This window comes from Chiloscyllium punctatum, chromosome 29, assembly GCF_047496795.1.
Source record: "Chiloscyllium punctatum isolate Juve2018m chromosome 29, sChiPun1.3, whole genome shotgun sequence".
Lineage (NCBI taxonomy): Eukaryota > Metazoa > Chordata > Chondrichthyes > Orectolobiformes > Hemiscylliidae > Chiloscyllium > Chiloscyllium punctatum.
Genome location: NC_092767.1, coordinates 60,767,218 through 60,877,577, shown reverse-complemented (window position 1 = coordinate 60,877,577; position 110,360 = coordinate 60,767,218). Strand labels below are relative to the sequence as shown.

General features: G+C 41.5%; 1 protein-coding gene across 1 annotated transcript; it reads right to left on the bottom strand.

Annotated features, from left to right (window-relative positions):
• Positions 1-11,335: 11,335 nt before the first annotated feature.
• LOC140454347 (adenosine deaminase domain-containing protein 1-like) lies at positions 11,336-95,279 on the bottom strand. The gene is made up of 12 exons (XM_072549054.1): positions 95,163-95,279; positions 85,064-85,347; positions 73,481-73,651; positions 71,625-71,744; positions 53,283-53,354; positions 41,086-41,211; positions 37,502-37,643; positions 34,753-34,920; positions 33,289-33,503; positions 32,503-32,737; positions 16,035-16,167; positions 11,336-11,681 (listed from the first exon to the last, which is right to left on the bottom strand). The coding sequence occupies exons 2-12, from the start codon at positions 85,341-85,343 to the stop codon at positions 11,571-11,573; spliced, it is 1,773 nt and encodes a 590-aa protein (XP_072405155.1). The 5' UTR covers positions 85,344-85,347; positions 95,163-95,279; the 3' UTR covers positions 11,336-11,570.
• Positions 95,280-110,360: the final 15,081 nt, after the last annotated feature.

Sequence of the window (110,360 nt, the reverse complement as noted above, 5' to 3'; positions counted from 1 at the left end):
AGACAGGATTTTGTAATCCGCATTCAGCAATGATATTGGCTGCCAACTTCAAATTTACTCCCTCTTCCCCCTTCTGCGTGTCGATGAGGGTGATCATATATTTCCTCATGGATTCACACATGGTACCTGCCATTCAGCTCCAACAGGTCCTGGCCAATCCAGTCCCTCAGACTGGAATACAACTTGGCCAGTAGGCCATCGCTTCCAGGAGGTTTATTCTTTTCTAAGGGCTCGAGGGCCTTGGTCAGCTCATCCAGAGATAACGGCTGGTCCAGCCTCTCCTGCATAATGTTGACGAAGAGCTCCATGCTAGAGAACAGGAACGACTGGGAGGCCACTCTGTCTGTGGGCTTTGTGTCAGACAGTTTGACATAAAAGGATTTGCTGATCCTCATGATGTCAGCCTGAGATGACATTACCGAGCTGTCAACTTCCTTCAGGTTGCTGAGCACAGAGCTCTCCCTGGAAAAAGAAACATGAGCACGTCTCATTCTGCCCTATGGAGCGGACCCTGGACCGGAAGATTATCTTGGAAATCTCCGAGGCAAAGAGCAAGGTTTGCTGGCTCTTCACCTCCTGGAGATCCTCGTGACATTGACCCCCATCGCCTGCAGCAGTAGGTGGCTCTGCACGGTTTTCTGGAGTTTGGACAGTCTTTCCCACCTTCTGAAGACCTTTGGAGGATGAAGAATCTCTTGATGTTCCCCTTGACTGTCCCCCACCAGTCCAATGGAGACTCAAAGCGGGGCTTCATGGTTCTCCAACCTGTGCAATCTGTTTTGAGCTTCTCAATGTTTTCTGGGGTCAACAATTTCATGTTTCAGCTTCCACATTCCCTTGCCGGCCTGCTGGTTAGCCTGTAGGTGACAATTGGCCAGCAGGAGGCGGTGGTCAGAGACGAACGCTTGATGTCATTGGATCTGAGAACGTGCGGGACGCGAACAGGAAGTCTGTCCTTGAGCGGATAGACCCATCTGGCCGCAATTGGGTGTATAAGCCCCTTCATACCAGTCCAAGCTCCTGTTTATGCTCCATTTTAAGATTGTTATTTGTTATCCAACTTTGTAAATATAACGCTCTCCCCCTTTCTTGTGTTTACCAAGTATCCCTATTTAAATGTATCAACCATCTTTCCTTCAGCCACTCCTTAAGGTAGCAAACTTTATATTCTTACTACTTTCTGCATAAAGAAGTTTCTCCTTACACTTACAGTGAATTGCAAATGTTGGAGATGACTGGCAAGCTGCTTTGAAATGCTCAGTCCTGAACCAGCCATTGCCTAGTTGTCTCTGCGCAATTTTATACCCTACCAATAACTCATGCTCTTAAACAAAGGGAAACTAATGATTTATTCAATTGCTTCGAGGAACGCAAAGGCTGTTTGACAGTATGGAAGTGATGCTTCTATTGCAGTGGTTGGGGTGGAGTGGCAGCTGTAAATAGAGATGCAAAAAAAGTTTCTTCCTTTCAAATAAGGGCAACCAAGTTACACTTCAAATTTTTAAAAGGAAGACTAAAGCAAAATACTACAGATTCTGAAAATCTGAAATAACTGCAGAAGAGCTATGCAGACTAAAGTTCTCAGGTCAAGGCAGGATTATTAAAAATACTTGGTTCCTTTTCTAAAACGCATTCAACTAGCAGCACGGTGGCACAGTGGTTAGCACTGCTGCCTCACAGCACCAGAGACCTGGTTCAATTCCCCCCTCAGGCAACTCTCTGTGTGGAGTTTACACGTTCTCCCCGTGGGTGCTCTGATTTCCTCCCACAGTCCAAAAAATGTTCAGGTTAGGTGAAGGGGTAAATGTAGGGCAACGCGTCTGGGTGGGTGGGTTGGTGTGAACTTGTTGGGCCTAAGGGCCTGTTTCCACACTGTAAACAATGTAATCTAATCTAATCCCTTTGCAGAAAAGAGATTAAGAACAATGATAGATGCATCTATTATGGCTGACCAAGGACTGCCTTCAGGGTTTTACAGCAAGTAAACACTGTATAAGAACAGTGTTTGATTTAATTAGTAGTTTAGAAATATTACAATCCATAACAGTCCTGATTCTTACAACCTTTGTTATTTTATCACACAAGGCTAGAATTATGTACATATCAACTGAGTTATTGTCAAACTGACAATTTGCCAGTCTTGATTTTGCACTCAGTAGCAAGCGTTGGTATAATACGTTCAATGTATAACATCTTCTTAATTAGCATATCCTCTGTGTAATGAGATCAGTTCAGTCTTAGTATATCAGATTTCAGGTTATTTCCATGGACAATGAGATTTTCACAGTACAAATACTGTACCACCTGTGGATCAAACTGCAACTGTTGAATTTTGCAAAGAAAGTAACAATATTGTAATCATCACCGTTTTTCAGATATTTGCATTTTCCTACTTCAAAGGTTAATGTTTTATGGAGTTTACAAATTTGAAATAAAACAAATTAGACTCCAGAGTGAAAAACAGTACCACGGGGTAATAAAGTCTGGATTGGTTCCTGGGTTCTATGAAAATTTGCAAAGCAGCAAATACAGCTAGAGAAGTTATGTTGGAAAGAAGGGATTCCTCCTCATGGACCCAGCAGGAAGGTGGAATGTATGTGAAGAACATTTTTTATTCTTTCATGGAATGTGGTATTTGTTATTTTATTCATCTGGAATTGACCTTTAACCCGAGTGGCTTGCTGGAACAGCAAGGCATCTTAAATTTTTGAGCATTTGAGTAAAGTGGTAGGTGTTTCAGTGTAAAAGTAGGTGTGTTCCCAAAAATTGGTGGATCATATGAAACAGCCTGTCCCTTCAATCGGTTCACAACAAGCAAGGTACTGAATGTACCCAGGCAGCCTGTGTCTGCAACAGTCTACATCTGATGTGGTTTTATAATTAGATAACATTTGCTGCAGAATCCTGAATGTCTGAAGAATTACACCGACAAAAAAAAATTAGAATAGCCTTTATAGGTACTCTAATAACTGCAGTGAAAAGTTGGTAATGTTGCCACTTTGGTGCCATTTTAGGTACTGGGTACCCAGGTACAGATTTTTTTAAGTGTTTGTTATAGAATTGAAAGAGTAAAATGAGGTTTAGCATAGGAATGCAAATTTTTAAATAGCACTCGATTTACTCCAAGTCCAGATTACTTACAGCATGGAAACAGGCCCTTCGGCCCAATAAGTCCACACCGACCCTCCAAAGAGCAACCCACCCAGACCCATTCCCCTACATTTACCCCCTTCACCCAACACTACAGGCAATTTAGCATAGCCAATTCACCTAACCTGCACATTTTTGGACTGGGAGGAAACCCACGCAAACACGGGGAGAACGTGCAAACTCCACACAGACAGTTGCCTGGCGCAGGAATTGAACCTAGGTCTCTGGTGCTGTGAGGTAGCAGTGCTAACCATTGTGCCACCGTGCTGCCCTTAAGAATAAAGTATCTTTAAAAAGTACTCAAATTATAGTCCATTTCACTGAACCCATAACCAGTAGGCTTCAGAACATAGGACCACACTATCTCCACATGCTGGCCTCCAGCCTGAACTCACCTAGAGGACCCGTCTCCCAAGGACGGCTCAGGCTTGAACCGCCTCCCAGTCTGGGTTCCAGCCCACAACTCACCTGCAGGACCTGTCTCCCAGCTGGATCCATCTCCATGCCCTCTAGTTAAGTTTAAGAAGGTTGGGGAGAGGGGGAAGAAAATCTGCAGAGAAGAGAAAAAGAAAGGAAAAGGGACTGATGAAGCAGAGGAGCTCTGGCAGGAGTGTCCTCCTCCACTCACCATCTTGAACCTTGAGACTGTGTTTTGGATTGTCATCGGATTTTCATTTGGGTTGTGCGTTGTGCTGTACTCGTGTACCAGAAACTTCATTCATTGGTACATAAGGTCCTGTTCTTTGCAGACAGACAGAATGAGTACATGGACAAAATAGGTGACAGCTATCTGCTGATTCATTTTTCAAGGCAATGCCTTGACCAATCAGAATCAGAATGTGCTTGACCATTTAACAAAGTCTGACTGTTAACTGTCAATCAGCATTAATTCCCTATTGGTAACACCTCTAACAATCAGAATCCACTTGCTAACCAATCATCACTTCCATGCAGTGTCAATGTTAATTATTGCTAAATGTCCTGATGAGCGCAAAATGAAAATCTTCAACACAATGTCTTTGTTCAGCAAGATCTGAGAAAGGAATAAGTGGCAGACTTCTGAACGTAGGCCACTGGACCTGAAACGGAAACCACTTTCTCTCTACTGATGCTGCCAGACCTGCTCAGTTTTCCCAGCTATTTTTGTTTCTGATTTCCAGCGTCCAGTTCTTTGTTTGATTTATATAATCAGCAGTTTTGCTTGAATGATTACTGTTCCATGGGCATGTGCTTTGAACTTCCTTGTAGAATCCCTTCCGAATGAAAATAGTTATTACTTGTTTATTGTATGTAGGATAACGCACTTACCTATCGGTGGAGCTAAAAATTCAGCTTACCACACTGATGAATATTATTTATAAATTTCCTTCTAAGTCCACATCAGTAACCTAATCTTATGCTGTATATCAGAAGTTGGAATAAGCATCACTCAGCATCTGTTCCACCCCTTCCAATGAATAATAGATGGCTCATCATTAATTACTAAATAAATAATGAATTGTTCCATTGGCTCCGAGGTTTCATATACCTTACACTATAAATACAGCAGTCAGGAAGAACGTGCTGGGTGAGGAGAAAATTTTTAACCAATTGACTGTAGTGGTTTCAAGAAGTAAGGTTCCTTTTTGTATTATTAAAACACTTTGTGCAATCAATAGAAAACATGAATGTGAGGGAAGATTGCAGCTAAATCATTGTAACTGTAAAGGTGCGGTAAATGGACTTTTGCTGTTTAATGTTTTTAACCCTAACAATGGCTTGGGCATCACTCAGCTGTTTTCAAACTTCATTCTTCAAAAGACTGTTGAAGTCAACATTTAATACCTATCCCTTGTTCCTTTGAGAAGGTGGTGGTTATCCTTTCTCAACTGCTGCAGTTGGCATGGTTAAAGTGTTCTCTTTAAAGAGGACGGGAATGCCAGAATCTTGACCCAGTGATGATGCAAATACATCTGTCTCAGAGTGGTGTGTGGCTTGGAGGAAGCAACTATGGTAGAAGGTATATGTTTGAGAGGTGCTGCTCAAACCTAGGAGAGTTGTTGGACTACATCTTGCAGCCAGTGGTGGTTCAGTAAATGTCTGAGGTGGTGACAAGGCTTTGATTCATCGTCCTGAGGTAAAAACAATGACTGCAGATGCTGGAAACCAGATATGGATAAGAGTGGTGCTGGAAAAGCATAGCAGTTCAGGCAGCATCCGAGGAGTAGGAAAATCACTGCTTTGTCCTGATAGTGTTGAGCAGTGTTACAGCTGCATTCATCCAGACACTGGGGACAGAATTATGTTCTAATTTGTACCTTGTAGCCAATGGAGAAACTCTAGGGCATCAGGAGGCAAGAACCACACCGTACAAATACCTAGCCTTTACTTACATTGGTAGATACACAGCTTTGCACCACTGCTGCATTCCATGTCTCACTTATAATACCTAGCCCCTTCATAGTTAGTAATTCTGGTTAGCCTTTATGCTTAGGGTGTATCCCAAAAATTTCATTGAGACAGAATTTAGAGCTAGGAAGGAGAAAATGTTGACAAAATTTAGAGTTAAAATGACTATTTCAGAGAGTCAGAGCACAGAAAAAGTCATCTTGGATCTGTAGCCCTGATCCTTGTTGCTGCCTGACCTGTAGGTGCAAAGCCTGTGCTAATAACACAACAAAACCAACAGTATTCGACTGAAACAAAAACACAACATGCTGGATCATCCAGAAGGTCACTGGACTCAAAATGCTAACTCTGTTTCTCTCTCCACAGATGCTGCCAGACCTGCTGAGTTTCTCCAGCACTTTCAGTTTATTTCAGATTTCCAGTACTTTATTTTAGTTTCACATATTCCTGCTTTTGGTTCTGTATCATGCACTTTCTTTTGTTTGTAGGAAGTTTGTTTTGCAGAGATATGGAGAAAAGGATTTTTTGGGCAATCAAACAAGATTGTATCATGGATGGAAACCCACTATAACAGATGAAAGTTAATTAAAAGTAATAAACAGAATGGCATCAATGAGCAGCTAACACCAGAACTGGATTTTTATTGGGTTTCAAACTAAGTGAAAACATTAGACGTGGTCTACGATTTTAAAATTCTCTTAAATTTAAAAACTAATCCTTTACTGTGGACAGTTGTGCAGGTCACTGCCATTAAGAAAGGTGGGCGGAGAAACAAGGAAAGTAGAGATAAAGCACTAAATATCTGTTTCCAGGAAATTACAACAGTCAGATTTTAATGTGAGAGGTGTTATGGACTAGTCAAGACGCCTCAAAACATTTTTAAGCAGGTAGCCCAGACCATAACTTTGCTATTAGTTTAGCCAGGTGTATAGTGGGTTTTCCTGGTGTAAATTAGTTGGGTCGATTGCCAAGTTTTAAACAAAAAACGTTATTTACAAAATTACGGAATGAAACACAAAGAACAGAAAATAGAATACCCGATAACATATCCTAGCCAAACCTGCTGTTCGGAAAACACACACATCCCTTAGCACAAACAGTAAAACATGGCACAGGCAACCTACAGTTTGCAAGGAGAGAGAGAAGTCAGAAGCCTGTTTCACACATTCCCTGCTGCAACTGAATCAAAACACCTCAGCTGCCAAGACTGGCCACTCTCATTATACAAGTTATTTCTTTTCTAAATTTTAAAAAAAATAGATATTTTTATTGAAAATTTAACATTTTTACAAGTTAACAAATAAAATAAAATCCCAAGTATAAACATGGATATACAATTAAATCTTAAATAAATGATAACCAAAATTTTTAAAAAAACCAAGAAAAAAACTCAACTAACTACTAATCTAACCTACAACTAACCAGAGTGTATAATTAAGTCTCTTACATTATTCAAAGAAGAGAAAAAAAACCAACGGAATAACACAGAAATTGGGTAGTGAGATACATGCTCGGAATGTATTAACATCAAATGTAACAAAACACGTATTCGTGCGGAATTCCTTTCCCAAGGGACCCCGGACCAGCCAGGCTCACCATCTCAACGAAATAAAAGCCCTTGTTAGGATGGCCGAAATATCTGTAATTATATAATTCAAGAAGGGCTGCCATATTTTATGAAATAATTCGGTCTTTCGGTGCACCATATTTGTAAGGAAGTCAAGGGGAATACATTCCATAATTAATCGGTACCAATTTGAAAGTCCAGGGGGGCCCTCAGCCACCCAGTTTACCAAAATATTTTTCCTTGCACAGAAAGAGAGAATAGAAAATAATCTCTTCCGGTGCACATCCAGGGAGGGTAAGTTCGAAAAGCCCAAAACGAGAGATACAGGGTCCACTTTAATTTCCGTTCCTAAGATTTCTGTCAGAGCACTTGCTACTTTAGTCCAATATCAACGGATCTTATGACAGGTCCATAAGCAATGTACAAGAGTGCCTACTTCTATTTTACATTTGGGACACATTGGCAAAATTTAAGGCAGGAGCATCTCCAATCGGTCCAGTGCTATATGGGCCCTATGAAGTATCTTTTATCTGATTTAGGATTTTGAAAGGGAAATTCTTCCGAATAAGAATAACAACTCCCCTGCTTTTTGAGCTAAAAGAAGAAAAAAGGCCTGATCATATCCACTCTGTCGTAATTTCAAGTGTTCTTTATCCAATAAGTGTGTCTCCTGTAGGAGAGCTATATCAACCCTTTCTTTCGAGGTTTGATAATATTTTCTTCCTTTTAACTGGTGAATTACTCCCCTTGACATTCCAGGTGCACCACTTAACCGACTGATCAACCATAATCGTGCGGGCAAATCCGAGACCCCACAGGAGGGGAAACCCTATCCAGAATATCTCGAGCATAGAGCATATAAAATTCACAAAAATAAAGGCTCTCTAATACACTCACATAAGTATAATTAAAAACTATTTCTAAATAAAAAAAAATTTAAATGGAGATTTTCCCCCTTGTTCCCGGGGGGTATCACTTCCTTTCCAAAAGTCCATCGTATCCTCTCCCAACCAGTGCCCCACCCTTAACCCAAGCGCTCCTCAATAGGATGAAGAAAATTCAAATTTACTACAGAGCTAGAGTTAACAGTGAGCACCCTATTCCTGATGAAGAGCTTTTGCCCGAAACGTCGATTTCGCTGCTCGTTGGATGCTGCCTGAATGCTGTGCTCTTCCAGCACCACTAATCCAGTGAGCACCCTACCCCCCACCCACACCAACACCAAGATATATTTGGTAATGTTAACACCATGTATAAACATATATAACTATAAAATTACAGCCTCAACAATAATTAAATATAATAATACAAAATAACAGGGGAAAACAACCCCGCTCACAAAAAAATTTTCTATAGAATTTTTAAAAAGGGAGAGAAAATCGTTAAGTAGAGAACAAATAAATAAATCCCTCTCCCCAACCCCCAAGATAATATTAAACAGTAAGGTTAAAAAAAAGGGATGTAAAACGGAGTGGGGGGGGGGGGGGGAGGAAAGCAAAACAACATCAATTATCTCTTCCAATTTATCTAAGAGAGTCCAAAAATTCCTTGACCTTTTCCGGCGATCTGAAGTTATACACGGACCCTCCATGGTTAAAACGTAGCGTTGCTGGGTAGTGCAAGGAGTACTGAATATTTAAGTCCCTTAAACACTTCTTCGCTTCATCAAAACGCCTTCCTCTTTCGGACCAGAGCTGGGGAAAAGTCCTGGAATAACATGATCTTGGATCCTTTATAAATCATGGCTTAGGGATCTTTCCCAAGATTTCTGGAGGCTTCTAAGAGCATCCGCCTCTCCTTGTAGCTCTGCAGCCGGAACAGGACTGGGCAGGGGTGCTGGTTCGAGCCGGGCCCGCGTATTGCAACCCGGTAGGCCCATTCTACCCTTACCTGGCCTGATCCAGCCTCCAGATTTAACAGCTGTGGAAGCCACTGTTCAAGGAACACTGTAAGCTGGCCTTCCTCTTCCTGTTTGGGAAGGCCCAGCAAACGAATATTTTTTCAACAACCTCGATTTTCGAGGTTGCCAATGTGATTGTCTAAGGTCTGGACTCGCTGTTCGAGAGTCCGGACCTAATCCACGGCCGATTCTGCTGTAGTTTCGGAGGTGATGGCCTTTAGCTCTGCCCCTCCGACTCGGCACACAATTTCCTTGATGTCTTGGTCGTGCTTTTGCAGCGCGGCCGAGAGAGAGTCCCATTGGCTTCGGGACTCTTCAATGAAAGTGTTGATCTTCGCATCGAGTTTGGAGATTTCCACAAGGCTCGCCACCGTAGGTAAGTCCCCCGGGGTGGCTGTGGACGCCTCAGCTGCAGCTGGAGAGGGTGGCGGTGGGGGGGGAAAAAAGAGGGGTTTCTGCATGCTGAGAGCTGCAGGCTCCCTTCCCTTTAGTCATTTTTACTGGAGATTAAATTGTTTAAATTCAATACTAAGCAACTAATTACATTAAGTAAAAACTATTTTAAATGATTTGGTGAGTGTGGTGGAGGCGGGTGGCCCACTTTGCCCAAGTCTTGGGAGGAGCACTATAGACTCAGACTTGCTGGGTCGCCGCCATCTTGGATCCCCCCCATACAAGTTATTTATAAAACGTAAAGGCCTTTGGCCCGAGGTATCATCTGTTTAGGGTTAAACAAAAGGGCCCCAATAAACTATTCATCTCTGCAGCAACTCAGCCATTTCGGAGATGGGCTGTTTTGCGACCAGCGTTAAAAAAAAATCAAGGACACAGTAACTTTGAGAAAAAGGACCAGCTTTGTGATAGACGTAGACCTGCTTTGTGATCAGAATGCAGCCAAACAATAATTTTTTCCAACTCATGCCAATGGCAGGTAGTATTGGAGAGATTCCTGGGCAGCCATGCTAATTAGCTAACCCTAAACCTATCGCCACTATTCATAGCTCTGGACTACAACATACATAGAAAAAAAAACAGATGTTGCTACAGAGATCTTGGGAAGACTGATTGACCAGATGGCCAACATGGACTTTGACCTATAAACCAGCTGGGATTAATTCTAGACATGCCTCCTTACCCTATCCATGATGGAAATCACTGTGCATCCAACCTCTTTTCAGTCAGAGAACTTATGAAGAAGAATCACACTTTATCATGCTTTCAACTTTAATGGATAAAAAAAAACCATAGGATCCATCTCAGACGAATCTTACTAAACTATCAGAAGATAACTGCTAATTTCAATGGTTTATCCCTTACTTGAAAGCTTTCCAAAACTAATAATTTGTTAAACGTATTGAAAGATGTTACCACCCCTTAAGCAATCACTGTGCTGTCATAACTCAACTGACTGAACACTGATACAACTATCTCCAACTGCTGTACCATTTAACGACGAATTATAAAACGAAGCAAACTCATTTTACTTTTATTTGTTCTGTCCCAGGATGTGCATGTTTACTGCCCATCCCTAATTGCTCTGGCGAAGTTGGTGGTGAGCCAACTAATTGTTGGAGTTCATATTGTGCAGCTAAGCCCACAGTGCTACAAATCCATAAGATGGAGCAGACATAGGTCATTCAGCCCATCAAGTCTGCTCCACCATTCAATGGAATCATGGCTGATCTGATAATCCTCAGCTCAACTTCCCTGCCTTTTCCCCAAAACTGTATGTCTGAAAATTGTACCAGTTTCTTCCGCCATTAGAATTTGTCTATGTCAATGCTGTTGGGAAAAGAGTTCCAGGATTTAGTCCCAGTCATGCTGAAGTAACTATGATATATTTCTAAGTCAGGATGGCATGGGGCTTGCAGGGGAGCTGGTTGAGGGTGGTTCATATTTGCTGCTCTCGTTTTCCTCAGTGTTAGATGTTGTGGGTTTGAAAGGTGCAGCCTGGGTGAGTTTTTGAGAGCACAATGTAGATGGCATGTACTATTGCCGCCGCTGTGTGTCAGTGGTAGAGGGAGCAAGTTTTAAAGGTGCTTGATGAGGACCCAATCACATTTGGAGTACATTTACTCAATTGTTATGAGAGAAATGGGACAAACCTGAGCATATAGAGTTAAGTCTCAGATCAATTATTCAATGGTGCAAGAGTTGATGCATTTTTCCTGTTCCAAAAACTTGAGGACAGACTTCACGTTAACAGTTTGATCTGATTTCCCAAATTGGACAGTAATTAATTGTTTTTATGACAACTTAAACTAATCTGTTGAAGGAAGGTTGGAAAAATAGAATTTACTTTCATTATAACCACACTCTAGCCAGCACAATATAGTCAGAACATTGTAACATCTTTATTTGAATGAGGTACACTAAAGATTTTGTTAATTCCATCTCTAGTCTGAAACAATTTCAACATTAGACCAGAAAACACCCATTCATCTGGATGCCCTTTAGAAAAAAAATTCACAATAATTTTAAATGCGTTAAACAAAAGGGAAAAATGATCTATTTTACAGCAACAGTAAAAAAAAAATCAATAATTTTTTTTCAGTCCAATGAGATTTATTTGCTGAAGTTGTCAACAAGTTGCTTCTGTGGCCATGGCCCTGCTCCAGTGGATATGAAATGATAATTTAGGATACCCTTAGCTTCTTGGTAGGTTTTGGCATTCATCTAGAATAGGTATGTGCAATCATTAGAGGTCAATTCTAAAATACAGGAGTGCACTAACAAATTTGTCAGGAAAGCAATACTAAGATCACTAATAAAAGATTCTTCTTTACATTTGCTTAAATAAGTTTGCTGCAGCTAACAGAACAGATTTACAAGGTTTTTGAGATGTTAACACCCCCCCTCCTCCCCCCCCAAAGGCCCACCTGGTACTGGTAACCCTTTTTATATTTTGTATGCCTGAGTTTTTTCAGCAGTGACATAAAAATGCACATGTAGTTGTTCAAATTTACTTAATTGCTTCCTGACTGCAAATCTGCCTTGATGGCTATATAGGTGGGACATGCAAGCAGCATTTACAGTTGGCAAAGCATCCAGTTCCTCTAGAACTACAAATAATGGCAAGGTGATTACGCTACTGATTCACATTTACCAGTCTGAATACTGCTGTGTCTGGCTAAAAAGAAGAGGTTCTTGCAGTACATATAACATCATGAGTACATTATAGTTTTGAAAACAGAATTTAGCATTGAGAGAGACTGGTATAAAAATTAATAAAATTAAGGATTTAAAAAAAAACAAATGGGAGGGCAACGTGTTCGACATGAGCTTCCAGTTTCAGTTGGAGTTAAGTGATTTGTTTTGTTAGGATAAAATGGAATAATTCTATTGATTAAATAGAAAACTGTTTCGTTGCTAGAGTTATACAGCGTGGAAACAGACCCTTCAGTCCAACTAGTCCATGCCAACCATGTTAGATTGCCCCAAATCCAATAGTCTTGAAGTTGTTACCACAAAAAGGTTGATAGACAGTAAAGGCATTGGAAATTCAAATAATGATCAGTACAAACTGAATTTTATCATTTTTCAAACAAAACAGGTTCAGTAGTAGATAATTACAGCGTCTTAATGTCAAGTTCTCAAAAATCACACACTGGAACATTACCTCAAATAGAATATTGGCTCCAGCCTGGGATGACACCAAATTTACTCAGATAAAAGCAAAGGTTGGTTTGGAGAGGCAGAAATAAAATACATTAACAAGCATGAGACCAGTTACAACTTGGAGCATTCAGCTTCACTCGACTGTTGTTGGAATATATAAATATTATAAGTGTAGGGTCTGGAGGTCATTATAGTAATGAAATTGGCGAATAGGATTTTTAAAAAAATTGTAACCACATTAAAATAACAAAGCACACAAAATGTAATTGAAACAGTTTTTCAAACTTCAAACATGATAGATACTTGTCTCTTTTGCTAACTTAAGTTTTTTTGGCATATTGCATAGGAAGAGTTCAAAATGGTCACAAAACACTTTCATCACTTAACATACCTAATTGAGAAATCCAGCCGAAGAGGAAAGACTCAATTCAGAACACTAACCTTAATATTGGAAATGATACAAGTTAAACCAGGGAGAGTACTGATTGAGATTCAGGATTTCAAATGACATGCAAAGTGCAAGGATCATCTTCATCTCAGGCGTAAGACTTGGGAACGATTGGAAAATTCACCAAGGTCACTTGAGTGTTCCCTTTTACTGATGGATTAAGTACTACACTGATTGTTACAACAGACAATTACTCCCAGCTTTGGTGTATTTGGGGAAGATGAAATAGATAAATCAATTACTGGTGATTCAAGAGATCTGGCATGTTGATCATTTTGAATATCTTTTTCACCTTTGTCTTTTTTGGGAGCCTACTGGCTTTAAAAAAGTGCTTTTATTAAAGGATCAATTATAAACTGTTAGAGAATTATCACTAAAAATGGGCACAGATATTTAATCAGACCCAAACAGGACTTGTGGGCTCCATAATGCATGTTTACACACTGCAGAGATTTTAATCAAAAAATTAATAACAGAAAACAATTTCAGCCAATTCTACTTTGAAAGTGGGATCAATGAAGTTCTTTGACTCTATTGTAGGGTCATAACAAAAGATCATAACCACAGATCATCCAAAGATAAACTGAACTTTTAATTATGTGCTTTCTTTTATTTTAAAACAAAGAGGATGTGCAGCCAAAGAAATGATTGAGAATGTAAATTCTGAGCAACGTAATTCAGTGACTACCTGGAAGGCCTGTGTGGGTCATCATCAGCCTTGAGGGAGGTCATGGACTGCACACCAGATGGCTGTAAAGGGAGTTTCAACAGGACTTCAGAAGGGAGAAATGCCAGTTTGCAGTGCAATCTCCTGGAGAGGTCAGACATGGGCATGATGGGAAAACAAGAGCAGTCTGGACAGCAGACTTGGGTTTTCCCCTTTCAAGAATACAAAAGACCAAAGGATTAAAGGACAGTTGGCAATGGCGCATGCTTTGAGGGTCAAAAAATCCCAAATCATCCGTGTTGTAGCTGCAAGTCTCCAGCTCTTTGCTGGAAGCCAGAAAGCAAGTGAAATCTCAATTGAAAGATAAAGGTCGCCCAATCAACCTGCAGAACCAACCCTATTGAAAATCAATAAAACAAAAGAACTGTGGATGCAAGCAATCAAACAACAAAAAAAGTACTGTAGCCACAGCAAGTCTGGCAGCATCCACATAGAGCAAACGGAGTTAAATGTTTCAACTGCAGCTTCGTCTCTCTACTTGAAATATTAACAGTTCTCTCTACAGATGCTGCCACACTTATTGTGTTTCTCTAACTCGGTTTATTTTTATATTTAAATAAATTACTTGCATACCAACACCGGTGTTACTGGTATCACCCAAAGTTGTTGCAATGTCCTATGCTTCATGGAACTAAAGTCTGATTCAAATATCGTTTAACCTTTTATCTTTTTTGGACTCACCTCTCATCGACATGCATGTGTGCTACTTTATAAAGCCTTCTTGTGTTTAGTGACTAATAAACTTACTCTTCCATTTATTCAAGAAAACCTGGTTAAATTGGTTCCTTTTAAAACACAACATTTATTTGGTTTGGGAGAAAGAAACCTTGTTGGGACCAGATTAAAGGAGGGCGCCAGTTCATCTCTCCTCCCCAGGAACTTGACAATTTATGAAATCCCATCTGGAATTAGAATAAATTGGGGAACCTCACACAGCAGGAGAAAGTGAGGACTGCAGATGCTGGAGATCAGAGTTGAAAATGTGTTGCTGGAAAAGCGCAGCAGGTCAGGCAGCATCCAAGGAACAGGAGAATCGATGTTTCGGGCATAAGCCCTTCTTCAGGAATGAGGAAAGTGTGTCCAGCAGGCTAAGATAAAAGGTAGGGAGGAGGGACTTGGGGGAGGGGCGTTGGAAATGCAATTGGTGGAAGGAGATCAAGGTGAGGGTGATAGGCCGGAGTGGGGTGGGAGCGGAGAGGTCAGGAAGAAGATTGCAGGTTAGGAAGGCAGTGCTGAGTTCGAGGGATTTGACTGAGACAAGGTGGGGGGAGGGGAATGAGGAAACTGGAGAAGTCTGAGTTCATCCCTTGTGGTTGGAGGGTTCCTAGGCGGAAGATGAGGCGCTCTTCCTCCAACCAGCGTGTTGCTATGGTCCGACGATGGAGGAGTACAAGGACCTGCATGTCCTTGGTGGAATGGGAGTTGAAGTGTTGAGCTACGGGGTGGTTGGGTTGGTTGGTCTAAGAAAAAATTCTCCCGATAGCCGCGGAGGCCGCAAATCTGTTGGCGATGGTCTTCCTGGCGATCGTGGAGGCGGTTGTCTGGGCCTCCACGTAAGAAAAAAATCTCCCGACAGCCACGGAGGCCGCAAATAAGACCAACCAACCCAATCACCCCGTAGCTCAACACTTCAACTCCCCCTCCCATTCCACCAAGGACATGCAGGTCCTTGGACTCCTCCATTGCCAGACCATGGCAACACGACGGTTGGAGGAAGAGCACCTCATCTTCCGCCTAGGAACCCTCCAACCACAAGGGATGAACTCAGATTTCTCCAGTTTCCTCATTTCCCCTCCCCCCCACCTTGTCTCAGTCAAATCCCTCGAACTCAGCACCGCCTTCCTAACCTGCAATCTTCTTCCTGACCTCTATGCCCCCACCCCACTCCGGCCTATCACCCTCACCTTGACCTCCTTCCACCAATCGTATTTCCAACGCTCCTCCCCCAAGCCCCTCCTCCCTACCTTTTATCTTAGCCCGCTGGACACACTTTCCTCATTCCTGAAGAAGGGCTTATGCCCGAAACGTCGATTCTCCTGTTCCTTGGATGCTGCCTGACCTGCTGCGCTTTTCCAGCATCACATTTTCAGCTCAAATCTCACATAGCAACTGATCATATGTACCTTTTTATATTTAAACAATGGGAAAGTCATTTAATTATCTAACTTGCCCATTGTTTAAACATAAACACCTCAAACTTGAACATTTCCTTCTGTACGTAGAAACTTTTATTTACCTTGGCTTCATGACATGTTGACAGGTCCAGCAAATCCTGTCTGTTCATTTCCTTTGCTACACGTCGAAAGGAATACAGCTTAGCAGCCTTGCATAAACGGCTGGCTGTATTGACTCCATTTTTAAAAGGGGAGCTAGAATGATAATAAAAAGTGGTAGAGATGCTGTTTAAAAAGCAAACTTAACCAAGTAGTACAAAACAAACATTGATCTTGGTATTGCAGCATACAAGACACTTGAGTTTTAAGTGTAGACTTTTTTGCAACTTTTACACAAAATGTTGAAATTTTTGGCAACTTCCTCATTCTGCAGAGAGCATATTTCAAACACAAGTCACTTGCCAAAGGTTTGCCTCATTTAGCACTAGTAAGGTGTTCAACATTTAAAAGTTCAGCATTGAAACAGGCTCATCATGACTGTACCAACCATAATCTTGTCTACCCTCAGATGGTCTGCATTCCTCTGTTCATACTTGTGTGTCTAAGTGCCTCTGAAACTTTGTTATCATTTCTGCTTCTATCAATTCTACCCTGGCAACTGTCCAGGCTCCCAACACCCTCTGTGGAGAAAAGTCGACTTGCCTCACACATCTCCTGTAAACATTTTGCTGTTCACCTTAAAGTTATGTCCCCAGCACTTAACACATCTATGCCTCAATTTTATGTACTTCCATCAGAGGACCCTCAATCTCTGACGCTGTGGTGAAAACAATCCAAGTTTTTCCAACCTGCCCTTAAAGCTAATAAACACCAATTCAATCCAGGAAACATCCTGGTAAACTTATTTTGTGCCCTCTCCCAAGCCTCTAAATCCTTCCTTTAGTACAGCAACCAAAACTGCATATAATACTCAATGTGGCCCAACTAAAAACTTTTATACAGCTGCAACATGACTTACTAACTTTTATACTCAAAGCCTCAAATGAAGGCAAGCGTACCTTCACTTCTACCCTATTCCCCCACTTGCCTTTCCAATTTCAGGGAGTTATAGACTCACACCTAAAGAGCCCTCTGCTCCGAAAAGGTCCTGCCTATCCTATTACATTCAACCTCCCAAAATGCCTCACCTTACACTTGTCAGATTACTTCTGCCATTTGTCTGACCAACTTTCCAACTAATCTATATCCTTTGATAACCTTCCTCACTATCCACAACTCCACCTATTTTCATGCCATCTGAAAACTTACTAATCAGACCACCTATGTTTTCATCCAAATCATTTATATGTAGAACAGACAGAGGCCCCAGCACTGATCCTTGTGGAACACCATTGGTTGCAGATCGCCAGTCAGAAAGTTACCCCTCCACAATTACCCTCTGTCTTCTGTGGCCAAGCCAATTTTGTAGCCAACTTACCAACTCACATGGATCACAAGTGACTTAATCTTCTGGATTAGTTTATATGGGACCTTTACAAATACTTTAACCAAGTTCATGTAGACAGCATCCACTCCCCTTTCCTCAAAAGCTCAAGTTTGAGACAAAACCTCCCCTGCACTAAGCTATGCTGACTATTCCTAACAAATCCATTATTTTCCAAACACAAGTAAATTCTGATCTTAAGCATTTTCTCCAATAATTTCCTTACCACTGACGTAAGGCTCACTGGCTTATAACTTCGTGGCTTTATCCCACTGCCCTTCTGAAATAAAGGAACAATATCTGTTATTCTCCAGTCTTCTGGGACCTCACATATGACAAAGATCTGTCAAGGCCCGAGCAATCTCCTCCCTTGACTCCCTTAGTTAGAGGCATGGGGACTTATCTACCTTAATATTTTTCAAGATACCCAACCCCAACTCAATATCAACGTGCCCTAGAATATTAACATACCTTCCCTCATCTTATCATCCATAGCCTTTTTCTTGGTGAATTCCAATGCACAGTACTGATTAAAAGAAGTACCTACTTCCTCTGGCTCCATGCATAAATTCCCTCTTTTGTTCTCAAATGGACTTACCTACAAACATATGCTCCTAACATACAAATAAATAAAATGTCTTGGGATTCTCTTCAATCCTACCTGCCAAGAACATTTCATTGCCTGTCTTAGCCAACCTAATTCCTTACTTAAGTTCTTAGTTGCTTCCTTTATATTCCTTAAGGACATTATCTGATTCCACCTCCCCCCCCCACAAAAAATGCACACTAAAGTAGATTTTAGATACAAAATCATGGGGTGCACCCTCCCATATTTTGCTCAAGTGTCATTTATGGACAGTTTCATTGACTGTTTCCCTCAGTGGGCAATGGAGACTTTTCTCTCACAATCTACTGCTCTTCACCTCATCAACATGCATACAGGACCCACAGTACACTTCTTGTTGGATTGGGCAGTTGCAGAGGTGGAAGTGGTCCCTACTGGCAGGGCTTTCCGGATTTTGACATCAAAAGATGTCAAGTTTTAAAGCTCAGCTGCACATTAGTTCAAACGCTTAAGCCAGGAACTTGCAACTTGACTGTCATTATGGAGGATGAGTTAGAAATAGAAATTGGAACCCCAGTTCACAGTCTAGGACCTGACGGTTCCTGTTAGATGGGGTACTGGATAGAGGGATGTGTTCTTTACCAAAGATTTCCAAAAGAGGCAATGGCATCAGATGCTGCCAGAGTGACAGAGATAGCCACCTGGGATAGTGCAATGAAAAAACACCCCACTTAGCAATGTAGAAAGAAATTCAACGGCGTTCCGTGCTCTGCATTGATAAGCTCCATCTCATACTCACTCTGCCACTGTGCATATCACACACTAAGGCAACTGGTCTACCACTCTGTGTGGAATGCATCATCTTTGCTCAATGAATCTCACCTCAAACTCCCAAACGACTAAGTCTTTCTTGCCCTCTGCACCTTTATGTACTCACTGGGCATGCCTCACTATCTTTTTTGCTCCAGCACCACCGTTAAAAGCTCTCAGCCACTTCCATCTCACTCAATTCATCCCTTTCACCAGGGCGGTAGCGACTCAAGAAAACCCCCTTCCTGTAGATTCCATGTTTCGTTTTAGAGTTGCGCTCTTCAGTCATTATCTCCTGTGTCAGTAATTAAAAAGAAACTATTCATGGGTCAACAGCATCACTGGCTGGGCCATCTAGTTGCCCTCGAGAAAGTGGTGGTAAACCGCCCCCTTGAACCATTGCAGTCCGTGTGCAGTAGGTAGACCCACAATGCTGATAGGGAGAGCGAAACTGAAGGAATGACAATATATTTCTAAGTCAGAAGGGGGAAATGGCTTACAGATGAATTTGCAGGTGGTGGTGTTCCTGCGCTGTCCTTGTCAGATTGAAATGCCTTGTAGCCATGATGTGCTACCTGGCTTTCTGTCTGCACTAAGCCGCAAAAGCAAGGCTTTTATGAGCATTCATGCAAGTGAAAATGTGTCAGCACTAGGAAAGCAGGCTGACAGCCCCAAGATGCAGAAGATAGCAGTGTTCATCCAGGCACAGTTATCTAGTATAATCTGGACTCCCCACATAAACACAGTGGCTACAAAAACAGGTCAGAGGCTAGGAATACTGTCGTGAGTAACTCACATCCTGAATTCCCAAAGCCTGTCCACTATCTACAAGGCAGAAGTCCGTAGTGTGATGGAATACTCCCCACTTACCTGGATGAGTGCAGTTCCAATAATACTCAAGAAGCTTGACATCATTCAGGACAAAGTAAGCCACTTCATTGGCACAGCATCCACAAGTATCCACTCCCGCCATCACCGATGTTCAGGAGCAGCAGTGTGGACCATCTACAAAATGCACTGTAGGAATTCAAAAATCCTTAGACAGCATCTTCTGAACCTACAACCACTTCTACCCCGAAGAACAAGGGCAGCAGACACATGGGAACATCACCATCAGCAAGTTCCCCTCCAACTCAACATCCTAACTTGGAAACATATCGCTGTTACTTCACGGTCACTGGATCAAAATCCTGGAATTCCCTCTCTCATGGTATTGTGGGTCAATTCACAGCAGGTGGACTGCAACAATTCAAGAAGGCAGCTCACCACCACCCTCTCAAGGGCAACTGGGATGGGCAATAAATGCTGGCTCAGCCAACAACACCCACATCCCACAAATGAATAAATATAAACTATTGCAATATTGAAGCGCTTAAGTATCTTGTGAGTTAGATAGAGACTGGTGATAATAGTGTGGCAACGCTGACATTTCACTGACAGAGACTTCTGTGAACCAAGGGTGCAGGCAATCATTATCCACTGAGTGTACTAAAAGGTGCTAGAGAACAAAGGTGAGAAGCAAGCAATTCCAGACTGTTGCTCAGGCCACAGCTAGAGTATTATGTGCAGTCCTGGAATCGACATTATAGGAGCGATGTGATAACATTGGAGAGGATATGCAGAAGATTTACCGGGATGTTACCTGGGCTGGAGCATTTCAGTATGAAGAGAGATTGGACAAACTGAGGCTGTTTGCTTTACAGCAGAGATGATTAAGAGGGGACCATGACCGAGATGTATAAAATTATGGAGATAGATACGGCAGACAGGAAGTGACCTTTCGCTTGATGGAGAGATCAATAACCAGGGGGCACAGATTTTAAATTAAGAGGCAGAAGGTAACAGAAATTGAGAGGAAAGGTTTTCCCACCCAGAAAGTGGTGGGAATCTTGAACTCATTGCATATAAAACCCTAATAACATTGAAGTAGTATTTAGATGTCACCTGTGATGCCAAGTCATACAAGGCTATGAGCCAAGAGCTAGAAAATTGGAATAGAATAACTAGGTGGCTGTTTTGACTACTGTAGAGCTTCAGGACTTCAGCGTCTAGTTTTTCACCAGTACCTGGAAAAGTCATAAAATGCATTGAAATAAGGCAAGATCAGCTAATAACAAAATATTAATCCATGGAAATAAGGTCTTCACAACTTAGTAAGATGTTCATGTAATCATTGAAACTTTAAAGGGGAAAATGGGACGTTTTAAAAAGGGGAGGCAATGGCCTAGTGGTATTATTGCTAGGCTATTAATTCAGAGACCCAGATAATGTTCTGGGGACCTGGGTTCAAATCCCACTATGGTAGTTGGTGGAACTTCTACTTCCAGACGTTTATTGAATTGGAGTCAAATGATGATCATGAAATGGTTGTTGATTGTCAGAAACCACATTCTCCCCCGCCCCCGGTTCACTAACGTCCTTACTTGGTCTGGCTTACACGTGACTCCAGAATCATAGCAATGTGGTTGACACTCAGCTCCTCTCTGGGCAGTTGGGATGGGCAATAATGCTGGCTGAGCTGGCCTGAGGGAGGGTCACTTGACCTGAAATGTTAACTTTGATCTCTCTCCACAGGTGCTGCCAGACCTACTGAACTTTTCCACCAATTTCCATTTTTGCTTCAGATTTACAGCATCCATAGTTTTTTCAGTTTTTAAGATGGTCACTTTAATACATGGTCAGTTTAATTGCTCAACTTTACAAAGGTTTTTAAAAATGGTCTGCAATCCTCAGGGAAGCAATATTCAATGCGTACATAATTTTCTTGGGGTCCTATTAGGGTAAAGTCGTTATAGCGCTATCGGCTTTAAGTCAGAATTCTTTGAATTTACCACTTGGTACACTGTAGCAGCCAACACTGTTCCATCAACTCATTATTACCTATATTAGGAGAATTGGCAGTAAGCGATTTTAATATAGGTGTTAGCCTGGATTAACAGTGATAGAGAGGAGGCTTTATTTTTATACACTGAGGACTGATCTTGGATCGAGATGTGATGTCAGTTCCTGGAGAGTCAGCAAGTGAGGAAGACCCTATCAGTTGTTTTAAGTGCTGCGGGCCATGATGTATTTGCTTCTGTTTTCTAACTGATGTTCAAAAATATCACAGCCATATCAAAGCAGTGCAGAACGCATTATGAACGCATCTGTTAGCAGTTCTGCTAAAAAGATCCTTTGATCAGTTAAAATGGGTTCAGAATCATAAATTTCCTGCTTTCTCCCCAAACCCTTGCACATTATTTTCATCTAAATAAATTACCCAATCAGCCAGTTCATGATTCTGAAAATCTTTATCATAACTCCTCTTTGCCTTCTTTTCTCTAAGGAGAGCAGTCCCAACTTCTTCAACCTATCTTCATCACTTGAGTTCCTCACCCTTGGAATTATTCTTCTAAGCAGCTTTATGCAGTCCAGTGCATTCATATTCTTAAATTGTGCACCCAGGTTTGTACACACACTCTCAAATGAGGTCAAACCAGTGTTTTACATAGGTTCAGCATTAATTCCTTGCACTTGTATTCTATGTCTGTAATAATAAAACTGAGGATACTGTATGCTCTATCCATTTCTCTCTACCTGCCCTGCCAGTTTTGACAATCTGAGCACATTTACATCCAGATCCTCCGTTCCTGCACCCCTCTTGGAACTGCATCACCATTGGTTTTTGAAGTGCTTCCTACCAAAGTAGATTGCCTCACATTTCTTGACATTGAAACTCATTTGCCACCTTTGTATCCATCTATGCCCTTCTGTCTGACTCTCTGTCAGAGAGTCAGATTCATACAGCGCGTAAACAGATCCTTTGGTCCAACTATCCATGTTGACCAAGGTTCCCAAACTGGACTTCTCCCATTTGCCTGTGTCAGGCTTTGTAAACCTTTCCTATTCATGCACCTGTCTAAATATCTTTTAAATGTTGCAACTGTACCTGTATTTGCTAGTTCCTCTCACATTTCACTCCACATTTAAACCACCCTCTGTTGAAGTTGCCCCTCATATCCCTTTTAAATCTCTCTCTTCTCACCTTAAAAAATATATCCCCCAGTTTTGAACTCCTCCACCCTAGGATAAAGACCTTTCTATTCACCTTATTTATGTCCTTCATGATTTTATAAGCTTCTATAAAAGGTCACCTCACAACCTCCTATGCCCCAGTGAAGCAAGTCCTAGCCCATTTAACTTTTCCTTGTAACTCAAACTCTCCAGTCCTGGGAAGATCCTGGTAAATCTTTTCTGAACCCTGTCCAATTTAATATTATTCCTATAGCAGGTCGAGCAGAACTCCAAATGTGGAATCACCAACATTCCATAAGACCTCAACATAATGTCCCACTCCTATACTCAGTGGCCTGAGCAATGAAGGCAAGCCTGCTAAACATCTTCTTAACCACCCCCCTAGCAATTTTCAAAGAACTATGTACCTGAACCTCCAAGTCTCTCTGTTCGACAACACGACATATGCCTACCATTATCTGCATAAGTCTTTTCCTTGTTTGCTGGACCAAAATGCAACATCCTGTATTTATTCAAATTAAACTCCATCTGCCACTCCTCAGCCCACTGACCCAGCTGATCAACATTCCTTTGTAATCTTTGATAACCTTCTTCACTGTCGACTATAATCATCAGATTTGGTGTCATCTGTAAATGTACAAACCATGCCTTCTAAATTCTTATCCAAACTGTATTGTATAAAATGACAAACAACAGTGACCCAACAGTGATCCTTGAGGAACACTGTTGGTCACAGGCATCTCGTCTAAAAAACAAGCCAGTTCTGTATCCAATTGGCAAGCTCTCGCCGAATCCCAGGTGATCTAACTTTAGTAATCAGTCTACCAAGTAAAAATTTGTCAAAAGCTTTACTGAAGTCCACGTAGACGACATCACCACTTTGACCTCAATCTTTTCAGTTACATTCTCAAAAAACTCAATCAAATTAGTGACACACCACTTCTCACACACAAAGCCATGCTGACTATCCCGAAACAGTCCCTGACTCCCCAAATGCACGTAAATTCTTTCTCTCAGAACCCCCTCCAACCAACGTACCCACTGATGTTAGATTCTGTAGTTCCCAGGCTTCTCCTTACAGCCATTCCTAAATAAAGACACAACATTAGCCATCCTTCAGTCCTCTGGCACCTGACCTGTGGCTATAGATTATATAAATATCCACTAGGGGGATATTTTCTGTTTTTTTTTCTTAACTTACCACAATGTTCTGGGATAAAACTGCACAGGTCCCCGAGATTTATCCACATTTTTTTTTCCCAAAGACCTCCAGCACCTCCTCTTCTATTACGCAGACATTTATTCAATATATCAATGTTTATTTCAGAATTCCCTAGCCTCAGTCTTTTTCCACAGTAAAGACTGACATGGAATATGAGATAAGTATAGAACGTTGCAGTGCAGTACAGGCCTTTTGGCTCTTGAAGTTGTGCTGACCTGTGAAACTAATCTGAAGCCCATCTAACCTACACTATTCCATTATGATTCATATGTTTGAGGAGAAAGTGAGGACTGTTACGCTTTTCCAGCAACACATTTCCAGCTCTGATCCATATGTTTACCTAATGACCGCCCCATCTCCTGTGATTCCACACAGAGATGACCTCCTTGATATTTAAGAGGCCTATCTTCTCCCCAATTGCTCTTAATATGCTTGTAGAATCTGTGGATTATCCTTAAACTCAAAAAGCATAGCAAAAGCTATGAAGATGAAACCGAGGAGTTAATAGTGGGCAACACTGAAATGAGAGAAGCGCTAAATCAATACTTTGCCTCAGTTTTCACAGCGGAGAACCATAGTACAGGTATGCTGTTTTGGAAAATGTAGAGGGTGATGGATTCTCAGGGGAACGTAGCACAAACAGCCAAGTTTCTGGTGCTGAGACTGGATCTAATGTAATGAGGGGTATGTAGAGTTCCAAGAGATCAATTGTGTTAGGGGATTCTCGAGCCAGAGGTACAGACAGACGTTTCTATGGCCAGCAGAGAAAAAGCAGAATGGTGTGTTGCTTCCCTGGTGTCAGGATCAAGGATGTCTCAGAGAAGGTGCAGAATGTTTTCACGGGGGAGAGGGGCCAGCAAGAGGTCATTGTCCACACTGGAACCAACGATATAGGAAGGGAAAAGGTTGAGATTCTGAAGGGAGATTAGAGAGAGCTAGGCAGAAATTTAAAGTGCATTTATTTCAATGCAAGGGTCCTAACAGGGAAGGTAGATGAATTCAGGGCATGGTTAGGGACAAGGGACTGGGATATCATAGGAATTACAGAAACGTGGCTCAGAGATGGGCAGGACTGGCAGCTTAATGGTGTGGGTGTGTGTGTGTCTGTGTCTGTATCTGTGTGTTTGTGTGTTTCTTGATAAGGGATAGCATTACAGCTGTGCCGAGGGAGGATATTCCCAGAAATACATCCAGGGAAGTTACTTGGGTGGAACTGAGAAATAAGAAAGGGATGATCACCTTATTGGGATTGTATTATACACCCCCTAACAGTCGGAAGGAAATTGAGAAACAAACTTGTAAGGAGATAATAGGGTGGTTATGGAAGGGGATTTTAACTTTCCAACCATAGACTGGGACTGCCATACTTTTCAGGGTTTAGATAGAGAGGAATTTGATAAATGTGTACAAGACAATTTTCTGATTCAGTATGTGGATGTACGTACTAGAGAAGGTGCAAAACTTGACCTACTCTTGCGAAATAAGGCAGGGCAGATGACTGAGGTGTCAGTGGGGGAGCACTTTGGGGCCAGCGACCATAATTCTATTAGATTTAAAATAGTGATGGAAAAGGATAGACTGGATCTAAAAGTTGAAGTTGTAAACTGGAGAAAGCCAATTTTGATGGTATTAGACAAGAAGTTTCAAAAGCTGACTGGGGGCAGATGTTTGCAGGTAAAGGGACGGCTGGAAAATGGGAAGCCTTCAGAAATGAGATAACAAGAATCCAGGGAAAGTATCTTCCTGTTAGGGTGAAAGGACAATAGACAATCTGTGCAGGAGTAGGCCATTCTGCCCTTCGAGCCTGCACCACCACTCAATATGATCATGGCTGATCATCCTTAATCAGTATCCTGTTCCTGCCTTATCTCCATAACCCTTGATTCCACTATCCTTGAGAGCTCTATCCAACTCTTTCTTAAATGAATCCAGAGACTGGGCCTCCACTGCCCTCTGGGACAGAGCATTCCACACAGCCACCACTCTCTGGGTGAAGAAGTTTCTCCTCATCTCTGTCCTAAATGGTCTACCCCGTATTTTTAAGCCGTGTCCTCTTGTTCAGCACTCACCCATCAGCGGAAACATGTTTCCTGCCTCCAGAGTGTCCAATCCTTTAATAATCTTATATATGTCTCAATCAGATCCCCTCTCAGTCTTCTAAACTCAAGGGTATACAAGCATAGTTGCTCCAATCTTTCAGCACAAGGTAGTCCCGCCATTCCAGGAATTGCCCTCGTGAACCTACGCTGCACTCCCTCAATAGCCAGAATGTCTTTCCTCAAATTTGGAGACCAGAATTGCACACAGTACTCCAGGTGTGGTCTCACCAGGGCCCTGTACAGCTGCAGAAGAACCTCTTTGCTTCTATACTCACTCCTTCTTGTTATGAAGATCAGCATGCTATTAGCCTTCTTCACTACCTGCTGTACCTGCATGCTTACCTTCATTGACTGGTGTACAAGAACACCCAGCTTTCTTTGTACTGCCTCTTTACCTAAATTGATCCCATTAAGGAGTAATCTGCCTTCCTGACCTTGCCAGCAAAGTGGATAACCATACATTTATCCACATTAAACTGCATCTGCCATGCATCTGACCACTCACCTAACTTGTCCAGGTCACCCTGTAATCTCCAAACATCCTCCTCACATTTCACCCTGCCACCCAGCTTAGTATCATCATCAAATTTGCTAATTTTATTACTAATACCATCTTCTATATCATTAATATATATTGCAAAAAGCTGAGGTCCCAGCACCGATCCCTTGCAGTACCCCACTGGTCACTGCCTGCCATTCCGAAATGGAGCAGTTTATCACTACTCTTTGTTTCCTATCACCCAACCAACTTTCAATCCAAGTTAGTACTTTGCCCCCAATACTATGCGCCCTAATTTTGCTCACTAACCTCCTATGTGGGACTTTGTCAAAAGCTTTCTGAAAGTCCAGGTACACTACATCTACTGGATCTCCCTCGTCCATCTTCAGAGTTACATCCTCAAAAAATTCCAGAAGATTAGTCGAGCATGATTTCCCCTTCATAAATCCACGCTGACTCTGACCTATCCTGTTACTACTATCCAGATGTGTCGTAATTTCATCTTTTATTATAGACTCCAGCATCTTTCCCACCACTGAGGTCAGACTAACTGATCTATAATTTCCTGCCTTCTCTCTCCCACCTTTCTTAAAAAGTGGTACAACATTAGCCACCCTCCAATCCGCAGGAAATGATCCCGAATCTATCGAACTCTGGAAAATAATCACAACACATCCATGATTTCTCGAGCCACCTCCTTCAGTACCCTGGGATGTAGACCATCAGGCCCTGGGGACTTACCAACCTTCAGATCGAACAGTCTCTCCAACACCAATTCCTAGCAAATATAAATTTGCTTAAGTTCAGGTCCTTCAGCCACTGTTACCTCAGGGAGGTTGCTTGTGTCTTACCCAGTGAACACAGATCTGAAATACCAATTCAAAGGAAAGGCTGGTAGGTATAGGAAATGTTGGATGACTAAAGAAATTGAGGGTTTGGTTAAAAGAAAAAGCATATGTAAGGCATAGATAGGATAGATCGAGTGAATCCTTAGAGTATAAAGGCAGTAGGAGTATACTTAAGAGGGAAATCAGGAGGGCAAAAAGAGGACATGAAATAGCTTTGACAAACGGAATTAAGGAGAATCCAAAGGGTTTTTACAAATTCATTAAGGACAAAAGGGTAACTAGGGAGAGAATAGGGCCCAAAATCAACTAGGTAAAAACAAATGAGAGAATAGGGCCCCTCAAAGATCAGCAAGGTGGCCTTTGTGTGGAGCCGCTGAAAATGGCGGAGATCCCAAATGAGTACTTTGCATCAGTATTTACTGTGGAAAAGAATATGGAAGATATAGACGGTAAGGAAATAGATGGTGACATCTTGCAAAATGTCCAGATTACAGAGGAGAAAGTGCTGGATGTCTTGAAACAGGTAAAGGTGGGTAAATCCCCAGGACCTGATCAGGTGTACCCTATAACTCTGTGGGAAGCTAGAGAAGTGATTATTGGGCCTCTTGCTGAGATATTTGTATCATCGATAGTCACAGGCGAGGTGCCGGAAGACTGGAAGTTGACTAACGTGGTGCCACTGTTTAAGAAAGGTGGCAAGGACAAGCCAGGGAACTACAGACCAACGATCCTGACGTCGGTGGTGGGCAAGTTGTTGGAGAGAATCCTGAGGGACAGGATGTACATGTATTTGGAAAGACAAGGACTGATTAGGGATCGTCAACTTGGTTTTGTGCGTGGGAAATCATGTCTCACAAAATTGATTGAGTTTTTTGAAGAAGTATCAAAGAGGATTGAGGAGGGCAGAACGGTAGATGTGATCTATATGGACTTCAGTAAGGCTGAAGGTTCCCCATGGGAGACTGGTTAGCAAGGTTAGATCTCACCGAATACAGGGAGAACTAGCAATCTGGATACAGAACTGGCTCAAAGGTAGATGACAAAGGGTGATGATGGAGGGTTGGTTTTTCAGACTGGAGGCCTGTGACCAGTGGAGTACCATAAGGATCGGTGCTGGGTCCTCCACTTTTTGTCATTTACATAAATGATTTGGATGCGAGCATAAGAGGTACAGTTAGTAAGTTTGCAGATAACACTAAAATTGGAGGTGTAGTAGACAGCGAAGAGGGATACCTCAGATTACAACAGGATCTTGACCAGATGGGCCAATGGGCTGAGAAGTGGCAGATGAAGTTTAATTCAGATAACTGCGAGGTGCTGCATTTTGGGAAAGCAAACCTTAGCAGGACTTATACACTTAATGGTAAGATCCGAGGGAGTGTTGCTGAACAAAGAGACCTTGGAGTGCAGGTTCATAGCTCCTTGAAAGTGGAGGCACAGGTAGATAGGATAGCGAAGAAGGCATTTGGTATGCTTTCCTTTATTGGTCAGAGTATTGAGTACAGGAGTTGGGAGGTCATGTTGCGGCTATGCAGGACATTGGTTAGGCCACTGTTGGAATATTGCGTGCAATTCTGGTCTCCTTCCTATTGGAAAGATGTTGTGAAACTTGAAAGGATTCAAAAAAGATTTACAAGGATGTTGCCAGGGTTGGAGGATTTGAGCTATAGGGAAGAGGCTGAACAGGCTGGGGCTGTTTTCCCTGGAGCGTCAGAGGCTGAAGGGTGACTATACACAAAATTTACAAAATTATGAGGGGCATGGATAGGGTAAATAGGCAAAGTCTTTTCCCTGGGATCAGGGAGTCCAGAACTAAAGGACATAGGTTTAAGGTAAGAGGGGAAAGATATAAAAGAGACCTATGGGGCAACCTTTTCACACAGAGGGTGGTACGTGTATGGAATGAGCTGCCAGAGGAAGTGGTGGAGGCTGGTACAATTGTAACATTTAAAGAAGAATTTGGATGGGTATATGACTAGGAAGGGGTTGGAGGGATATGGGCCGGGTGCTGGCAGGTGCGACTAGATTGGGTTGGGATATCTGGTCGGCATGGACGGGTTGGACTGAAGGGTCTGTTTCCATGCTGTACATCTCTATGACTCTATTGGAACAGGCAATAGAGAGTCAATAGAAAGGATAGAACTTAGAACAATCAACATCGATAGGAAGACTTACTCAACTATTGGGATTGAGGGAAGACAAAGCCCCTGGGCCTGATGGCCTACACCCCAGGGTATTAAAATGAAGCAGCAGCAAAGATAGTGAATCCATTAGTTACAATATTCCAGATATTCCTGGACACCGGAAAGGTTCCAGTGGATTTTAGAAAAATGCTAATGTGACACCCTTTTGAAAAAGGGAGGTAGGCAATATGTGGGAAAGTACAGAGCAGTTAGTTTAACATCTGTTGTTGGGAAAGTGTTAGAATCAATTAAAGGAAGCAATATTAGAACATTTGGAAAGTCAAAACACTCCCAGAGTCATAGTTTTATGAAGGGCAAATCATGTTTGCCTAATTTGCTAGAGCTCTTTGAAGATGTAACTAGCAAACTAGATAATGAGGATCCTGTAGACGTAATTTATCTGGACTTCCGGAAGGCATCTGATAAGGTGCCGCATAGAAAGTTAATTCACAAGGTTGGATCATATGGGATTAGGGGTAATTTATTAGCTTGAATAGGTGACTGGCTGATGAACAGGAGAGAGAGTTGGGATAATTTTTTTTCTGGATGGCAAAAAGTAACTAGGCTTCGGACCTTTGACCTCAGCTATTTACAATCTACACGAATGACTTGGATATGGGGATTTGGCTCTACAGCCAAATTTGTGGATGACATAAAAATAGGCAGACAATAAATCGCAAATAGATTATAGATAGTTTAGGAGAGTTGGCCAAAACATGGCAGATTGTGTTTTGGGCGGCACGGTGGCACAGTGGTTAGCACTGCTGCCTCACAGCGCCTGAGACCCGGGTTCAATTCCCGCCTCAGGCGACTGACTGTGTGGAGTTTGCACGTTCTCCCCGTGTCTGCGTGGGTTTCCTCCGGGTGCTCCGGTTTCCTCCCACAGTCCAAAGATGTGCAGGCCAGGTGAATTGGCCATGTTAAATTGCCCGTAGTGTTAGGTAAGGGGTAAATGTAGATGTAGGGGTATGGGTGGGTTACGCTTCGGCGGGGCGGTGTGGACTTGTTGGGCCGAAGGGCCTGTTTCCACACTGTAAGTAATCTAATCTAATCTAATCTAACATGTGTAAGTGTGAGGTCAAGTGTCTTGGTTGGTAAAATGGGAAGGTGACTTATTATATAAATGGGGAGAGACTTCAGCGTGCTCCAGTGCAGACAGATCTTGGCGTCCTTGTTCACAAGCCACAGAAAACTAGCATGCAGGTACTGCTGATAACAAGTGAATGGAATATTAGCTTTTATAATAGAGTAATAGAATATAAAAGGTATGGGAATATTGTTGCAACTATACTAAGCATTGGTGAGACCACACGGAGTATTGTGCGCAGTTTTGGCCCCCTTATTTGAGGAAAGATGTAGTGGCATTGGAAGCAGTTCAGAGGACATTCATTAGACTGATCCCAGAGAGGAGAGGTTTGTCGTATGAAGACAGAATGAACAGTTTAGGCCTATAATCATGCAATTTAGAAGAATGAGCAGAGATCAAATGGAGGTATTCAAAATGATAAAAGGTATGGATAAAATAGACGTGGAGCAGATTCTTCCTCTTATGGGGCATTTTCAGACAAGAGGTCATGGTCTTAGTATAACGGGCAGCAAATTTAAAACAGAGTTGAGAAGGAACTACTCCCAAAAGGGTTGTGAATCTGTAGAATTTGCTACACCGAAGTGCGGTGGATGCTGGGACAGTAAGTAAATTTAAGGCGTTAGACAGATTTTTAATTGATAATGGGTTGAAGGGTTATGCGGAGAAGGCAAGAAAATGGGGATCAGGAGCATACCAGCAATGATCGAATGGGGGAGCAGACCTGATGGGCCAAATGGCCTAATTCTGCTTGTATATCTTATGAACTTATCATGTTCCAAGGCTCTCTCATATCCCCTCTTTGCCTTTCTGATTTCCCTCTTGAGGACGCACCTATACCCCTCAGACTTCAGGAGATTCACTTGATCACAGTTGACTGTACCCAACATATGCCTCCTTCTTATTGTTGACCAGAGCTTCAACATCTTTATTTATCCATTGTTCCCTACCCTTACTCTTCACCTCTGAATTTTTGTTATCTCACTGAAAGCCTCTCACTTGCCAGTCAACCTTTTACCTGCAAAGAGACCTCAATCAACTTTTTAAAATTCCTGCCTTGTACCATCAAAATTTGACTTACTCCAATTAATTTTTATGCAAGGTCTATCCTTTTTCATAACTATTTAAAAACCAATAGAATTATGATCACTGGTCCCAAGTGCTCCCCCACTAATAACGGAGTCACTGCATTGCCTTATTTCCCAAGGTCAGGTTTTGATCCTTCTCTAGAAGGTATATCTACATATTGAAGAAGAAAATTTTCTTGAGCCTATTTAACAAGTTCCTCACCATCCAAGGACTTAACACTATTGCAGTTCCAGGTTATGTTCGGAAAGTTAAAATTCCCTATTACACACATATATATTTTTGAGGTTGCTACATACTTGCTCCTCTGTTTCCCATTGACTACTGGACGGCATATAGTACAATCCCATGAAGGTGATAATCATCTTATTTCCAATTTACACCCCTCAAAGACAACTAAGTTTGTGTCATCTACAAACTTTGAAATTGACCCATGCACAGCAAGATCTAGATCAATATAAAATCAAGAAAAGCAAAGGTCTCAATATCAACCTCTGGGAAAGTCCACTAAAAAGCTTTCAACCCAAAAAACATATACAATGGCCATTCATTACTCCCCATTTCCTATAACTTGGCTAATTTTGTATCCATGTTGCTACTGACAATTCTATTCCATGATTGCATGCATCAGTTTTAAACATTTGTATTTCAGGAACTGTATAACCCTTGCTACTAAAGCATGATCAAACAGACTTACTCTTCTGTAATCACTCCTGTCACCCCATCCACAATTTCCACGGTGTTATCTCCCCTACACCAGTTTATGCTCAGCTTTCCGTAAAGTGGATCCGCCTCCTTAGGTTCCCCCTCACCACAATGGGAGAAATGTGCTCTCACAGCAGTGAACAGGTCAGGAAGTTTCTCATTCAAACTCTCATCCACACGTTGATTGATTGCTTTTGTGACAATCTGCATCGGATGAAACGGGCCAGCTGATTTTAAAATATAAAAAGAATGCACTTTGAGAAGAGTTATTTTTCCCTAATTTAACATTCACCATCAAGCTGATAAATTTGGATTTGAAGTAATATTATTTATTATTCAATATTTTTTTAAAAATTAAGAATGTGACTCTGAATGTAATGTTACAAAGGCACAATCTCAATGATTCACACAATGAGGGAACTTAATCAGTGACCAAATATTAGACCAAAACATCCAGAATAAATTCAGAGCAAGCACCATGGGTGAGCAGTAAGGATGGATTTGAAAAGTCATATACACAATAATTACATCCTTTACAGCTTTAGTGCAGGTGTTCCACTTGTTCTGTGGATACAAAGATAACGCATCCCAATGCAGTGTGCCCACGAATACATATACAGAAGTAGTCAGACTGCTAGGAGTTACAGACAATGAAGAGGTATACGGTTTATAATTCCAGCTGAGTAGATAATGCAAAGTTAGTTCCTGTACAGTTCAAAACCCACACTGAGAAACAACATTTTCAAGTTATTTCTTGAAGTGAAACCTATGCACTTACGAAGGACAATACTGGTGATGTACAGTGGCTTGATAAAGTGGCTGAGCAGAGCTCCCTGGACTCCCAGCACCATCCATCGGCTTAGTTTATCACTTGCTGTCATACAGCATACGTGAGTTGCTGTCACACTAGGGCGACAGCTTGCTGCTGGCATGATGGAACCTTTGGAATGAATGTGAAGTCTCATTTCAGGGTTTCGGTATGGCACAGGGTCCCTGGAGAAGACAATTCTACAGTTAAGATTATTAATTAGATGATACAGGAACAGTAATTGCATCTGAAACTACATAGCATAGATCTGACAAGGTAGAATGCAAATACCCTATCTGCACTATTCATTTCATTCCATGTGAACACCCCCAACCAAAAATAGACTAGAGGGTCAGTATTAAACTGCCAATGTGTCATAAAAGTGCAACGTGTAACTAGTTATAAAATGGAGAATTGTTCATTGCCAGAATAAATGGGCAACAATTGCTCCAAACTATTTCCTTCACATCCTATTTTTCTCACTTTTGGAAGAAACTAAATGTTCGACATGACTAATAGCTTCCAGTTTCCTTGCCGTAAGCAACTCTTATTTTTTAAAGCCATTAACATCCAAGCTACTGACATCTCCAGTTGCACCTGAGTGTACGGTCTTTCTGTTTCTTCCTCTCGAGGACCTTTCCACCATCATCCTCCTCACCTAGCTCAACCTTGTTCTCACTTTGAATGAATTCTCCTTCAACTATACCTCAGTTTCTGAAAGATGTTGCAATGGGTTTCTGCATGGGTCTTACCCATTTGTGGATGCATGGAATATACATCTTGGCTCCAGTTCTATAAATTTCACTTTTATTTCAGATTTTCAGTATATTGTTCTCATATGGGTCAAACATCTACTGGACAGGCTTGCCAGAAAAGTAGGGGTTCTGTAAATAGTAGATAGCGGTGGAGAGGAACCTCGATTATCTGAGCGACACGGACAGGAGTACTTTGTTCAGATAATCAAATGCTGGATAACAGTTTAGCCAAGCATCAGAACCTTGCGATCTTGTTTGGATAATCGAATGCCAGATAATCGAAGTTCCTCTGTATCTTGCTTTTAATTGGTTAAATCAACACCAAAATTTTGAGAACACACATTTCAATCTCTTCTGGGAAGAGCCTGTGGGGTACATTATCAAATTTGGTCTATTACACTCCAGATGCTCTGTACCACATTAAAAAGTAGTGTGTGCTACTTAAATTAACTTTAGCGTTCCATAACCAAATAGGATGCAAAGGATTGAATAGTTACTAGCACACCTCTGCAAGTAGACTTTAATACCTAGATCCAATTTATTAATTTTGTTTTCATTACTTTGTGGAATTAATCCTTTTTTGTAAAATTATAAGTTAATTGACAAATATTTCTATTTCTAATCATAAAATTCTCCTCCATTATTCAATATTGACTGGGCCACAACTAAGTACACTTACATGAGAATGCTCTGAGCAGCCCCCTTTGGAACTTTGCTAAGGTAGAGATGGAAAAAAATATTTTTCTTGAGGGATAGCAAATCACTTCCTGAAGACTTGTAGAAGATGCATTTTTCTAAACCCACAGGATCATTACTACAGAACAGAAGGAGCTGCTTAAACAAATATCTGCAAAATTAAGAGAAATGTTACTGGTAAAAGGAGAATATCACAACAATGTACCTGATGGATGAGCCGCACTTTGAAAGCTTGTGATTTCAAATAAATCTGTTGGAATATAATCTGGTGTTGTTTGACGTTTGACTTTGTCCACCCCATTCCAACCCCAGTACCTCCACATTATACACTAGTGTTACAACAGACAAAGGCTTTTGCCATATTTTTTCCCTTTCTCTATCTGCCTAATTACAAAAAGCCATGTTTAACTGTGACTGTTTGAAGTTGAAACAATTTATTATCACAGTATATTGGAAACCATGACAGGTATTTTGAAGGTTGCGCATTCAGTTAATTAGAAGTTTCCAGGCAGTAGTAGAAAATTTTTTAAAAATTAGTTCTTATGCTCTGAAGTTGGGGACCTATCAACAATTACCATCTGGGATCAAAGGAAAAGTGATCGAGCTCCTCAAAACAAGTTTCTTGCTTGTTCTCATTCAAGTGTGTGTGAGAGAGTGAGTGAGTGAGAGAAAGAAAGAGAGAAAAAAAAAGAGAAAAAAGAGAAAGAGAGAGAGAAGAAAGACAGAAAGAGAGAAAAAAAGAGGAAGAGGGAGAGAGACAGAAAAAAGGGAGAAAGACAGACAGAGGAAAAGAGAGAGTGAAAAAGAGAGAGAGAAAAAAAGAGAGAGAAAAAAAAGAGGTAAAACGAAACAATATCATCAATTTCTACAGCAGGGCTAGGTATAATAGGGGACAGCAAAGATACAATTAGGGAACATATGAGAATAAGTGCAAGAGCTTCTTCACCACAATGAGATATACAGTATTCATTGATTTCGGTTTACAGGTATTGGATGGTTCACACAAAGTGGTCAATTTTCTTCAACATTAAACATGACAAAATCCTTCAGTCAAGAAATTGGATGTTGCCAGGCAATAGCTGTGACATCCTTTAGAGGGTGCCATTGTGCTATTTCATTCAAAATTGCAAGGCATCAGTCTTCTTAGACATTGTCTGACAATCCAAACTGCTCACCAGGTTATGTACTGAACTACATTACATTGTGCAGAGTGTAATTGTGCAGAGGGCAATATACATACTCCCTCAGCCCAAAAGACATGTCTTACAGGTACATCTAGGAGAAAGTGAGGACTGCTGCTTGGAATACTTCCCTGAACAAAGCAGCAATTAGACTTTCTTTTAAAAAATGAACTTGTATAACACTGAGCAAGAAAGCACTGAATTGGACTTTTGAAGTTTTACTTTTTCAAAAAGTTATATCTCAATAAAAACAGACTTTTTCAAGATAGATATAACAAAAAAAGATTCATTTTGATGCAATAATTCCCTTGGAGTGATACAGAAAGCATGGATTGGTGATACACTGGGGAGACAATTTGTTGACAGTACAGTGGATCTTTGGGATGGATGTAAAGTTACATTTTAGGGATTCAGTATCTTGCACAGAATATTAAAGATCATAAGAAATCTAAGAAATATGATCAGCAATTCTGTCTGAAACTGCACAACATATAGCTGACAAGCCAAATTGCATTGATTCTGTTTGAACAGTTAATTTTGAGTGAAAAAAAAAAGGTTGTGTGTTAAGGTGCCATATAAAATCATAAACATGCAACCCAGAACTAGTTATAAAAAAAGTGAACTGCTAATCTTAAGAAAATTTTTAAAAATTCTGAAAGGATAATATTGGACTTAATTAACTGTTCTTCTCCACAGATGAATTCAAACCTGCTCAGTTTCTAAAGCATGTTCTGGTTCCAGTAGTACTTTGCTTTTGTTTAAATGAAAAATACAAGCTATTTCATGGTACAGGCTAATGAGAACACTCAATAGATTAATTAAAATACAATGCAATTTCCACTGACTGCAGATTCCAACATACAAATGATATAAGGGCACAAGAAAAAGGGTTCTACAATCTTGTGTAGTGTTAAACGTATCTTTGGAAAATAACAGTCCATCAACAAGCATTGGAATTTGGTTTAGCATGCTTCAAGAACCATTTATGTCAAATTTACAATATCCAATGCTTGAAGTGGCACTGATGCAGAAGCTTCAAGAATCAGCAATACAACTGTCAGTTCTTCAAACATCTACATCAGTATCATATTGGAATCCTCAGTCTTGAGAAGCCACAGAGGACAATAAAGCCATGTATGGCTTGGTCATGCTCAAATAGTCTTCCACTACTATTTAAGTTACCCTTGTGCTACTGAACTTTAATTTTAAGTAACATGTGGATTAATGTTTTTTGCGCATTTTCTCTTCATGCCTAAGTCCATTTTCAGTCATTTCAGGCAACCAAGAACAATTGTAAAATACGAAGTCTCAGATTCTGAGGCATTCCCTCATGATTCCATTCGTTAGCTAAAAGATTTGTCTCAATTCTTATTTGCAATGCCCCTAGGAAGTTAACATTTACCTTATTTCTGTATTAAGTGAATTATTTATGAAGAACTGCTCAAGATACTGGAGCAATGAGTGTGCCGTGGATTTGATATAGATGTCTTACAATGTGTTTGAAGATAAAGAAATCTTTTTATACATGGCAAACTTTACTTGAGCCAATACCTTTGCAATGCCCGTTTTACAACCACTGCAGCATGGCAGTCATGGAGTAAACGACCATCAAAACGGATCCAACTGCTGTAACAAGTATCGCCCGTTCCTAAAGCAACCACTTCATATTGCTCACTGTTGCCATCTTCTGTCACTGCAAAATCATAAGTGAAAATAGTATATATTTTTGCAGGTGCAATATGGAAATGCTACTAAAACATGAGGATATAGAATTAATCAGTTTGAGAAGTCTTAATAAACTTATTAGCTTATAGATTCATACTTCAGAACAGAGTAATATGACAATGATTCTACTCAAAAGGGTATCTATCCAACACATCATCATCCTTGCTTTGGTTAATGTGATGAAATGCATTACAAAAGTAAAACTATAATAATGAATACATTTTAAAAATAATGAATACAGGTAAGACAGACAGGCAGGTGATTAAAAAGGCATTGCGCCTGCTTGTCTTCATTGTTCAATCCTTTGAGTATAGGAATTAGGAAGTCAAGTTGAGGTTGTACAGGACATTGGTTAGGCCTCTTCTGGAATACGATGTCCAGTCCTGGTTGCCCAGTTATAGGAAGGATATTATTAAGCTTGAGAGAGTTCAGAAGAGACTTACCAGGATGTTTCAGTGTACGGAAGGTTTGAGTATAAAGAAAGACTGGATAGGCGGAGACATTTTTCACCGCACTACTGGAGGTCAAGAGGTGAACTAATAGAAGTTCATAAAATAATGAGGGGTATAGATAGGGAAAAGGCGGTTACCATTAACTCTAAGATGGGGCATTTCAAGACTAGGGGGCACATTACAGTGAGAGAAGAAAGATTAAAATAGACATGAGGGGCAATTCATTTTTAAAAAGACAGAGGGTGGTTCACGCGTGGGTTGAACTTCCTGAGGAAGTAGTGGATGTGGATACAATCACAATGTTTAAAAGACATTTGGGTAAGTACATGAATAGTAAAGGTTTGGAGGGATATGGGCCAGGAGCAGGTAGGTGGGACTAGGTTAGTTTGGGATTATGTTCAGCCTGGACTGGCTGGAACGAAGGGTCCATTTCCATGCTGTGCGACTATGACAGCAGAATTCAGAGGAGGAAAGAAAAATCACAAAGAGCAATTTAGAACCAAAACAGAATTTATGAATTTTTCCTGAACCTTATTAAATTTAATACAGTAAAGATAATGGCTTTATTTTCCAAGATACTATTGATATTTGGCTGATTCTACCTACTTCTCCCCTTCTTTCTTGGGAGATAAAAATCAGTTCAAACAAATTAAAAACAAATTGAAATCTCTCGGTGCAAATGGAGAATTACTAAAAGTAAAGATTTCCTCCTGAATTAGTGGAAGAATTTCAGAAATGTTTTACATCCAGATTAGGAAACGAGCTAAGGCGCATTAATAACAATTATAGCTTAAAACCAAAACTGGTTACATAATACAGTAATCAGAATACAATATTCAAAAACCAAATGTTACTAAACAGCTTAATAGATATTTATTCATGAAACTACAGAAAAAATCTAATTTAAACCATTTTGGAAGCCAAAGTCCATTCACAAATACAAGTCATTGAGCAACAAGGAAGAGGTTGAAAGCAAACTGTTGCCATCTAATGGCCAGTATTTATACCATAAAATTAACATTCCAGATAGATAACCTTCTATACAACCACTACACCAGTTCGACACCAACAATTCAGGGTGATAAGATTTTAGATACTGCTTCTCGTACGTAGTCAACAAAAGGACACAATATGTAGAATGCCAGCTGGTACTGAAACACTATTCAACTGCAACCAAGTCTTGTACTTGGAATTTAATTATGAACATTAAAAAGTTATATTGTTAAAGCCTTTCATTTAGCACTCATCAGGGCAGAATCATAAGAATGCCAAATTTCAAAGGAGACAACAATTGAGACTGGATGAGAAGGGTGCATTTTGGTTTGCAGGTAGTCTTCAACTAGTGGAAATGTTACCGTAGAGAATGCAACAACAGTTTTTTGCTTTAAGTTCAAACTAGGCTACTCAACTCGGATTAGGAATGTCTCAGTATTGGGCCTTTTGCAACTGATGTTTAGGTGTGGGGCTGAGGAATGCATCCCTAGAACGTTCCCAATGGTATAACCATGACCACAGATCTCATGTCAACCGATCAGCACACTTCTCATGCTGTTTAAAAAAAAACTTGAAAACTTGGCATACTTACAATTTTGTCCTGATGAGTGCAGAGGAAAAAATATAGACAGATTCTTTTTACAGCAATACCCAACCATCCAGTGACTATTTTAATTCTATACTGTAAGAATGTTTAAAAATTCATTGATGAGATTGGGACATCACTGATTTGTCCAGCATTTATTGCCCACCCCGAATTGTCCAGAGGGTAGTTGAGAGTCAACCACATTGCTGAGAGTCTGGAGTCATAGATCTGCCAGACCAGGTAAGGATGGGAGTTTCCTTCCCTGAAGGAGTGAATCAAATGGGTTTTTCAGATCATCATTAGAGCGTTAATTCCAGATGACTTTTAAATGGAATTCAAATTCATCCAATTGCCATGGCGGGATTTGAACCTGGGTCCCTAGAAAGTTCCTGTGTTTCTAGATTAGCTGTCCATTACCTTCATGAAACTAAAGTAAGAGCATTTCCTACCAGTCTAATTTCCATCAAATCTAAATCAGAAGCATGAAATTCACTAATGCAGCAGCATAATACAATACCCTAACCTGACACTGCAACTGAGGACTCGAGAATATTCAATGCACATAACAGTTCAAATCAGGGCAGAAGATTGTCCTGACCAAAAAGGAAAACAGCCCAGCAGTCAGCTTAGGTGATTCTTCAATCTGGTGTCTTCACAGGTCAGATTTTTTAGCATTACTCTTTTGTTTAAATGTGCTTGTCATCAGTCTGTGAACTTATTTAAAAAGATTCTAATGTGGATGAGAACAGCCTTTACATTACTTTATTGCACTAAAGTAATACTGCAAAAGTGGAATAAATATCAGATTTGTTTTTAAATCTTCCAGTACAGACTGACATGACTTAAAAGCTTTGGCATTTATGTCCTGAATATTCTCCTGAATGTAGTTCAATTACAGGACATTATTATTATCACTGTCAACTGCTTATAGAGAAGCTAGGTGAGCAGGAGGGAGAAAGGAACAGAAGGTTATGGTGATAGGGCTAGAAATAGTATATTAGAGAAGACTTGTGGCATACAGACCAATTGAATGAAAGGCCTGTTCATGTTCTGCACATTGTGTTTTATGCTTGGTTAAGTCAGATATAATTTGAGTTTACTGTAAGACCACAATATCTATGATCATCAGTTACCAATACAAAATGATTTGCTTCGTAGGGTGGGGAACAACTGAATTCTTCCGTGTCACACCAGAGACTGATTCCTTTGCTTAGCGTAAGCAGGAACATTTCTCTTTTGTCAGGTTTTTACTCTCCATATTATACATTAATGATAATATTACTTTTCTAAGAAAAAGGAGAAGGGGAAGGAGGGAAAAATAAACAAGTTTTATTTATTTACACCAGAATTAAGTGCCAAACAAAGGACAGTTAATTTACCTTTCTCCACTATGAAAGCAGCAAGGTTCCCTCTGCAGCTTTTGTACTTGGGAAGAGATTCCAACAGCATATTCAATATGCAATTGCCAACTGCTGCACAACGTACCGGATGAATGATTAGATTTTCTGAAATAAATCATAAGGGGGCTCTCAAACCACTTATTTTCTAAATTTAATTAAGAAATAGAAACTAGTCATATTTTACTCCATTAACTCTGTGAAATAACCCGTCCTTTATTTCCTGCACTTCTACTCCTTGCTACTAGTTCAGAAAGTGGACAGATTTCCAGGTCCATCTAACAGGACATACACACATAGTAAGTAGCCTTATTAGTAGCAAACCAAAGTGCTTTGAATTTACACTTGCATTACATTCACTATAATGTGAGTGCTACACTTGCCCCTGAGTCAGAGGTCTGCTGATTCAAACCTATTCCAGAGGCCTGAATGCATAATCTAAGTTGACACTTGCTATAGAATGGTTGGAAACATTTTATGTCAAATAGAGGATTCTGGGTAATTCAAGATGGAAGATGGGGAAAATTTCTGGCTGTAACAGGCTGCTCATTTTTGAGGTATTGGAGGTGTTGGAGGTGATTTCCTCGAATTCTAGGAGCAGCAGTTACTATTTTGTGTTGTTACATTGTTTTAGAACTTTAGAGAAAAGAAAAAGGCAAAACAACAATACATTTAAAAGGGAGAGGTCAGTGCGTTGTGGGGGAGGGGGTGAATGAGTGAGTGAGTGGACAGGGAGAGGGAGATTTTGAATTCATGTATTGCTGCACATCGGAATGCATCTGGGAAAATTAAAAAAAACAGTGAAATTCACAACTAATCTTGGGGAACCTGTTTGGGAGCGGTCATAGCACAGAAATACATAAGTGAATATTTTAAGTGTGGCCTTACAGTGAGTAGAATGGGTTCTTTGTTAAGTGTGTACAAGAAAATTTTCTGATTCATTATGTGGATATATCTACTAGAGGAAGTGCAAAACTGGACCTACTCTTGGGAAATAAGGCAAGACAGGTGACTGAAGTGTCAGTGGGGGAGCAATTTGGGGCCAGTGACCATAGCTCTATTAGTTTTAAAATAGTGATAGAAAAGGATAGATCAGATTTCAAAAAGCTGAAGTTCTAAATTGGAGAAAGACCAATTTTTATGGTGTTAGGCAAGAACCTTCAAAAGCTGATTGGGAGCAGATGTTCGCAGGTAAAGAGATGGTTGGAAAATGGGAAGCCTTCAGAAATGAGATAACGAGGGTCCAGAGACAGTATATTCCTGTTAGAGTGAATGGAAAGGCTGGTAGGTATAGAAAATGCTGGATGACTAAAGAAATTGAGAGTTGGGTTAAGAAAAAGAAGGAAGCATATGTCAGCTATATATAGGATAGATCGAGTGAATCCTTAGAAGAGTCTAAAGGCAGTAGGAGTGTACTTAAGAGGGAAATCAGGAGGGCAAAAAGGGGACAAGAGATAGCTTTGGCAAATAGAATCAAAGGAGAATCCAAAGGGTTTTTACAAATACATCAAGAACAAAAGGGTAACTAAGGAGAGAATAGGGCCCCTCAAAGATCAGCAAGGCAGCCTTTGTGTGGAGCAACAGGAGTTGGGGAAGATACTAAACGAGTATTCTGCAACAGTATTTACTGTGGAAAAGGACATGAAAGATATAGAATGTAGGTGACATCTTAAAAAATGTCCATATTACAGAAGAGGAAGTGCTGGACATCTTGAAATGCATAAAAGTGGATAAATCCTCAGGACCTGATCAGGTGCACCCTAGAACTCTATGGGAAGCTAGGGACGTAATTGCTGGGACCCTTGCTGAGATATTTGTGTCATCGATAGGCACAGGTGAGGTGCCAGAAGACTGGAAGTTGGCTAACGTGGTACCACTGTTTAAGAAAGGTGGCAAGGACAAGCTAGGGAACTACAGACCAGTGAGCCTGATGTCAGTGGTGGGCAAGTTGTTGGAGGGAATCCTGAGGGACAGGATTTGTGTGTATTTGGAAAGGCAAGGACTGATTAGGGATAGTCAACATGAACTGTGCATGGGAAATCATGTCTCACAAACTTGATTGAGTTCTTTGTAAAAGTAACAAAGAGGATTGATGAGTGCAGAGCAGTAGATGTGATCTATACGGACTTCAGTAAGGCATTCGACAAGGTTCCTCACGGGAGACTGATTAGCGAGGTTAGATCTCACAGAAAACAGGGAGAACTAACCATCTGGATACAGAACTGGCTTAAAAGGTAGAAGACATCTTGAAAAATGTCCATTTTTGGAGAGGGTGGTGGTGGAGGGATGTTTTTTAGACTGGAGGCCTGTGACCAGTGGAGTGCCAAAAAGATTGTTGCTGGGTCCACTACTTTTCATCATTTATATAAATGATTTGGATGTGACCATAAGAGGTAGAGTTAGTAAGTTTGCAGATGACACTAAAATTGGAGGTGTAGTGGACAGCGAACAAGGTTACCTCAGATTACAACAGGATCTTGATCAGATGGGCCAATGTGCTGAGGAGTGGCAGATGGGAGTTTAATTTAGATAAATGAGAGGTGCTGCATTTTGGAAAAGCAAATCAGAGAAGGACTTATACACTTAACGGTAAGGGCCTAGGGAGTGTTGCTGAACAAAGAGACCTTGCAGTGCAGGTTCATAGCTCCTTGAAAGCGCTGCCGCAGATAGATAGGATAGTGAAGGCGGCATTTAGTATGCTTTCCTTTATTGGTCAGAGTATTGTGTACAAGAATTGGGAGGTCATGTTACGGCTGTATAGGACTTTGGTTAGGCCACTGTTGGAATATTGCATGCAATTCTGGTCTCCTTCCTATCGGAAGGATGTTGTGTAACTTGAAAAGGTTCAGAAAAGATTTACAAGGATGTTGCCAGTGTTGGAGGATTTGAGCTATAGGGAGAGGTTGAATAGGCTGGGGCTGTTTTCCCTGGAGCGTCAGAAGCTGAGGGGTGACCTTATAGTGGTTTATAAAACCATGAGGAGCATGGATAGGATAAATAGACAAAGTCTTTTCCCTGGGATGGGGGAGTCCAGAACTAGAGGGCATAGGTTTAGGGTAAGAGGGGAAAGATAAAAGAGAACCAAGGGGCAACGTTTTCATGGAGAGGATGGTGCATGTATGGAATGAGCTGCCAGAGAAAGTGGTGGAGGCTGGTACAATTACAGCATTTAAAAGGCATCTGGATGGAAATATGAATAGGAAGGGTTTGGAGGGATATGGGCCAGGTGCTGGCAGGTGGGACTAGATTGGATTGGGATATCTGGTCAGCGTGGACGGGTTGGACCAAAGGGTCTGTTTTCATGCTGTACATCTCTATGACTCTATAACAATGGGTAAGGGAAGGGTAGTTTTTTAAAAAAAATGCAATGGTTGTACTTTGAGCTGCCTTTTACAGGCCTCACAACATAAAAAGATAGGTATTAGGTTCTCCCAGCATAAGACTGCGAGTAGCAAGAGTGTGCAAATACTGGGATTTGAGCTAAGTGTGTTTAGGCAAATCTACATTTGCTAATTGTTTAAAGGGCAAAGATCGCAATTAGTGTAATAGTATGCTTCTCCTGTCGGATGTGGCGATCAGGGAATATTCAACTGTCCCTCAAGACCACATCTGCAGGAAATGTGTTTGGATGCGGCTCATAACGCACAATTTGGATTGGCTGGAGAGGCAGTTGAAGTCACTCAGGAGCATGCACAGGGCACAGAAGGAGATGCATAGTAGCTTCGGAAAGGTGGCTTCACCACGGTTACAGTCAAATAGATCATAAGACCAGGAGACATAGGAGCAGAAATTAGGCCATTTGGCACATCGAGTGTGCTCTGCCATTCAATTATGGCTGACAAGTTTCTCAACCTCATTCTTCCACTTTCTCCCAATAACCTGGGATCCCTTTCATAAATCAAGTACCTAACTCAGTCTTAAGTATACTCAATGACCTGGCCTCCACAGCTTTCTGTGGCAATGAATTCCATCGATTCACCACTCTCTGGCTGAAGAAGTTTCTCCTCGTCTCTATTCTGAACGATCTTCACTTTAATATAAGGAAGTGCCCCAATGTCTTAGTTTCTCCTGCTAACAGAAACTTGTTCAGGCCAGTCAGTATTCTGTAACTTTCAATTAGATTCCTCTCATCCTTCTAAACTCCATCAAGTATGGACCCGGAGTCCTCAAGTGTGCCTCATACGTTAAACCTTCCATCCCTGGATTCATTTTCATGAACCTCCTCTGGACCTGCTCCAAGGCCAGGATATCCTTCCTGAGCTATGGGGCCCAAAATTGCTCACAATATTCTAAATGTGGTCTGACTGGAGCCTTAATAAAGCCTCAGAAGTACATCCTATTTTTACATTCTAGCCCTCTCAAAATAAGTGCCAACATTGCATTGTCTTCCTAACTACCAACTCAACCTGTAAGTTAACCTTGCATAGAACAATACAGTGCAGTACAGGCTCTTCGGCCCTCGATGCCACACCAATCTGAAGCCCATCTAATCTACACTATTCCATCATCATCCTCATCAAATGTCCTTTCTGCCACCATAATACTATCTTTGAGTAACAAAGCCACACCTCTCCCTCTTTTACCACCTTCCCTGTTTTTACTGAAAAATCTAAACCCTGGAACTTGTAACAACCATTCCTGTCCCTCTCTCTCTCTCTCTGAAATGGCCAATACATCGAAGTCCCCAGGTATGAACCCATGCTGCAAGTTCACCCACCTTATTCTGGATGCCCCTGGCATTGAAGTAGACACATTTCAAACTACTTTCCTGCCTACTGGTACACTCTTGCAACCTCGAAACCTTATGACTTCACTACGTTCAACTTCCTATATACTGGAGCTACAATTCTGCTTCCCATTCCCCTGCAGAATTAGTTTAAATCCTCCCAAAGAGCATTAGCAAACATCACCCTTCCAACCCCCCCCACCCCACAGAAGGAGCATTCATCTGCCCTAACATCCATTCCCACTGTTCTGAATTCCCGAAGTGGCTATTGAAGAAAAAATTAGTAACCTTACCAGGTTTGTGCACAGAACTTGTTTTTGATTAGAGGAAGAGGATGGGTGGGAGACAATACCTCGGGTAAAGTAACTGCCCAAATATACACGTCAAGAGTGGAGCACTGGAAAAGCACAGCAAGTCAGGCAGCATCTGAGGAGCACGAGAATCGACATTTCAGGCTTGTGGGTTGGGGCTGAGAGATAAATTGGGTGGGGGAGAGTGGGAGAAACAATAGGTGGATGAAGGTGAGGGAGAAGATGAGTGATGGACAGGTCCGGAGGGCGGTGCTGAGTACTGCAGTAATGTGGCTTAGGACTGCGGTAATGTGGGGGAGGGGAAATGAGGAAGCTGTTGAAATCCACATTTATTCCATGTGATCCCAAGGCGGAATACAAGGTGTTCCTCCTCCAGGCATCAGGTGGCAATGATTTGGTGGTGGAGGCAGCCCAGGACCTGTATGTCCTTGACAGAGTGGGAGGGGGAGCTTACATGTTCAGCCACAGGGTAGTGGGGTTGATGGGTGCAGGTATCCCAGAGATGTTCTCTGAAACTATCTGCAAGAATATACAACGTCACTTAATCAGTTGTCCAGTGTCTGCTCTAGTTCGCTTGCGCTCCACTGACCCACGAGGTAAGTTTTTTTATAGGATTTATCTTCCTGACAGCCCAGTAGTTCTCGCTCTCACTGCTCCCACTGCAAACATAGAGGCCGCTGATCCAAGAGGTAAGTCAGAGAATGTAAGGGGATCCTGGACTAAGACTCCCAAGTCACCTTGCACTTCAGATTTCTGAATTTTCTCCCCATTTAGATGGGTGACTGTCAGGAGAGGAAGGCAGGGCAGGAGTCTCCTTTGGCTATCCATCTCAAACAAATATACATTTTGGATATAGGTTAGGAGGGATAGCCTCTTACAGAAAATAGTACTGGCAGCCAGGTCTTGGGCACCATGGCTGGATCTTCTATTAAACAGGGTTCGTCAAAGTTCAAATGAGCAACTGATATAGGGGACTCTCCAGTCAGGGGCATAGACAGACGATTCTGCACTTGTGAGCAAGACTTCAGGATGGTGTTGCCTCCCTGGTGCCAGGATCAAGCTTATATGAGAATTCGCTACAATATCTCTAAAAAGGGGAGCAGGAGCAGATGGATGTCGTTTTACACATTGGTACCAATAGAACCTTAATCAGATGGGCAAATGGGCAGAGGAGTTTAAATAAATTTGAGGTGTTGCATCTTGGTAAGGCAAATCAGGGAGAGACTTCTACATTTCATGGTAAGGTCCTGGGGAGTGTTGCTAACTAAGAGCCTTTGGGGTGCAAGTTCATAATTCCTTGAAAGTGGAGTCATAAGTAGACATGATAGCGAAGATGGCGTTAGTATGCTTAGCTTTATTGGTCAGTGCATTGAGTATAGGAATTGTGAGATCATGTTGCGGCTGTACTTTGGAATACTGCATGCAATTCTAATCTCCCTTCTCTGGAAAGCTGTTGTGAAACTTGAATGAGTTCAGAAAAAAATTTATAAGGATGTTGCCAGGGTTGGAACATTTGAGCTATAGGGAGAGGTCGAAGAGGGGAGGGGTCTTTTCCCTGGAGTGTCAGAAACTAAGTGCTGACCTTACAGAGATTTATAAAATCATGGGGGGCATTGATAGGGTGAATAGCCAGGGTGTTTTCCCCAGGGTGAGGGAATCCAAATGTTAAGAGGTTTAAAGTGAGTAGGGGAAGATTTAAAAAGGGATCGAACGGGCAACTTTTTCATGCAGAGGCTGATGCATGTATGGAATAAGTTGCCAGAGGAAGTGGTGGAGGCGGTTACAATTACAACATTTAAAAGGCATTTGGATGGGTATACGAATAGGAAGGGTTTGGAGGAATATGGATCAAATGTTGGTATATCTGGTCAGCATGGATGAGCTGCACTGAAGGGTCTGTTTCCTTGCTGCACATCTCTATGACATAGTTAAAGGGATAAGGTTCAGCAGAGTGAATTTAGGAAGCTAGGCAAGTTAAGAAGCTGGACCTCAACAGTAGTAATTTCTGGGGAAATGTGCTAGGGAGAGTAGGAGGAGGATTGGGCAGATTAACAAGTGGCTAAGGAGATGGGATTGAGGCAACGAGTCAGATTTTTGGATCATTAGGATCTCTTCTGGGCAGTAGTGGCCTGTACTGGAGAGACAGATTGCACAGGGTGGTGGGGGAGATCTTAAGCAGTGGTGAAGAAAGAGAGAAGCTTGAGGATGCTTCAGAAGTAAAAGGGAAGCAAGTTAAATAGTTAAAACAGACAAGAGCACTAGAGAAAGAGATACAATTGAAGAATTAAACTGCATTTATTTCAATGCAAGAGGCCCAACAGGTAAGGCGGATGAACTAAGGCATGGAAGGCAACATGGGACTGGGATAGCATAGCTATCACAGAAACATGGCTCAGGTTGGGGCAGGACTGGCAGCTCAATGATCCAGGTATAGATGTGATAGGATGAATAGAAAGGGAGGCAAAAGGGAAAGAAGAATGTTGTTTTTGATTAGGGAACACACAGCTATACTTAAAGAGGATATTCATGGCAGACTATCCATTGAAGCTATATGGATGGAACTGAGAAATAAGAAAAAGGATGATCATCTTGGTGGGATTGTACTACAGTGGGAAATTGATGAGCAAGTATGTGTGAAGCTGTCAGACACGGTGCGGCACGGTGGCGCAGTGGTTAGCACTGCTGCCTCACAGTGCCAGAAACCTGGGTTCAATTCCTGCCTCGGGCAACTGTCTGTGTAGAGTTTACACATTCTCCCAGCATCTGTGTGGGTTTCCTCTGGGTGCTCCGGTTTCCTCCCACAGTCCAAAGATGTGTAGGTTAGGTGAATTGGCCATGCTAAATTCCCTGTAGTGTTAGGTGAAGGGGTAAATGTAGGGGAATGGGTCTGGGTGGGTTGCTCTTCGGAGGGTCGGTGTGGACTTGTTGGGCCTTGAATGGCATCTTAGTCAGGAGCACTTTGGGACCAGTAATCAATGCTATTAATTTAAAAATTACGGAAAAGGATAGGTCTTGTATAACAGTTAAAGTTCTAAATTGGAATAAAGCCATTTTGATGGCATTACTCAGTTGATTGGCTGAGGCTGTTTGCAGGTAAAGGGACGAATGTTAATTGGGAAGCTTTCAAAACTGAGATAACGAGAGTTCAGAGACAACATGTTAGATTTAAGGGCAAAGCTGATAGGAGTAGGGAACACTAGCTGACTCCAGATATTGATGCCCTAGTCAAGAAAAAGGAGGCAAATATCAAGTAGACAGCTGGTGTCAAGTGAATTCCTTGAGGATTTTAGTGGAAGTAGGGGAATATTTAGGAGGGAAATCAGGAGGGCTAAAAGGGAATTATAAAATAGCCTTGGCAGATACAATTAAGGAGAATCCAAAGAGATTTTACAAGTGCATTAAGGACAAAAGAACAACTAGGGAGAGAATAGGGCCCCTTAATGATCAATGAGACGGTGTCAAACAACTGGAGATGGGCAAGATACTAAACTAGTTTTGCATTGGTTTTGACGATGGAGAAAGGCATGGAAGTTGAAGAACTGAGGAAATAAACTGTAATGTCTTGAAAACAGTCCATACTAAATAGGAGGTGCCAGAAGTCTTAAAAAACAAACAAAAAGTTAGGCAAATCCCCAGGACCTGATCAAATGTATCCCAGGACAATGTGGGAAACTAAGAAAGAAATTGCAGGGCCACTAGCAGAGATATTTGTATCATCTACAGCCATGAGTGAGGTGCAAGACGACTGGAAGGTGACTAATGTTATGTTTATTTAAGAAAGTCTGCAAGGAAAAGCCTAGGTACCAAAGACTAGTGAGTCTGATGTCAGTGGTGGGCAAGGTGAAAGGGGATTCGGAGAGTCAGGATATACATGTACTCAGGAAGGTAAGGACTTGTATGGATAGTCAACATAGTTTTGACAGTGGGAAATCATGCCTCACAAACCTGATTGAGCTTTTTGAGGACATGACCAAAAAGATAGTGAGGGCAGAGCAGTAGATGTTGTCTACACAGACACTAGCAAGGTCTTGAACTAGGTTCTGCATGATAGTCTGGTTGGTAAAGTTAGATCACATGGGATCCAACTGGCTACAAAATTGACTTGACAGTGACACGGAGATCAGTGATGGAGGGTGTTTTTTGGACTGAACCCTGGTAGTCAGTGGTGTTCCCACAGGGATTGTGCTGAGTCTACTGCTGTTTGTCATTCATATAAATGATTTGGATGAAAAGATAGGAAACATGGTTAGTCATTTTTCAGACAGTATAGTGGACAATGAAGGTTATCTAAGATTACAAGGAATCTTGGTCAGCTGGGCCAATGGGCCGAGAAGTGGCAGATGGAGTTTAATTTAGAGAAGGATGAGGTATTGCATTTTGGTAAGACAGATCAGGGCAGGACTTACACAGTTAATGGTAGGGCTCTGGGGTATGCTGTGAAACAAAAACTTAGGGGTTGAGATACGTAGTTCCTTGAAAGCAGCATCACAGGTAGACAGGTTGGTGAAGGTGTTTGGCATGCTTGCCTTCACTGGTTACAGCACTGAATATAGAAGTTGGGACATCATGTTGCAGCCATATAGGACACTGTTGAGGCCACTTTTGAAAAATAGCACACAGTTCTGGTCACCCTAATAAAGGATGGATATTAATACATTGGAAAGGGTGCAGAAAAGATTTAGAAGGGTGTTACTGGGACTACAGGGTTAGGGTTATATGAATTGGCTGGGACTTTTTTCCCTGGTGTAGGAGTTTGAGGGGGTCACATATGGAGGTTTATAATATAATGAGATGAATACCCAAGGTCGCTTCCCTAGGGCAAGGGAATTCATAACTAGAAGGCACAGTTTCAAAGGTGAGGGGAAAAAGGCTTAGAATGGACCTAAGAGGCAAACACTAGCAATACCATTTCTAACCTGCCTAATTGCCTATCCAATTGATTTTGGTCCAGTATCTGGCATATTAATGTGGGAATGTCCTCAGATAATTGCACAACATTTAGCACCACTTGCTTGGATGAGCACAGTTCCTATAACACAAAGCTCAAGACCATCCAGAACAAGGTAGCCCGGTTGACTGGCACACCATCTACCACTTTCAACATTCATTCCCTCCACCTCTGAAGCACAGCAGTAGCAGTGTGTAGCATCCACAAGATGTACTAAGGTTGCTTCAATACTACTTTCCAAACACATGACCTGTATCACCTAGAAGGAGAAAGAACAAAAAAATGTTTACAGCCCAGGAACAGGCCCTTCGGCCCTCCAAGCCTGAGCCAATCCAAATTCACTGTCTAAATCTGTTGCCCAATTCCTACACATCTGTATCCCTCTGCTCCCCGCCTACTCATGCATCGGTCTAGATGCATCTTATAGGAATTTACTGTGCCTGCCTCTACTACCTCTGCTGGCAACATATTCCAGGAACCTACCATTCTCTGTGTAAATTACTTGCTGCATGTATCCCCCTTAAACTTTTCACTTTTCATCTTGAAAGTGTGACCTCTCATTATTGAATCCTTCATCCTGGGAAAAAAAGCTTATCTCTATCTACCCTGTCTATACCCTTCATACTTTTGTAGATCTCAATCAGGTCCCCCCTCAATCTCCTTTTATCTAATGAAAACAACCCTAAACTACTCAACCTTTCTTCATAACTAGCACCTTCCATACCAAGCAACATCGGTGTAAACCTTCTCCGCACCCTCTCCTTTTGGTAAGGTGGCGACCAGAAGCGTACATAGTCTTCTAAATGCAGCCAAACCAATGTCTTGTACAATTTAACATTACCTGCCAGTTCTTATACTCAATACCCTGTCCATATGCCTTCTTGACCACTCTATCCACCTGTGCAGCAACCTTCAGGGTACAATCGACCTGAACTCCCAGATCTCTCTGCTCATCAATATTTCCCAAGGTTCTTCTGTTTATTGTATAATTCGCTCTAGAATTAGATATCCCAAAATGCATTATCTCACATTTGCCTGGATTGAACTCCATCTGCCACTTCTCTGCTCAACTCTCCAGTCTATCCATATTGTCCTGTATTCTTTGACAGTCCCCTATGCTTTCTGCTACTCCACCAATCTTCATGTCATCTGCAAACTTGCTGATCTTCCAAATCGTTTATGTATATCACAAACAATAGTGGCCCCAGCACTGATCCCTGTGGAACCCCACTGGTTACCTTTCTCCATTTCAAGAAACTCCCTTCAACTGCTACTCTCTTCTGTTGTCCAACCAGTTCTTTATCCACCGAGCTAGAACACCCTGCACACCATGTGACTTCACTTTCTCCATTAGTTTATCACGGGGAACCTTATCAAATGCCTTACTAAAGTCCATGTATATGACATCTACAGCCCTTCCTTCATGTATCAACTTGGTCACTTCCGCAAAGAACTCTATTAAGTTGGTAAGGCATGATCTCCCCCGCACAAAACCATGCTGCCTATCACTGATAAGCCCATTCATTTCCAAATATAAATAGATTTTATCCCTCAGTACCTTCTCCATCACCTTTCCCACCACTGACATCAGGCTCACTGGTCTGTAGTTACTCGGAACATCCCTGCTACCCTTCTTGTACAGGGATACAACATTAGCAACCCTCCCAGTCCTCCGGCACCTCACCTATGTTTAAGGATGCTACAAAGATATCTGTTAGTGCTCCAGCTATTTCCTCTCTCGCCTCCCTCAGCAACCTGCAATAGATCCCATCCGGTCCTGGGGATCTGTTCACCTTAATAACCTCTAGCCTACCCAACACATCTTCCCTATTTATGTCAACGTGATCCAGAGTAATCAAACTTCTATCTCTAATCTCAACATTCATCATGTCTCTCTCCTCAGTGAACAATGATGCAAAGTAACCATTCAGAATCTCACCCATTTTCTCAGCTTCGACACATAGCCCTCCATCCTTGTCTTTTAGTGGACCAATCCTTTCTCTAGTTACCTGCTTGTTTCATATATACAAATAAAACGCTTTGGGATTCTCCTTAATTCTGCTCGCTTAAGCTATTTCATGACCCCTTTTAGCCCACTATGAGTTATTAAAGTTGGGCAAGAGGTAATTTCACTCATCCATTTTACATACTGAACTTTTTTCCTTCGCAAAACAAAGTTTGTAGCTGTTCTTACCACTCAGACCGTATGGTTTTCTCCCAATTACTCTGGCACCTGCAGTCAGCTTTGTATCATCTGGCACAGGAGCTGCAGGATTTAGGAAAGGACAAACAAGTCTGTTATTTTGGGAATTGGGGGAAGAGCTGTGTTGCATTTTACAGTGATCAAGAGGGACTTGCCACTGCTCCACTGCACAATTACAGAAATGCTCATTATTCAAAGATGAATAATAGCATTAGTTTTTTTAAACCACCATGTAACACTCAACGAAACTTTTAGAATTATCAACATGTAATACAGAGATCAGCATTCAAACAAGAAAATAAAAAAGGTGAAAGATGAAGGATCATGGACTATAAGTGGGTCATTAAAAGTTAAAAGGAGTGCAAAGTGAGGACAAAGATAAACATCCTTCCTCATTTGTTTTGTGCTCAGATACCATCAACAAAAATAATTCGCATTTATATAATCACTTTTTACAGGAATCTTGTGGCTTAATAACTAGGGTCCTTGCTTCAAAGCTCCAGGATGAAGTCCTACTCTAGAATTTATTGATCACAAAGGAGAGTTCATAGCACTGTTTAAACATTGATTATCAAACTGCTAATCCTTCTAGCCCTTTCTCACTATGCCCCAAAGGGAACAAAGTGAGGGAAGAAAAGCAACAAACTGAACCAATTTAGTGAAACACTGCAATTAACTTGTATCTACCAAGATCTCAAAAACAAGCAATGGGATCTTTGTCTTTTTCTTTCAAGTAGTAACAACTCAAGTTTCTCTAGAGGCAGGATTAAGGTAAGAGGTCACAGATACAACCTCACACAGGCAACTCTGTGATAACGTGAGTTTCAGCTGCATGATTTGGCTATAACGTCACTGAAGGATTAGGGAACGGTATTCGAGAACCTTACCTTGGTTTGCAATAGTGCAATTTCAGCAGGGATCGGTTTGTGCGCATCGTTCTATGCATGCGCTGAAATCTCCGTGCATGTGCTGATGTCTGTGCTGTTCTGCGGATACATGATGTTGATGCCAGTCTTTGTGCCGTTCTGCACTTGCACTGGCATCCACGCCAAAGTCTCCATGCTGTTCTGCGCATGCATGATGTCAGCGTTGGTCTTCATGCCATCCATGCACGCGCTGCTGTCAGCTGCCGACAGAGCAGCTTTCTTACATGTTTAAATGTACCGTGTTAAATTTACTTTTGTTTTATTAATAATTATGATTTCAACTTTCATTCAGGCTGTGCTATACTTTACATTAGACTTTTGGGTGATTTTTGAGCAATCAAGAGTGATTTGTTTTGCAATCTGCCCCAACCCCACTTTTCCTACAGGCCCCATTATTTCTATTAAGCAAAATTTCACTGGAACACAACTGTTGCATTATAGGAGAACTACCTGTATGCCTTCCAAACTTCAAACAATACTCCAGGCAGCCCAGATTTCTTTGAAGTCTTGCAATTTAGTCCCTAGCTTGCAAAATCCAGGGTCTGGCTAGATTAGATTCCCTATCGTGCGGAAACAGGCCCTTCGGCCCAACAAGTCCACACCAACCCTCCAAAGAGTAACCCACCCAGATCAATTCCCCTACTCATGCATCGATCACTATGGGCAATTTAGCATGGCCAATTCACCTGACCTGCACATTTTTAGACTGTGGGAGGCAACCGGAGCACCCGGAGGAAACCCAAGCAGACACAGGGAGAATGTACAAATTCCATGCAGCCAGTCGCCAGAGGCTGGAATCGAACCCGGGTCCCTGGCGCTACGAGGCAGCAGTGCTAACTACTGGGCCACTGTGCTGACCTCTGGAGATTGGAACTCCCCAGTGAATCTCTTACAGCAGAGAACTAGATACATCTCTTTACCGCTGCAACACTATTGGTTTAAGAGGAAGTCTGTGACTCCTTAAAAATCCCTGCCATACCGGAGTCCCAATAAGTGCAATGCAGAATTCCCAGGATTTGCTATACATTTAGGGCATAGACAGGGATCAATGGAATTAACATGAAATTCAATTTTTTTTAAAAATTGATGAAACAAATTTAGGAGTATGACTACAGCATTTCAAAAAAATTGGGCTTTGAACCACTGGATTACTATAGCACAGGGGCTATTTGGTCAGTTGTGCCTGTTCCAGCTCAGTTATCACTCCCCTACCTTTTACCTTTCAACCTGCAAATTCTCCTTTTCAGAAATAAAGGGACAGTTCTCTTCGTAAAGCCACAATTGAACCTTCCTCTATCACAATCTCAACTAGTGTACTCCAAAAGCTAATCATTCATTACAAAGTGTTCTTTCTCATATGCAGATGATAAAAGGCCAAATGACCAGTGACATAAATCAGCACCCTCATGAAAACCCTTTCACTAGTGCGAAAAGTTTATTCCACTCTACTGTTCAATCCTCTCATGATTCTGAATACTGCTAAACAGAACAACTCCATTGAGTAAATTGAATTTACTGTAAATCTTTCAATTGATGCTGGAGCAGATAATAAAATAGATTTTGGAAGCTTATGTACACCACATTAACTATATGTACGTTTTTGCCTTACCAAAAATTCAAGCAAGTTAATTAAAACAAAAACAAAGCACTGGAGAAACTCAGGTCTGGCAGCATTTGTAGAATGAAAAACAGTTATCATTTCAAGTCCATGTATCTTTCATAGAACTATCAAAGAAGAGTCACTGGATTCGAAACATTAACTCTAGGTTTTCTCTCCACAGGTGCTACAAGATCCAAATTTCTTCAACACTGTTTCAGACATCCAGCATCCACATTACTTTAAACATGGTTTTCCTTCAACAAGTTCATGCTGCTTTTCCTTAAACGAGCTTGCATTTGCCCAAGTTATATTCATTTTCCCCTGAATTATTACTTCCAAAAGCTTTTCCATTGCAGAAATTAAAGAGGGTACCTAAAAGGGGAATGACATTAAAACATAGTGGACCCAAGTGTTTATTTTAAATGAGAGAAAGAATGCAGGGAGAAGACGACTTTTAGGAAAGTTAATTTGTAGTACAGGAACAACGAGGAAAAGTTTAGAACAGCATTGATAATAGCCTCAGTGGGATAGGGGAGTGGCACATTAGGGAAAAAAAAAATCTTAAAAATGGCAGTTTTGGAAACGAAACAAAAGTAATTGGGGATTAACTGAAGGATTCTGATTTATCGGAAGCATGAATAAAACAATGCTTCAAGAACTAAAACAAAAAGTGGGCCAAATTTGTCTGGATTTGGTAAAAACCTAACCCGACTACTCCCTTGACTTACAAAATGCACACCTGATCCACCTGTCACTTTGAGAAATTTTCATTTTTACATATAGGGAAAGGGCTTTAGTGAATTTTGAGAGTCAGGAGGGTGCACAAGGAGTGAGTGCCAAGGCTGGCCAGTTAGAAGGCATGCCTTGGTTCTCCAATACAGCAGCCTAGATACCAACATTGTTTTAAGGTCTCCATAAACCTCTCACCCCCATGTCACCCACAGTGCACCATACCATCCACACCACTCCACATGACCACTCATGCCAGCTCTACAGCTAGTCATCCAGTATGCACTATGCATTGTTCTTAGGAGCCATGCAATGGTAATTATTATTTTAAAATAATTGCAAACTAGTATCTCTATCTAAGAAAGCGCTGAACTCAACTAAAAAAATCTAAGAGAGAAGCTGCATTATTACAAAAAGACATTATCAACTTGTAAAGGTTTGAATTGCTTTCATTTCAATAAGATTAGCTGAGCTGAAACAACGAGCCATGCATGTGAGTCATTGACAGGGAGTAGGTACAACATTGTTGACAGGAAATTAACTATATACACATCTAACATTAGTGAAATCTATGGCACAGTAACTTGCTTCAAAAGGCAGCAGACACTAAAACCTTTGCCAATATCCAAGATAGTGAAAAATAATTTTAAACAGTGTTCCAGAGCAGAGTTTCAAAACAGAGTTCCAGAGGCAACAAGGTGACCTGTGGGATAGTCATACTGATGACCCTATTAACTGTCATGGATTAGGGCTGAAATTATTAAGTTAACAAAACAAACTGCCTTTTTATTTGTATGGATACTGGAAGTCTAAAAAACAAAACCACAACAAATTCTGTACCCATTCAAATACAGGCAATATTTCATGGATGTGAACACCCATTTCTATTGTAGGTGGGGTTTTAGATTTCATTTAATGTATGCAAGTCTTTTGCTGTCTCATTCTCCAACATGAGTCTGATTTTAAAATTAATTGGTGTAATCTTAAAATCATACATATTGGTACAGATACTGTACAACTATCTTTGATAATATACTGCATGATGGATTGCTGTGCAACGTTAAATCTCACAGAACCAGAAGAGCTAGCCAATTGGATACAAAATTGGCTTGAAGGTAGAAGACAGAAGGTGGTGATACAGGGTTGTTTTTCAAACTGGAGGTCTGTGACCAGAAGTGTGCCATAGGGATCAGTGCTGGGTCCACTGTTAATTGTAATTTATATAAATGATTTGGATGAGAATTCAGGACGTATGATTAGCAAGTTTGCGGATGACACCAAGAGTGGTGGCAATAGTGGACAATGAGGGAGTTGTGTGAATATAATGAGATCTGATCAACTGGGCCAGTGGGCTGAGGAATGGCAGATGGAGTTTATTTTAGATAAATGCAAGGTGTGGCATTTTGGTAGGTCAAACCAGGGCAGGAGTACACAGTAAATGGTAGGGCCCTGAGGAGTGTTATAAAACAAATAGATCTGGGGTACAGGTTCCTAGCTCCTTGAAAGTAGAATCACAGGTGGACAGAGAGGTGAAGGCAGCTTTTGGCTTGCTTGCTTTCATTGGTAAGAGCGTGAAATATAAGAGCTGGGATGTCATGTTGCAGCTGTATAAGATGTTGATAAGGCCACATTTGGAGTACTGTGCGTAGTTCTGGATGCCCTTGTGAATAAAAGGATATTATTAAACTAGAAACAGTGCAGAAATGATTTATTCAGATACTACTATCTGGACTGGAAAGTTTGAGTTATAAGGAGAGATTAGATAGGCAGGGATGTTTTTTTTCCCTTGGAGCATTGGAGACAGAGGGGTGACCTTAGAGATCTATAAAATAATGACAAGCACAGAAAAGGTTGATAGCCAACAGCTTTTCCCCACTGGAGGAGAGTCTAAAACTAGAGGGCACAGGTTTAATATGAAACAGGGGAACAATACAAAATGGTCCAGAGGGACAATTCTTTCCACAGAAGGTGGTGGTGATTGCCTGGAGTGGGCTGCCAGAGGTAGTGGAGGAGGAGTATCTTTATCAATAAAGAAATGTTTGAACAGGTAAATGGATGAGATAGGTATGGAGGGATATAGACCAAACACAGGCAAATGGGACTACTTTAATTGTGAAACTGGGCAATGTGCTTAAGTCTGGTTGAAGGGCCTGTTTCCATGATTAACTAAAAAAGTGAAACTGACTTTATTCAGACAGAACCACCTGACCCTTAAATTAAAAATCAAATTGGCAAGAGCAAACTATTAGATGTTTTTTCCAGCCCTGTTACCACGTTTAAGATAAAATCAATTTGTAAATTTTATCAGAGATGACTGAAATATATAATTGCCACATTTTTGACAATAGAACATGACAGTGCAGTACAGGTCCTTTGGCCCTCGATGTTGTGCTGACCTGTGCAACCAATCTGAAACCCATGTATCGTACACTATTCCATTTTCCTCCATATGTTTATCCAATGACCATTTAAATGCCCTTAAAGTTGGCAAGTTTACTACTGTTGCAGACAGCGCATTCCATGCCCCTACTATTCTGAGTAAAGAAACTATCTCTGACAGCTGTCCTATATCTATCACCCCACAATTTAAAGCCATGCCCCCTCGTGCTAGCCATCACCATCCTAGGAAAAAGGCTCTCACTGTCCACCCTATTTAACCCTTGAGTTATTTTGTATGTCTCAATTAAGTCACCTCTTCTTCTCTCTAACAAAAACACCGTCAAGTCCTCAGCCTTTCCTCTTAAGGCCTTCCCTCCATACCAGGCAACATCCTAGTAAATCTCCTCTGAGCCCTTTTGTGAAGTGTCCACATCTTTCCTATAATGTGGTGACCAGAACTGTACACAGTACTCCAAGTGCAGCTGTACCAGAGTTTTGTACAGCTGCAGCATGACCTCATGGCTCTGAAACCCAATCCCTCTACCAATAAAAGCCAACACACCATATGCCTTTTTAACAACCCTATCAACCTGGATGAGAACTTTCAGGGATCATGTGCATGAACACGAAGATCTCTCTGCTCATCCACACTACCAAGAATCTTACCATTAGCCCAGTACTCTGCATTCCTTCCAAAGTGAATCACCACACATTTTTCCACATTAAACTCCATTTGCCACCTCTCAGCCCAGCTCTGCAGCTTGTCTACGTCCCTCTGTAACCTGCAACATCCTTCCACACTGTCCACAACTCCATCAACCTGAGTGTCATCAGCAAATTTACTAACCATCCTTTCACATCCTCATATTAGGCCATTTATAAAAATGACAAACAGCAGTGGACCAAAATCAGATTCTTGTGGTACACCACTAACTGAACTCCAGGATAACACTTCCCATCAACCACCTCCTTTTGGCTAGCCATCCTCTGATCCAAACTGCTAAATCACAATCCCATGCTCCGTATTTTGTTCAATAGCCTACTGTAGGAAATCTCATCAAATGCTTTACAGAAAACCATATGCACCACATCAACCACTTTACCTGCATCCAGCTGATTGGTCATCTTCTCAAACAACTCAATAAGGTTTGTGAGGCACGACCTGCCCTTCACAAACCATGCTGGCTATCCGTGATCAACTTATTCCTTTCTAGATGATTATAAATCCTCTCTCTTCTAATCCTTTCCATCAGTTTACCCACAACTGAACTAAGGCTGACTGGTCTATAATTACCAGGGTTGTCTCTACTCCCCTTCTTGAACAAGGGGACACAATTTGCTATCCTCCAGTGTTCTGGCATCATTCCTGTAGACAATGCAGAGTTTTCCCCATAACAAAACTTTTGATCATCACTTAAAATGATAATATGCAAGGAATGCGTTACAAAAGCCCACCAAATAAACATTCACAACAACAGATTCTTAGTTTAGATCAAGATAATTTCGACAAATGACAGTACATATTCTAATAGTTTATATCAAGGTGTCCAGATGCCTGTTCTTCTGGGATCACAAAATGCTTATTTTACAGGCCAGTGTTTTCTTGCTGTTGCTGCTGAGAAACAATATCAATTGCAGAACAGCAAAGAGGCAAACCAGACAGTGACATAGGTACATTCTTGTTTGCAGTGGTACAATTTTTTTTTTGAATTATCACACACCTATCTAGAAAGTACTTTTGTAGGCTTAGAAATTCTTGGTACCACCTAATTTATCCAAAACATCCAAAAGGGTAGGTAATTTGTCCTTACTGCACCAGAGTGCTCTGCTTCACAACATGGATTAGCTCCTGTATAATTACTTTTCAGATATGCACTGCAGTTAAGACCTAAATAAAAATATTTAAGAGCTCATTGCATGCACGGTGCTGTAAGATTCTTGAAATATTCTCTATAGTCACGGGTGTTCTGATGGAGCCTGACATTTGGCAGAAGGAATGGAGGTAGTTAGCCAAAAGGAGAATGATCAGGAACAGCTGGGAACGAGAGCAAGGAAACTACACAAAAAGGCTTACACAGCCAAATTCCAGATAGCACCTCTACTCAACTTTAATGAGAAACAGCGCTTAGGTTCAATATGGTGTGCTGCCGAATGCAAGAAAACTTCGACAGCTGCCACAATGGGAAAAATTTGCTAAGGTCATTAGCCAAAGTACCATAAGGGGTTGGAAACTGCAGTAGTCCCTGAGCCCTTGGTTTCTTTGCTCACTCCTTTGTGCCTATTTAGTGGCTTATAGCATTTCCCGCTTAGATTCACTGTACTTCTATCTTAACTTGCTTCTCAATGCAAACAAAGTCAGGCAGCTCATCACATTAGTCAGCGGTGATCAGTTAAGGACATGTTGTTGTATGGCTATGTTAAACTCACATGTACATCATGTAGCAAACACACTAAATGCTTCAACCAAATGGCCTTGTCTCAAAGTCTAAAGGGAAGTCCCCAGTTAAGTAAAGGGAGACAGCCTACAGGAATGGAGCCCCAGCAGTAGTTAAAGATGTTATCCAATAATCAGTCCATGGCATAGTTAGTTGACCACTTGAAGTGGTCAGCGTCAGGATTATCTGATGTGAGGAGCCAATGTTGGACAATGCCAGCATTCTTGGCTTTTTCATTATTAGCATGAACATGCAAATCAAAAAAATATTTGGCCTGTTTTGAAGATAAAAATGTTTCCATCAAAAACTACCACAATAAAAGTCTTGAAGTTTGGGGTGTCCAAATAGCAGCATTACCATTATGCAACTGTTGGTTGCAATGTTGACAGGAGCCAACTGTCCACAAACTGACAGATTGAGTGAGATGAAAGCAACGGACACAAGTTTTATACTGGTGCAGAGGAAAGAAAAAAAGAGGGAAGCGAATGAGGAGATGGTGGTGCAGAGGTTACATGGGGGAAACATTGTGTGCAATAATGAGAGTGGTAGTGGTGAGGAAAAGTCTTAATTATTTGGGATAAAATTAATAATCCCATTAAAAATGTCAGTTGATTCAGAACAGTCGGCATGGATTTGTTAAGGGAAAATGATGCTGGAATTCTCTGAACAGCAAGAGAGGGGTTGATGAATCCAGGGTTCTGTGTGTTAATGGATTCCAAAAGACACTCAATAACCAATGAACTTGAAGTTGTACTTCACAGAATGAAAGGAAAAGTTGGGAGGAGGTGGGTGCATTAGCAAAGTGAATGTGAGGTAATAAAGAAAAGGTGGCACTTACCAGTTGTAGCAAAGATGTCAGTAATCTTCTTGTGGCACTGCTGGGCATTCCTCCACACTGAACTCAAGTGAAAACCCTGGACCAGGCTAGGAAGGCCTGATGTCGTGGCATCCTTCACCAGTCCTGGGCAAAGAGGTCAGCTGTTATCTGCACAACCTCATCCACCAGGGCCTCCAGGTAACTGTCTGGAAAAAGGGGGTGCCAACTTTTCCTTATTTGTCATGCCCAGAGCAAATATTGCAAATTGTGCAGAGCAGCTTTGGACTGCCAGCACTTAACCAGATGCACACCTTAAATATGCTGCTACAACAAGGAATCGTGGGGTGCCATTATAGTGGTAACTTTTTTTTTACCTACAGTGAATCAGAGAATCAAGCTGACATCAGGCAAGCTGGGTGCCATTTTGTTATGGAGGTGAATTTTGGATGATTAAAGAAAAAATTCACTAGGCCTTGTGGAGAGAAATCCTCCATGAAACTCAATGAAATGAACACTTAGTGAATTTCTGGTAAGAATCAGCTCAATGTCTTTTTGAAACTTTACACTTTGTCATTCACAACTTTGAAATTGTTTACTGCACATCAAGATTATGTTATTTATACAATTCAGGAAAAGGAAGGGCCTCAATATCGACCCTGTCGAACACCACGACAAACATCCCAGCTTGAAAAGTAATCAAATAATTACTGCCAGTTTCTTATCCTTCAGTCAATTTGGTATCCACATTGCTATTTTTCCTTTCATTCCATGAATTTCAACTTCAAGTTCATTAGTTATTGAGTGTCTTTTGGAAGTCTATAGAATCCTGCCTTCATCAACCCCTCTGTTACCTCTTCAGAGAATACCAGCAAGTTGGACATTATTTTCCTTTAACAAATCCATGCTGACATTTTTTTTAATGGGACTATTAATTTTATTCAAAATAATTAAGACTTTTCCCCACCACTGAAGCTGAACTGACTGGTCTGCAGGGACAAGCTTTTGCCAACATGACCAGAATGTCTTCAATTCTCCAGCGGTCCAACATAATCCTTAAATCCAGGCAACACTGAAAGATAATTGCCAGCATACCTGTAACTTCCTCTCTTACTCCTTCCAATATATCTCACACAGTTCTAGTGGCTTATCAACTTTAAGTACTGATAGCTTATTCAATACCACTTCCTCAAGCTTTTAAGCCATTCTGGTGACCAGAGTCTCTTTCTGGTCACCATGGCCTGGGCAACATCTGCTCAACATGAAGTATTCATTTAAGATCTCAGTCATACCATTCCCCTCTACATGCAAATCTCTTTTTAGTTCCTAAATGGCCCTTCTTTTACCACTGATATACTCAAAATGTTTGGGATTTCTCTTGTTATTTACAGAAGCAAATATTAGCATGAACACTGTAAATCAAAAAATTATTTGACCTGTTTTAGGATAAAAATATTTCCATCAAAAACTACCACAGTAAATGTCTTGAAGTTAGGGCAGTCTAAATAGCAACATTACCATTATGCAACTGTTGGTTGCACTGTTGAGCTATTACTCTCTATTCAAGTGAAATTTATGGTACTACACACTTACATAGAACATAGAAAAGTACAGCACAGAACAGGCCCTTCGACCCACAATGTTGTGCCAAGGATTAATCCCAATGTGAAATAAAATAACCTTACTCATGAACCCCTCGATTCACTGCTGTCCCCATGCATGTCCAGCAGGCGCTTAAATGTCCCTAGTGACTCTGCTTCCACCATCACCGCTGGCAAAGCATTCCATGCATTCACAACTCTCTGCGTAAAGAACCTACCTCTGACGTCTTCTCTATACCTTCTCCTAATATCTTAAAACCACGACCCCTCATGCTTGTCAATCCTGCCCTGGGGAAAAGTCTCTGGCTATTGACTCTATCCATGCCTCGATCAGGTCACCTCTCTTCCTCCTTCTCTCCAGAGAGAAAGTCCAAGCTTAGCCATCCTCTCTTCATAAGGCAAGCCCTCCAGTCCAGGCAGCATCCTGGTAAACGTTCTTTGCACCCTCTCCAAAGCCTCTATCTTTCCTATAGCAGGGCGACCAGAAGTGGACACAATATTCCAAGTATGGTCTCATCAGGGACTTGCAGAGCTGTAGCAAAACCTTGCAGCTCTTATACTCGATCCCCCTGTTAACGAAAGCCAAAACACCATATGCTTTCTTAACAACCTTATCCACTCGAGTGGCAACTTTGAGGGATTTATGTACTTGAACACCAAGATCCCTCTGTTCCTCCACACTGCCAAGAATTCTGTCATTAATCCTATATTCAGCATTCAAGTTCGACCTCCCAAAATGCATCACTTCGCATTAATCCAGGTTGAACTCCATCTGCTATTTCTCAGCCCAGCTCTATATCTTGTCTATGTCGCACTGCAGCTTTCAATAACCCTTGATACTATTGCCGGCACTCCAGCCTTTCTGTCGTCTGCAAATGTACTAACCCACTCCTCATCCAAGTCATTTATAAAAACTACAAAAGAGCAGAGGCCCATGAACAGAGCCCTGTGTGACACTACTCAACACTGACCACCAACCATCTACAACCACTCTCTGCCTTCTGGCAGCCAACCAATTCTGAATCCAGATAGCCAAATCTCCCTGTATCCCATACTTCCTGACTTTATGACTGAACCTACCATGTGGAACCTTATTAAATGCCTTGCTGAAGTCCACATACACCACATCCACTGCTCAACCTTCGACGACCTGTCTTGTCACCTCCTCAAAGAACTCAATAAGATTAGTTAGGCATGACCTGCCCCCAACAAAGCCAAGCTGACTACCTTTAATCACGCTATGCTTTTCCAAATAGTCATAAATTCTATCCCAGAATTCTTTCCAAAATCTTGCTACCACAGACGTAGGACTGACTAGTCTGTAATTGCCAGGGATTTCATTATTACCTTTCTTGAAAAATGAGGAACAACATTCGCCTCCTTCCAATCCTCCGGTACGACTCTCATGGAGAGTGAGGAAGCAAAGATCTTCGCCAGCAGCTTAGCAACCTCTTCTTGCTTCCCAGAGCAACCTAGGATGAACCTGATCTGGCCCTGGGGAACTTACCAAGCTTAATAGTTACCAAAATTTCTAGCACATCAACATCATCAATCTTGATCTGTTCAAGCCTATATCTCAGTTCCTAAAAGTTCTCATTCACAACAAGGTCCCTTTCCTTATTAAGGAAGGAGGCAAAAAACTCATTTAGGGCTTCCCCTATCTGCTCAAACTCCACACACGAGTTCCCTATGCTATCCCTGACCGGCCCTACCTTCTCCCTGATCATTCTCTTATTCTTCATGTATGAGTAAAATGCCTTTAGGTTCTCCATAATCCTTCCTGTCAAGCCTTTCTCATGCCCCCTCCTGGCTCTCCTCAGTCCATTTCTGAGCTCCTTTCCAGCAAGTCTGTAATCCACTAAAGCTGTGTTAGATCCTTGCTTCCTCCACTTTACATAAGCTGCCTTCTTCCTTTTGACAAGAGGCTCCTCTGACCTCATCATCTAAGGCTCCTTAATCTTACCCCTTCTTACTTGTCTCAGAAGAGCAAAATCATGCATCACTTACAACAACTGCTCCTTAAACAGTTTTCACATGTCTACTGTGCCCTTTCTGTGGAACAATTGCTCCCAGTTTGTACTTCCCAACTCCTGTCTGATGGCATCATAATTTCCTTTTTCCCCAATTAAATATCTTCCCTTAATGACTGCTCCTTTCCCCCTCCAAGGCTATGGTAAATGTGAGGCAGTTGTGGTCACTGTCACCAAAGTGTTCTCCCACCACGAGATCGGACACCTGTCCTGAGTAAAGAAACCCTCCTGAACACACCTGACAAAAACGGCTCCATCCAAACCATCTGCACTAAGGAGGTTCCAGTCGATATTGGGAAAGTTGAAGTCACCTATAACAACAACCCTCTACATCTGCATTTTTCCAAAATCTTCCAACTTATCAGTTCTTCAATCTCTATTGCTATTTGGGGGTCTGTAGAAAACCCCCAATGAGGTGGCTACTCACTTGTTGTTCCTAACTTCCACCCATACTAACTTAGTAGGCAAACCTTCCTCAACAGCCTTTGTTTCTGTAGTGGTGATGCACTCTGATTAACAATGCTACACCCCCTCCTCTTTTTCCACCCTCCCTAGTTTTTAAAAAAAAATGTTCTAAACCCGAGAACATCTAGCAACCATTCCTGTCCCTGTGAAACCCACATCGCCGTTATGGCTACTACATCATAGCCCCAAGTACTGATCCATGCTCTAAGCTTGTCAATCTTATTTCTGAAACTCCTTGCATTAAAGCAGACATACTTTAACTGATCCCTTTGTTTCATCATGTGAGAAACTTTCCCAATAGATTCACTGCATCCTGTCACTATCCCCCTCTCAGATATGTAGCTCTGGTTCCCACCCCCTTGCCAATCTAGTTTAAACCCTCCCAAACTACAAAAGCAAATCTCCCACCCAGGACATTTGTGTCCACCAGTTCAGGTGCAACACGTCCTTCATATACAGGTCTCACCTTCACCAGAAGGCATCCCAGTGGTCTAGGTATCTGAAGTCCTCCCTCTTGCACCAGCCTCGCAGCCACGTGATAAGCTGCATTCGTTGACTGTTGCTCACCTCACTATCTCGTGGCACCGGTAGCAAACCTGACATAACTACTCTATTCATCATGCTCTTCACCTTCCAATCTAGCTCTCTGCAGTCACTCCTCAGATCCTCAATCCCTTTCCTGGCTATATCATTGGTGCCAATATGTACCACGATTTTAGGCTGCTCGCCCTCCCCCTTCAGAATCCTGTAAACCCGATCGGCGACATTCTGGATCCTGGCACCAGGGAGGCAACATACCTTCCGGGAGTCCCGTTCCTGACCACAAAATCTCCTGTCAGTCCATCTAATTATTGAGTCCCCTACCACCAGTGCTTTTCTATTCTCCCCCCTTCCCTTCTGAGCCACAGTGCCAGCTCAGTGCCAGAGACCTGACAACTATGGCTTTGTTGTGGTTCTGTTCTCTGAGCTGGGAATTTGTGTTGCAGACATTTCGTCCCCTGTCTAGGTGACATCCTCAGTGCTTGGGAGCCTCCTGTGAAGCTTTCCCCAGCTTGGCCTGTCCCCACCAGCATTATCCAAAACAGGTTACTTATTGCTGAGGGGAATGGCCACAGGGGATCCTTGCCCTATCTACTGATTCCCTTTCTCCCAAATCCTCTCAATTTCTCCCTCAGCCTCCTGGATGATCCGTAGTTCATCCAGCTTCAGCTCCCTAACTCTGTTTTTGAGGAGCTGGAGTTGGATGCACTTCCCGCAGATGTAGTCAGCAGAGACATGTGTAGTGTCTCTCACCTCCCACATTCTGCTGGGGGAACATGCAACTGCCCTAACAGCCATACCCCGCTAATCTGAAAGCGCACATAGGACTAAAACAAAGAGGAGAAGAAAAGGGAAACAAAAAAAAAAATGAGAAAACCTGAAAACTTACTGAGTTTACAGACTCTTACTAAGGTCAGAGGTGGGTGGAAGGGAGGCCCTCTGGTGTAGGGCCTCAGGTTTAGATCTCACCCACTTAAAAACTTATCATAACTAACTTCTCAGACTTGCAAGGGCATTATTTTTATGCATTAAAAGGGATTTAACACAAATCAAGTCAATTTTGTTCTTCCTTTTAGCAAACTAATCAAGACCAAGAACTGTCACAGAATACTTTAAAATTACTCAGGTGGAAATTTCTTGGTCAATAGTACAAGAACTTGAATGGCAAAACAGTAGACTATGTAGCCCCTAAAATGAGGGAATACCATAATGATCTCAGCTGAAAGGTAATCTCTCTTTTCAGCTTATTAGCACACAATGTGATGTTTGTTGACTCACTGGTCTCAAACTTTTACCCTTTTTCCAAAGTTTATTATAAAAGAGTTCTTAATGTTTAATCCCCAGATGGTTTTGATTATTCACCCAAAACACTGGAGTGAAAAGGCGAGCTAATGATTGAACTGTAGTCCATTTTGCAGTTACTTCCTTTCATTTTATTTTGACAAAGATCTGAAGTAAGTGCAGAAATCACTTTGTTAATCACTGTTTTTATCTCTAATATAAACAGAACATACAATATATACTGCAAAGAAAACAAATGAAGTGACTCCCTTAAGATTAAGGAATAAAGGCAGATTGGAAATTTGTTTTGTGTGATCATCCATAATTCACAACCTTAAAAAGAAATAGTAATTCTACCATCAGAATGCTGAACAATTTAGAACACAAAAATCTTGCATCCAGCATATGCAAACAATGTTCCATGGTAAAATAACTATAATTTACTACTTTTAGAAGAGTACCATTGGTTGAATAATGTTCAAACTTGTGACCATCACAAATTACACTGCAAAAGATATTTGTTGACAAATTGCAGTCAGTGTGTGTGCTAGGTTAGGGAAGGAATAAAGGCTAGTGAGATAAAGCTTCTAAAAGTGAGTTTAAGAATATTGTTGTACTGGAGTAAAGATTTAACTCAAGGGTTGCCCTCAACCAAACAAAACTTCTGTTTCCTTGATCAGTGAGAAAGAATTTGAATTATGCAAAAAACAGAGGCATTGTAGTATTACTCTAAGCTTTGTGCAGGTTAGAGGTGGTTTTGGCAGGGTGCAAACTGAAATTTTCCTCCTTCAAATGACCAAGACCTGACACTATTAGAATGGAAAAGTACTACATTCCTAGCTTGGTCGCACCAGATTAACTGACACTGACATTCAGGAACAGATAAGAATAATCAGGTCAAGATCACATGATCCATGACCCACCTTTACCCTTGCTTTTTTCTTTTAAAATTACAGTTTCTTCAGGTATGCTCCTTCTCTTTTGGCCTGTAGACTGTTGAACAAGGTGGTCTTTGCCAGTTTAAGAATGCATGTCATATTAAACTCTATTTTTAAGTTACCTGAGGGCTTACATATTGAATTGAACCTTTATAAGTCACTGATTAGGCATTAGAGTTGCCCAATCCTAAAACCTGAATTATCACTGAATATCTGGGATGCCTTTCCCAGGTTTTAGGCAGATTTTTATTCCGAAGTGCGGATGTTACATTTTCACCATGATAGCATGTTAGAAATCATGCCCACTATTCCCAGAGTTGTCAAAAAAATTAAAGATTTTAAAAGTACACAATTTACCTGTCTTTTGTACTCAAGTTGATAGAAAGCATGGACCAGGTTTCTGTACAGTTGGTTCTGCAAAAAATGTGTGTTTCTTAAACGCAAATTGGCTTTAACGCGATTGAAGAATTTAGACTGTTATTTGTAGAATGTGAATTTTCGTTACTTGTACTGGCTATAATGCAACTCTGGTCCCATTATTTAAATGGATGGCTACTGCACGACTTTCTTATAACACAAGATTGCATGAGAACTGAACTAGCATGTTATATCAGAACTGACTGTACTTAACAAGAATGACTATTTATTACAGTAATTAGACTCTGGTTACAAGTAAGTAGTCATGAGTTGTCAGCTCAAAACTACTAATTAACACTTAAACGCCCCCATACAAACACACAGACCAAAAAAAAAGCATGGATTAATGATGGAGGGGAAATTGGGAAAGCAAGTTCAATGATTCCTGTTCACAAGGGTTGCTGAGATGATTCATATGTTGGTCAAACAGTTTTACACAGACAACAATGGGAGTTGAGCCCATCACATCTGAAAGTTACTGGTACTTCCAGATGTAAATGTGGGCTGTAGGAAAGGCCAACCTTGGTGCTCTGGCACTTTGTTGCCACTAAAAATGAAAAAACAAGTTTTTCAAACCTCACCATTCCTATTCATGCCACCCAATTTCTCTTTAAATCAATCCCACAACCTTTTATAGCCCAACAATAATTTAGTGCAAACTTGTGCCTTCCCATGTCCCTCATCCACTGCCCTTACACCTGGCAACTCTTCCTGTATCCATCTTGGGACCTTTGCTGAAGTTAATAAAACTTGGGTATCTATTGATGAGTTAGCTACTTAAAAGAGATAATGACTCACTATATTGCCTCTAATGCATAACCATTTATTAAAAACAAGCACTTGTAATTACAATCCCACTTCAAAAGACATTGATTGATAACTCCAGTAGCTGGCAATATAAACTGACAGACATGTAGCTCTAACTCTACAACAATAACCTTCAGGCTTATGGCATAGTAAAGTAGCAAGCATTAAGTGCACTCTGCCCCCATTTCATCTTCTGAGAAATGGGGCATAGGTTTTAGGACAGGACCTGACATCATTTTGGCTTAGCCAGCGACCATCTCCATCTGCTCAAAAATTCAGTCTCACGTTTCAAGTTTTAAAAAGGATAAGATCATAAGGTGCTTGGGTAGAAATTAGCTATTTGGCCATGCAAAGGGATCTAATAAATTTCAACTTTACTATCTTTTAACCTTTGACACAGTTTCTGATTAAAAATCAACCTCAGTCTAGAATATACTTAATCACCAGACTCTACAGCCCTATGAGGTAAAGAATTCCACAGGATACGCTCAGGAGAAATTCCTCCTCATGGTCAGTCTCAAAGTGGTGGCCCCTGACACAGATTATGCTTCCTGATAGACTTTCACAAAAGGAGATACAACCGTCGCATAGCTATCCTGCTAAGCCCACTAAGAATACTATACATTTCAACAGATGGGGAGAAACTGTTTCCACTGTAGGAAAGATCGAGAATGATTCATCAACAGAATTTCTATCTGAAACATTAAAGTATTTTTATTTAAAAGATGCTACCTGACCTTGCAGAGTGCTTCCAACATCCTCTGTTTGTCAAATAAAAACAGTCAATGCTGATTCACGATGAATGGCAATGGCAAAGAAATGGCCAAACACAAAAAAAAATGTATCGTTATGTAGTTATGAAAAGGGTCCTTGCACAGGAGGAATAGTAAAAATTGTAGCCTTGGTGGGTGGGTAGGATAAAAAGTCATCACCAGTTACAAATCAAATGAGAGAGATCCATTAGAACTATTCCAATAAGGTTTTGAGAAATCAGTTTTAATAAGCAAATTCAAAAGTGAAATTGTAACCTCCACTGATAAAGTTTTAACTTTCAAAGTTAAAATTATCCAACAATTATATAAAGACACTGGTCAATGTTTCCATTTTCAGTGTTCAATATCATATCGCTCATGTATTGTTAGAAATGCTCTACATAAAGACCGTCTGCAGCAATCTCTAAATTAGATGCTGAACTGAATAGAGCAAAGTTTGTTGCAAAGGTACCCACAAGATATCTGCACCCCATATGAACTTTTAAAAAAAAATTGTACTTATTCAGAGCATGTGCAATTGAAGCATTCGCAAAGAATAGTGGTGCACTATTTTACACTGCAAACAATATGGAGTTAATCTAACATGTAGATTCCTTACCCTTGGGTGCAATTTGCTGTAACTGTTGGCGCAGTTGTTTCAATGTAATTTTAGCAGAATAGTACTTGGCCTCTTTTTTGCTGAAACCCGAACCTTCTTGAAACTTGAACCCATCCACGACTGCACAAACAGAATAACGTGAAACAGCAGCAGCCTCTGGCAATCAAAATATTAAGTCTGATTTTCACCATGATGATATAATGTAGAAAGCAGCTATTTTCAAAAATCACATCCTGAAATGGTCAAATCAGAAAGCATTGGACAGAAGCAAGCCATTCAGCCCTCTGACCATGTCGAACCATTCAAATTAGACTCATAGTTGATCTGTATCTCAATACCACGTTCCCCCACGTCGCCAGTAACACTTACCTAATTAAAATGTGTTGGTCACTTGAAAGCCATCGTTGCTTTTTAATACAGAGCGTATTCCAGATTTGTTACCCTCCGAAGCATTTTCTAACTTCTCTCTTAAAATTACCTAAATCAATTTTCTTCCATTTCTAGACTTCCTCACTATAGTAATAATGGTTTCTGTGCTATGACTGTAGTAAGTCTATTCATTTTAAATGCTACAACTCCAGAGATATTGAAGGTCCATACTGGTTTGTAGCAAGGCCTCGGCTTGGGCAGATGAATAGTACATACTGTTTATGCCGTACAAGTACTAATCAATGATCATTTCCAACAAGAGAACTACTCTTGGAGGTTCAACAGCATTAGCATCACCAAACCACCCAAATACCTAGACTAAAGACAGACAGAAATTTAGTTTGACTAGCTATGTAAATACTGTGGTTACAAATAACACATCAGAAAGTGAGAATTCGGTCATTGAGAATTCCTAATTCCTGACTTCCTACAGCCTGTCCATCATCTAGAAGGCTTTCTACTTATCTTGACTGCTGGAGCACATTTATCCAAATAAAGCAGTTCAACTGATCTACATCCTGTATACACACACACACACACACACACACACACAATCTTTGAAAACTAATTACCTCTCCCACCAGAGAAGTGTGCACTACATAATGCACGGCAACAACTCAACAGGATTTTTCCAAACTCATCCCTCACAGAACACAGACACTGGGTACATGGGAGCACCACCAACTGCAAGGGCCCCTCGGAGTCTCACAACATCTAACCTTGGAACTATATCACTGTCTTATACGATCACTGATTCTGGTCCTGGAATTCCAACCCTAAGAGTACTATGACTGGGCCAAAATCACAGACTGCAACAGTTCAAGTGAAAAATTAGGAATCAGTAACAAACAAAGTGTCCCCGTTGTCCAAATGTTATGAATAAGCAGAAAACAATCAATCACTCCTTACCTTTGAATACAAGGAAATTGTGAATGTGTACACACAGATGGTGAATTAAACCTCTTAAGTCGCAATTTAAGTCAGATGAGCTATAACTGCTCTTGAAAGTCCATACACCTTTCCTAAGGCTGGATTCCCAGGCCTGTTCTACAATTACATCATCTGTACGTCAACTTCATTCATCAGTCTTAGTCCTATATTCCTAACACACACTTCTAAAGAAAAAAATGTTAGGGTAAAATTTTGATGCAGCAGAAAGCTCATCAGCCAACTGTGTGTGTGTGTGTGTGTGTGTGTACGTACGCACATGGTCAGTTGGAAGCAAAGGCAGGAACATGGCTTTCATCAGACATTCCCCCTTCCCTCCATTCAGTTCTTGATGAAGCATGGGTTGCCTTTGGCAGCCAATTGCTGGCAACGGGTATTCTTAGCAAGACCATGGATGGGCTCAGTAAATAGTAAGAGGTCTGATAAATAAGTTTCTCAAAAAAAATCTAACAGAGACTTTTAATATCTTCACAGCATACCTGAATTTTCCACCTCTTGGAAATGCAGACTGCACCCTTTCCGTTGACAGAATGAATAGAGCGCAGAAACAGGATTCAAGCTCATCTCCTCAAACTCATTTAGTAATGCAATCAGCCCACTCGCATCTTCAACAGGCTTAGTGTTTGCAGAAAGTCTTGTACCAGAGTCAGCTTAAGAAAAAAAGTACCAAGTCTCAGTAATCATAATTCAAAACTGTGAGGCTGCTATCTTCAAAATAAGGAATGGCACTAGCCACAAGCGCCTGAGAAGGATTCTAGGAAAAGTTGGCTTGGTCATCACAACTGAGACGGGATTACAGAGGGACCAGTGCTCAACTGGAGGAAGAGCATGTACCAGATAGCAGTAGTTAGAAGTGACTAAGGAGGATTCTGTGAGAAGTCAGCCATCTTGAAGAGGGGCTTTGAGGTCTAAGTGTTGCTGTTGCATTCAAAATGTGGGCTTTGGTGAGTGTTTAGTTTCACTGAGGAAGAAGAACAGCTTTAAAAGGTATGGCAAGATTAGGTCTTTCCTTTATTCCAATTAGTGGAGTGGACCAAAAGAATCTTTTAATCCAGTTGAACATGTGACTGAAGAGTTGGTGTTGGAGGGAAGGAATATGGATCAATGGGATCTCTTCGAGGGCAGAAGGGACAGGTTACACCTAAACTGGAGAAGCACCAATATCCTTGCCGAGGAGATTTGCTAGTGCCAATCAGAAGGGCTTGAACTAGTCTGGCAGGGTGGTGGAAAATAGAGTCGGTTAACACGTGGAGTTATTGAGAAGGTAGAGGTTAAGCCAAGATAGGAATAGGCAGGGCCAGGCTAATTAATACAGCAGGACTGGCAGTCTGAAATGTACTTAATTTAATGCAAGGAATATAACAGGTAAGGCAGATAAGCTTTCACCCTAGACTGCTCCATGGAACTACAAAGTTGTATCCATTGTAGAAAACTTGACTGACAGAAGGTTGGGACTTGCTTAACATTCCAGGGGTTCGATATTTCAGACATGATAGAGAAGACTGTCAAGGGGTGGAGGAGTTGCATTACTGATTAAGTACGAGAGTGTCATTGCTGTATTAAGAGAATACATCTTGGAGAGCTCATCTAGAATGTGGGTAGAATTCAGAAATAAGAAAGGTGCAGATACTATGGAGGCCTACAGTACAACCCCATCATAAAGTCTGCAAGAGACACAGATAAAGATATGCAGACAGATGATGGGAAGCTAGGTAAAGAAGAGAATTTTGGGTAATCCAAGATGGAGGACAGAAAAAAATGTGGCTATGAGAGCTGCTGATTTTTTAAAAAGATATTCAGTATTGGAGCTGATTTCCTCAAATTCTAGAAGCAATAATTACTGTTTTAGAAGCTGTTGCATTGTTTTGCAATGGGGGGGGGGGAAGCGAGGGAGGAGTGGGAAGAAATCAAAACAACAGCACTTTAAAAAGTGAGCAAGACAAAGGCAAAGGCAGTGACCACATGGGAAGTGAATTAAAACACAGCAGTAACCTGCACAGATGTCTGACCCAGCAGTAACCTGTACAGCTAATTGCCTGTTGTTTGGTCCCTAGACTATCAGAGGCTGAGAGGTGACCTTATGGAGCTTTATAAAATCATGAGGGGCATGGATAGGGTGAATAGCTAAAGTCTTTTCCTCCAGGTGGGGGAATCCAAAACTAGAGGGCATAGATTTAAAGTAAGAGGGGAAAGCTTTGAAGGCGACCCAAGGGTAACATTTTCATACAGGGTAGTGAGTGTTTGGAACAAGCTGCCAGAGGAAGTGGTTGAGGTTGGCACAATTACAGCATTTAAAAGGCATCTGAATGGGTACATTAATAGGAAGGGTTTAACAGGGATATGGGCCAAACGCTGTTAATTGGGACTAGAGTAATTTAGGGTATCTGATCGGTATGGACGAGTTGGACCCAAGGGTCTGTTTCTGTGCTATATAATTCTGACTCTATGCAAAAACAACAGGTTGTTGTAGTGGGTGATGTTAACCTCCCCAATAATGACTATGAATTCCTTAGTGACAGGGCCTTAGATGAGGCAGAATCTGTCAGGTGCATTCAGGGGAATTTCTTCAAACAATAATGTAGATAGTCTGAAGGAAGGGGCTATTTTAAACCTTTTACTGTGGAATGAGCCTGGCCAGGTGATTGAAATTTCAGTGCTGGGACCTTTCTAATATTGTACACTTGTAACATATAGAATGGTGGTCTGATTAGTAAATTTGCAGATTACACAAATTGGAGCAGTGGTGGATAGTGAGAAAGGTTAACATAAGATAGAGTTGGATGCAGATCAGTTGCAAAGTTGATTGGAGATCACTCGACTATTAATCCAGAAACCCAGAATAATGTTCTGGGAAGCTCGGTTTGAATCTTGCTATGGCAGAGGTTGGAATTTGAATTCAATTTTAAAAAAAAATCTGAATTAAGAGTCATCAGGTGACCACGAAACTTATCAATTGTCAGAAAAACCCATCTGGTTCACGGAATGCTCTTTAGGGAAGGAAATCTGTTATCCTTACCTGGTCTGGCCTACGTGATTCCACAGCCACAGCAATATGGCTAATTCTGAACTGCCCTCTGAAATGGCCTTGCAAGCCACTCAGTTGTATCAATCACTAGAAAGTCACAAAGAATTGAAGCTGGATGGACCACCTGGCATTGGCCTTGGAACCAGGAAAAACAACGACAAAAACCCAAACAGCACAGTAGACCATGCAAAGTCCTCCTTAACATCTGGGCACTAATGCCAAAATTGGAAGTGCTGTCTCACACACTAGTCAAGCAATAGCCTAACAAAAGTCATTCTTACAGAATCATATTTTACAGATAACACTCCAGACACTACCATTACCATCCCTGGATATCTCTTGTCTCAAATGCAGGACAGATCCAGCAGAGGTGGCAGCACAGTGGTATACAGGCAGTAGGGAGTTGCTCTGGGAATCCTTGACATTGACTCTGGAACCCATGAAGTCTCATGGCTTCAGGTTAAACATGGGCAAGTTAAACTTCTTACTAGTTACCACATACAGTCCTCCTTCAGCTGATGAATCAGTACTCCATGCTGAACAACACTTGGAGGAAGCATGGTGGATTGCAAGGGTGCAAAATGTATTCTGGATGGAGGATTTCAATATCCACCACCAAGAGTGGCTCGACAGCAGCATGAGCCGGTCGAGTCCTAAAGGAAACAACTGCTAGCCTGGGTCTGCGGCAGGTAGTGAAGGAACCAACAAGAAGGAAAAACAGACTTGACCTCATCCTTACTAATCTGCCGGCTGCAGAAGAATCTGTCCATGACAGTATAGGTAAAAGTGACCACTGCACTGTCCTTATGGAGACGAAGTCCCACTTTCACACCAAGAATAACCTCCATTGTGTTGTGTGGCAATATCACCTTGCTAAATAGAACAGACTTTGAACCAATCTAGCAGCTCAAGACTAGGCTTCCATGAGGCACTGTGGGCCACCAACAGCAGCAGAGCTGTACTCCAGCATAGTCTGCAAACTCATAGCCTGGCATATCCCCCACTCAACCATTACCATCAAGCAAGGGGATCAACCCTGGTTCAATGGAGAGTGTAGGGGGGCATGAGGGCCTTTGCCTGAAGTGTCGATTTTCCTGCTCCTCGGATGCTACCTGACCTGCTGTGCTTTTCCACCACCACTCTAATCTAGACTGATTTCCAGCATCTGCAGTAGCAACTTTTGCCTAATGTAGGGGGCATGCCAGGAGCAACATCAGGTATACCTAAAAATGAAGTGTCAAATTGGTGAAGCTACCAAACAGAGCTACTTGGTGACAAACGGCATAAACAGCAAGTGACTGACAGAGCTAAGCGATCCCACAACCAACAGATCAGATCTAAGCTCTGCAGTTCTTCCACATCCTGTCGTGAATGGTGGTGGGCAATTAAACAACTCACTGGAAGAGGAGGCTCCACAAATATCCCCATCCTGAACGATGAAGGAGCCCAGCAAGTCAGTGCAAAAGATAAGGCTGATGCAATCTTAACAATAGAGTCATAGATCTTCAGTCAGAACAGCCAAGTGGATGATCCATCTCGGGCTCTTCCAGTGGTCCCCAACATCACAGATACCAGTCTCCAGCCAATTCGATTCACTCCATATGATATCAAGAAACAGCTGGAGGCACTGGATACCGCAAAGGCAATGGGCCCTGATAACATTCCAGCGATAGTACTGAAGACATGTGCTCCAGAACTTGCCGGTCCCCTAGCCAAGCTCTTCCAGTACAATTACAACACTGGCGTCTATCTGACAGTGTGGAAAACTATCCAGATATGTCTTGTACGCAAAAAACAGGATAAATCCAACCCAGCCAATTACCGCCCAGTACACTGTCCATCATCAGTAGTGATGGAAGGAGTCAGCAACAGTGATATCAAGTGGTACCTGCTCAGCAATAACATGCTCAGTTTCGCCAGGGTCATTCAGCTCCTGATCTCATTACAGCCTTGGTTCAAACATGAACAAAAGAGCTGAATTCCAGAGGGGAGGCAAGAGTGACAGCCCTTGACATCAAGGTCGCACTTCACTGAGTATGGTATCAAGGAGCCCTGGCAAAACTGGAATCAATGGGCATCAGGGGGCAAACACTCCACTGGTTAAGAGTCCACTGGAACAAAGCAAGATGGTTGTGAAAGGTCAGTCATCTCAGTTTCAGGACATCTCTGCAGGAGTCCCTCAGAGTAGTGTCCTCGGGCCAAACATCTTCAAATGCTTCATCAATGACCTGGCCTCTGTCATAAGGTCAGAAGTGGGGAGGTTTGCCAATGATTGCAGTGTTCAGCACTCTTCGTGACTCTTCAGATACTGGAGCAGTCTGTGTTCAATTGCAACAAGATCGGGACAATATCCAGGCTTAGGCCGACAAGTGGCAAGTAACATTTGTGCCACACAAATGCCAGACAAAGACCATCACCAATAAGAGACACTAACCACCAGCCCTTGACATTCAACGGTATTACCATCATTGAATCCCCCACTCAGTCAACATCCTTAGGGTTACCATTGACCAGATACTCATCTGGATTCACCACATAAAAACAGTGGCTACAAGAGCAGTTCAGAGACTAGAGATACTCGATGTACACTTGCTTGCTGAGCTGGAAGGTTCATTTTCAGATATTTTGTCACCATACTAGGTAATATCTTCAGTGAGCTTCTGGAAGCTTCAGGAAGAGTTTATGCTCGAAACGTTGACTCTCCTGCTCTTCTGGATGCTGCCTGACCGCTGTACTTTTCCAGCACCACACTTTTCGATTCTGATCTCCAACATTTGCAGTCTTCACTTCCAAAGTCTAGTTGTAGTTTTAAGACTTTAGTTTGGCCACATTTGGCAGATCTGGTCATCACACTATAGAAAGCATGTGAAGACCTAAGAGGGTGAAGAGAGCTTAACTAAGATGTCCAACTGCAAGAGAAACTCTTCCTTCCCACAGATCCTGCCAAACCTGTTGGGTTCCTCCAGCAACTGCACTTCTGCAGTAATAACCAGGATGTTGCCCAGATTGGAGCATATTAGCTGTAAATAGAGGTTGGACAACCTTAATCTCTAAAGCTCTGGCAAAAGCAAATAAGGTATACAAATGAGAGGCATGGATAGGCAGTGTCTTTTTCAGGGCTGAAAATGCCAAATCTATTGCCCGTTAGAATTTAAGTTGAAGCACAAGTTTTGTTTTTAAAAGAACAGAGGTCAGTAGGTGCTTGGAATGTGCTGCCGGGGGAGGTGGTAGGAGCAGATATGTAAGCAAAGTTTCAGGAATTCAGACAGATGAAGAGGCAAAGAATAGAGAGGTATGGACCATGTCCAGGCAGATGGAATAGTTTAGAATGGCATCACTGTCAGCACAGACACGGTGGGCTGAATGGCCTGTTCCTACACAGTCATGTTCAAAGTTCTTTGACACAATTGTAATTCATTTGAAAACTAAGTCTTCCAACCAATTTACAAATTGTCCAACCTCGTATTTGCCATTTGGAATAGGGCTGATGACAGACTTATTAGCAGAAAGTACAGGGAAGTATAAAACTTGAAAGTGGGTTTGAGTGTGCTCTTAAGAAAAATCTATTTCCTTCCAGGAACGCCAAAAACAGAAGACATAGGTTTAAGATAATTTAAGGCAAGTTTTTTGATGCATATTGTGATAATCTGGAATTCGCTGTCTGAAAAAGGGTCATGGAAACAGGTTCGATGGTAACTTTCAAAAGAGTATTTATCTAATTCCCCCCAAAAATTGCAGGCATATGGAGAAAAAGCAGCACTGTACATCTAACAGAACAGCTGGTTGAATAGGTCAAGCATTGTCATATTGTATGGCATAATCCAACGATTCAATTCTGATCCTTCAATTTCTAACTAATTAATACTTAAAAGACTCAGTACTAGCTTTGAGCCAACTAAAGTGACAATTAGGCAAATTAATCTGTACAGCATACAGGACCTCCAGCAAACATAACTTTTCTCATCTGCACAAGTTCATGAAGTTTTAAGTTTTTAAAAAATGATGGACTATATGCAAAACATCCTAATGTTCATTGCAATTATTCAAAGCAATTATTCGAGCAATGAGTTACCAATACTTGAAATAGTTTTTCACATAGGGCAGTGATAGAAAACAAAAGGAAGTCATTAAAGATTGCTGCTGTAATCAGGGACACTTGGAATCACCAATGCTTAAGGGGGACATTTCTAGATGGGTTGAACATCTTCACTGCATGTTGCGCATAGATATTGGATAGCACATAACATTCAAACACAGGAGTTCAGATATAACTATTTGCTCAGGTGCAGTTTTTGTAATAAACAAACAAAAAATGGTGAGGCAGAAACTGAGCAGGCACAGAGGGGGAAAAAGTGCTACATTTTGCATCAGCCAATCAGGGCAGAACTTATACACTTAATGGTAAGGTCCTGGGGAGTATTGCTGAACAAAGAGACATTTGTGTGCAGGATCATAGTGCCTTGAAAGTGGAGTTGCAGGTAGATAGGATAGTGAAGGCTGCATTTGGTATGCTTGCCGTCATTGGTCAGTGCATTGCATATAGGAGTTGGGGGGTCATGTTGCAGCTGTACTGGACATTGGGAAGAGGCCCCACTTTTGGAATACTGCATGCAATTCTGGTCTCCGTTCTATAGGAAGGATGTTGTGAAACTTGAAAGGGCTCAGAAAAGATTTACAAGGATATTGCCAGTGTTGGAGGGTTTGAGCTCTCAGGAGTGGCTGAATAAACTAGGACTACTTTCCCTACAGTGTCAGAGGCTGAGGGATGACCTTTGAAGGGATCTAAGGGGCAATTTTTTCCACATAGAGGGTGTATGGAATGAGCTGCCAAAGGAAGAGGTGAAGACTGGTACAATTACAACATTTAAAAAGCATCTGGATGGGTTTATGAATAGGAAGGGTTTGGAGGGACATTAGCCAAACGCTGGCAAAGTGGGACTAGATTTATTTAGGATGTCTGGTCACCATGGACAAGTTGGGTTGAAGGGTCTGTTTCTATGCTGTACATCTCTATGACTCTAATTCAATTTTGATTCCACCAGCATTATGGAACTAAAATTAATATAGCTGGAAAGAGATACTTTTTAAAATTACTTATAAAAAATACTTATTTCAATTAAATACCCGCAATCCAATTATTTATCAGATGACAACTCCAGATTTTCTGCCAATCCGAAACTAACGTTTGTTATAATTAAATTTAGCAGTCCTGATTTATGGGAAATCCCAAGTAAAAACTGGAAATATTGGAGAAACTCAGGGATCAAGCAAACATCTGTGAAGAGAGGACGTTGAGTCAGATTACTTATATCAAACTGAAATGGGCTAGAAAACAGTGGGTTTCATGTAATAAAGATTTAAATAATCACCAGTTCAAGAGATAATGTTATGAAATCGAGAACACAGTTTACAGCTAACACTGGTGCACCTCTAAACAGCCATTACTCAAATTCCCATTGTCATATTCAAAATGCTAAATATTTCAAAATATCTTAATGACTTGGTGGAAGGCAGAAAGTGTGCCATAGCCAAATTTCAGAGGAGACAAAAGATGGAAAGTCAGGTTGCGAGCAGGCTGCAAACAGTTTGCAGAGAGATATTGGTCAGTTAAGTAGGCAAAAAAAATGGCAAATGAATATAACATGGGAAAATGTGAAGTTGTTCTTTGGATTTTAACTTTCCAAACATCGACTGGGACTGCCATAGTGTTAAAGGTTCAGATGGAGAAGAATTTCTTAAGTGTGCACATGACAATTTTCTGATTCAGTATGTGGATGTACCTACTAGAGAAGGTGTAAAACTTGACCTACTCTTGGGAAATAAGGCAGGACAGGTGACTGAGGTGTCAGTGGGGGAGCACTTTGGGGCCAGCGACCATAATTTTATAAATTATAAAATAGTGATGGAAAAGGATAGAGCAGATCTAAAAGTTGAAGTTCTAAATTGGAGAAAGGCCAATTTTGACGGTATTAGGCAAGAACTTTCAAAAGCTGATTGGAGGCAGACGGTTAAGAAAAAGAAGGAAGCATGTGAGGTACAGACAGGATAGATCGAGTGAATCCTTAGAAAAGTATAAAGAAAGTAGGAGTATACTTAAGAGGGAAATCAGGAGGGCAAAATGGGGACATGAGATAGCTTTGGCAAATAGAATTAAGGAGAATCCAAAGGGTTTTTACAAATATATTAAGGACAAAAGGGTAACTAGGGAGAGAATAGGGCCCCTCAAACATCAGCAAGGCAGCCTTTGTGTGGAGCCACAGAAAATGGGGGAGATACTAAATGAATATGTTGCATCAGTATTTACTGTGGAAAAGGATATGGAAGATATAGACCGTAGGGAAATAGATGGTGACATCTTGCAAAATGTCCAGATTACACAGGAGGAAGTGCTGGATGTCTTGAAACGGTTAAAAGTGGATAAATCCCCAGGACCTGATCAGGTGTACCCGAGAACTCTGTGGGAAGCCAGAGAAGTGATTGCTAGGCCTCTTGCTGAGATATTTGTATCATCGATAGTCACAGGTGAGGTGCCGGAAGACTAGAGGTTGGCAAACGTGGTGCCACTGTTTAAGAAGGGTGGTAAAGACAAGCCAGGGAACTACAGACCGGTGAGCCTGAACTCGGTGGTGGGCAAGTTGTTGGAATGAATCCAGAGAGACAGGATGTACATATATTTGGAAAAGCAAGGACCGACTGAAGAAAGGCTCATGCCCAAAACGTCGATTCTCCTGCTCCTTGGATGCTGCCTGACCTGTTGCGCTTTTCCAGCAACACATTTTCAGCACTGATTAGGGATAGTCAACATGGCTTCATGCGTGGGAAATCATGTCTCACAAACTTGATTGGGTTTTTTGAAGAAGTAACAAAGAAGGTTGAGGAGGACACAGCAGTAGATGTGATCTATATGGACTTCAGTAAGGCATTCGACAAGGTTCCCAATGGGAGACTGATTAGCAAGGTTAGATTGCATGGAATACAGGGAGAACTAGCCACTTGGATACAGAACTGACTCAAAAGGTAAAAGACAGAGGGTGATGGTGGAGGGTTGTTTTTCAGACTGGAGGCCTGTGACCAGTGGAGTGCCTCAAGGATCAGTGCTGGGCCCTCTACTTTTTGTCATTTACATAAGTGATTTGGATGAGAGCATAACAGGTACAGTTAGTAAGTTTGCAGATGACACCAGAATTGGAGGTGTAGTGGACAGCGAAGAGGGTTACCTCTGAGTACAACAGGATCTGGACCAGCTGGGCCAACGGGCTGAGAAGTGGCAGATGGATTTTAATTTGGATAAATGCGAGGTACTGCATTTTGGGAAAGCAAATCTTAGCAGGACTTATACACTTAATGGTAAGCTCCTAGGGAGTGTTGCTGAACAAAGAGACCTTGGAGTGCAGGTTCATAGCTCGTGGAGTCGCAGGTAGCTAGGATAGTGAAGGCAGCGTTTGGTAGGCTTTCCTTTATTGGTCAGAGTATTGAGTAGATGAATTGGGAGGATGTTGCGGCTGTACAGGACATTGGTTAGGCTACTTTTGGAATATTGCGTGCAATTCTGGTCTCCTTCTTATCAGAAAGATGTTGTGAAACTTGAAAGGGTTCAGAAAAGATTTACAAAGGATGTTGCCAGGGTTGGAGGATCTGAGCTTTAGGGAGAGGCTGAACAGGCTGGGCCTGATTTCCCTGGAGTGTCGGAAGCTGAGGGGTGACCTTATGTAGGTTTACAAAATTATGAGGGGCATGGATAGGATAAATAGACAATTTATCCCTGGGGTCGGGGAGTTCAGAACTAGAGGGCATAGGTTTAGGGTGAGAGGGGAAAGATATAAAAGAGACCTAAGGGGCAACTCTTTCACTCAGAGGGTGGTATGTGCATGGAATGAGCTGTCAGAGGATGTGGTGGAAACTGGTACAATTGCAACATTTAAGAGGCATTTGGATGGGTATATGAATAGGAAAGGTTTGGAGGGATATGGGCTGGATGCTGACAGGTGGGACTAGATTGGGTTGGGATGTCTGGTCGGCATGGACGGGTTGGACCGAAGGGTCTGTTTCCATGCTGTACATCTCTATGACTCTTTGCCCTCTAGTTCTGGACTTCCTGACCCCAGGGAAAAGTCTTTGCCTATTTACCTTATCCATGCCCCTCATAATTTTGTAAACCTCAATAGGTCACCCCTCAGCCTCCAACGGTCCAGGGAAAACAGCCCCAGCCTGTTCAGCCTCTCCCTATAGGTCAAATCCTCCAACCTAGGCAACATCCTTGTACATCTTTTCTGAACCCTTTCAAGTTTTGCAATATCTTTCCGACAGGAAGGAGACCAGTACTACTAACAGTGGTAACTAATCTCCAGATCTCAGAAGAAATCCTTTCAGGAACCTCACCAAAATCAACACTTAACCAAAAAAAAAAGGGAAAATTCAGCCCTTTGCTTTTTCACTTCTACTAAGAAGTTATCATTTTACACTCAGCTTTCTATCCAGCTCTCCTTACCCTTTCCAATATCACTATCTTTTCCTTCCATAATTAGTGAGTGTGAAAAACCCAACTTGTAGCCACCAAATACTTTCACTGACAATGGCCAGTCAACTGAATAGCAAAATTAAGATACCTCACCGTCGCCAAATTAAATTTAAATTATGTTTAATTATTTACTGAATTGAAGTATGGGAAGATTTTTTTTCTTTTCTCTTATTTCTGATTTGTTTTGTAGATTAGTAGATTGTTTATTGTTATTATTGATGTACCATAAGATTGTTAGTCTCTTTTGTAACTTTATAGTTTTGTAAATAATAAAAATCTTTTTCAATTAAAAAAAGGGATTACTGTCCAAGTTTTATGAAAGCCATCTCTTGTAATTCTTTTTGGGTGTGGCAAGGGGAAGAAAGAGTACAAAATAAAAGAATCTGATGTGGGATGAAGCTCCTAAGGCATAAACACCACTGAACTGTGAGCTGAATAACCTATTTGTGTTATTAATTCAATGTACTAAAAGCATAAATAAATCACTAAAATCTGTAGTCCTCTGGTCAGATGATGTACCTGGATTGAGTGTTTCCAAGGGAATCGGCAAATCCTGTTCATTCTCAGATTTCTCAGTTTGAAGCTGCAAGGTGGTGGAGGTAGTGGCATTGCAGGGCAGGTTCCTTCTAGAAGTACTCTGGCCTGTAGAATCTTCAGGTTTTATATCAGTATTAACAACCGGTGTATTTTCCACTGAGTTTTCCTTTTGCACCGAAGGGGAACATGATATGTTTCGTGAAAGTGATGCAGCTATTCGAAGGGTTCTCCTTCCTTCCTTTGGGGTCTCGCGTACATTCATTGTTCTGAAATTTCAGAAGATCTTATTTATGCCCATTTTTTAAAAATTGAAAACTTGATATCACAATTGATTTCCACTCAGCAGGTAGGCATTAAAAGGTGGGGTAGAGGCAGGAGCAGAATATTGGGTGTGGGGGTGGGGGTGGTGTTGAAGTTGGAGGGTGGGGGGGGGGGGGTGGAGTGGGGGGCGGGGGGAAAACACACTCACTCATGCTGCTGGCACTCTAACGCAAACATACAGCCTGAGCTAACAGACTCCTCACTGTCCATAAAGTTTTATCTGTTATGTAATATGGATGAATTCATTCACAACATAGTGGGAAGATAAGCATCGTCAGTTCTTTGGCACAGGCAGCACAAAAGTAACAACTGGAAGAGACAGCTAAGTTCTATGTTAGCCTGGGATGTAATATACTATTAACGTAGAATGAAGCCTTCCTTCTTTACAGACAAGGGGATGCATATTGCTTCTTCCAAGATAGTTTCTCAAGTCAGCTTTTACAAGTGAAAAGAAGCAACCCAGCAAGACCATGTATTTCTAGCTCAAATCATCTGCAAAGTCAAAATATTACCCAAACAAATAACTTGGTAAATGTCATTAAATTGCAAGTACAGATCAAAGACTAACCATAGTTGAATTGACCACAATCTGATTTAGATTGATTTCAGTTGGCTTCATTCAATCAGAACCTGTAAATGGTATATGATTACCTGGCAAGTCATCTTCCCTTTTCAGAGAACTAACTTTTCAGCAGTCATGCTCAAGGTTACTTGTCTGGATATGATTTACACAGGAGTTATAGAAAAAATAATTAGCTAAAAGAAAGTAACTTCTTGCTTTTAAAGTGTTGCATCCAAATTAAACCATTTTGATAATGGTGTGATTTATAAATTCTTTAATAAAATTTATTTTGAATTAGTGGCAAATAGATTATGGGACCAACATCCAATTATTCAATCTTCTGGAAAAATACCCAATAGATCTTTCTATCTTCTTGCAAAATTACTGCATTGACACCCACATAACTTGCATCGATAGCCACCTTGAATGGTTTTACGTAATTAGGTGTGGCTAACATTCCAGCAATGGTTCAAACAGCTTTCAGGTTGTCAGATGCTTTCTGACAGTCTTCTGTCCGCTGAAATTCTCTGCACTTCAGCAAGTCAGTAGTGGAGTACACTGCTAAAGTTTGATACAAAAATTCTGATTAAAAAAAACACAATCCTAAGAATCACAGTACTTCCTTCTTTGTCAACAGTATGGGAAACTCCCTAATAACTTTTATTTTCATATCCCGTGGGACCATCTGTTCATTCCAATAACTCAGCCCAGGAATGTGACTTAGACTTTTGCAAACTCACTTAGGTTTATTACTAAAACTGCCTCCCAAAGTCGATCAAACAATTCCAATAGATGCTCCAAAACTTTCTTCCATTGTGACTAAAAGTCACCAGGTCACTACACAATTGAGTAACCCAGAAATGACTTTATTGGTTGCCTTTGAAATGTGGCTGGTTAGTCTTTGAAATGTTTTCCTACCAAACAGCATTACTTTCTACTAGTATATTCCATTTGGTGTCACAAAAGCCAAAATTTTATTCACTCTTTTGGATAAAAGCTGGTTGCCAGTATCCCCTGAATAGGTCCAATTAAAAAATATAAGTTGCTTGTTCCACCTTTTCAATACAAACCCCCAAACACAGAATAGGATATGAATCAAGTTTTGTAATTGCATTGACTTTGCGATAGTCCACACAATCATTGGGTACCTTCCAGTTTTGGTACCATTACTATGGGCGAGGTCCATTCACTGAAACTCACTTCCATTACGCTGGCCTTAAACATGCATTCAATCTCCTTTTTAACCTGTGCCAACTTTAGAGGGTTAGTTCTAAGGATGCTGCTTAATTAGAACAGTATTTCCTACATCTATGTCATGTGTAATTAGATTAGTACTTCCCAGCGTATTTCCAGATGTCTCCCCGTGTAATTATAATAACTCTTTCAGGTCATTTCCATTTCTTCTCTGGAAGGTAACTCAGTAATTTATCCCAAATTTGAGAATTTCCTCATTGGATATTCTTCAAATTAAATTGGACAATTCAGAATCCTCTGAACTTCGTTCTTCATTGTGTTGTAACTAATAACACATTCTCCTTTTGCTTTCCTTCCTTAATAAAAATACAATTGGAGCATATTGACATAATACTGATTTCCTTCTATCTAGTACCAGTATTAAATAGCTCACTTCACTATTTCCTTTTGATTTGGTAAGACTCACTAAACCATGTCTTTAAAAGGTTCCCCTATCACTGGGAGTAACACTAATATTTTATCTCCATATCAAAAATTCACACTTTTGCTCTACTTGCCTGCTTCCTGTTTCATCACATGCTGTGTTAAATTTAAATGCAGTCGAGCCAACTTCGCCACTTTATTTAACCTTTCCCCAAAATTTGACAGTGCCAAGTATGTGGTCTCTGAACTCTGACTCACCGATTTCTCCTTAACTAATTTCAGTGGTCCTCTTACCTCATGCCCCAAAACAAATTCAAATGCACTGAATTTGGTAGATTCATTTGGTACAGCCCGAATAAAAGTACAAATGGAATTCCTTAATTCCAACCCTCTGCACAGTCTTGACTACAAGCCCCCAACATTGTCTTTAAAGTTTGATGCCACTGTCCTAATGCTCCCTGCAATTCTGGATTATGCACCGTGGAGTTGAATGGTTTTATTCCCAAACTACCCATAACTTCCTTGAATTACTTTGATATAAAACTTGACCCTTAATTTGATTGTATTTCTGTGGGTAGTTTGTATCTTGTAAAAATTTGATTAACTCTTTTACAATCTATTTAGCCATGATACTGTGTAATGTAATAGCCTCTGGAACTCTAGTAGATTCATGCATTATGGTCCGCAGACACTGAAGACCACTTTGCGCAGGACCCCTACTAAAAACTGTTAAAACACTTGTAAAAACGTTCTGCAAATGCAGGAATGGGTAATGATGTTGTTGGTTATAATTACTGCCTTAGGTTACCTGACATATCTAGTAAAATTCAACCACATCCTTATGCAGTCAAGGGCAATAAAAATGTTTTCATATTTTGGCTAGTTTTCCTTACTCCCAAATGATCTACTGGTAATTCATTTGCTACCTGCAACACCTCCTTTCTATAACCAACTGGTAGTAAAACTTGAACTTCTGCCCTTTTCTCATCCACCTGAGTGTGTGATGATCTCCATTTCTTCAACAAGACATCAATTAAAGAAACAACAATCTGGGATGTACTCAGATTCTTCTCCTGTGTATGCTTTTTGATACAGCTGCTTCAGTTTTTTTAAAAAATCTGTTCTAATTCAGTTAATTTCTCAGAACTAAAAATACCCACTTTGCCCTTCACCTATTTTTTTTTCTGAACAATTTGATCAAAACGGTCTCTGATAATGCTACTGAAAATGTATTGCTGGAAAAGCGCAGCAGGTCAGGCAGCATCCAAGGAACAGGAGAATCGACGTTTCGGGTAGCAGCCCTTCTCCATTCCTGAAGAAGGGCTGATGCCCGAAACGTCGATTCTCCTGTTCCTTGGATGCTGCTTGACCTGCTGCGCTTTTCCAGCAACACATTTTCGGCTCTGATCTCCAGCATCTGCAGTCCTCACTTTCTCCTCTGATAATGCTACTTCAACTTTATCTTTATTCTTTGATTTCTACTCCTGCTTCAACAAATATGGCTTTGTGACCTTGTTACCAGGTTCAGGGAGAAAAAAAAAACCAGGATATACTTCCTGTAATATCTCAGTTGCATGGTTTTCCACTGGCTTTTCAACCATAGTAGGTGTTACTTCTACCTGTGATCCAGCTATATCATTACCAAGAATAAACTGTATTCTTGGAAGAGAATTTCTCCATTACTCCTAACACCACTTTTTAATCAGACTCTCCAAACTCACTGCTCCTCTTACCACGAGTTCCACATATTACTGCCTTTTCTGGTAATAGTCCTTCTGAATTACCCATATCTTTCACCAAAGACTGACTTGCTCCCGTATCTCAAAATTTTAATTTCTTTAAAGAATTTACTTGCGAGAGCGGGTAAAGAGGTCTGGCACATTTTTCTCAACCAAGTTTTTTTCAACCAACTCCTGATCAGGTTGTACATTCTGGTACAGATTTTTAGCTTCCCCTATGCCTTCATTTACCACTTCAATAAAAGTCGCTGGCTGATCCTGTTTTCTCACATCAGTCTTCCCCTTGCATTTTCTAAACAACCAACATTGCAACTTCATGTGGCCTACTTTATTGCAGTGAAAACACCTAAGCTTTTTTATTTCTCCTTTCCCTTCATGGAAAACTATTTTCTATGCGAGCTTTCCCCCCTTACCACCTGAGCATTTCTCTTTCCCCAATTTCTATCCCTCATCTGCTTCTCCTGCAGTTTTCACACTCTACTCTTCCACAAGTTCTCACTATTTCTGAACTCCAAAATAATTATCTTTTAATAAAAAAAAAGAGTATCATAGATTTGATCTATTTTCAATGTCCTTATCCACCTATCAAACAAACTTTGTGTGATCCTTTCAAACTCATTGTATGTTTGACCAAGATCCCTCCTCAGATTCCTGAAACATTCTGTAGGACTCTGGTACCAGCTCATATGCACTTTAGATGGCATTTTTCATCTTGTTATACTCCTTAGATACCTCTAAGTTCTTCACTACCTTGTCTACCTGTAATGTGGAGCAGCCAGTGTTGGACTGGGGTGGGAAAAGTTAAAAATCACACCACACCAAGTTATAGTCCAACAGGTTTATTTGGAATCACTAGCTTTCGGAGCACTGCTCCTTCATCAGGTGGTTGTGGAGAATAAGACCATAAGACACAGAATTTAAAGCAAAATATTACAGTGTCATGCAACTGAAATGATATATTGAACGAATCTGGATTTCAATTAAGTCTTTCATCTTTTAGAATGGGTTGCAGGTTTCAGTTCATTAATATGCAAGTCCCAGAACTACTTTTAAGTCACCTTCGAGATAACTTAAAGTTTTGTAAGTAAAGATGATCGCTCAGCTCAGACAATGCATTAAAGATGTGAGGTTAGTCTGTTTGAATCCCAATCTTAAATCAGACTGGCTCTATTTCCAAATGGAATTTACAAAATATTACATGTATGGACTGCCTGCAGATTAGTACTTTGTTCAAAAAATGCACATATATATTTGTGTCTAGGTCAATCTCATGTACAAGTCAGCCTTTTATTTTCAGCCAAAAATCTTGTATTTTCCACATAGGACATGTATTAGTCGACCCTAGTTCTTCAGTTACAGATCAACATTTATGAGACAGTGTGCCTGGCCTTCACATTTCGCTCCGGCTTTGCAGTCTGCTAGCCGAATTGCTCCATTCAGAGTCTTCCAGCCGTCATACACTGCTCCAGGTTTTCAGGATTACTGTAATGGTATGACAGGTTTCAGTTACCTACTGTTTACCACGGTCAGAACATATTACCAGGGAATGTTCCAGATACAGGGACCAGAGAGCTGCTGGGAAGGTAAATTTCCCATTTTATCTATTTTGTGGATAAATATTCATTCCCTCGAAAATAATATCTCGTGTACAAGTCAACCCCCCATTATGATTTTAAAAAGTCTTTAAAATTTAACCTAAACATGATAGAATGCATTTGCAAATGTAATTTTAGTGCTTCCAAATAAACCTGTTGGACTATAACCTGGTATTGTCTGATTTGTAACTGTTTACCTGTGACTCCACTTTCAGAGAACTGAGCACGAGAACTCCAATATCCCTCTGTTCCACTACACTCCTTAATTCCTACCTCGATTTGACTTTCCAAAGTGCACGACCTTACACTTAATTATATTAAACTCCATTTACCATTTCTCAGTCCACTTCCCCAGTTGATCAAGGTCCTGCTGCAATTTCTGATAATGTTCCTTACTGTCCATGATACCACCAATTTTAGTGTCAGCTGCAAAAGTTACTAGGAGCAGGAAAAAGAAATGTAAAAAAAAAATTTGACGTTTCAGGCAAAAGCCCTTCATCAGGATTTCCTGTTCAAGGGCTTTTGCCCGAACCGACGATTTTCTGGCTCCTTGGAAGCTACCTAAGCTGCTGTGCTTTTCTAGCACCACTCTAATCTGGATTCTAATCTCCAGCATCTGCAGTACTCACTTTCGCCTTGCAAAATTTACTAATCAGACCTTGTACACGCTCATTGAAATCATTGATAACAAACAGCATGAGCCCTACACCGACCAGAGGCAAACCACTAACATGGGGAGCTGGCTCCCAGCTGTGGCCTACAGACATTCAGTCCTGGGTCAGGAGCTGTTTTTCAACTCACATGGTCACCAGCCATCTCATTTGTTTAAGCCACTTTCTCAAAAGAAACGAAAAAGGCTTCTGCATCCTTCTTGTTGAACCTAGGCAAAGCTTGGACATATTTAATCAGATCCCCACCAGGCCTCTGGCTACGATGGGATTGCTCTCCGCTACGGTCTTCACTACAAAACTCCTACTTTTCATTTCCTGCCACAATTTTAAGTTGACTTTAAGTTCTCAGTTCCAACCTCGGAAGTTCAAAAACCATTTCCCCTGGTCTCCTCTCTCTCTCCTGCTAGGGCTTTCTCCTCCTTTTCTTTTTTCTCTGCTTTTAACCATGACTCAAAATGGTTTCATTTTTTTTCCCATGATTGAGCTGCTTCATTTTCAATTGAATTTTAGCCATTTCCTAAAGATTCTGATGGCATTTCTGGCAATTGTAAATGCTACGTGATTGCAACAATTATCTCCCCTTTCCTAGCAACCCAGATAACCCAACTCCAACTTGTTTGCCAATTCCAAAAGGTTTGCTTTGCTCACTTTCTGTAAAAATTTCAAAATGGGTTCTTCCACCCCAAGAAAACTGCTAGCGACCAAATTCAACTAACTGAATTCAATACTTGAAAAAAAGTTAAAAACCACTAACATGTACCACTCACTGCCTTTGAATCCAATAATTCTAAGCCCACCCTAGAATTAGAGATTTTGATCCAGACAAGAGCCCCCAATTTGTTATAGGCCAGACCAAATCGCCTCAATATATTAAGGTGACAACCTGGACCCTAACTTTTTCTTATTTTAAAACGTTAAACGCAAGGTACTGCATTCCAGATGCAATTCGGATAGCACAGTGGCTCAGCGGTTAGTACTGCTAGTTCAACACCAAGGACTCAGGTTTGATTCCAGCCTCGGGCAACTGTCTGTGTGGTGTTGGCATGTTTTCTCCCCATGTGCGTGTGGGAGTTCTCTGGGTATTTTGGTTTCCTCCCACTCTGCAACAATGTTCAGTTTGGTGGATTGGCCATGGTAAGTTGCCCATAGTGACCAGGGATGTGTAAAATTAGATGGATTAGCTTGGGAAATGCAGAATTAGAGGCATTGGATAGTGGGATAGATCTGTGAATGATGCTCTCTAGAGGTTTGCTGTGGACTTGATGGGTTGAATGGCCTGCACCCACACTTATAGACCAGACCAGACCTCCTCAAAATACTTTAAGAAGGTAGCCTAAGGCCTAACATTTTTCTTCTTTTAAAGGCAGATGTGAAATGGGTGTTCCAGGTAGGATGCAATTGGTTAAACCGCTTAGCTTTAAGCAAAACAAATTATTTAAACACTCCAGTTGAAACACGAACAAAAAGAAAAGCAGAACAGATTATCTCCTGTTTGAAGCTTTCCGTTAACTGTACATTCAACTGTCAGGTCTAAGAATGGGAGGAGAACGACAACAAACTCCCATTCCTAGACGTGACAGTTGAACATACAATTAACAAAGAGCTTCAAACCAACATCTACAGAGAGAAAAAAAAGTCAACAAACGCAGACCAAGTACTTTGCTTCAGAAGTAATCATTCCAACACCCACACATAGAGCTGCATCAAGACATTATTTCAATTAGCTACATCACACAGCAACACCCACGAACGACAAAAAGTAGAAGAAAAATATCTGTACAAATGTTTTCAAGAAAAACGGATACCCAATAAACACAATCCGCTGATTCCTTAGAAACAAACCCAATCAAACAGACACAACACAACCAAAAACTATCGCCACATTACCTTACAAAGGTGTATCAGAAATAATTTCCAGACTACTCGGACCCCTTGGCATCATGATAACCACAAATCTACCTACACACTTAAACAGCAACTAATGAGCCAAAAGGATCCATTAGATACTGTAGTAAAACTAATGTCATTTACAAAGCTACCATGGAAGAACTGTAAAAAACACTAGATTGGACAAACAAGCAGGAAACTTGCCATCAGGATAAATGAACACCAACTAGCTGCCAAAAGACACAACCCACTACCTCTAGTTTCCAAACATATAAACAAAGAATTACACCATTTGACTGGGAGAAAGTGAGGACTGCAGATGCTGGAGATCAGAGCTTAAAAATGTGTTGCTGGAAAAGTGCAGCAGGTCAGGCAGCATCCAAGGAGCAGGAGAATCGACATTTCGGGCATAAACCCTTCTTCAGGAATCCATTCCTGAAGAAGGGCTTATGCCTGAAACGTCGATTCTCCTGTTCCTTGGATGCTGCCTGACCATTTGACTGAGACAACATACACATCCTAGGACAGGTGAAACAAAGACACGTGGATAATTCTTAGAGGCATGAAATTCTAACCAAAACTCCATCAATAAGCATATCAATTTAGACTCCATCTACCTTCCTTTGAAAAAAAAAACAGAAATGACACTCACCTTAAGAAAACAAAACCTCTAAATACCACCAGCACTTCACTGGAGACTCTCACTGATGATGTTACCTAGTATGCTGATGAAATGTCTGAAAACAAACCTTCCAGCACAGCGAGCTAACTTACATAATTAGCAAACTATTGCCCAAGTCCATCAGCATGGAAAATGGTTTCCCATTCAACGAGTCGCATAGGTCCTTCTCAAAAGGGCACCAAGTTAGAAGTTTGAGCGAAGATTTGTAGCTCGGATGCTCGTTGTTGTGGTTCTGTTCGCCAAGCTGGAAATTTGTCTTGCAAACATTTCGTCCCCTGTCTAGGTGACATCCTCAGTGCTTGGGGGCCTCCTGTGAAGCGCTGGTGTGATTTTTCCTCCAGCATTTGTCGTGATTTGAACTACCACTACAAATGCCGGAGGAAACATCACAGAAACTCTTCACAGGAGGCTCCCAAGCACTGAGGATGTCACCTAGACAGGGGACGAAACGTCTGCAACACAAATTCCCAGCTCGGCGAGCAGAACCACAACTTAGAAATTAATAGGTCAAAAATACCTGGAACAAAGAGGATGTTGGAGAAATTCAGCAAGTCTGGGGTAGCATCTATGAAGAAGGAAATAGTTAACGTTTCGAGGCGGTTCATAAGAACTAGCAGAATCGATCGAGGATGAGATTCATCACTCCCCTCAGATTGTCATTGTGTGTTAACCTCCAGTGTTTGGACCACTACACTGTACTTCTGTGAGACCAGCCCTTTTTGTTTGCCAATTAAAATGCTTTAAAAAGGTACTTTTTTGGGGCAATTACCCAATAACATATCGCGCGCGCACGAGGATCTTCAAAGTCGTGAAAGCGAGTGGATACGCATTCCTGAAGGTCACTTTTCTTCAAACACAACCCTAGCAACAGGTGGCCCTCGGGAAAACCAACTCAAGCCAAATACTGACCGATCCAAACACGAGGCAACTCCTTTCTCTATCTTATGTAACAGAAGACATGCTTCACACGACATTGCGTCACAGAAATATTTTAAAGTCAACTATACCTCTATCTTTGGAAAGATCAGTTGAATTAGACCTAATTTTCTCAGTGTTTCCCCCCCCACCCCATCAAGAATAAATCTTCCCTCTTCGCTGACTCTCGCTATAACCAACGGGCGATAATATCACCAGAAAAGCGCGCCAACCGGAAGTAGAGCGTTAATCCCGCCTCCCCAGCCACATCTACCAATCAACGTGCTCTGGCTGAGTGACGTCAATCACGTGATTGCTGATTGACGTGCTTCCTGCAGCTGTCAGTTCACCAGAGCCAACGGATTTAAAGGTACATTCCATTTGCTAACTCGGACGAGATTGGTTTGGGCATGGTACTGAAATAAAAGAGTTTCATTTGCTTTAGCATTGCTACGTGGTATTATTTCTATTACTTGTCATCTTTTGTAGAGGGTGTGTTTGATTTGTAGCTGGTGTGTGTCAGCATTTGTTGGCCATGCTGAATGGCCTGATGAACTGTGTTGTTTCCCTGGTACCCGGATCAAGGATGTCTCAGAGAGGGTGCAGAATGTTCTCACGGGGCCAGCAAGAGGTCATTGTCCACATTGGAGCCAAAGCAGGGAAAAGGTTGAGATTCTGAAAGGAGATTACAGAGAGTTAGGCAGGAATTTAAAAAGGAGGTCCTCAAGGGTAGTAATATCTGGATTACACCCAGTGCTACGGGCTAGTGAGGGCAGGAGTAGGAGGATAGAGCAGATGAACACGGCACGGGGGCGGCACGGTGGCGCAGTGGTTAGCACTGCTGCCTCACATCGCCAGAGACTCGGGTTCAATTCCAGCCTCAGGCAACTGTCTGTGTGGAGTTTGCACATTCTCCCCGTATCTGCGTGGGTTTCCTCCGGGTGCTTAGGTTTCCTCCCACAGTCCAAAACTGTGCAGGTTAGGTGAATTGGCCATGCTAACTTGCCCGTAGTGTGAGGTGAAGGGGTAAATGTAGGGAAATGGGTCTAGGTAGGTTACGCTTCGGCAGGTTGGTATGGACTTGTTGGGCCAAAGGGTCTGTTTCCACACAGTAAGTAATCTAATCTAATCTAATGCATGGCTGAGAAGCTGGTGTATGGGAGAAGGATTCACATTTTTGGATCATTAGAATCTCTTTTGGGATAGAAGTGACCTGTACAAGAAGGACGGATTGCACCTAAATTGGAAGGGGACTAATATACTGGCAGGGAAATTTGCTAGAACTGCTTGGGAGGATTTAAACTAGTAAGGTGGTGGGGTGTGACCCAGGGAGAGAGTGAGGAAAGAGATCAATCTGAGATGGGTACAGTTGAGAACAGAAGCAAGTCAAACAGTAAGGGCAGGCAGGTGCAAGGTAGGGCTAATAAATTAAACTGCATTTATTTCAATGCAAGGGGCTGAACAGGGAAGGCAGATGAACTCAGGACATGGTTAGGAACATGGGACTGGGATATCATAGCAATTACGGAAACATGGCTCAGGGATGGGCAGGACTGGCAGCTTAATGTTCCAAGATACAAATGCTACAGGATGGATAGAAAGGGAAGAGAGAGAGGAGGGGATGTGGCATTTTTGATAAGGGATAGCATTACAGCTGTGCTGTGGGAGGATATTTCTGGAAATACATCCAGGGAAGTTATTTGGATGGAACTGAGAAATAAGAAAGGGATGATCACCTTATTGGGATTGTATTATAGACCCCCTAATAGTCAGAGGGAAATTGAGAAACAAACTTGTAAGGATATCTCAGCTATCTGTAAGAATAATAGGGTAATTATGGTAGGGGATTTTAACTTTCCAAACATCGACTGGACTGCCATAGTGTTAAAGGTTTAGATGGAGAGGAATTTTTTTAATTGCATACAAGACAATTTTCTGATTCAGTATGTGGATGTACCTACTACAGAAGGTGCAAAACTTGGTAAAAAGGTAGGGCTTTTGCCCGAAACGTCGATTTCGCTGCTCGTTGGATGCTGCCTGAACTGCTGTGCTCTTCCAGCACCACTAATCCAGTATAAGGTGCAAAACTTGACCTACTCTTGGGAAATAAGGCAAGGCAGGCGACTGAGGTGTCAGTGGGGGAGCACTTTGGGGCCAGCAACCATAATTATATTTGCTTTAAAATAGTGATGGAAAAGGATAGACCAGATCTAAAGGTTGAAGTTTGAAATTGGAGAAAGGCCAATTTTGACGGTATTAGGCAAGAACTTTCGAAAGCTGATTGGAGGCAGATGTTCGCAGGTAAAGGGACAGCTGGAAAATGGGAAGCCTTCAGAAATGAGATAACAAGAATCCAGAGAAAGTATATTCCTGTCAGGGTGAAAGGGAAGGCTCTTGGGTATAGGGAATGCTGGATGACTAAAGAAATTGAGAGTTTGGTTAAGAAAAAGAAGGAAGGTAGCTCAAGTGAATCCTTAGAAGAGTACAAAGGAAGTAGGAGTATACTTAAGAGGGAAATCAGGAGGGCAAAATGGGGACATGAGATAGCTTTGGCAAATAGAATTAAGAAGAATCCAAAGGGTTTTTACAAATATATTAAGGACAAAAGGGTAACTAGGGAGAGAATAGGGCCCCTCAAATATCAGCAAGGCGGCCTTTGTGTGGAGCCACAGAAAATGGGGGAGATACTAAATGAATATTTTGCATCAGTATTTACTGTGGAAAAGGATATGGAAGATATAGACTGTCAGGAAATAGATGGTGACATCTTGCAAAATGTCCAGATTACAGAGGAGGTAGAGCTGGATGTCTTGAAACAGGTAAAGGTGGATAAATCCCCAGGACCTGATCAGGTGTAACTGAGAACTCTGTGGGAAGCCAGAGAAGTGATTGCTGGGCCTCTTGCTGAGATATTTGTATCATCGTTAGTCACAGATGAGGTGCCGGAAGATTGGAGGTTGGCAAACGTGGTGCCACTGTTTAAGAAGGGTGGTAAAGACAAGCCAGGGAACTATAGAACGGTGAGCCTGAACTCGGTGGTGGGCAAGTTGTTGGAGAGAATCCAGAGAGACAGGATGTACATGTATCTGGCAAGGCAAGGACTGATTAGGGATAGTCAACATGGCTTTGTGCGTGGGAAATCATGTCTCACAAAATTGATTGAGTTTTTTTGAAGAAGTAACAAAGAAGATTGATGAGGACACAGCAGTAGATGTGATCTATATGGACTTCAGTAAGGCTTTCGACAAGGTTCTCCATGGCAGACTGATTAGCAAGGTTAGATCTCATGGAATACAGGGAGAACTAGCCATTTGGATACAGACCTGGCTCAAAGGTAGAAGACAGAGGGTGGTGGTGGAGGGTTGTTTTTCAGACTGGAGGCCTGTGACCATTTGAGTGCCACAAGGATCGGTGATGGGTTCTCTGCATTTTGTCATTTACATAAATGATTTGGATGCGAGCCTAAGAGGTACAGTTAGTAAGTTTGCAGATGACACCAAAATTGGAGCTGTAGTGGACAGTGAAGAGGGTTACCTCCAAGTACAACAGGATCTGAACCAGATGGGCCAATGGGCTGAGAAGTGGCAGATGGAGTTCAATTCAGATAAATGCGAGGTACTGCATTTTGGGAAAGCAAATCTTAGCAGGACTTATACACTTAATGGTAAGGTCCTAGGGAGTATTGCTGAACAAAGAGACCTTGGAGTGCAGGTTCATAGCTCCTTGAAAGTGGAGTCGCAGGTAGATAGGATAGTGAAGGCAGCGTTTGGTATGCTTTCCTTTATTGGTCAGAGTATCGAGTACAGGAGTTGGGGAGTCATGTTGTGGCTGTACACAACATTGTTTAGGCCACTGTTGGAATATTGCTTGCAATTCTGGTCTCCTTCCTATCGGGAAGATGTTGTGAAATTTGAAATGGTTCAGAAAAGATTTACAAGGATGTTGCCAGGGTTGAAGGATTTGAGCTATAGGGAGAGGCTGAACAGGCTGGGGCTGTTTTCCCTGGAGCGTCGGAGGCTGAGGGATGACCCTATAGAGGTTTACAAAATTATGAGGGGCATGAATAGTGTAAATAAGCAAAGTCTTTTCCCTGGGGTCGGGGAGTCCAGAACTAGAGGGCATAGGTTTAGGGTGAAAGGGGAAGGATATAAAAGAGACCTAAGGGGCAACATTTTCACACACAAGGTTGTACGAGCATGAAATGAGCTGTCAGAGGAATTGGTGGAGGCTGGTACAATTGCAACACTTAAGAGGCATTTGGATGGGTATATGAATAGGAAGGGTTTGGAGGGATATGGGCCGGGTGCTAGCATGTGGGACTAGATTGGGTTGGGATATCTGGTCGGCATGGTCGCGTTGGAACGATGGGTCTGTTTCCATGCTGTACATCTCTATGACACTATAACTGAATGACTTGCTAGGGAAATTTCAGAGGACTGTTGAGAGTCCTCAGAGGAGTCCTCGATTAATTGTTCCAGGGGTCTGGTGCCTTATGTGGGCCTAGAAAGTACAGCAGAGTCTGGGGTGGAGCCAAGATTGGGGCGGTGGCTATAGACTGGGTTTTGGTGGGCAGTGGGAATGGGGAAAGCTGAATGCTTTCACTATGGACATTCTATTTTGTTGGATGTGTATTGGGAATCACAGGAAAATCAAGTCTACCATATTTCCCCATTTCTTAATGATTTAATGTATTCATATTCCTAATTGAGCAAGCAATTTTATTGTCGTCATCAGTATTTTGGCTAGTTAGGCACAAAGTGGTTTATTTCCGTAGTGATTGTAATGAGGTCAGCCAGGTAGACCTCATAGAATATGAGTTCCCTAATTGGGGATGTTAATCTACACCAATCAGGGAGCCATGGCTGATAGATAACAACAGGAGTGTCCTATGTGAGCTAAAAAAAAGGACAGGAGTGTTAGCTGGATCAGTGTCAAGGACTATCTATGCTCATCTAAATAAAGGTCACTTGGTGACAGGGAAAAAAAACAGGAGTGTTGGACATCCTATCATTCTGACAGCTGCCTCTGAGAGAGCTGGATTAGTATCAAGGAATTTCCACATGTAAATAAAGGGTGACTTGGTAATATGCAATATGGTGGCTCAGTGGTTAGCATCGCTGCCTCACGGCGCCAAGGACTTGGGTTTGAATCCAGCCTTGGGCGACTGTCTGTGTGGAGTTTGTACATTTTCACCATGTCAGAGTGGATTTCCTTCGGGTGCTCCAGTTTTCTCTCACAGCCCAGTGATGTGCAGGGTTGATGAATTAGCCATGGGAAATGCAGGGTTATAGGCCAAGGGTGGGGTGAGGTGGGTCTAGGTGTGATGCTGTTCGGAGGGTTGGTGTGAATTTCATGGGTTGAACAGCCTGCATTCACATTGTAGGGATTGTATGATTCTATACCAGCCATTGTCAAGTTATTTCAGTAGTTACAACACGTTCTGAAGAAATTCACTTTTTTGAGTTAGGGGTAAGCATCTCTAGCATCATGCCATTATTTGGTAAGTTTGATTTGTTCGATCCTGCCATCGAAGCCTACGCCCTGTATGTGGAAAGAATGCATTTTTTTCTGGGCAAATGACATTGGGGCAAATGAAAAGCAATGACGAATTCTTCTGAATTACTTGTGGGCCTGTAGCCTTTTTGGATATTAGGAGCCTAACATTCCCTGAGGCACCAAATGCTAAAATGTTTCAAGAGTTGACGGATTTAGTTAAGGAACATTACAATCCCAAGCCTCCTCTAATTCTGAGATATTATCGGTTTGAGAACCAGGGGAATCCAAATTGGGATTTTTGACAAGGTTAAAATGACTGGCAAAGCCACATGATTTTGGTTTAACCCTTAATAAAATGCTGAGAGATTGTTTGGTGTGTGGGATTAATGAGGTAAACGTGCAAAAATGAAGTCCAACAGGACTTTAAACAGCCACGACAACTGGCTTTATCATTTGAAAACACGGCAAGTGGAAAATATGAGTTACAGGGTATTCCGATGTAAGTGAATATCCATGCTAGTCCAACTGAGCTTGGGTGAAGACAATTGCATACCTCACTTAGGACATATCCTGAGCAAAGGGATTCCAGGTTAGCCCACAGCAAAACCCCCAAACAAAGCCAAATGGTTGATGTTTTCTTCAAGGTCTGTGCTGGCAGCCATTGTAATTGCTGGCGGTATACAGACTTGAGACAGCAAAGACATAAAATGAGTAAGAGAATTCATGGTTAAAGAGTGTGGTGCCGGAAAAGTACAGGTGATCAGGCAGCATCCGAGGAGCAGGTGAGTCACCATTTTGAGCATAAGCTCCTTATTAGGGATGTGGGAGTGGCCCAAGGGGGCTGAGAGATAAATGGAAGGCGAGTGGGGCTGAGGGGAAAATACATACATTATGGTGGGGTGAACATGACAGCCCTTGACTACAAGGCCATATTCAACTGAGTCTGCCATCAAGGAGTCCTAGCAAAACTGGAATCAATGGGTATCAGGTGGCAAACTCTCCAGGACTAATGCCAGGCACACAGGAAGACAGTCATGGTTGTTGGAGGTCAGTCATTTCAGTTCCAGGACATCTCTGCAGGAGTTCCTCAGTATTGTCCTCGGCCCATCCATCTTCAGCTGCTTCATCAATGACCTTTCCTCCATCATAAGGTCAAAAGTGGGTGTGTCACTGATGATTGCGCAATATTCGGCGCCATTTGCGACTCCTCAAATAGTGAAGCAGCCCATGTTCAAATGTATCAAGATCTGGACAATTTCTAAGCTTGGGCTGACAAGTGGCAAGTAAAGTTTGTGCCATACAAATGCCAGGCAATGACCATCTCCAATAGGAAACCTATTCGTTGCCCTTTGACATTCAATGGTGAATCCCCACTAGCAAAATCCTTGGGGTCACCATTGACCAGAAACTCAACTGGACTCACCACAGCAACAAAGTGGTTAGAGAGCAAGTTAGAGATTAGGAATACTACGGCAAATAACACACTTTCTGACTCCCAAAGTCTCTTCACCATCCTCAAGGCACAAGTCAGGTGTATGATGGAATACCTTGCACTTGCCTGAACAGGTGGAGCTCCCTACAACACTCAAGAAGCTTGACACCAACCTGGACAAAGCAGCCTGCTTGACTGGCACCACATCCATAAGCATCCACTCCCTCTACTACCAATGCTCAGTAGCAGCAGTGTGTACTAATTTACATGGTGCACTACAGAAATTCCCCACAAATCCTTGGACAGCATCTTCCACCTACGAGCATTTCCTTCAAGAAGGCCAAGGGTAGCAGATACATGGGAATACTACCACCTGCAAGTTCTCCAAGCCTGACGTTTTAAATATATCGCTGCTCCTTCACTGTCACTGGGTCAAAATCTTGCACTTTCCTCCTTAAGGGTATTATTGATCAACGTGCATAATGTGGATGCAGTAGTTAAAGAAGGCAGCTCAAGGGCAGCTAGTGACAAATAATAAATGCTGGCCAGCTAGCAATGCCCACGTCCCACAAGTGATTAAAAAATCTTCCACAGGCCCCAGATTTAAAGCAGTATAATTTTCCATTTTGAAGTTCACAGCCCAAAATGTAAAAGTATGTTTACACCTTGGCTTGATAGATCTGCCAACTCACAACATGAACCTCTCTGCAACCTTTTCTGGCATTCTGGGAATGGTTGCCCTGTGCCGATGGGGAACCTTATGAATTGAATCTATCTGACGTCCTTCATGACTACATCCATTACCCAGATGTGAGGGCAATCAGAGCACAAAGCACTGTGGATCCGTAAATTCATGGGATCTCCTTGGATTGTGATGCCATGTGTTTTAGCATAATCTTGGTTAATTGGGAATAGAAACAAAAACAGAAATTTCTGGGGAAACTCAGCAAGTCTGCCAGCATCTGTGAGAAGAAAGCAGAGTTAACGTTTCACCTTTTCATCAGAACTGGTAGCAGCTAGGAGAAACCATTATGTATGCTGAAGATGAGGCTGAGGGTGAGGGGTTTGAGCAAAGGAAGAAGAGAGTGGATACCTAGAGAGAAAGAAAGATATGAAAGGGGATAGGTAAATAATGAAGAGGTAAAAAAGGCCTGCCAGTTCAACACATCACCGTGTTCCCATGCCATTTCTGTCGTAAGCCTGCTGCAATGTTTCAGCAAGCCTCAGTGAACAGCATCTCATTTTCTGCTTGGACATCCTGCAGCCTTTGGGACTCAGTATACAGTTCAATAGTTTTAGAGCCTGATTCCATTCTCCTATGTTTTTTACTGCACCCACCTAGTCTTGACGTGACTGGGTTGTTTTAAACAAAGCAAATTATTTTCACCTACTCTCAGGCCTATCATCACATTACATGGCATACTTTCAGCACAGAATACCCATTCTCCACTACCCTTAGCTTTCATTATTACTTATTCAGCTTCTCTTCTGCCTTGGCCTGCTATCCATAATTCCTTCATCTACCTACCCCTTTCATACCTCTCTTCCTGGGCTTCATCATAATATCATAATCATGGCCTCCAGTATTTGCAGCAATCTGTTTTCGAGCCCTAGAATGTAGGGTATTAGTTCCTAGAAATTTGTGGAATTCAGTCCCTTAAATTTCTCCAGTTTTTTTTCTCTCATTCAGTTAAATTCATTGGTTCCCCTGCACTTTCTGGTACCCAATCTGCCCTTTTGATGTGCAACTTATTTCTTCTACTCTGAAGGTAAACATAAAATGTCTCTGTCATTTCCTCATTTCCCATAGTCATTTCCCTTTACTATGTTTCTAAGGGATACTCTCTTCCCTTTCAGATACTTGATGCTGATATTAGTACACCTGTCCTACAATCTAATGTGGATAATCATTCTGAAACATTGTTGCTTCTCAAGGGCCTTGTAATCCAGCTTTCAGAATCATATAGAAGAGTCAGAAGGCTGACTGCCTCATACACAAGATCTAGAATCAGCATGGATATTGTGATCATCGAAGACTCTCATCTTTAAGCATATGTGGGTTGCACCTTGCAGATCGAATGTGGTGTTGAATGTCCACATCGATGTCAACCTTTTATGACAGGTAGTTTCCCTGGTAGGGGAAATGTTTCACATTTGGGAGAATTTCTCTGTTGATCTTAATGGAGGGTTGGACCAGAACTTGACTGGGACTGGGTTGGTTAAAGGATTTAATTCTTCCTGAAGTTGAGGCTGCCATCTTATTGCAGAGGAGACGGAGGACTCTGATGAATTTCTCTGGACAGCCGACCCTTGATTGGATTTTCCATAGGACTTCCCTACTGACTGTGTCAAAAGCCTTGTTCAGATCAATGAAGGCCAAATACAGTGGTTGGTGTTGATCCTGGAATTTCTCGCAGTTGCTGAGCATTGAAAAGCATGATCGTAGTTCCACAGTTTATTCAGAAGCCACATTAGCTTTAGGGACAGAATTCCTCAGAGACTGGTAGATTTGGGTGATAATCTTTCTGGGAATGGAGAGTAGGAAGACTCCTTGGTAGTTCCCAACATCTACTTTGTCTCCTTTCTTGAGGATAGTGGTGTCAGCAGCAACTCTGAGATCGGCAAGGAATTCATCTTTGTCCCAGATTTTCAAGAACAGTTGATAGAGATAACAAGTAAGCTCTGCCTCTTCAAGTTTGAAAATTCACAGTGGAAACCTGTCCATTCTTGCAGCTTTTCCATTCTTCACATGTCAAATGGCAGCTTTGACTTATGCCACATTAGATGGGAATCCAAGATCATCTTCGATATGGAGTTGGGAATTTCCTCAACAGGTTCTCATCTACTATTGTATCATAGATTTATGAGTTCTTTGAAGTATTCTCCCATTAGAGCCCATTAGAGACTGGTGTTTTCTCTATGTTGCAAAATACTTCCTCCTTACACCAGACCAGTTTGAGGCCAAGAGTGTTGGGTTGCCTTGGTGGCATTAAGGATGCCCTGGGGTCATGCTTGTTGGCAAAGAGTTGCAGCTCCTTAGCTTTCTCAGTCCATCGTTGGTTTATGATTTTGATGGTTTTTCTTTGTTACTCCACTTTTCCTATTTGATGGGTTCTTCTCTTTAACTCACTTGTAATGTCATTTTAGCAGGCAGGAAACGCTTTCCTCTTCATGTCAATGAGTGCTTGGATAATGTGGTCATTCTTGCCAAGCCACTCACTGGTGTTTCATGGTGTTGTAGCTCTTGTTTCTTCACAACATGAGGTGATGGCTGTCTTCAGGTCTTTCCAGATTTCCTCCACTCCATTAATATGAACTATTTAGAGCTTATTAGTGAAGACATTGTTGGAAGTTTGTTAGCATGATTGGCTCTTAAAGTGACTCAACATTGAGCTTTTTTCCATTCTGTTACTTCATCTTCAGTTGTTTCTGGATGTAGAGGAGTGGATGAGATGATGGTCTGTCCAATAGTCATCTGCACTGGTCATTGCTTTGGTATTGAGAACATTCTTTTGGTCTTGGGGTTGAATGCTGATGTAGTCAATCATGTGCTAGTGCTTTGATTGTGGATACCTCGAATAAAGTCTTGAACTTGTCTTTGTGGCAACACAATGTGTTGGTGATGACCAGCTGGTGTTCTGCATATTTGGTGAGCAGGAGAATCCCTTTGGAAGCAAGTCCCAACTGCTTCCTTTCCAATATTCCTTTCCAGAGTTGGCAGTCCTTTCCAAACCTGATGTTGAAGTCGCCAAGGACTTTAATTTTGTTTTCCTTAGGGATGAGAATAAGTATGGTGTACCAGGTGGTATAGAAGCCTTCTTTAAAAAAAAAACAAGCTTTCATTCATCTCATCTATGGCATTAAATGTTGGAGCATAGGCACTCACTGCTGGTTCTTGGTAAGTTATAGGTGGAGAATCATGAGTCGATCATTGATGTCAGTAATGAGTTCCAAGAGCTTGTTGATGAGTTTATTCTTGATAGTGAATCCAATTCCATGTATCCTGTGGTAATCTGGAGATTTTCCTCTGCAGAAGAAGGTATAGCTATCATCTGCTTCCCTCAGCAGCCCATCGTTTGCTGTTGGTATCTCCTGCAGGGCAACAATGTTAATATCAAAGTTCATAGGCAAGAAGGGCAGTTCCAGATGATTGTTTTGCTCATTACTCACAATTGAACAATTGTACATTCCTGGTTCTGGGATCCAGCTTGACTTTGGTTTTCAGTCCTCAGATAGGTGAGCATTCAGAATGTAGTTTTCCAGCCAGGTTGGTGACAGAATAGACTATTTTTAGGACACCTATTCCAGTCCCTTCCCTGTGCAAGCTGAGCTAATTGGATCCTTAAGTGGGCTACTCAGTCATGATGAATGCTGCCGAACATTTTCCTGTTCTTGTTCCAAAAGTGAAATGACTGAGTCAAACTCCACCACCTAAGTGCTAGGCCAAAGCTAGGGCCTTCCACATCTCCCAGTCAATTGCTGCAAGACTTGTGTTGTGTTTGTGATAGGTTGAATTCCTCTACATAGAAACCTTGTGCAGGACAACTTTTAATGTGAGAAAGCTATTGCATGTCTGCAGATACACAGTCCTTGACGAACGCAGATCCATTCCAGTGGCAGGACAATCTCGACTTTGGAGATCTTCCTACTACCGCAGTCTTCATCCTTAGCTGCAGGCGTTGATATCACGTGAAAATCTTCTGAATCACCTTTGAGAACTTGTTTTAGATTGTACTTTAGTTCCTTCCCTCTGACATTTCTGCCATGAGCTGTGAAGAATTGAGAAGTCCTGATGTCATTGCTCCCAATATCAATGGAATACTCAAGCCTCTCCACTGCAGCAAGGTAGCAATCCAGGTATCAATCCACGGGAGGGTGTGGAGAACGTTATAACTGGGCCATATCATCAATATTGTTCACAATATATGTATTTTCTAGCAACAGCATGGCAAAGCAAGAAGCTTGAATGATTCAGTAGATTCATGACCAAGGTCAGAATATGTGGAGACAGGGACAGGCAGCAAATGTATTACAAACTGTCTACAAAACCGAAGCAGTTGAGACACAGGTACTGTAATTAATCAGATTGGCCCCAAAACGGGGGAAGCTGAGAAAAATCATATATCAACATATATCAAATGAAAGTTGGCAGAATTAAGAGTGATTTGAATGGTCCTGATTTGGAGATGCCGGTGTTGGACTGGGGTGTACAAAGTTAAAAATCACACAACACCAGGTTATAGTCGAACAGGTTTAATTGGAAGCACACTAGCTTTCGGAGCGACGCTCCTTCATCAGGTGATAGTGGAGGGCTCAATCGTAACACAGAATTTATAGCAAAAATTTACAGTGTGATGTAACTGAAATTATACATTGAAAAATTGATTGTCTGTTAAGCCTTTCATCTGTTAGAATACAGTGATAGTTTCACTTCTTTCATGTGTAAATCACAAAACCTTTTTTTTAAAGTTGCATTCTCGGGTTAGCTGTTAACAATGGTTAACAAAAAGGTTTTGTGATTTACACATGAAAGAAGTGAAACTATCACTGTATTCTAACAGATGAAAGGCTTAACAGACAATCAATTTTTCAATGTATAATTTCAGTTACATCACACTGTAAATCTTTGCTATAAATTCTGTGTTACGATCGAGCCCCCACTATCACCTGATGAAGGAGCGTCGCTCCAAAACTAGTGTGCTTCCAATTAAACCTGTTGGACTATAACCTGGTGTTGTGTGATTTTTAACTTTGAATGGTCCTATACTCCATGCAAATCAATTTATCCGTTATTTTTTAGGGAACTTATTAACAGCTTAAAATTAATTATTTTTAAAATTGCTACTTGTTTCTAAGAAGAGTGTATCAAGAGTTGTTTTTTTTTATGGGTCATATTCAATGATGGGATGGGAGTATGTGAAAGGGTTGTAACATAAGTCACTGGAAAATCTGTGCTAAGTCATAAAGCCTCCATTTCCTTCTCCGGTTCCTTCAATTTTTTACAATTGGGGGAAGGGAAATTACGATGCTGTAAGACAGGATTTGAGGAGCATACGTTGGGAGCATAGGCTGTCAGGGAAGGATGTGGTGGAAATGTGGGACTTTTTCAAGGAGCAGATACGACGTGTCCTTGATATGTATGTACCGATCAGGCAGGAAAGAAATGGTCGTGTGAGGGAGCCTTGGTTGACGAGGGAGGTTGAATGTCTAGTAAAGAGGAAGAAGGAGGCTTACATAAGGTTGAGGAAACAAGGTTCAGACAGAGCAGTGGAGGGATACAGGATAGCCAGAAGGGACCTGAAGAAAGGGATTAGGAGAGCTAAGAGAGGGCATGAAAAATCCCTGGCGGATAGGATCAAGGATAACCCCAAGGCATTCTATGCGTATGTGAGAAACCTGAGAATGACGAGAACGAGGGTAGGTCCGATCAAGGACAGTGGTGGGAGACTGTGTATTGAGTCGGAAGAGATAGGAGAGGTCTTGAACAAGTACTTCTCTTCAGTATTTACGAACGAGAGGGACCGTATTGTTGAAGAGGAGAGTGTGAAACGGACTGATAAGCTACAAGAGATACTTGTTAGGAAGGAAGATGTGTTGGACATTTTGAACAACTTGAGGATAGACAAGTCCCCCGGGCCTGACGGGATATATCCTAGGATTATGTGGGAAGCAAGAGAGGAAATTGCAGTTCCGTTGGCAATGATCTTCTCGTCTTCACTGGCAACTGGGGTGGTACCAGGGGACTGGAGAGTAGCGAATGTTGTGCCCCTGTTCAAAAAAGGGAATAGGGATAACCCCGGGAATTACAGGCCAGTTAGTCTTACTTCTGTGGTAGGCAAAGTAATGGAAAGGGTACTGAGGGATAGGATTTACGAGTATCTGGAAAGACACTGCTTGATTAGGGACAGCCAGCACGGATTTGTGAGGGGTAGGTCTTGCCTTACAAGTCTTATTGAATTCTTCGAGGAGGTGACCAAGCATGTGGATGAGGGTAGAGCAGTGGATGTAGTGTACATGGATTTTAGTAAGGCATTTGATAAGGTTCCCCATGGTAGGCTTATGCGGAAAGTCAGGAGGCATGGGATAGAGGGAAATTTGGCCAATTGGATAGAAAACTGGCTAACCGGTCGAAGTCAGAGAGTGGTGGTAGACGGTAAATATTTAGCATGGAGTCCAGTTACAAGTGGAGTTCCGCAGGGATCAGTTCTGGGTCCTCTGCTGTTTGTAATTTTTATTAATGACTTAGAGGAGGGAGTCGCAGGGTGGGTCAGTAAATTTGCAGATGATACAAAGATAGGTGGAGTTGTGGACAGTGAGGAGGGCTGTTGTCGGCTGCAGAGGGACTTAGATATGATGCAGAGCTGGGCTGAGGAGTGGCAGATGGAGTTCAACCCTGTCAAGTGTGAGGTTGTCCATTTTGGAAGAACAAATAAGAATGCGGAATACAGGGTTAATGGTAGGGTTCTTGGTCAGGTGGAGGAACAGAGGGATCTTGGGGTCTATGTACATAGATCTTTGAAGGTTGCCACTCAGGTGGATAGAGTTTGTAAGAAGGCCTATGGAGTATTATCGTTCATTAGCAGAGGGATTGAATTCAAGAGTCGTGAGGTGATGTTGCAGCTGTACAGGACTTTGGTTAGGCCACATTTGGAGTACTGTGTGCAGTTCTGGTCGCCTCACTTTAGGAAAGATGTGGAAGCTTTGGAGAGGGTGCAGAGAAGATTTACCAGGATGTTGCCTGGAATGGAGAGTAGGTCTTACGAGGATAGGTTGAGAGTTCTCGGCCTTTTCTCGTTGGAACGGCGAAGGATGAGGGGTGACTTGATCGAGGTTTATAAGATGATCAGAGGAATAGATAGAGTAGACAGTCAGAAACTTTTTCCCCGGGTACAACAGAGTGTTACAAGGGGACATAAATTTAAGGTGAAGGGTGGAAGGTATAGGGGAGATGTCAGGGGTGGGTTCTTTACCCAGAGAGTGGTGGGGGCATGGAATGCGCTGCCCGAGGGAGTGGTAGAGTCAGATTCATTGGCGACCTTTAAGCGGCATTTGGATAGGTACATGGATGGGTGCTTAATCTAGGATAGAAGTTCGGCACAACATCGTGGGCCGAAGGGCCTGTTCTGTGCTGTATTGTTCTATGTTCTATATGTTCTATGTTCTATGTTCTATGTTCTATGTTCTATGTTCTCTTCAAATTCAGAAAAATATTTATACAATGCTTCTTTGAGTTGAAGACAAAAAAAAAGTGCTTGCAATTTCAGAGGCTATTTGTTGACATAAGTCTGAGGGTTCTCATTAAGGTATTGTTATTGCATGCCTGCTTCCAAAACCTATTGGGAGCTGGGCTGGGGGAAGGGGA

What these genes read in the sequence shown, in the direction of transcription:
- LOC140454347 (XM_072549054.1), bottom strand. Translation starts at nt 85,343, where the DNA reads ATGAATGTACGCGAGACCCCAAAGGAAGGAAGGAGAACCCTTCGAATA. An exon ending in GTAAAACGGGCATTGCAAAG is followed by an intron (nt 34,921 to 37,501) that starts GTATTGGCTCAA and finishes TTAATTTTGCAG; the next exon opens with ATATTTGTTTAAGCAGCTCC. An exon ending in ACAGGAGTGATTACAGAAGA is followed by an intron (nt 16,168 to 32,502) that starts GTAAGTCTGTTT and finishes TTATCATTCTAG; the next exon opens with CTCCCCTTTTAAAAATGGAG.